We start from the raw sequence: 111,156 nt of genomic DNA, 5'->3' as shown, positions 1-111,156 counted from the left end.
AGGGGAGGAAGGCAGCAAATCACACTGCCACATATGCACCTATGCAACAATCTTGCAGTTCTTCACATGTACCCCAAAACCTAAAATGCAATTAAAAAAAAAGATAGAAGCAGAAATTGTTAAGCTGCTAATGTCTAGAAATGCTGTACCTTGACTTTTAAAAATAATCTGAAGTATAATCCTAATAAAATATAATTGTTCAATTAACAAAGTAAAATGATTTTTGACAATTATGTTCTTAATGGTCCATGCTAGTCTTTAATCCTATTTTCAGTAACTACTAGCTTCCAATTGGTAAAGAAAAGTCACCTATCAAAGGCAATTTTTACAACTAAGTTAGTTATACCATACTCATCCAGGATTGCTTATTTTGCACATGAATCCTTAGATGTTCAATTTGTTGGGAAGCAGTAGGTAGGAGAAGAGCAAGATGAATTAAAGTTAATTAAATAGAAAGAAAATAATATGTAATTGGGACTTCACTCAATTTGTACTCAACCTGATTAACCCTGATTAATTTTGTATTCTAATTAAGTCTTGAAAAATGTTGATATATTGTAGTCTTTTACATTTTTATCAATTACGTTTTATTCATCATCATGACTACTGATTTGATTAAATACAGGCTTAATATGTTAGGGCTTTTCTGCCAAAATCATGTGCTTCCAATTGTTCCCTAAGGGCTATAAATGTTTGTTTAAACCCTAATTTTCTATTCAAATATCTTACGGATTTTTTTTAATAGGAAAAATTGTGTGTTAAAAATTTTTAATTTAAAATAAGTACTTTAAATAATTGGGGGTAGTATTAGCATTTTGAAAAATAGAAACTTATGAAATGAAGCTGAGAATGGTTTAAATTGCCTCAGCTAATAAGACAGGAACAGTTACCTAAAATATGTATAAAAGACTTTTTTCTTTTCATCGGAAAGATTCAGAATGATAGAAATCTGATGTGGGTATGCTGCCATATGGGAAAAACACTGTGGCACTAACAATTTTTTGACAGTGACCCTGATGGAACTGATCAGAATTGATATATAAGTGGGAGAAGAGTCTATTCAATTATGAATAGATGAAACCAAGTATTTATAAAATGACTAGGATCATGATGGTCTCTTGAAACTGGGACAGGATTCTATAAATTGGCTAAGAATAAGTAAACTATAAATATTGCCATTGTTACTTGCTTCTTTACTTGCCAGACCTTTAGTGGACCAATTGTGAGAGGGGCCCCTCATAGAATGAGGTGTGGTTGTGGTGATGTTTCTTGCTGAAACTCTAGATCACTGACAGACAAAGGTCCACATGTACTATTGATACCTTAGCCAAAGAGAGTTTCACAGAATATTCAAGTTGAAGGACTAAGGATGGAGAAAGTAACTAATGGGTGTTAGATTACTACTCATTTGTATAAGGAACTTTTATCAGCAAATCTTGGTAATCTTGACTATCTCAATATACTTTTCTCAACTCAGACAATTCCTTTCCTTCTATTCAATTTTTTTTTTTTTTTTTTTTTTGAGACAGAGTCTTACTCTGTTGCCCAGGCTGGAGTGCAGTGGTGTGATCTCGGCTCACTGCAACCTCTGCCTCCCAGGTTCAAGCAATTATCCTGCCTCAACCTCCCAAGTAGCTGGGATTACAGGTGCACACTACCATGCCTGGCTAATTTTTGTATTTTTAGTAGAGATGGGATTTGGCCATGTTGCCCAGGCTGGTCTCAAACTCCTGGCCTTAGGTGATCCATCCGCCTCGGCCTCCCAAAGTACTGGGATTACAGGGATAAGCCACCCAACCCAGTTCTATTCAGTTAGTTTTTATTGATTTAGCTGTACACTAGGATGCCCACAATTCACTATAAGATGCTCAGACTCAAGGATTCTGTAGTTGGTTCTCCACTCTGTCTGTTGCCTTTTGAGTTTGTGTATTGGGAGGATCCACTTCTAAAGTGATTTTCCGCTTATTGTTGATTTTAAGACCAAAATGATTGTAACTTTTACTTGCTATTCTGTGTTTGATTTTTTTAAAATTATGGTAAGGTGGCTGGGCGCAGTGACTCACGTATATAATCCCAGCACTTTGGGAGGCCGAGGTGGGCGGATCACCTGAGGTCAGAAGTTTGAGACCAGCCTGGCCAACATGGTGAAATCCTTTCTCTTCTAAAAATGAAAGATTTTAGCCAGTCATGGTGGCAGGCATCTGTAATCTCAGTTACTCTGGAGGCTTAGGCAGGACAGTCACTAAAACCTGGGAGGTAGAGATTGCAGTGAGCTGAGATCACGCCACTGCACTCTAGCCTAGGCGACAGCAAGACTCCATCTCAAAGAAAAAAAAAATATGGTAAGGCTATATTTTGTCTTCCTAAACATGCCAAAGAATTATCATATCAGTTTTCTATAGTGAAGGACATGTATTAGTTTTCCAGGGCTGCCATAACAAAGCATCACAAACTGGGTGGCTTAAACAATGGAAATGTATTGTTTCACAGTTCTGGAGGCTACCAATCCAAGATCAAGGAGTCAGCTGGGTTGGTTCCCTCAGGAAGCTCTGAGGGACAATCCATTCCATGCCTCGCTCCTTGCTTTTGGTGGTTGCTATCCTTCACTTGCAGATACATCACTCTAATCTCTGCCTCTGCCATCACATGGGATTCTCTCTGTGTCCTGTGTCTTCTTATGCCTTCTTATAAAGATAACCAGTCACTGGATTTAGGGCCAACCCTAATCCAATATGAACATATCTTAATTTGATTATATCTGCAAAGACCCTATTTCCAGGTCAAATTCACAGGACCTGGGGGTTAGCATTTCAAGATATCTTCTTGAGGACACAATTTAACACAACAGTATACTTTTAGAATTTTTATTTTGCTTGCTTTATCTTTCCTAAATTAGTTTTTTTAAATTGTCTATCCTGTAACTCGTCTTTTTTTTTTTTTTTTTTTTTTTTTTTGAGACGGAGTCTGTGTCATCCAGACCAGAGTGCAGTGGGAAGATCTTGGCTCACTGCAACTTCTGCCTTCTGGGTTCAAGCAACTCTCCTGCCCACAGCCTCCTCCTCAGTAGCTGGGTTTACAGGTCTGCACCACCATGCCCAGCTAATTTTTTGCATTTTTAGTAGAGACAGGGTTTCACCATGTTGGTCGGGCTGGTTTCGAACTCCTGACCTTGTGATCCACCCACCTTGGCCTCCCAAAGTGCTGGGATTACAGGCATGAGCCATCGCACCCAGCTAACTCGTCTTAAAAATGTGAGAACAAGAGGTGACTATAAAGCATCATTATTAAGCCTCAAATATGTGTTCAATCGAGTATTCCTATTTTACTTACAATGTTATGAAAGAGCAGTGCTCCAAATTTACCCTAATGATTCACTGAGATTCAACATGAAAACTCACTGTCGTAATGAGTTGTGTTGTCAGATCAGGAAAGAATATATATGGTTTTTAAAATTTATAATTACTAAATCAACCAATAACATTTATGATTTTAAGTATATTCAGTAAATACCTAATGAATACTTTCTGTGACAGGAAACTTTAGTAAAACTTGTATGATATATGAGGATGAGTGAGATACCTTATCTGTCTTCAAGCAGAATAACTAAGTACAAAAATAATGATACAAGATAGTCTATGACAATATGACTATAGATGCACATAAGAAAGGACACTTTTACCGTAAAATAGGATATAAAGATAATACTGAGATCACGTAATGTTAGTATTCAGGGATTTTAGAAGTCTTAAGAATTCCAGACAGATGATTATTTTTTAGCCTTAGTTTGAAATCTTGGAGGAATGAACTGACTCTGTCACAAGACAGTTCATTCTATTGTTGGACAGCTCTCATATTTAGAAATCTCATACATTAAAAGGCGGGGATGGGTGTAGAGTTTGTATTTAGGTGGCCTGTTTCATTGGCTCTTTAGAATTGAGGCAAATCAAATGAGCTATTAAAAGCACACGAGTTAAGGTTCTAATTCTGCATTAATCTTTGTCCCTGCTCCTTGAATTATTAGTACTCCCACTACAGGATATATTTAATGTCATCTCCTAAATGAATTTTTAAAATTCACCTAGAAGCAACTATATATAAATATCCATGATGAAAATGCATGTATGATACTTTAGATATGTGGGGAAAACTAATTACAATTTGCCTAGAGTGTTTTTAAATATTTTAGATCTTAAAAGTTGAGCTTGAAAAATCTATCATATAGGTAGACTTCACTGTCGGAGAGTTAAAATTGTGCATTTAGAAAAGGTCAGGGAACCATAAGTACTCCAGCAAATATGTAATTTTGTTTTCCTGAAATTCCATAATGTCTCGCAGACTTCTTACAATGTGGTTCTTAACCCAAAGGTAAACAAGACTGATTTCCACAAGTGTCTATAAGGTGTAGGGGGAGAGAATCATACATCATATAGGAATCTTGGAAACTTGCTCCACCCCCTTATTAAGGGAGACTTGATGACCATGGTCTCTCAGAAGAAATGCATTAAATGAATGCAGTTATTAACTGAATCCTATAAATTGACCAACAATTTATAGGATTGCAACTGGAGATTTCTGTGGCTTTACTGACAGCAAAGTAAATCAGTAACATAAATGCTCATGTCCGCCTTTTTGGAGAGTGACCAAACTACATTGGTAGTAAGTACAGGAGTCAGGAGACTAGCTACGTGGGTCTTCGGGCAGGTCACGTCACCTCTCTGGGCTTCAGGAATCCAGTCTGTAAGAAATCAGACTAGTTATTTATAAGGTCCCTTCTGCCTCTTAAAATTTTATGGATTCTGTGAAAATATCTGCCTTCATCTTTGCTGGCATGACAGCAAAAGTCATGGTGGCATTTAAAATATTTGGGAAATTAGAGAGCTTTGTACCTAATATTTGTATTCTTTCTGGCAACAAGAAACTCATTTTGCTCAGCTGCATCAATAGTTTCCTCTCTTTTCTGAATTATACATGATTTATGATGAAATGTGGAAAGCTAATTTCCCCCTGGTTTCTTGTTTTGTGTGAATAAATGATCCTCTCAGGATTTCCATATTAATAACAAGTTCCCACTGACACAGCACTCATCACAAAATTTTCATTGTACTGTAACAACAACTTGAGACAAAACAAAATAAAGATATACTTGGTATAGTTGTTTCAGAGAAGCAAGGGAGACATGTCCAAAAACTACATCAACTATGAAAACACCATCCCAATACAAATTCAGAAGTGCTCTACTCGCACTAAAAAGCAGACTGCCAGTCAAAGAGCTTTTCCTTTTTCCTTGATAATTATGATATGGCAATAAGAAAAGCCTTCTAACGTTAAGTTGCTTTACTTCTTGCATGGCTCTTGTGCTTGGTAACTCTGCAATGAACACCAACAGAAAAGGACAAACTTGAAAGTTGCAAGTAGCTGGCTTGTGACTTTGTTCTGAGAAAGGAAATACTTTAAAATTACATTACCCGGCAGAGGAACCTAATTATACTTTCCATTTCTGGTCTCCCTTTTCTGAGAGGAAGTGGTTAGTTTGCTTCCTTAACTCGACTTATATTAAACTCTAAGAGTGGGGTCTTTGGAAAGGATGGTACTGAGGCCAGCATGGTAGGGCTGTGAAGGAAGTTCAGCTAAAACTCCAACTTTTTTTTTGAGACAGTCTCACTGTCACCCAGGCTGGAGTGCAGTGGTGTGGTTTCAGCTCACTGCAACCTCCACCTCCTGGTTCAAACAATTCTTGTGCCTCAGACTTCTGAGTAGCTGAAACTACAGGTGCCTGCCACCACGCCCGGCTAATTTTTTGTATTTTTAGTAGAGACGGGGTTTCACCATATTGGTCAGGCTGGTCTCGAACTTCTGATCTCAAGTGATCCGGCTGCCTTGGCCTCCCAAAGTGCTGGGATTACAGGCGTGAGCCACCACGCCCGGCCCCTTTAACTTGATTTGGAATACATTCCCATGCTACGTTGATTAGCAGAAATTTAAAAAATTTTAAATAATATACAAGGCTGTTGACAGCAGGAAAAGTGGTGTTTGAATTTACTGTGGTGGAGTCCTAATGCCCTTTAATGAGGAAGTTCGGTAGTGTGTATCAAAAGCCTTCAAAAAGTGCATCTCTTTGGGGATAGCGATTATAGGAATTTTTCTTAGGGAAAAATATGGGACAAGTTGAAAAAGGTATTTATTGTAATGTTATTTGTAAATGTGAAAAAATCAGTTATGAAAAAATTTACTGTCTTCAACAAGTGGTGCTGGGGAAACTGAGTAGCCACATGTAAAATAATGAAGTTGGGCCATAAAAAGTAATGAAGTGGCCAGGAACGGTGGCTCATGCCTGTAATCCCAGCACTTGGGGAGGCCGAGGTGGATGGATCACCTGAGGTCAGGAGTTCGAGACCAGTCTGACCAACTTGGAGGAAACCCCCGTCTCTACTAAAAATACAAAAATTAGCCGGGCATGGTGGTACGCACCTGTAATCCCAGCTACTCGGGAGGCTGAGGCAGGAGAATCACTTGAACCCGGGAGGTGGAGGTTGCAGTGAACCGAGATCACGCCACTGCACTCCAGCCTGGGCGACAGAGCAAGACTCCATCTCAATAAAAGAAAAAAAGAGAATGAAGTCCTGACACATGCCGCAACATGGATGAATCAAGAAACATGATACTAAGTGAAATAAGTCTGACAAAAAGGATCAATATTATTTCACGTCCATGAAATATTTAGAATAGACAAATTCATAAAGACAGACAATAGATTATAGGTTACCAGGGACTGGAGGGAGGGAGGAATGGAGAGTTATTAATGGGTACAGAGTTTCTGTTTGGGGTGATTTAAAAAAAGGTTTGGAAATAGATAGTAGTGATGGTTGCACAACATTGTGAATGTAATTGAGGCTACTGAATTGTATACCTAAAAATGGTTAAAATAGTAAGTTTTATGTTAAAAAACCAACAACTAGGGACCGGGCACGGTGACTCAGACCTGTAATCCCAGCACTTTGGGAGGCTGAGGCAGGCGGATCACCTGAGGTTGGACGTTTGAGACCAGCCTGACCAACATGGAGAAACCCCATCTCTACTAAAACTACAAAATTAGCTGTGTGTGGTGGCGCATGCCTGTAATCCCAGCTACTCAGTAGGTTGAGGCAGGAGATTCACTTGAACCCAGGAGGGGGAGGTTGTGGTGAGCTGAGATTGCGCCATTGCACTCCAGCCTGGGCAACAAGAGCAAAACTCTATCTCAAAACGAAAACCAAACAAAACAAAAACAACACCAAAAAAAAAAAAAAAAAAACCATCAACTAATGTCTAGTCACACTAAGATCAGTTAAATTAGCATTTCTCAGGGTGCTTTATATTAGGTTGGTGCAAAAGTAATTGTGGGTTTTGCCATTAAAAGTAAAGGCCAAAACCACAATTCATTTTGTACCAACCTAATAAAATGTGAATAAGTAAATGTCCTGAAGAATTGAAGAGGAAGGTCCAGGGGGAGTCCATGATCAAGTAAGCTTGGAAAATTCAGTTGACTTGTTTCTTCAACATTCTGAAAGCCCAAGAAAGAGGATGTGGATGAAGCATTTTCAAACTGTTTAACCCACATTCTCTTGTTAAGAGACAGCTTGTGGGATTGTTATGTAGAATACCCTCTGGGAAACATTGGGTTAAAATAGATTGCGGTATGTTCGTTCCATGGAAAACTTGGCACCAATGAAGAATGATGGCATGGTCATAATTACTTCACGTGGAAAGATATTTATACTAGCTTATAAAGTTAAAAAGCAATGTGATTAATGGGATCTCATTTTTGTTTTTTTGGTGTTTTTTCTTTGTTGTTTGTTTTGTTTTGTTTTGTTTTTGAGATGGAGTTTCACACTACACTCCACGCTGGAGTGCAATGGCGTGATCTCGGCTCACTGCAACCTCTACCTCCCGGGTTCAAGCAATTCTGCTGCCTAACCTCCCAAGTAGCTGTGACTACAGGCATGTGCCAACATGCCTGGCTAATTCTGCATTTTTAGTAGAGATGGGGTTTCAACATGTTGGCCAGGTTGGTCTCGAACTTCTGACCTCAGGTGATCCACCCACCTTGGCCTCCCAAAATTCTGGGATTACAGGCGTGAGCCACCGCATACAGCTTTGTTTTTATTTTTAAGAAGTATATGTAGCTGGGCGCAGTGGCTCATGCCTGTAATCCCAGCACTTTGGCAGGCTGAGGCAGGCAGATCATGAAGTCAAGAGATTGAGACCATCCTGGCCAACATGGTGAAACCCTGTCTCTACTAAAAATACAAAAATTAGCCGGGTGTGGTGGATCACGCCTGTAGTCCCTGCTAATCAGGAGGCTGAGGCAGGAGAATTGATTGAACCCAGGAGGCAGAGGTTGCAGTGATCCAAGATCACCCCACGGCACTCCAGCCTGGGCAACAGAGCATGATTCTGTCTAGAAAAATGTATATATGTATATAATTTTATATACATATATAACGGAAAAAATTTCTGTAAGCTTATATGCCAAAAAATTTAAGTTTCTAGGGGAGGTAGCAGGATTGATGATTTTTATTTTTGTTTGCTCTTCTCTTTGCCTTGTCTGTATTTTCAGATTTTTCCACATGGAATATGTATTACTTGTGTAATCAAAAAATAATAGAATTTATATGTATTTTAGAAACTGACATGCAGTTATTAATTGTGTGAGAGATGGGGTGAGAGGATCCAGAAGCCCGCCTCTATTTGAGCTTTTATTGAAGTAGAGTCTAAGAGTCTTTCAACTGTTGGAAAATTCTACTCATTTAAACATTCTTTCTGACATGAAGGCAAAATTACCTTCCAGCCTTTGGCCCTAATTTGTCCCAGGGAATGCCACAAAATAAAGACAACCCATCTCCTCTCCAATCGATGCAGATATCTGGCAATGACTATCATGTCTTCACAAATCTTTTTTCCTCTAGATTTTCCATTCCAGTATTTTTTCGTTAAGAGTTTCCAGACCTTGATACTATCCTGACCATTAGCTTCTGAACATTTTCCAGTTTATCAATTTGTTTAAAGTATGGCATCCAGAAATGACCACAACACTCCACACTTTTTCCACGTCTCATTCTTAGTTTCTATAAATTGTGGTATTAGAGTTCTCTGACTTAAAAAGTAATTTCAGAATGTGACTGTACTCCAAATTCTATACTAAGATTATGAAGAAGGAGCAGGATTGAAATAATCAAAAAGGAAGAAAAATAATAATGAAAAAATTGGCGGCCGGGCATGGTGGCTCACACCTGTAATCCAGCACTTTGGGAGGCTGAGGTGGGCGGATCACTAGGTCAGGAGTTCAAGACCAGAATGGCCAACATCGTGAAACCCCATCTCTAGTAACAAATACAAAAATTAGCTGGGCATGGTGGCTCATGCCTATAATCCCAGCTACTTGGGAGGCTGAGGTAGGAGAATTGCTTGAACTGGGACCTGGCAGGTGGAGGTTGCAGTGAGACGAGATCACAGTGAGCCAAGATCACGCCACTGCACTCCAGCCTGGGCTACAGAGTGAGACTCCATATCGAAAAAAGAAAAAGAAAAAATTGGCTGGGCATGGTGCACTCCACTGCACTCCAACCTGGGCGACAGGGCAAGACTGCGTCTCAAAAAAAAAAAAAAAAAAATTAAGATTAGATGAGAGACATTCAATTATCTATCCCCCCACCTTTAATTTCTAAGGTTATATAGATAGACAAAGCGGTCCAGGTCAATTTCTCATCCAGCCTCCCACATTTATTAAAATGTTAGTAGAACTTTTTACCAGACATTAAAAGAAAAATTAGAGACCTTCTCTACTGAAGGCAAAGAAATCCCTGTATCTTGAACAAGGAATTTGAAGAATCTCATGTCCTATGCCATTTTCTACTCTTTGTCCCAGTCATTGGTACCAGTTTTTCTGGCTTTTGATCAACATTAGAGCTGAGTTAGACAAGGTCACACTGCATGAAGATTGATTGGCCCCTCAACTGAGAGGCACCTCACAAGATGATAGTGAAAGGCCAGGGTTATTGGTCATGTGTAGAATATCACTTCTTGTCCTTGACGTGTTCTCTGCTCTCCTGCTAAATCCAGTGTACACACGGGTCTTCTTTCCAGCCTAATGAGTCCTTTGCCTTTTATTCTTTTTGCCATTCCTCCTACGTAGTAGGCACTTATTACTAAAGCATGATAAATATATGCACTAGCTCCAAATAACACTGAGCCCAATGATTTCCACCATGCATATGTGCCTGTGTGCTTAGTTTTTCAAAAGAGTAATTGCTTAATTGTAGGTACTACATCTTGGTACACAGGATGCTTTATATTTCATGCTTATTAGGCAGAAATAACTTTAAATTTTCAATGCTTGAAGTTTTGTATTTATGCAGCTTTTATTTTATTTTATTATTATTTTTTTTTTGAGACGGAGTTTTGCTCTTGTTACCCAGGCTGGAGTGCAATGGCGCGATCTCGGCTCACCGCAACCTCCGCCTCCTGGGTTCAGGCAATTCTCCTGCCTCAGCCTCCTGAGTAGCTGGGATTACAGGCACGCACCACCGTGCCCAGCTAATTTTTTTTTTTTGTATGTTTAGTAGAGACGGGGTTTTACCATGTTGACCAGGATGGTCTCGATCTCTTGACCTCGTGATCCACCCGCCTCGGCCTCCCAAAGTGCTGAGATTACAGGCGTGAGCCACCGCGCCCGGCCCGCTTTTATTTTATTTTTGTTTTTATTGTTTATTTTTGAGATGGAGTCTCACTCTGTTGCCCAGGCTGGAGTGCAGTGGCATGATCTTGGCTCACTGCAACCTCCACCTCCTGGGTTCATGTGATTCTCCTGCCTCAGCTTCCCAAGTAGCTGGGATTACAGGTGTGTGCCATGAATCCCAGCTAATTTTTTGTATTTTTTAGTAGAGACAGGATTTCACATGTTGGCCAGGCTGGTCTCGAACTCTTGACCTCAAGTGATCCTCCCACCTCAGCCTCCCAAAGTGCTTGGATTGAAGGAGTGAGCCATCATGCCTGGTCTTACACAGCTTTTAAAATCAATTTTATTGAGATATAATTTACGAATTACAAATTGTATCCATTTTAAGCTTACAATCAAGATACATACCATTTCCTTTGACACAGAAAATATCCACTGCCCGTTTGCAGTTAATCCTCCTTCACACTCACTGCTGGCTCCAGGCTACACTGAACTACTTTTCTTCACTGTAGATTAGATTTTCTTTTTATAGAACTTCATATATATGTAATCACACAACATGTACTCTTCTGTGTCTGGTTATTTTTGCCTGGAATAATGTCTTTGAGATCCATCTGTGTTGCTTCCTCTATCAGTAGTTCATTACTTTTTATTGATGAGTCATAGTTCATTGTATATATGGTACAATTTGTTTATCTATTCATGTGTTCATGGACATTTGGGTTATTTCCACTTGAGAGTTGTTACTAATAAAGCTACTATCAACATTTGTGTTTAAGCCTTGTGTGAACATATATTTTAATTTCTCTTGAGTAAATACCTACTAGAATTGCTTTATTATATAGTGAATGCCTGCTTAGCTTTCTAAGAAATTAGCAATCTGTTTTCCAAAGTGATTTTACCATTTTATATCTCTGCCGGGAGTGCATGTTCATTTATGTAGTTCATATATGTAGCTCTTTTAAACAATGTTTTGATTTTGAGATCCTGTTTTTCAAAAGCATTTGTTGTGCTAAACGTTGCTTAACAAAAAAAAAGACATCAATGAAGGTGAGGGAATATGTTTAAATATGTCTACTTTATTTAAAATGTTGATCAGATTTTTTTTTTTTTTTTTTTCTGAGAGGGAGTCTAGCTCTGCCACCCAGGCTGAAGTGCAGTGGCACAATCTTGGCTCACTGCAACCTTTGCTTCCTGGGTTCAAGTCATTCTCCTGCCTCAGCCTCATGAGTAGCTGGGATTACAAGTGTGTGCCACCACACCTGGCTAATTTTTGTATTTTTAGTAGAGATGGGGTTTCACCCTGTTGGCCAGGCTGGTCTCAAACTCCCTACCTCAGGTGATCCACCCACCTTGGCCTCCCAAAGTGCTGGGATTACAGGCATGAGTCAGCATGCCCGGCCAATCAGATTATTTTTGTTTTTAAATAATTTAATGTATAGATCTTGGGTCTTGGGGTTTAACTAAACGCAATTATTCATTGCTGTTTAAAATGATCAGCTAAATGGCATACTTCCTTCCAAAGAAAATCCTATGTGATTTAGAGAATAAACTGACCTGACTTTCTCTAGAGGCTGCCAAAATTCTTAGGAATAGCTCCATATGACTTCCTACTTCTTTTATTTAACTTGGAGACTCATGATAAAGCATATTCAATTAAAAAAAGGCTGTGACTTGCTAAAGTTCCAGTGATCAGTGGCATACTGGATGTGTATGTGGCTTCCCAAAACTCCCCACTTACTGGCCGGAAAAGAATCTGACTTCATAGATACTTGCAATGTCCTGTTGATTAGGGGCGGTGGGTATCTGAAAAGCCACAAAGCATGGTATCGCGCTTTGGATCTTGGTAACAAGAAAGAAATAAAAAAGCAAAGCAAAATTAAACAATAGATGTACTTGGTCTATTTCATCATACCAAGATCTAAGGGTTTACAAGAGCACATGTTACCAAGCAACAAGCTTTTTTCTAATCCCACTTTAACAAATTGAACCTCCAGCATAAGGGCCAGGGTTGTCTGAATCTTGTCTGCAGCTCCCTACACGCGGGCAGGAGAAGGAAGCCATTTGTGTAGTGGATAATGTAGTCCCCCATTCAACAGGCTGTCAACTAAATGAATCTGATATCTCCTTTCCCGAACAGTGAAATCAGGGGTAATGTGCCTGCCTTTCAGGATTTCTATCCTATCATAGGTAATCCACACCAAACAGATCCAACATTGTGTTCCTTTGTGGCATAGGACCTACAATAACCCATCACATCTGTGGGCTATTAGAGGTCATTAGGCAATGCCTGCCCTGCACCACAGATCTAACCCCTTCTGCTCTTAGCTTTTTAGTTTCCACAAGAAGCTTTTCTTTAGTCTGCTATTTCTTCTAAGTGATTTAAAAATATTTATTCTATACAAGGATTCATCTTCCCTTTATAAACCAAATATTTAAGAGCTACTCCAATGCTCACATTCCAGGGTTACTATATTATATTGACTTTTTATTGATTAAGCCTTTCAGGTAATGTGGGTTCACCTGTGTGACTTTGTGGAATTGTCCTTATTCAATGAGAACTAAAACCAGAGAAAGACGTATCTCTGGCTCAAAGTCTGTTTTTTGAGACAAGATCTCACTTTGTCACCCAGGCTGGAGAACAGTGGTGCGATCTTGGCTCATTGCTACCTCGACCTCCCAGGTTCAAGTGATCCTCCCACCTCAGCCCCAAAGTGGCTGGGACTACAGGTGCATGCCACCATACCTGGCTAATTTGTTATTTTTTGTAGAGACGGAGTTTCACCATGTTGCCCAGGCTGGTCTTGAACTCCTGAGCTCAAGCGATCCCTTGGCCTCCCAAAGTGCTAGGATTACCAGTGTGAGCCACTGCACCTGGCCTGACTCAAAGTCTTTGATTGAGTAGGTCAGAATCCAATATTATTTCTTATGAATAAAAATAACTTTTTTTTGACATGGAATATTGCACTGTCACTGAGGATTTTGGCTCACTGCAACCTCCTCCTCCCGGGTTCAAGCGACTCTCCTGCCTCAGCCTCTTGAGTAGCTGGGATTACATGCGCCCACCACCACACCTGGCTAATTTTTCATATTTTTAGTGGAGACAGGGTTTCACTCTGTTGGCCAGGCTAGTCTCAAACTCCTGACCTCGTGATCCGCCCACTTTGGTCTCCCAAAGTGCTGGGATTACAGGCATGAGCCACTGCACCTGGCCAAAAACGATTTTTTTTTTTTTTTTTAAGATACAAAGATGACTTCTCAGGAAGTCGAATAGCAGTAGTATACTTTCAGAGACTAAGCAGGTTAACAGGACCAAGGCACTCTCTAATGATGTATTATTTATTATCAGTTAGATTCTGCTTCCTCCCCAAAAGGACTTGAATTAGAGACAGCTGAAGTTGATAGGGTTTATCTTTAGTTTCTTTCCATCTTTCTGCTGCTTCTTTCCCTCCAGCTCCCCACCCCCAACCGCTTAGTATCTACCCTGCTCTGCCCTCTTCCAAAAAATGGCCTATGCTCCCAACGCACATCATCTTCCCCTCTTCTAATCAAAACCTCCCATCCTAGCAAGGCTGAAATCAATTTGGACATTCTGATTAAAGTTCTTCATAGGAAAATTAAGTGACTAATAAATTTAACTCTGAGGAGAGGTGTTTTAAAGCAGTAATTTAGTTCTAATCTCAATTGTTGGCATTGGGAAGGCGGTCAGGGAACGCTGCAGCTGGAAGGCTTGGTCCCCTCCCTGTCCCCTCTCCAAGTCTCCCCTAAGCATGACATGGAGTGGGTAGAAGCCAATGGGCCCTTCTCTCCTGTATTCCCATTATTGTCCCCATTTATTTAGGAGGAAACTGAGGTTTGGGAAGGTTAGTCACTTTACCCAAGTTCCTCCCTAGACCAACGGAGACAGTAATGACCTCTCGTAGGGTCATTGTGAAGATGAAATTATCTGCTGCATGTGAAACCCTAAGCTACCTGGAAAATAAGGACATAATTTAGAAAGTGCTTTTTGTTGCTGTTATTTAATAACTGACCTACAAAAGGAAGGGAAGAAGCCAGCGCTAGGTACTCTCCAGTTTCCCTTTTTATTTATTTATTTTATTTTATTTTATTTTATTTTATTTTATTTTTTGAGATGGAGTCTTGCTCTGTCAGCCAGGCTGGAGTTCAAGTGGTGTGATCTTGGCTCACTGCAGCCTCTACCTCCTGGGTTCAAGCAATTCTCCTACCTCAGCCTCCCAAGTAGCTGAGATTACAGGCACAAGCCACCATGCCTGGCTAATCTTCACATTTTTAGTAGATACAGGGTTTCACCATATAGGCCAGGCTGGTCTCGAACTCCTGACCTAGTGATCCATCCGCCATGGCCTCCCAAAGTGCTGGGATTACAGGCATGTGCCACCGCACCTGACCCAGACTTTTAAAATTTAGTAATTCATGTGCCTCCTGGCTTCCCTTCCTCCTTCCGTGTTGTCCCCCAAATTTAACACAAAAATCAGAAATATTTTTTTTCTTTTTTTTTTTTCTTCTTGATTCTTGGAAAAACAATCAGAAATATTGATAAGTGAAAAGGAGAAAATCAAAATTATCCACAATGCCACCATCAAACGATTGGCATTTTGATGTATTTCTTTTCATGTATTTCTTTTCAATCTTTATATGGCTTCTTCCCTTCCTTTTGTAGGTCAGTTATTAAATAACAGCAACAAAAAGCACTTTCTAAATTATGTCCTTATTTTCCAGGTAGCTTAGGGTTTCACATGCAGCAGATAATTTCATCTTCACAATGACCCTACGAGGGGTCATTACTGTCTCCGTTGGTCTAGGAAGGAACTTGGGTAAAGTGACTAACCTTCCCAAACCTCAGTTTCCTCCTAAATAAATGGGGACAAAAATGGGAATACAGGAGAGAAGGGCCCATTGGCTTCTACCCACTCCATGTCATGCTTAGGGGAGACTTAGAGAGGGGACAGGAAGGGGACCAAGCCTCCCAGCTGCAGTGTTCCCCGACTGCCTTCCCAATGCAAACAATCGAGATTAGAACTAAATTACTGCTTTATGTATTTATGTATTTTTTTTACAAAATTGAACCTTAGTATAAATATTGCTTAAGTAAATGCACTTCTTTGAGTGAGTCCGTTTCCTCCTGTATAAAGTGAGGACTATTACAGTAACTACTTCACAGGGTTGTTATGAGGATTACCTGAGATAAAAATAAAGAAAAACACTTACCACAGTGACACATAGCAAGTTGAATTAACGTTAGCTATTACGATCTTCCCACGTCAACAAATATAGCTCTACATGAGAATGTAATGCGTTCTGTCACTGCAGTGTCTGAGAGGAGTGACTAAAGCACTGCAGTGACTCAACACACATTCATTTGGCACAAGAGCAAGCATATCTGTGTGATAAACTCCTAAAAGCAGAATTTCTGGGTCAAGGCTATGTATATTTATAATTTTGATGGATACGGTCAAATCGCCTTCATCCAGTACAGGTTACCATGATTTCTTTAACTTATAAAGAAGTAATGAGGCTGTTTCACATTTTTTCACTGATACAAACCCAGACCAGGAAGAACGTTCTTTTTTTTTTTTGAGACAGAGTCTCGCTCTGTTGCCTAGGCTGGAGTGCCGTGGCACGATCTTGCTCACTACAACCTCTGCCTCCTGGGTTCAAGGGATTCTCCTGCCTCAGCCTCCCGAGTAGCTAGGACTACAAGTGCCCACCTCCACACCCAGCTAATTTTTGTATTTTTAATAGAGACGGGTTTTCACCATGTTGGCTAGGCTGGTCTGGAACTCCTGACCTCAAGTGATCCACCCACCTTGGCCTCCCAAGTTGCTAGGATTACAGAGAACATTCTTATAACTGGATCTTTGCATAAATCCATGATTATTTATCCAGGGCAGAGGAAAGAGTATGAGTAAGGGCCCAGAGGTGGAGGCTCAAATGACGTGCATGGGAAACTGCTAGTATCGATGACTAACAGAGCGGAGAATGGCAAGAAGTGAGGAAAATAGAATGGGAGCAAATTATGAAGGACCGTGAAAGTCACTGTTATTCATTCAGTCAGTCACCAAATCTTTATTGACCACCTACTACAGACCAGGTACCGTTTTAGATACTTTGTCCACTTACTGAACAAAAACAGAAGAATGTAAGCTTCCTACCCTGAGGGAGCTTACATTCTAGCAGAGAGTGACAAACAATATATGCAATGTTAGAAAGTGATAAGTTCTATAGAGAAGGCCGGGCACGGTGGTGCACGCCTGTAATCCCAGCACTTTAGAGGCCGAGACAGGTGGATCACGAGCTCAAGAGATCGAGACCATCCTGGCCAACATGGTGAAACCCCGTCTCTACTAAAAATACAAAAATTAGCTGGGTGTGGTGGCATGCGCCTGTAGTCCCAGCTATTTGGGAGGCTAAGGCAGGAGAATCGCTTGAACCCGGGAGGCAGAGGTTGCAGTGAGCTGAGATCACGCCACTGCACTCTAGCCTCGTGACAGAGCAAGACTCCATCTCATAAATAAATAAATAAGTTCTATAGAGAAGAGAAAAAGTAGAGCAGGCCAAAGGGGATCAGGAGTGCTGAGCTGGGGTAGGTAGGTGCAATATGAAATACTGGCTACCCCAGTGTGGACTTTGAACTTACTCTCCAATGAAGAAGTAGGCATCACTTACATTTATCACCAACTTGCCACATCCACATACATGATAACCTAATTAGTCTCTTTAAATCATCTTACCTCCCCTACTTAAATTTATTTCAAAGGAAACTTCACAACACTAGCAAAAATGGAAACCCAGGATCGCTGTCACAAAGGTCTAGAAAGGGAAGACCCTTCTAGAAGGGGCCGGGGCAGGAGGATCACTTGAGCCCAGAAATTCAAGACCAGCCTGGGCAGCATAGGGAGACTCCATCTCTACACACACAAAACTTTTTTTGAAAAATAACCAGACAGCTGGGCGCTGTGGCTCAGGCCTATAATCCTAGAATTTTGGAAGGCTGAGGCGGGTGGATCACCCGAGGTCAGGAGTTTGAGACCAGCCTGGCCAACACAGTGAAACGCTGTCTCTACTAAAAATACAAAAGTCAGCTAATTTGGCATGATGGCAGTCACCTGTAATCCCAGCTACTCGGGAGGCTGAGGCAGGAGAATCACTTGAACCTGGGAGGCAGAGGTTGTAGTCAGCCAAGATTGTCCCACTGAACTACAGCCTGGGGGATAGAGCGAGACTCTGCCTCCAAAAAAATTTAAAAAAGTAGCCAGGCATGGTGGCAGGAGCCTGTGGTCCCAGCTACTTGGGAGGCTGAGGTGGGAGGATCACTTGAGCCCAAGAAGTCAAGGCTGTAGTGAGCCGTGATTGTGCCACTGCACTCCAGCCTGGGTGGCAGAGTGGGGCCCTATCTCTAAATAAATAAATAAGGGCCGGGTGCGGTGGCTTATGCCTATCATCCCAGCACTTGAGGGAGTTCCTGCTTGATAACCTATGTCCTGTCATTGAAATCCAAAGCCAGGCCCAGTACCAAGGGGTCTGGCACAAGGATGGGGTAGGGGATATGACGAGAGGGAGAGGAATTGGAACAATCGCTGAGAGAAATTTGATACAGATATATATAAAGGGACTGCCTTGCAGCCCTTGGGGCCCAGCTGAGGCTGGCTGGCCTGGCTTTGTAGTGGAGCCAACTTCATGACATTCTCCAGCAATAGCTAGCAGCCTGGGAGCGGGCAATGGAGAGAATGCATGGTGGGGTTTTCACAGGGCCAGGGATTGGCAGAGCAGGTGCTGCCGAAGGTCACGGGGAGAGTGAGTCCAGGGGAGCAACACTAGCAGAGCTAAAATGGCCAATGGTGGGCTGACTTGGAAAGAGGGGAGGAAGCCAGGAGGGTGCTAACGGTCTCTGGGAAAGGAGAGCGGAGGAAATACAGGCTGGCGGCTGTGGGGCTCAAAATGTGGTTGAGGGAGACCAACAGGAGGCTGAGGTTTGGAGGGGCTTTTCTCAGTTTGAGATGTGGAAGTGGTCCTTTGACCCTGGATTAAGAGGAAAGGAGAAGCAAGGAAATGGTGCGTGATGAAAAGGTGCAGACTGCATTCAAACAACTCTTACCTTTGGAGACCATTGGGCAACTGCTATCAGAATTACAAATGCACATCCCTTCTATCCAGGAATTCCATTCTAAGAAATTTTTCCTCCAGATAGACTTACTTGCTTTTGTGCAAGATGAATGTGTAAGCCATGTCACTGAAGTATTGTCTGTAATAGCAACAGGTTGGAAACTGCCTAAAAGTCCATCAGTAGTAATTTGATCAGTTAAATGAATTATGCTTCATAAAATAGAATGCTACATAGCTGTTAAAAAGGAGGAATATCTGGCCAGGCACAGTGGCTCACGCCTGTAATCCCAGCACTTTGGGAGGTCGTAGGCGGGCGGATCAGGAGGTCAGGACTTCGATACCAGCCTGGCTAATATAGTGAAACCCCCATCTCTACTAAAAATACAAAAACTAGCTGGTGTGGTGGCATGTGCCTGTAGTCCCAGCTACTCAGGAGGGCCTGTAGTCCCAGCTACTCAGGAGGGCTGTCGGGGGCTGGTGAGAACGGCACGTCTGCCGGGGTCTTTCGACCTGCAAGAGGGTCCCAATACCTGGAAGAGAGAGTGCGCGGAAGAAAAGAAAAGACAGGACAGCTGGAGTCTGGAGGGCTGGCCCTAAAACCAGCAACTTTATTGTACACAGAATTAGTATATATATCTTTTTCTACCTCATTTTACAGGAACATTCTTTGCCCCACTTCATTTACATAAGCATTCTTAGTCCCATCTCAATTATCAGAACAGATGCCATTATCTTGATAAAGGGAAGAGAGAGCCATCCGGCTACAAGCTTAGGCAGCGGAAAACACACAATGGGTACAATCAAGTCACATAATGGGTACAATCAAGTCACGGAGGTGGGTCTCATTATCAGGGTGAGGAAACCTATAGTTAAAATGTTAATGATCTATACAAGTCATCAGAGAGGTGATAGACCCATTAACTTTGCAAATAGCAGTCACAGGACCCATCAATAGAGGGTAAACAAAGTCATAAAACAAGCCCAGAGCAGGTACTTCAAGAAACAATGCCTAGTAAAACCACACAGCCTTCACCCAGCCTTTTAGGTCAGTGGACCAGAAATAGGCTTCTGCAAACTCAAACTTCTATTAAATCTCTCTTTCACTGGTCTCGACTGCTTCCAGGGGGTGAGAAACATGTCCGGGCTCAAGCTCCATTATGGCGGGGACACCGAGTGGTCTCAACGCTGGAGCGATCCCCACAGAGGGCCTGTAGTCCCAGCTACTCAGGAGGGCCTGTAGTCCCAGCTACTCAGGAGGGCCTGTAGTCCCAGCTACTCAGGAGGCTGAGGCAGAAGAATCGCTTGAACCCAGGGGGCAGAGGTTGCAGTGAGGTGAGATGGAACCACTGTACTCCAGCCTGGGAGACAGAGCAAGATTCTGTCTCAAAAAAAAAAGGAGGAAGATCTTTGTGTATTGATATGGGATGATCTCCAGAATATATTGTTAAGTGGAAGAGACAAGGTGCAGAACACTGTGAGTAGTTTGCAATCTCTTTACTAGCATATGCATCTCTGAAAGGATCCATAAAAAAACTGTTGCTTGGTGCAGTGGCTCACGCCTATAATCCAAGGGCACTGGGAGGCTGAGGTGGGAAGATTGCTTGAGGCCAGGAGTTGAAGACCAGCCTGGGAAATATAGTAAGCCTTCATTTCTACAAAAAAAAAAAAAAAAAAAAAAAGTAATAGCCAGGCATAGGGGTGCATGCCTGTAATCCCCGCTACTTGAGAGGCTGAGGCAGGAGGATCTCTTGAGCCCAGGAGTTCAAGGATATAGTGAGCTATGATTACACCACTGCCCTCCAGCCTGGGCAAAAGAGCAAGACCCCGTTTCTAAACAAGACAAAACAATAAAACTATTAATATTCATTGCGCCTGAGGAGGGAGAGCTGTTGGCAAGTGGGCAGGGGTTGGAAGGGAACTTTTCATGTGTCCTGTTTTTTTTGTACCTTTTGAATTGTGAACCATCTGAATGTATTAATTGTAAGGCCTGTTGCCTCGCCAGGAGCTTGGACGCACACAACTCCGCCTTTTTTGCCAAAAGCTAGGACATGCTCAGGCATGTTCCCTTCTCCCCTTCTCGCACAGCCTGGCTTTCCCTTAAAGAACCCAGTATGCAAGCAGGGTCTTGTGATTCTAGCCAATAAGCAACTGAGTCTTTCTAGCCAATAGCAGCCGAGTCTTTCTAGCCAATAGCAGCCGAGTCTTTGTAGCCAATAGCAGCCAAGTCCTGTATGCAAACAAAGGCTTGTAACCTTACCCAATAGTAGTCCTGCTCTCCCACAACCAATCGAGCTCCTTCACTCCCTATAAAACCCCACATCTGAGAGGAGTCCGTGCGACTTCTCTGGCCCCTCCTGTTGGGTTGCAGAACCTCGCCTGGTGAGCCTGACTAAATTCCTTCATATTGGGTCTTCTTGTGTTGGCCTCAGTTTCTTCCTTTTAAACTCGGCAAGAACCCAAGAACAAACATTACAAATGGTGCCAGAAACCCGGGAGGAGTTGTAAGACCGCCCCCCTCCCTGGGGGAAACCGACTCCTCCACACAAAGCCAGACAGGGAGCCGCTGCTCCACCACAAGGTAAGACTTCTGTTGCCCACCACCCCACCAGCTGTTCTCGGGATCCCTGTTTGAAACCACTGCAGCATCAGGGATTCCTGCTGTGAGTCCAGGACTCCAGCTTAGGGCCTGAGTGTAAGAGGAGCTGTCCCTGCACTCTTATTCTGTCCCCATGAGGGGTTTTTAGGGTCAGGAATTTGAGGGAGATGTCCCCATTTTCCTGAACCCTCACCAGCGACTGAGGTGTGGGTACTTGGAAGCCCCATTCAAGCAGCCCTGCCTTACGGCAGAGCCAAACCCCCCGGCTTATACCAAAATCTTTATTTTGAACTAGCCCATTGGCATAAAAGGCTCCTGTTAAGTAAAAAACTGTATTTTCGGTTTCTTTCTTTTTCTGTTTCTCTTTTTTACTCTTTTCTTCTCTCTCTCTCCCTCTCTTATATGTGGTCCTCTAATTTTGATAATCATTGTAAATGTGCAGGCTTTCAGGTATCTTCGTTCCTGCCCCACCCTCTGTTCCTCTTGCACCACTGCCCAGGTGCTCCTCGTCTGAGGAACTCTCCTTTCCGCTGGCCCGACCCAATAATCCTCCGCCCTATGACAGACCTCAACCCCCCTCAGCTCCTCCACCTCCTAATTACAACCTGGCCTCTCCTGTTAGTGCTCACACCTGCTCACGCTGTGCTCCTAACGACGAAGGCTCCCTCCTTTGCCCCCTCCACGAGGTGGCCGGAGCAGAGGGCATTGTCCCAGTGCACGTTCCCGTCTCCCTCTCTGATCTATCAGGTATTGAAAAACGCCTAGGGTCTTTCTCCACCAATTCTACTGCTTTCTCCTAGCAGGCATGCAAAGCGCAGCCCAGAAGGTAGTTAATTACTGAGAAAATAATTTAAAACATATACACATAATTTGAATCTAATTTTAATATGTGTACATATGTAAATTGAATCTGTTATATAGATATTAAATCATTAAAACAAAAGCACAACAAAAATGTCTACCAGAGATTTCCTTTATACCAGTCAGTTTATCGGAATAATGGGTGGGGATTTGGAGAAAATGAAATTGACCATGTGTCAATAATTGCTGAAGCTGGGTGATGGGTATATGGGGGTTTGTTTTCATTTAAAACAATTGCCATGTGTGTAGATCAAAAATGGTCAAATTTTGGCAATTTCGTGGGGCTTAAACTAATGCTGTGTCATTATTTTCGTAAATTCTTCATAGCACAAAAGTTTAAAAAGAAAAAAACTCCCCCTAGATCCTTGCTAAGAACATGGGTGTACTTTCTCATCCTGGCTGCTGTATTGTAACTGAATGGAAATTCCCATTCCCACATCAACTTCTGAAACAGCAGTACTGCCTTCCCCATTTCCCTTTATTACGGGCCCTGGTACTGTTCTCAGGATTTTTTCTATTAACAACACTCTCTCCCCATCCTGTTGTGTGTTAATTGGCTACTACCTTATCCTTATTGCTGGTAAAGTTCATCATCCTGTTCTCAAAAAATCACTTCTTCCCTTCTGATGGCTTGACATTCTCTTCCTGCCGTGAAGTTTATTATTAGCAACTTTAACTAATTTGGGCCATTCCCTTATCCAAGTTACTCGTATTATCAATCCGGGGCCTGATACCTCTCGGGCATCCATTATACATCACCCCAAAGGTCATCAGTAAGCACACTTGTGTTCAACCTTTCAGCCTCAACTTTTGCTGATGTCTGCGCTTCTTATGTTAACTTAGAGGCTATAACAACCTCAGCCTGGCCTCCGACACCTGTTAATCTGTGCCTTGTTGTCTGTCCTCAGGAGGCAGGTGGCTTCCCCTTGCTTAGAGGCCCAGGCTTCTTCCCCCAACTTCTTGCATGTCTCACTGGCATCCCAAGCTGAATGAGTTATCTCAACTCTATGCCTCCTCTTTCCCTCCTCTGTAGAGAGCCACTGACTCCCTTGCTTGGGAAGTCTGGGTTTAACATACACATCTGTGCTCACAGCATCCTTCATCACAGGGATGCTTGCCACTTCATCTCCCCTGCCTCAGACTGTGAGCTAAAGGTAAAGACCATGTCATGTTCTCCCTCGAATACTTCACACCTAGCACAGCATCAGGCACATAGTTAAATGCTCAAAATAATATATTTAAAGTTTTTTAATTTGAAGCACTTTCAACTTACAGAAAATCGTATGCAAAAACAGTAAAAACTTTCACATACCCTTTATCAAGATGCATCTTGTTACAAATGCTTTATCATTCTCTCTCATGATTACGCACACAGACAAATTTTTTTCTAAAACATTTCAGAGTAAATTGCAGATGTCATGTTCCTTTTCTCCTTAATTCTTCAAACTCTGTTTCCTAAGAACAAAGAATCTGTTATATAAACAAAGAGTTATCAAATTCAGGAAGTATAGCATTATTACAGTATACTAAAGTATAACCTACGGTTCGTATTCAAATCTTAATCGTCCCAATACTGTCCTGCATAGCCTTTTTTTTTTAAGTCCATGATCTAGTCTAAGATCACACATTGTATTTAGTTTTTATGTCTCTTAATTTCTTAAGTCTCCTTAAATCTGGAACAGTCCTCGACCTTTCTTTGTCTTTTGGAAGAGTACAGGCCAATTATTTTGTAGAATGTCCCTCAACTTGGGTTTGTCTGATGTGTCCTCATGATGAGAGCCAGGTTACACATTTTTGGTGGGAGTGAAACATAAAAAGACATGCGATGGTTGGTGATGTTAACCTTGATTCTTTGGTTAAGGTGATGTCCGCCAGTTTTTTCCACTGTAAAGATACTATTTTCTTGGCCGGGCATGGTGGGTCACGTCTGTAATCCCAGCAATTTGGGAGGCCAAGGCGGGTGGATCATTAGGTCAGGAGTCTGAGACCAGCCTGACCAACACGGTGAAACCCCTGTCTCTGTTTAAAAATACAAAAATTAGCTGGGTGTGGTGCCATGCACCTGTAATCCCAGCTACTAGGGAGGCTGAGGCAGTAGAATCACTTGAACTCGGGAGGCAGATGTTGCGGTGAGCTGAGAGTGTGCCATTGCACTCCAGCCTGGGTGACAGAGCGAGACTCATCTCAAAAAAAAAAAAACAAAAAAAACTACTTTTTATACTTAATGACTGGCATATGAGGAGATACTTTGAGACTATGTAAATATCATGTTTCTCATAAAAATTTCACTCACTAGTTTAAGGATCCATTGATGACTCTTGCCTGAATTAGTTATTACTTTGGTGGTTGCCAAATAGTAATTTTTAAATAATACATATGCACTGATTAAATGAATCACCTGTCTGTCCTACCGAAGGGATGCCTCCTTTGCTAGGACAGCAGCCTCTGGTTGGTTGCAAGAGTAGAGGCGTCTAGGCAGAGACAAGCTGGCAGCCTGGCTCTGAAGCATATGATACAGTATAGCAGGGTATGTTAGTCCATTTTCACGCTGCTAATAAAGGCATACCCGAGACTGGGTAATTGATAAAGGAAAGAGGTTTAATTGACTCACAGTTCAGCATGGCTGGAGAGGCCTTACAATTATGGCAGAAGGGGAAGCAAACATGTCCTTCTTCACATGGTGGCAGGAAGGAGAATGAGCAAAAGGGGGAAAAGCCCCTTAAAAAACCATCAGATCTCATGAGAATTCACTCAATATTATGAAAACAGCAATATGGGAGTAATCGCCCCCATGATTCAATTACCTCCCACCAGGTCCCTCCCACAACACTTGGGGGATTATGGGAACTGATTAAAGATGAGATTTGGGCGGGGACACAGCCAAGCCATATCACAGTGGTATTCAATCTTTTGGCTTCCCTGGGCCGCATTGGAAGAATTGTCTTGGACCACACATATAATACACTAACACTAACAATAGCTGATGAGCTAAAAAAAGAAATCACAAAAAAAATCTCATGTTTTAAGAAAGTTTACAAATTTGTGTTGGGCCATAAAGCTGTTCTAGGCTGCATGTGGCCTACGGGCCACAGGTTGAACAAACTTGCAGTATAGCTCTTGGAAACCTTAAATGAGGCCAGTTCTCCTGCAAGGCTCCTGGCCTTTATCAGGGCCCAGAATGGACCCCCTGGCTTTCCCAAGACAGTCTCCATGCTGAGGGCTAGCAGCAGCAGCTGTTTACTCAGAAGTTCCCATGCCTGTGGGTCCCATGCCTGCCTGTTCTTGCTATTTTCCATCAAACTTAAGAACAGAGAGGGTAAAGGAGGGCACCCTTGGCTTCCACCTTGGCTTATTTGAAAAATGTGCAATGGTGGGGCATGGTGGCTCACACTTATAATCCCAGCACTTTGGGAGGCTGAGACGGGCAGGTCACCTGAGGTCAGGAGTTCTAGACCAGCCCGACCGATATGATGAAACCCTATCTCTACTAAAAATACAAAAAATTAGCCAAGCATGGTGGTAGGCGCCTGTAGTCCCAGCTACTGGGAAGGCTGAAACAGGAGAAATGCTTGAATCCAGGAGGTGGAGGTTTCAGCAAGCCGGGATCATGCCACTGCAGTCCAGTCTGGGTGACAGAACGAGACTCCATCTGAGAAAAAAAAATGTACACTCAAATTCAAAATTCCATGCAAGCTCTTCTACCATTCTGGAGACCCATATTTTGAGGTTCTTGGATCAAGGCATTGTTTATTATGTGGATTCATGTACAGAAAAGAAAGGGCCGTCTGACTAGCTGGAGAGCAGAGGGAAGGGCTGTGTCTGTTTTGGAACTGTATTCGTTTCCTGGGGCTGCCATAACACAGTGCCACAAACTGGGTGGCTTACAACCCAAATCTATTCTCTCACAGTTCCAGAAGCTAGGAGTATGAAATCGAGGTGTTAGCAGGGCCGTACTCCCTCTGCAGCTTGTAGAAGAGGATCCTTCCTTGCTTCTTCCAGTTTCTGATAGCCCCAAGCATTCCTTGACTTGTGGCTGCACAACTCCACTCTCTGCCTCCATCTTCACATGGCCTCCTTCCCTGTGTGTCTGTATCTTCACATGGCATCCTTCCTTGTGTGTGTGTGTCAGTGTCTTCACATGGCATCCTCCTTCCTCTATGTCCGTGTCCAAATTTACCTCTCGTAAAGACACAAGTCATATCAGGCTAGGGCCCACCCTTTTGATCTTAACTAGATTACATCTGCAAAAACCCTATTTCCAAATAAGATCAAATTCACAGGTACTGGAGGTTAGGACTTCAACATTACATTTGCAGGAACGTGATTCATTTCATAACAGGACTTTATCTGAAATCCAACCCACTTGAGAACACAAAGTGGAGTGCTATTCTCTGTAACACGTAGCCCAGTACAACATAACACTCTATGTTTCTCCTGCTCACTCTGGTTTTGGTTGGCTTGACAACATGTAAGGAAGGAAAATGAGAGGCAGAACATGTTCAGCCCCCTTGAAATAGACTTAGGACATAATTTTCAAGTGATCACAAGCTATTCATGTAACAATTACATAGAGGACAATAATAGAGAACAAGCAGTCTGCAGTGCTCTCGCCCCTGCATTCCCTCATATAATTCTAATAATTACTTTATGATATAAATACATCTGTCACCATTTGGCAGATGGGGAGCATGAGACCCAGAGAGGTGAAGTCATTCCCACAGGTTACACAGCTACAAACCTAGTAAATTCCATGCAAGGTAGGATCGTGTCTGTGATACACAGAGCCTAGCCCCACGGTAGGCATTCAGTAAATGTTTGTTGGCTGAATGAGCGAATCTGGGACTCCAGCTCTGGTCTTCATTTCCTGATCCATTACTCTTTCCACTGCACCTCACAAATGACTACAGACTGAGGTATGGTCCCAAGACAGTGTTTGGGTATAGATGTAACGGGGTCAATTTCAGATTCTCATGCTCCATTTGATAACTTTCTGAATTCTGTGGCAATGAGCATGCCAGTCTGTAATTGCTTCTTGTTCCTACTTCACATCTGCAAAACGGATCAAGAAGCGATTTTGTCAAGATACTTAAACCATTGGCTTCTAATTTTACTTAAGCTGCATAACTGGTGTCTAAAATTATGTTTGCACTATAGGCAGGACCTAGCACATGAGTGTTGCTATAACAATGTATCAAGGAAATAAAGCATGTTGGCTGGGTGTGGTGGCTCACTCCTATATTCCCAGCACTTTGGGAGGCCAAGGCAGGTGGATCACCTGAGGTCAGGAGTTCAAGACCACCCTGGCCAACATGGTGAAACCCTGTCTCTACCAAAAAAAACAGAAAATTAACTGGATGTGGTGGTGGGTACCTGTAATTCCAGCTACTCAGGAGTCTGAGGCAGGAGAATCACTTGAATCTAGGAGGCACCAGTGAGCCGAGATCACACCACTGTACTCCAGCCTAGGCAACAGAACTAGACTCCATCTCAAAAAAAAAAAAAGTTGAGCATGTTACCCTCATAACTTTGAAATGGAACGTTGGCATTTCCTTACACTCATTTTGGGTCCCCATCAGCATTACTGAGGCAGCCAGGAAAGGTCCATTTAGCGTAGCCAATGCAGAGCCATTAACAAGTTATCATGTGCCCAACTCTAGGCTAGGTACTGGGGGAGAAAGGAAGGAGTGGAACTCCGTGAAGGAGCTTACAATCTAGTGAGTGATGTGCCATTCACATGGGAAACAATGAACAGAGTAAGGAGAAAGCTAATATCTGCTGAGCACCTGTTAGGCGCCAGGAACCTTACAAACCCTGTAAAGTAGGTTTTACCCCCATTTAACAGGTAAGCAAACTGAGGGGCAAAAACATTTAGACAACTTGCCCAAGATCACATAGCTAGTAGGTGGCAGAACTGGGATTTGAACCCAGGCTCCTCTAACTCAAAATAAGAGAATACTGTGAGACAACTTATTGTCAAGTGCTAGGTTGCGTGAGCCAGAGAAGATGCAATGGAATAAATGTAGGAAGGCCAAGATGGGGCCTCTGGGATATAGGGTGTGTCAGGAATGGGGCAGCCTGCAGCAGATGCTCACATCCCAAATCCCTTTGTGACCTGTGCCCATTACAACCACCTGTTCCCACCGAAGGGCTCAGGCTTTGTTCATCTCCTCTTCTGGCGTAGTTGGGGAGGCTGGGAGGGGAAGCTGGTTCGGATTTCTACATTCAACTCAAACTGCTCCCCTCTGAGGCTAGCTTTCAAGTGCCTGATGTCCTGGGCCAATTTCTCTATGTGTCTCAACCCCCAAAACACAGCTCCTCCTGAGCTGAGAGGAGCCCCTCCGCTTTGTGCAGTGGCCTGGTGCTTCTCATTTCAGAACCACAAGACCCCACACCCTCCTGGCCTGCCCCTCCCTCCTTGCTAACCTTATGCTTCTATTCACACCAAAAGGGTGAAAGGAATTTAACATGTTTCTGCTTTTCTTCTGTGGCAGGAAGAAGAGCTGGCTTAGCCAGCTATAGAAGCTTCCCAGTCTGCTCAAGCCATTACTAGTGGAATAGCTCCATTGGAAACATCGGATCCATAGATTAAATAAAAGAAGGGCATGTATGTTCTCTGACTTTTTTTTCTCCCAGTGGAGAAATTAAGATGCAAAAGTTTGTTTCTAAGTCTCAAGAGTCAAAGAGTTATGGTATATGGGGTAGGGGTGAGATGGGCTTCTTTTGAAAGAAAAATTGGATAAATGAAGGTTTTATATCTCCCTTAAAAGGATTTTGTAGGCCCTTGAAGATTTAACTTTTTATTTTGAAATAATTATAGATTCGCAGGAAGTTGCCCTTCACCCAGTCTCCCCCAATGATTACATCTCACATAATTATAGTACGATATAAGGGCCAGAAAATTCAACATAGGTACAATGTGTGTCGGGGGGTTCTATGCGATTTTTGTTTGGTTGATTTTTGTTTTGCACTAACTGTTCCTTCTGTATGCCATTTTATTACACGTCTGTATTCGTGGCACCACCATTGCAATCAAGATCCAAAACACTTCCATCACCATGAAGATCTCTCCTGTGTACTCTTTTATAGTCAAATCCCTGCCCCGCTACCATTGTTAACCTCTAATAACCATTGATTTGTTCTCTGTCTCTATGATTTTGTACTTTAAAAGGTACAATTTCTTTAAGAAAATAGATTAAAAAAAATAGATTGGCACCGCTAGTTTTCACAGAATCTCAGGCTTGAAGAAGAGGCTTCTCCAGCCCAATCTTGTGTCCCATACCCAAATTCCCTCCACAATATCCCTGCCAAGTTTCCATCCAGACCCTACCACGTGCAAACCAGGACCTCCTCTGGGATTTTAGAAATATTGAAGAATTTGATATAAACATTTAGAGCAAGGACATTGTTTCATTCCATAAACTCATTCCATAATTAGTGAAACTCTTACCTTTAGATTAACCATTATAAAATGCCTTCTCACGTGCTGATTTCCCCATCGCACACTGTTCTGTCCCAAACAAGCATCTACTTTTCTGTTCCTTTCACCCAGTGAAAAGGATGAGGTTCAGGAAGCCTGGAAGGCTCACAGAAAATTCCAGAAATCCTTTCCTAACTACAGATTACATAGCCTGGCCTCTAGCAGTAGGCACCCTTCAAATAAAGGTGGTTCATGTGTGGAGTTTCATTCCCAGGCTGATTATGAATGTGTTATCTACACAATATCTACAAGGCTTGATCCATGAGATAATTTGAACTGGACCCCAACTCCCCAGGACTCTTTTGTGGTCAGGAAAGCTATACTCGACACTCTATTGCCCATTGCAATAACATCAAAAAGTACTGTCAACAAATATAAACCTGAAAGAGCCAATCCCTCAAGATGCGTCCCAAGTGCCTAATTTTTTTTTTTTTTTTTGAGACAATCTCTGTCACCCAGCCTAGAGTGCAGCACCATCTTGGCTCACTGCAACCTCCGCCTCCTAGATTAAAGCAATTCTCCTGCCTCAGCCTCGTGAGTAGCTGGGACTACAGGCACATACCACCATGCCCAGGTAATTTTTGTATTTTTTAGTAGAGATGGGATTTCACCATATTGACCAGGCTGGTCTCAAACTCCTGACCCTGTTATCCACCTGCCTTGGCCTCCAAAAGTGCTGGGATTATAGGCGTGAGCCACCGCACCTGGCTAAGTGCCTAAATTTTTAATGGAATCAAGTAGCCATCTGCTGACTAGAGGTCAGAAAATCCACACTTCTCTTTAACTTTGGGACTTTCAGAGCTCCCCTGAAGCAACCAATCAGAGCTCACCTGTAGCAAACAGGGCTCATCTGTATCAACTAATCAGATCTCAGCGGTGTTGACCAACCAGAACTAATCAAATTTGAATCCTTTGCATAAAAGGAACCTGGTTGAGAAACTGAACAGGAATGTTTGCTATAAAACCTGGACCCTCCCTTTATTAGAAGGCTGTGTTTCCTCTCTATCCCCTGCCCTCCTCAACCAGTTTGTTCACTGGAATAAAGTCTCATCTTCCAAATTCCTTTGAGAGAACTTTTGTTCATACTAATGACTCAAAGTCATGTTAAGACCTGAAGAAGCTAGCAGAAGTGAAGCCATGGTGATGCCACGGGTAGGATCAATTTGGATCCCCCACCCCCGTCTCCCCTGGCCTCTTGACATCTTTCCACTTTGCACAAATTTCACTTGCTCTTCACTTCAGGAAGAACACCGTGGTCTTCTCAGCTGCATAGCAGCCCATATACAAAGCTAGGCTCAGAGCCATTAGGATGTAGTGCTCTTTAGAAGAAGTGACTTCAGGCCAGGTGTGGTGGCTCATGCCTGTAATCCCAGCACTTTGGGAGGCCGAGATGGGTGGATCACCCGAGGTCAGGAAATTTGGGATTTGAACCTGGCCAACATGGTGAAACCCCATCTCTACTAAAAATACAAAAATTAGCCAGGCTTGGTGGCGGGCACCTGTAAACCCAGCTACTTGGGAGGCTGAGGCAGGACAATAGCTTGAACCTGGGAGGCAGAAGTTGCAGTGAGCCAAGATCCTGCCATTTTACTCCAGCCTGGGCGACAAGAGCAAGACTCCATCTCAAAAAAAAAAAAAGTGACTTCAAACTAATGGCTCCCTCCACAGCCAGCCCCAGAGGTAGTGATCAGGGCAGGCAACTGCCTTTGATCCAAGAGACACTGCAGTCCAGGAAACAAGGCCCCAGTTCATTATTTTTTGAGTAGAGATCCCTGCTTTCTCGAATACTCCTCACTTCCCCTTAGGTGAGGAGAAGATGAGCAGTGAGGGAAGGAAGGAGAGAATGAAGCAGGCTCTGTGCCCTACTCCAAGGGCCACTGCTCTGGGTCTACATCGCAGCCCACAACCAAAGGCCCTCAATATGCATGATGAGTGCAGCTTATTATGTCTCAAGCTTTCCCGCTCACCAAATAACACATCGGGTATAATTTGTAATTTTCAAAGTGAAAAAGTATTTCCAACGAATTTAGTAAACCTGACATGTTCTCAGTTGCTTTGCTTTTTGTAGGAGGTCATTGTTTTCGGCTACCGTCATGCTGTCTTTTCCTTCCACTCATGGGAAGTGAAAAAGATGCAGGGCTGGCGTGTGATCTGCATGCTGGTTTTGGCTCTGCATCTTACTCACTGGGAGGCCTTTCTTCGGAAGGCAAGTAACTTCAACTTTCAGTCTCAGTTTTCTCAGCTGTAGAAGAGGGATAAATGATAATTGCCCTTCCAGTCTTATGATGGTAATCCTTGAAATAAAAATATGGCTTAGAAAAGTCTTTGTGAAGCTTTGGAGGGAAAAATACAGTGATTAATACACTATCAAAATGCAGTATTTATAGTACCTTGTTTTAAAAAATGTTCTTCAGTGTTTAGAAAAACATTCTTAGAATAACTTAAAGTCTTATCTATTTTACCTTATATGTTTTTTGGTTTTGTTTTTGCTTATGTTGACTCTATTAATATTACTCATTATATATTTTTTAGTATGAGGGCAAGGTTGGCCATGAAATATTAAATTCATTAGAATGTGGGATAAAGTGACACAAATGGTTGTTTACATGGCAGGGGACATACCCTAAGAATTTGATCTCATGTATAAAGACAATTAGCTTTGTTGAGCCAGTAGGTTTACTACTTTCCCATAGTATATTACTGTTTCACAACAGCACATTATGTCCAGGCTATTTGGTTATAAAGTAGAAAGTCAATCATAACCCCATGGTGACCTATCATCAGGCCAGTTTGTGAGCCTCTTCACCTGGTCTTTTTTATTACGAGAGCAAATTGCCCCGAACTGGATCCCTGGAGCTTTGAGCTAAGAACTTCATCAGATTCCTGCTAGAGGCTAATTAATCGTCAAATCAGCTCATTGCAAAACCAAGTAGCCATGCTGATCCATTAATGCAAGTCCCCAGAGTCATTAGGGCAGCAAAAGAGAAGGAAATAGCCTAATCTCCTCCCAGGATTAGAACGGAGAAGTTCCTGAGATCTAATGAGTTTCTGCTAAACTAAGGGTTGTGCTCCAGGAATTATGCTTTTTCTACCTTTTCCAGTAATATTCCTTTCAAAAAGCTACCCAGAAACAAAAGGGCCTATTGTATTGCCCAGCAGTGCTCAAGCATTTAAGGTTCTCTTCTTGGTGTAAGCAATTCAACACTCATGCAGAGCTACAGTCTAAGGTCGCCCAGCGGGTTAGAACGAGAAATAGCAATCAACTACCTGCCCTTTCTGCCTACATGAAGTCAGATTGATCTGACTGATTTTTAAAAATGCTTTTACCAGTTACATGGGACTATAGCAAATCTTCTCTTTGTTCTGGAAGAGCATGTGGTTTGCAATTTGGTTCATATTTGGGTTAACGGTCACTGACAAGAGGGAATAACTTTGATAATTGCTCCAGGTTTTTTGATTGCTCTGAAATATTTAGCTGTCCAACATGACACCATAATAACTGGCTGAAACGTGAAAAGCCTTCTAGTGGAGCAAGTAGCTTGCATGGTAGCAGTTTGGTTTGCTGCTGTTGTTGCTGAGATGACTGGGTGTTTTGGTGTTAAGTATACACATACCATCCCGGTTTCTTTTTTTCACTGAGTTGCCCTAAAAGTAAACTCCCTTTAAAAAAGCCAACTCTTGGCCGGGCACAGTGGCTCACAACTGTAATACCAGCACTTTGGGAAGCCGAGGCAGGCAGATCACCTGAGGTGGTTCGAGACCAAACTGACCAACTTGGAGAAACCCCGTCTCTACTAAAAATACAAAAGTTGTCTGGGCGTGGTGGCGCATGCCCGTAATCCCAGCTACTTGGGAGGCTGAGGCAGGAGAATCACTTGAACCCGGGAGGCGGAGGTTGTAGTGAGCCAAGATTGCACCATTGCACTCCAGCCTGGGCAACAAGAGCGAGACTCCGTCTCAAAAAAAAAAAAAAAAAGCCAACTCTCTAACTGGGAGGAAGCATGCTATAAATCATAGACTCTGAAGCCAGACCGACCTAAGTTTATTAGCCGTGGGATCTTGGAAAAGCCAAATAACATCTCTGCGCTGTAGTTATCTTATTTATAAATCTGACATGATGATATCTGCCTTGTGGTCTTGTTGCAAGATTGTTAGGAGGCTATTCAGAGCCTACCCTGTGCCAGGCAGTCAGTACTTAACTTTCAATACACAGAGCACCTGGGGAATCTTGTTAACCAGCACACCCTGATTCAGTTGTGGGTGGAGCCTGAGGCTCTCCATGGCCAGTAAGCTCCCAGGTAAGCCCATGCTGCTGGGCCATGGACCACACATGGAGTAGCAAGGGTCTAGATACCATTTGCAAAGTGGCTAACACAGTTATTGCTAATACTAATGCCTGTTCATCCCGGAATAATTTAATCACTCATTTAAAAATGGGTGAGAAGCCCCTTTTCCACAAAAGTAATACCAGTCTGCCAATAGCTATGTTCCCATATCCTTTACAAAATCCATCTTGGCCCCGTGGGTGGCTCACGCCTGTAATCTCAGGATTTTGGGAGGCTGAGTCGGGCAGCTCACGAGGTAAGGAGTTCAACACCAGCCTAGCCCATATGGTGAAACCCTATCTGTATTAAAAATACAAAAATTAGCAGGGCGTGATCACACATGCCTGTAATCCCAGCTACTCAGGAGGCTGAGGCAAGATAATCGCTTCAACCCAGGAGGTGGAGGTTGCAATGAGCCGAGATCGAGCCACTGTACTCCAGTCTGGGCAACAGATCGAGACTCTATCTCAGAAAACAACAACAAAAACAAAAAAACAATATCCATCTCATCACGATTGGCCGTGGTTGGTAATTTCCGAAGGCAGGTGACGGGTACATGGGCAGAGTTTATTTATACTATTATTCTCTTGACCTGTGTAAATATTCAAAATTTTCCATAATAAAAATTTTAAGAAAGAAAACCTCAACAGAGGATTTTTAGGGTAGTGAAACTACTCTGTGTGATGCTATACTGGTGGGAACATGTCATTAAACATTTGTCCAAACCCATAGAATATATCACACTAAGAGTGAACCCTAATGTAAACTATGGGCTTTGAGTGATCATGATGTGTCCATGTAGGTTCATTGATTGTAACAAATGTACCAGTCTGGTGAGGAATGTTGCTAGTGGGAGAGGCTGGGCATGTGGGGGAGGGAGGAGGGAGTATATGTGAACTCTGTACTTTCTGAAAAATTTTGCTGTGAACCCAAAACTGCTCTCAAAAACAAAGTCTGTTTAAAAAAAACACACAAAGAAACAGAAAACATCTGCTCCCTAGCAGCCTGAGAATAGCAGAAGATACAAGTTATCTAGCACAGTGATTAACTGCAAAAACATGTTTATTAGGAGAGAGGGTGCTTTTGTTTAATAAATTGCATTCCTGGCCGGGTGTGATGGCTCACACCTGTAATCCCAGCACTTTGGGAGGCCGAGGTGGGAGGATTGCTTGAACCCAGGAATTTGAGACCAGCCTGGGAAACAAAGTGAGACCCCCATCTCTACCAATTTTTTTTTTTTCAATTAGCCAGGTGTGGTGGTGTGTACCTGTAATCCCAGGTACTTGGGAGGCTGAGGTGGGAGGATCACTTGAGCCTGGGAGGTTGAGGCTGAAGTGAGCCGTGATCACACTATTGCACTCCAGCTTAGGTGACAGAGGAAGGCTCTGAGAAGGAAGGAAGGAAGGAGAGAGAGAAAGAAAGAGAAAGAAAGGAAAAGAAAGGAAAGGAAGGAAAGGGAAGGAAAGAAGGAAAGGAAGAAAGGGAAGGAGGGAAGAAAGAAAGAGGAAGGAAAGAAGGAAGGAAGGAACCAAATCAATTTTTAACTGTACCTCCTGTGATTTCAGATTGCGCAAAAGTAATTTACTGTGGGATTTCATCTGTGTGTATGCGTGTGCACCTGTGCCACATTTGCATTCTGCTTTCCTTCCCAGAGGTTGGCAGTTTTCTTAACGTAAGCACAACTCACACTTCATTTTGTCAAGACAGATTTCACATTGTGTTTCTCTACCCTGGTGGACTAAAACTCTGTCTACATTCTCATGAAATCATTTCATTTATTCTTTTTACTTTATCAAATCAAGGCTTTCCCTCACCTACTTGGATCACATTCTGAACTGTCTAGCTTATGTGTTTGTTAAATCAGTGATTCACAAAGCAATCACCCAGCTAATCAGCAAATGTATTTAGTGAGCTGGACATACCTCACCATCATCTTCCTTGAACTGGACCCAGTTTCTATTAGGTGTTGAAACTGACATAGCCCATAGCAGGTGTCACTTTATTTTGTTGATCATCTTTTGATTAACTGAGTGATGGGCAAATCACAGTAAAACTGGATGAACAAAATAGCCAGCTTGAGTTGAGTCCATCTGCATTTTTGTTCTCTCGGTCATATAAAACCTCTGCAAACCAGTGTCAATTTGTTCCTTTTTCTGCCCATGGCTTACTTAAAGGGTCTTTGATGTGGCAACTGGTCAGGCCTCTCTTAATGTCCTGTGGCTGGGTCAACTCTTTGTTATTCTGTTTGGTATTTAATCCTGGAGACTAATGTTCTGCTCTGGTATGTTGTTTATCACTTCCAGATTATAGGTGTAGCAAATATTTTCCTAATGAAATAATCACTAACTTGACATTCTGCTTCTAGGATAATGCAGCTAGGCTGGCTGGGCCCCTCCATTTGAATCTTCTAAGATAGCTCTATGGTCTCAGTTCCTCCCACCTCCCAACTTCCTTTAGGTTTAAATTGATCCTTTTAGGCACGCTTTCTCTAAATGGCAGGGTTTTAGGTGCCACTTGAAATCCTCAATCTCTTTCATAATAGTAAAGTTTTGAAACCTTAGCGTCTATTTCCGCGTGCACGTAGAAACCCTGTAGATACCGCCTCTGCAGCTACTATAGTCCTTCCACTTACTCGTTCAGTGAACGAAAATACCTGGAAGACACTCGTTTCCAGAATCTTCTCTAGAAACCTAAAACTTCACATGCTGATTTTGTACAACTCCTTTTCAAATGAACTCAGGAGGCAGAACTGTGCTGGCCTAACAATTTCGAGGTGGCAGAAACACCTGCAGTGACAGATAATTGCAACTATTGCCATGTCTCTTGCTGTGTTTCCTGTTTGCTAGCTGCCTTCAGGATGAATCATATTTGTTTTCACGATGACAATTACTTCTTTACCTCTTCTCTGATCGTATTTTGTGATACCTGTGTCCCCTTGGCTAGCTTAGTTCTTTCCTCATGAGCCTGTTTTCATCCCCATGAGTTATGGCAGTCAAGTTTTCTTCACAGCAGACAGGAAATAATGGAACACACAACAGTCTCATCTCCCTAGATATCATTTCCAAACAAATCTCACCTCGTGGCACATCCTTGCCTCTTCTTGTGAATCTAACTCCTCTCTGTATGTGAATTAAACTCACCCTTCCAGTGCCAGCTTAAGCCCCAGGTCTCTGACTACTCATGAAACTGTTATTGTTTATAGAGAAAAGAAATAAGAATATACAGGTTGAGCACCCCTAATCCAAAACTCCAAAGTCTGAATTGCTCCAAATTAAAACTTCTGGAGTGCTGATTTGATGCCCCAAATTCCACATCTAATCTCATATGATGGGTTGCAGTCAAAAGGCAGGTGGACAACAGTTTATTCAATGTCCCCAAGGGAAAAATAAAATTACCTGCTGGCAGGCCACGCACAGTGGCTCATGCCTGTAATCCTAGCACTTTGGGAGGCTGAGGCGGGTGGATCATGAGCTCAGGAGTTTGAGACCAGCCTGGTCAACATGGTGAAACTCCGTCTCTACTAAAAATACAAAAATTAGCCAAGCATGGTGGTGCACGCCTGTAATCCCAGCTACTCAGGAGACTGAGGCAGAATTGCTTGAACCTGGGAGGCAGTTGTTGCAGTGAACTGAGATCACGCCACTACACTCCAGCCTGGGTGACAGAGCAAGACTCCATCTCAAAAAAAAAAAAAAAAAATTACCTGCTGGCTATGTGAATAAGGTATGTATGAAACAAATTTCATGTTTAGAAATGGGTCCTATCCCCAAGATACCCCATTATGTATATACAAATATCCCGAAATCTGAAAAAATTCCCAAATTCTAAACATTTCTGGTCCCAAGCATTTTGGATAAGGAATACTCAACTTGTATATGTTTTGCATAAAGAAACAGAAGTAGCCTGGCCAACATGGTGAAACCCTGTTTCTACTAAAAATACAAAAATTAGCCAGTGTGGTGGCGCAAAGCTGTAATCCCAGCTCCTCAGGAGGCAGAGGCTACACTGAGCTGAGATCACACCACTGCACTCCAGCCCGGGTGACAGAGTGAGATCCTGTCTCAAAACACACATACATGTCTATTTAAACTAATAAAAGTGGTTACTTGTAAAAGGCTGGGTGCACAGGGAGGGTGAGAAGTGATTTTTCACTGTATAAAGTTTTTCAATTTTTGAAGCATATGATTGTTACTATTCAAGAACAAGAAGTTTAATTACAAAGTAAATTAAATCCCTTGGTAAATAAAGAAACTCAACACATTTCTAGCTGATACATTTCACTGTTTCTATTTTTCCTACATCAGTCACAGAAACATGAGACAACTTTAGGAAACAGGATAGCTAAAACCTTGAGATCCTCAAAGGTAACTCAAATGAAATGTTTAAATCAATGTGAAGCTCAGGTCTCCATTTTTGTTTATTTTTTTTAAAGTAATTTCTGTTCTTTACAATGTGTTGTCACACACACATACGTGTATGTGCACTTGCACACGTGCACACACAGGACTTGAGATGGATAAACAAGAATAGCCTCCACACATGATTTTTTTTTACAAAGTTCAAAGTAGATTACATTTATGTGCTTTTCATTCATTACACAATGTACAGACATGATTCGTTTAATGACTTATGCTCCCCACATGGTTAAACAATGAGGATTTCCTATGGAAGACAAGACATAAAAGTTTTTAGAAGCAGAGATGTTTTCTGCAAAAACCAACTTCAGGCATACATTTGTGTTTACATATATTCCTTGAGAATACTACAGTAGCAGTGCATAAGTTCATTCTGTAGAAAGATCTGAAAGATGATTTTCAAGAGACTTAATGCATTGTGCTTTCAGGTAAAAATCCTAAGACAAAAGATCAGTTACTATGACAATAACAGTTAAAACTGCATATATGTGTTAGAGATCAGAAGAGGCTATAAAGAAATGTAAATAGTTGTGCTTGGGGGACTTTTTTGGCAAAGTTGTCTTAATAATAAATAAAAACTTAAAAATTAAGTCTCATTGACTGATATAAAATAGACACAGCTATTAAGAGTTTCCTATACTTGGTTTAGAGGTGAAAAATAATCTTCACATAAATCACCTGTTATCTGGTAATCCCAGTCTGGGGGAAGGGGCTTGGAAGAAAAGATAAAGTGATGTTTCCTTCCTATTAACACAAAGCATTAACCAAAGGCAAAGCCAGGTTGAACCAACTAACTAAACAGATGTCTACCTTCCTTTAGAACTCTTAGATTAAAGAAAGAGGTCACCCTACTTCTATTAGGTTTTTTTTTTTTTTTTAACCCCATATGATGTTTGGTGTCTGGACCAAAATCCATTCTGTAATTCACAAGATGAACTAAATATGTCCTGTCTTCTGTGAGACCCTAGGATAAGCATGATCCCTTAGTACTTTAGCTTTGTTTGCCCTCTACACATTAACGGTAAAACACTTATTTATTTTTAGAAACACCATGGCAACCATTTATAATGATAGAGGGCAAGGTATAATTTACATAATCAGGTTGATGTTTGTAGGTAGGGAATAAATGTCATTTTAGTTTTAGGCCAGTTTGCTCTTTTAGTCCTGTAACTTTAAAGCATATGTGACCCCTCGTCATCAAAGGGAATTAGAAAACAGATGAGAAAATAACAAATGTTTTAAAGTCTTTTGCACACCAGGTATAGATATAAAAACTTCTTCAAATAATTTCCTAGGTGTCACTCAGAAGCATCCTTGCTGTCTGTAAAATAATGTTCTGCAGTCCTTCAAATTAAATTATAGAGTAATTTAAAATATATATTATACATTTGCAATTATTTCAACACATTCTATAGTTGGTAGCATGTTAATGCAGTGAAATAGAGATAAAAGGCAGTCCACATTCATATGTTCAAGACAGTTTTACTTCAGAAGTCAACTGAAATCCTTGCTCATGTTCTAAGTATGGCCATTGTGATAAGACCTGAAAGAAGAAAAATGGAGAACAGTTAAAACACATGCATCTAACAAAATCTTCCATTCAATAAGCAATTGTTTGGACCTCAATGAACAAATAAAATATAGCACATACACAGGCACTCTACCAAGAACTCAAAGGCAAATTGAATTTTGTTGATATCATACAAAAGAAATCCAATTTAGAGCAATGGACAGTCACTGAAGAGATTTAATTAAATCACTAATGTCTGGCCATAGCAAATCTATCCATCAAACATATTTCCTACTTTATCCAGTCACATCAGCCACAGTAATAGCAGATGTGCCATTTTAAAGCATGGGTAAAGCCAGGGGACTTTGTCAACAAAAGAATCAAGAGTCTACCTATATTCCAGGGCCCTAGGGCCACAAAGATACAGAAGCAGGGCATTCCTGTTCTGCTTCTCTCTTTTGAAGAGACTCTATATAAAACAAAAATAAGAATATGTTCTGTCCTAAATGAAGGGTAACGAAAGTGTGATTTAAAAAAAAAAGTACACAGAAGGAGGATAATCACATAGGACTGGGGAAGTCAGAAAATTTGTCCCCAGTGGTAAAAGCTGCCCTAAAAGGTGGACAGGGGCCAGGCATGGTGGCTCATGCCTGTAATCCCTGTACTTTGGGAGGCCAAAGCAGGTGGATCACCTGAGGTCAGGAGTTTAAGACCAGCCTGGCCAACATGGGGAAACCCGATCTCTACTAAAAATACAAAAATTAGCTGGGTGTGGTGGCAGGCACCTGTAATCTCAGCTACTCAGAAGGCTGAGGCAGGAGAATTCCTTGAACTGGGGAGGTGGAGGTAGCAGTGAGCCGAGATCATACCACTGCCCTCCAGTCTGAGTAACAGAGAGAGACTCTATTAAAAAAAAAAAAAAAAAAAAAAAGATGGACAGGAAAGAGACAGAATGAGGAGATGGGCAGGCATTTCAGGTTAGGGAACAGCATGAGTAAGGGCCTGGAGGGCCGGGCCTCTAGAGGAGCTTTTCCATAATCAGTGAATAATCTAAAAGGCTTTATGCAATGATTTATAGAGGGAAGCAGCTAGACAAGATTGGCTCAGACACATCTCAGATTGTGGAGTCTTAAATGACAAACTATGGCACTAAGGGTTATACACTTCATCCTATGGATTATGGAGAACCACTGAAGGTTTTTGACTAGGGGGTGGTCTTGAAAGCAAAAGACAAATTAATCAGACAATGTGATGGATGGTTGGTGAGGGGAAGTGAATGGATGAAAGAAGGCCAGGTGCGGTGGCTCACACCTGTAATCCCAGAACTTTGGGAGGCAGACAGATCACAAGGTCAGGAATTCAAGACCAGCCTGGCTAACATAGTGAAACCCCGTCTCTACTAAAAATACAAAAAATTAGCCGGGTATGGTGACGGGTGCCTGTAATCTGAGCTACTCGGGAGGCTGAGGCAGGAGAATTGCTTGAACCTGGGAGGTGGAGGTTGCAGTGAGCAGAGATCGCGCCATTGCACTCCAGCCTGGGCGACAGTGCGAGACTCCATCTCAGAAAAAAAGGAGAGGAGGAGGAACACAGACAGAAGGTAGACAACCTAGAAGACGATTTTGAAATGAAAAAGAGAGAGCAATATGCCAGGGAATACTGAAAGAGTTGGCATCTAAGCAAAGGTGAGAGGAAAACATGAGGAAAGTCATTCATCACCAGAACACTAATCCTCGACACATGGAAGGTATGGAATAAATGTTTGTTCAAGTTAAATAATTAACTTTAAGATTTCAAGCCAGGATGGCTGAAGGAAATAAGGGAATTGGTTTAAAGAGAAAGGTTCTGAACATGGTATCTTCAAAAGTAAAGAAAAAATAATAATAAAAGAGAAAGGTTCACAATATTAAACAAGGCTGCACTGTTCATCTTTATCACAGTAAACAGTTTGTCTATTTCCCTAGGAGCAATTCCTAAAAGTAGAAATGCTGTATCATGGAATACATGTGTTTTACATTTTATACATGTTTTATGCCATTGTAAGTCAGAAAAGGAAAATAATTGAATACAGTATCAGGTATTAGATAAATAAGCTAAAAAGAAATAAATATGAGCTAAAAATTCTTCAAAGGCACCTGACCTCAACATGCTCTTGAAGCATTTCTTTACCTGTTCTTCTAAAAAACAAAAAAATGAAACCACCACCACCCTGCCACACACATAAAACCCTACACATATGTCCCAAATGCATCTTTAAAACCCTTACCTAAGATATAAGCAGCCACTAATTTTTGATTCACACTTAAGTGGAGGTAGAGAGGCACCAGCGATTCCACATCCCCCAGTGTAGGCAGCATGAGGGCTGCAATGCACACCACTCCCAGGAAGACAGTTAGTAAACTAGGTCCTGAGGAGACAGCTCTGTTTTCTGTAAAAAGACAAAAATCCCTAAGCTTCCTTCTAAAAACTTTAAGACAAAAGTTCCTTCACATATACTGGCCGCCACTCACCAGGATTCTGATTTTGTCTAACTTCTCCGATTGTTTCCCCATCATTTTCATCCGTCAGAGTTAACTGCTGGGCTGATGTGGAAGCCTATGTCTTAACCGGTCTGAATCATGGCTGCATAGAATGCTGACGTAGCATTGTGATGTAGTGAGTTCCTAATGAAAGGTGGTCACCAACTCCTCCCACCATCCCACCCTAGTCAGTAGAAAGTATCCAAAAGCATGTATCATCAATGTATGCACATTTTAAAATTATATGCACAAGTTCTGTACTGTTATGCTTAATATAAAATATACAAATCGAATTTTGGAAGAATGTGCTAAAATAAATATAAATTGAAGTTCTGATATTTTCTTCCAGTACTCCAGTGACTTGCCTGTGTATATTCAATTTGAGCCTGCCACACTAGACCTCCACTACCTTTTTGGAATATCTTACGGAGATCTCCAGATAGGTTTGATCCTAATAACTGTACATGTTGCTATCGATTTTGAAAATGTTAAGGAACCAAAAGTGTTTCCCTCTGCTCTATCCCATTTATAGCAAAGAAGAACACAGCAGAAACAGTATCTGGCAAATACGCTAAGTGAAATAAGCCAGTCACAGAAGGACAAATACTGCATGATTCCACTTATACATGGAATCTAAAATAGTCAAACTCATAGAAGCAGAGAGCAAAATGGTGGTTGCCAGACGATGGGGAAGAAGGATAATGCAAATTGCTAATCAATGGGCACAGATCTCAATTATGTGAACTGAGTCCTAGAGATCAGCTTGACAACACTGTCCCTACAGTTAACCAGTATTTTATCGTACACAAACATTCAATAAGAGAGGAGATCTCACGTTAAGTGTCCCTAAAATAAAATTCTAAAAGCTTAAAAATAAAGGCTGGGTGTGGTAGTTCATGCCTGTAATCCCAGCACTTTGGGAGGCTAAGATGGCGGATCACGAGGTCAGGGGTTTGAGACCAGCCTGACCAACATGGTGAAACCCCGTCTCTACTAAAAATACAAAAATTAGCCAGGCATGGTGACATGCACCTGTAGTCCCAGCTACTCAGGAGGCTGAGGCAGGAGAATTGCTTGAACCTGGGAGGCGGAGGTTGCAGTAAGCCAACACTGTGCCATTGCACTCTAGCCTGGGCAAAAGAGCAAGACTGTCTCAAAAATATATAAATAAATAAATAAATAAAATGTTATCAGACCTGCTATTCTACAGTTCTGGCTCTATGTGTATAGTATACATACTCATATTTTTAAGAAACCCAATAACAGCATTTTTTTTTGTCATATGGCTTTTCCCATTACCTTTCCTTTCATTAAAAGGAACAGCCAACAGCAATACAATCTTTGTGTTTTAATAATGAAATAATGCTGTTCATTCTATTATTAAATGGAACTTTTCTAAATTATTAATACCTTAGCTGTTGTGTGGAGTTTAATTGAACTTCATCAGAGCCAGAGAGGTGAAAACAAATTCAAATTTTATAGTAATTATTGCTTGGGATGAAACAATAGCAGAAATACCTAAAAGAAAAACCCCAAGTCTTATTTCAGTTAACAGAGTACCCTTATAGTTATATTTGCAAGGATGAATTCTCAAGAAAAACAGTTACTTATGACAAGTACACCATTCACTGCAAACCCACAATAAAGATAATTTCAAAGAATTTTTAGTATTTAGAGAACATTTAGCATGTAGAGAAATTTGGAATTTTTAGTATTCCAAAAACATTTGCATAAATGCTGGAAATTTTTCAAAATGGAAAAAGCTTTTTTCCCCTAGTACTACAGGATAATTGTAAAATACGTTATAAAGATATCGAAAATGTAAATGTTCCTCATAATTCCACCCTCCTAGAGCTAAAAGTGTTAACAGCTTGGTAGGTATCCTTTCAGATTTTACAAACGCCCAAATAAACATTTAGAAGAATATTTTACATAAATAAGGCCATATTATACATACTGTTATGTAACTGCTTTTCTTTTTCCTTAGAAATATATTTGAATACAAGTCATGGCACAAAAAATAAAAATAAAAAAAAGAAATATATTTGAAGCTCTTTCTATGACAATGTATAAGCATTTATCATTCTATCAGATCCTTGTAAATGTTTGCCTGGCATACTATCTTATGAATATTTATAATCAATTTCCAATTGATAGGCTTTTAGGTTATTTTCAATTTTTTTATTTTTATAAACAATAAGACCATAATTTTTTTATATGTATGTGTGTGTACAGACCATAATTTTCTTAAGCCAGAGGGCACTGACTCAAACATAGCATAGACACAGCAATCCATTAGTAATGTAACTAAGACAAACCAAGATTCCGATGCATCTTTTAAAATGGCTTTTTAAATAACCTGAGCTCTAGTACTTTATAAAAGTATACTCTGTAGGTTTGTCTTAACAGTTAAATTTCTGTTGAATGAAAAAAAATCACAAAATATAAAATTGTACTTATGCACATAGGCAAGGTCTGGAAAGTAACATGGAACACTTATATAAGCAGATTTGTTAAATGTGTGAGATTACAGGTACATTTTCTTATGTTACTGCTATATGTATTTTATACAATAAACTTAAATTTTTTCTTTTTACTGACTTTCAATATATTTCAAAATCCCAATTTTTCATAATGTAGCCATCAACCATTTTCCTGCTAAAAGTGAGCCTCACAACACTTTTGTACCTCTAATACTTTAATAATATGCTAATACTTTAATAACATTGTTGAAATGTCTCCTAAGCTAAGGACTTGTAAAAAGTAATGACATTTCAAAGCCTCCCCAAAACAATCTCAATTTATTTAAACATTTTAATTCAGAGAAACTTAATGAAAAACCTGAGTGTTCCACATGTTGGAAACCACACATAAATTCCTGTAAATTTAATAGACAGGAGACTAAATCAGTCATCATGATACTCTATTAAAGAAGAAACTTTACTCAACTTACTGCCAGGTTATTAGGCACACTGGAGTCACTACCCATAAATGGGATATACTAGCCAGGACTGTGAATGGAGCTCTACTGTGGTATCATCCTTCCTCTAAAGAGCTGTCATAGCCATGAAAACCTTGTAAGCTAAAACAAAACAAAACAAAACAAACTCACCATTGCCACAGACCGTTACCAGACCTGACGTCCAGCCTTCCTAGCTCAGCCCATTTACAAGTTAATGCCAGACCCTGTGCTAGGTGCTGAGGATATAACAGTACTAGGAAAAGTGCCTGCCTTCACAGAGCTTCCTTGCAGGAATGGATTAGAGAATTCTTCCCCCCAAAACAGAGATCACTGTATGTTATACTAGCATCACTTACCCTCATTGATCTGCCTCCTCCAATTTTACAATCAGAAAAATTCTCTAATGTACTTTAGATGTCGAGGTTTGTTATAAAAGTAAAGTAAGACCTGAGCTCTGTAATCCCAGTACTTTAGGAGGCTGAGGTGGGAGGATTACTTGAGGCTAGGAGTTCAAGATCAGCCTGGGCAACACAGTGAGACCCTGGGTGTGGTGATGTGCACCTGCAGTCCCAACTACTCAGGAGGCTGAGGCAGGAGGATTACTTGAATCCAGGAGTTGGAGGCTGCAGTGAACTATAATGGCACCACTCCACTCTAGTCTGGGTGACAGAGTGAAACCCTTTCTCAAAAAATAAAAAATGAAACAAAATAAGACAATACATACTACAATTCTTTAGCCTTTTAGTAGGATCTTCACCTGAATTTTAATAAATTTTAAAATAAAAGGAATAAAATTCTCCTTACATATTATTTACATACACATATACCCCTAAATCTTACCCCTTATTATTTTTGGCTATTAAATCAATCTGTTAAATACAAAACTGAACTTCAAAGACTATTTTAAATTACAAGTCTAACTTCAAAAAACAAATACAAATTAAATGGCCTTTCTTGTACTGGTGAAGGCATTTTAAAAGTGGAATCTTGCATTTCGTAACTATGTTAACTTTACAATATTGATCTGACAAAGGGACACTGGACGAAAGTTCTCTTTCAGCTTCAAAAGATGAAAAGCTGGTCCTGTCAATTGATAATAGTTGCTGAGAATAAAATAATCCACTATAGGTTGGCGCAAAAGTTATTGCGGTTTTTCCAATTAAAGTAATCGCAAAAACTGCAATTGCTTTTGCGCCAACCTAATAGCTACTACCTGGTCCCTAGTCTTGGTATTACCAGAAAATCTAGATGCTCCCTAATGGACCGGGAAGAGACTTTTGGCTACAATAAATCAAAGAGGCACCACTCCTTGTTATTGAAATAAACATTCTAAGATGAACAAACTGATATGACTGAATGTAACAGCAAGAAGACTTTTTTTAATCCTTCATATAATGTTGCAATTTCAAGGACAGCTGCTGTCATAGTCATGTAACAGTGTCACCATCAGAAAGTTTCCAGTTTCCCTGTTTTTCTATGGAAAATTTTATCTTTCTCCTATTACAACAGGTTTAGGAGGAGATAATGAGAAGTTAAGAGGAAGGGGTAATGACGTCCAAAGAGTTGAATATGAGGTAGTGTCAATGTTGAAAGAATATATCATAACACTTCTGAATATCTAAGCTGGAAGGAAATGAGGACTGGAGAGGGATTCAATTAATAGCCCACAGGGGATATTATAATCTACTTAGTTTAATTAACTTCAACTTTAATGAGATTTTTTTTTTCATAATAATATGAACAGTGCACTAAGCTTGGCCTATTGCCAAACACAATCTCTCTCTTCCTTGGAACTAATTAAATGAGAAAGGATATAGGAAAGTCATGGAAACAAAAGTATAGAACTGCCAAATTGTGCTAGCTTCATAAAGTATGGCGCCTGCAGTCTTAGATAGATTTATGTCATAGATGTATTTAAAAGGCTACAGCAGCATCTACACTCCTTACAGCCTAGTCTAGTGAGGGGTATTCCTTCCTCTCAAAGTCCACCTCCAGGCTTCAGCTACTTGATTCTCTGGGTTCAGTTTTTAAGTAGTCAACCACGTTCGAAGTGGGAGATGATTTTCCTAGTAATTAGTTTTAGCTGCCTGATTATTTTAAAGTTAATAATGTGTAAGGCCTCAAAAGGGCTTTAAAACAACCCAAAACTACCTGGTTGAAACGACTGCTCAAAAAATAAACTTTCAGTTAAATGTTCCTTTATTCTTTTTTCCTCTTCTTCCTTTTGTTGTTCTTTTGCTGATGGGAGAAGAGTAGCAACAACCTCTTTTCTTCCCAAAGCCTTCCTTTGGCTTTGCTCGGAAACTTGGAGACGGAATTTGTCTATCACGCCATAGTGACAGGATCGAACATCTCTATGACGAATCACACTGAAAACAGCAAAAATAACAAATGCTGTTTAGATTTCTGGGAGCCGGCCAAACAGAATGCAGTGAGATATTTTAATGCCCTAAAACAATATTAACTGACTGTAACCAAATACTCAAAAACAGAAATTTGTTAAGATGCTAAAAAGTCACAGTATAACCCAAAAGAAATCAGTAATTCTGAAATATTTGATTAAAACACATACTCTAAAACACAGAGTAAAAGTCTTAAGCCAAAAATAAATGATAGGTAAAGAAAAATCCTTTTTGGTCAGGCATGGTGGCTCACGCCTATGATCCCAGTGCTTTGTGAGGTTGAGGCCAGGATCACTTAAGGCCAGGAGTTTGAGACCAGGCCAAGCAACACAGAGACCCCATCTCTACAAAAAAATTTAAAAATTAACTGGTGTGGTAGCATGCGTGTAGTCCTAGCTACTTGGGAGGCTGAGGTAGGAAGATCCCTTAAGCCCAAGAGGTTTAGGCTACATTAAGCTCTGATCGCTGCCACAGCAAGAGAGCAAGGCTCTGTCTCAAAAAAAAAAAAAAAAAAAATCCCTTTAGCAGTGACTTTTTTTTCTGAATATCTCTGTGAAGCAACATTTACTAAATAGGAATACATGCAATTGTTTATTCCCCACAAACATCTCATAAATTTCTATTGCTACTTATTGTTCAAGCAATAAACCTCATCCTACACTTAAAATTGAATTCCAGGCATGCAGGTAGAAACAAGCAACTGAATAAGTAAGTAATCCAGTACAACAGAAGGCCAATAATACACCTCTATTTCTCTAAAGAGAAAAGAGTATGAAGCACTGTAATTCTTTTTTTTTTTTTTTTTTCTGAGACAGTTTCACTCTTCTTGCCCAGGCTGGAGTGAAAGAGTGCAATGGTATGATCTCAGCTCACTGCAACCTCTGTCTTCTGGGTTCAAGTGATTCTCCTGCCTCAGCCTCCCAAGTAGCTAGGATTACAGGCACCTGCCATCATGCCTGGCTAATTTTTTGTATTTTTAGTAGAGACGGGGTTTCACCATGTTGGCCAGGCTGGTCTTGAACTCCTGACCTCAGGTGATCCTCCCGCCTTGGCCTCCCAAAGTGCTGAGATTACAGGCATGAGCCACTGCGCCCGGCAGAGCACTGTCATTCTTTTCTGCAATTCCATTTATTTTATTTTGTTCTTACTAGGGAACACAAAACAATTAGGTCAAAGGCAACACATTTATTTGGCAAGAGACCACAATTCTTTGAAATAGTTCTTGCTTATTGTGTACTGAATGGAAATTTTTAAAAATGTGCAAAAACACATTCTCAAAGATACATCATTTTATGGCTTTGAGCTTATGAAAAAGTATTCAAAAGAAAAGAATTCTGTTTCTCATTCTCACAGAAGATTTAAACAAATACGGTGTACTTGGTAGCTTAAATTAAGGGCTGGTCAATAGATCCATCTGGTCACCACTATTTCTAAAGTAAAAATTAAATATGAACAGCTTGAACCATCATTTATCTGACACTCGAAGATGAAATTATCTGGAAGAGCTCAGATAGTATTTTACAGATGAGTAGTTACACAACTGCTTCCTGTTTATATAGATTAACTTCCAGGCTTTTAGTTGAATCACTTCAGAGGAACTTATATTACCATTGTTTTTAGACTGCAGTATTATAGTTTTCCAAATTTCACTATAATAGCAGCATGTTCCAAAGAAAGTTAAATCCCCTCTTAGAGCTGGAGAAATTTAAAGGAATAAGTCAGAACTTTACCTTTATAAACATCCCTGGTATTAGTAAAACCACAACAATGAGAAAAAATTCATGGAGATACTAACACATACAGGAGCTCCAACATCATGAAATATTATTAAGTATTTGGCTGAATCTCTTAGACACTTCTTACAAAGAATTTGATAGACAAACTTTCAGCAAAAATTCAAAAGATTATAAATCCCTATGTGGGAACAGCTTCAAGAAATGATTTTTTTTTTCAAGTTAAAAACATAAATATCAACACACTTAAAACGTGTTACCAGGAAGTGATCTTGACTTACATATCCACACAACACTGAGGCTTTACTGCACCTGCAGCATCAACGACAACATACTTATTTGGAGTAGTACACAAAACTGAAAGAAAAAGTCACAATGGGCATTAGTGGTTTTTTTTTTAATTAGTTTCTATAAGTAAAAAATTAGTAGGGACCAGTTAAAAACCCAGAAAATATAGCTAGGAGACTCACCTTTGAACTTTAAGGCAAACTCATAGGGATTGTACAGTGTCAACACTTGCTTATGTGTTGACTGATCATCTGCATAAAATATGAGCTCCGTGGGGAACACGAAAACAGGAAGATTTCCTTCCACTAACTCTGGTTGTCTTTTTTGTTGATGCATTGGCACTGAATCCCCCTTGCTGTGGTTTCTGTTTTTACACTCTCAAATCTATTTTGGATTTTTCTTAGATTCAGTTAAAAACTCCAAAGCATTTTGGTAATCTAGAAATAGAAGGAGAAAGCAAGAAGAAAAGTGAATGATCCCAATTTTCATTAATCTATAGCCCCTCCACAAAAAGCATATTTAGTATGCATTAAAATAGGCCCCCAAATCGGCTGGGTGCAGTATCTCATGCCTGTAATCCCAGCACTTTGGGAGGTCGAGGCAGGCAGGTCACCTGAGGTCAGGATTTCAAGACCAGCCTGGTTAACATGGTGAAACCTTCTGTCTATTAAAAATACAAAAATACAAAAATTAGCCAGGTGTGGTGATGCGCCTGTAGTCTCAGCTACTCAGGAGGCTGAGGCAGGAGAATCGCTTGAATCTGGGAGGTAGAGGTTGCAGTGAGCCGAAATTGCACCGCAGCACTCCAGCCTGGGCTACAGAGGGATACTCCGACTCAAAAAAAAAAAAAAAAGTTCCCAAATTACTTAAACATGACTTTTGACTTTTTCCCTTGACTTACATAGCTTTTACCAAATTATACAAAGAGGTTTATACATGCTCCTTTCACATTGAGGATTTCAACCTATGGTAAATTATCTAAAAACTCAAAGGAATAAAGAAGTCTTTTTCAAATTAACGACCCCCTTTCAAAGAGGTGAGATCAAAGGGATATCACACTTTTTAAGCCTCAGATTTTTTGAAAAGTAGAATAAATTAAGTATAATCACAACTGATTTTGCATGAGTCCAGCAGAATTCTTAAAGACTAAAAAATAAACACAAAGAAAGTTTCCATGATTTCTGGGAGAAAACCATGAGAATCACTTTTACGCTTGTGTCAACAATACTTTATTTAGTGCCTTCTTGGCAGCACGGGTGGGAGAGTTCTTTTATTCTTTTTTCTACTGAAGCCAGAAACAAGCTAAAATGTCTTGAAAGAAGGCCGAATGGCAACACATGCTAAGCAGTCCTTGGAATTTTTTTATGAAAATGTGAAGTAAGTAGGCTTTGGCATGTGAGTGGCACTGTGCCTCTCCCACCTACATCAAGTACACATGCTTTGTGAGAGCTATTCTCCTCCAACTTCAGAGGCTTTTTTGGATTCCCTCTGGGTTCTTGAATATGTTCCAGATAACTATAACTGAAATGCCTGATAAGTGGATGTTTCTCTATTTCCTAATCTCATTTAAATCGATATTCTTATTTACCAAGCACACCAAGTGTGCCTTTTTTTTTTAAGAGACAGGGTCTCTGTATGTTACCCTGGTTGGATATGAACTCCAGGCCTCAAACAATCCTCCTGACTCAGCCTCCGGAGTAGCTGCGACTATAGGCGTGCCCTCACAATTGAAGCATGGCTTTTAAAAATAAAATGCAAAAGCTAAAACATACGATCAGGGAAAACCTCTGATTTTCACCATGTAGATCACACCTTTAAAACAGACTATAAGCCACTTAATAATTTCAAGTTCAGGTTCTCATACATTCAAAGAGAAATAAAACAAATCAATGAATTATTTGGTTTTACCAGCTATTGAGGCACATACACTCTGCTTCTGATAGAGGCCTTTCCAACTTCTATCAAACAGGAGCTGTGTAATCATGTATGCAAATGTTTATTCTTTTCTTTCAGCTGGACATCTATTATATGCCGGGAACTATGTCAGAGCTGACCAGAGATACAAAGATAAATAATGCACAGGCTCTACCCTCAAGAAGTTGAAGTCTAAGTGACAAGACAAAAATATTGAAGCTACATCAAATATAATGCATACCATGGTATATATAGTGCTAGACAATCAGAAGACTACATAAGTAATTCTACCTGGAAGAAAGGCCAGGAGTTGGCCGGGTGCAGTGGCTCACGCCTGTAATCCCAGCACTTTGGGAGGCCGAGGCAGGCAGATCACTTGCGGTTAGGAGTTAGAGACCAGCCTGGCCAACGTGGTGAAACCCCGTTTCTACTAAAAATACAAAAATTAGCCAGGCATGGTAGTGTGTGCCTATAATCCCAGCTATGCAGGAGGCTGAGACAGAAGAATTGCTTGAACTCAGGAGGCAAAGGTTCCAGTGAGCTGAGATTGTGCCAACATACTCCAGCCTGGGAGACAGTACAAGACTCTATCTTGGGAAAAAAACAAACAAAAAAACCTGTTCCTGAAGATAGAAACAAACAAAAAATGATAAATTCATCTGCATAACATTTTTAATTCTGCATGGCAAAAAAACTTTATAAGCAAAGCCCAAAAGAACATTTGCAATCCATATCACAGGCAATAGCTTCTCTACTATATGGAGGGCCTGTGAATTACTGAGAAAAAGAAAACTTGATATAAAAGTATATACAATTATTGCTTTTCAAGTAAAACTACAACAAATTTCCAGATATAAAGGGTATAAAGAGAAATAAGAAAAAAAATTTAACTACAAGAAAAAATGAGCAAACTATAATAGTTCATCAAAAAGGGACATAAAAATTCTCCTTGAACTTACAAAAGGATGTTTAACCTCACTCACAATAAAGGAAATGCAAACTAAAGCCATACTACGACACAATTTTTTACCTGTCCCGTTAGTAAAACTCAAATTTTGATAGCACATCATGGGAGCAATCAAGCACGTGCTTACACTGCTTGTGAGGAGGTGAATTGGCATAACCACTGTATCTGCCAAATTAAATGCACACATCCTCAGATCCAGAGATTCTATGTCTAGGGATTTATCTGGCTTATATATTCCCCTTGTGTGAAGTCATGTAGGTGAAAGGTTTTTTCTCTGCAGTGCTGAGGGTTAAATAAAATGATTTATGTGAAACAACATGGAAAAGACCCTGGCACTCAGTAAGAGCTAGTTTTTTTGTTGTTAATAGCAAAATATTGGAAACAAGCCCGGCGCGGTGGCTCACACCTGTAATCCTAGAGCTTTGGGAGGCCGAGGTGTGCAGATCACCTGAGGTCAAGAGTTTAAGACCAGCTTGGCCAACATGGCGAAGCCCCATCCCTACTAAAAATACACAAATCAGCCAGGAGTGGTGGTGTGTACCTGTAATCCCAGCTACTCAGGAGGCTGAGGCAGTAGAATCCCTTGAACCTGGGAGGTGGAGGGAGGTTGCAGTGAGCTGAGATTATGCCACTGCACTCCAGCCTGGGCAATAGAGTGAGACTCAATTAAATAGTCTATCCATTCATTGAGATAGCAGATATCAAGAGGAGACTCTGTGTAGTTGGAGATGGACTGATCTTCAAGATGTAGTGTTAAGTGAGAAATGCAAGGAGTAGTTCAGTGTGTAACAAATGCTGCCATTTGTATAAAAGGGGAGATAAAAGAATATGTAAATCTATTCTCCTGGTTATGGGTGAAATTCTTTGGAAGGATATCCACATTTGTCTGTGGAGAGAAAAACTAAGCCGCTAGAGATGGGGTGGGAAGAATTTTTCTCTGGATACCCTTTGGTATCTTTTGAATTCTGACAGTCTTTGAATACTTATTTTTTAAAAAATCAAATTAAGTAACAACTCTGCTAGGTAGGGCCTATTTGAAAAAGGTGCCTGTTTTGAAACACAAGAGGGAATTTAGAAACAATGTGTGAAAAATCTCTGTTGGTGGAGGGGCGGGGCGGGGGGAAAGAAAAATCTCTGTTAAGTGTATTTTCTAATTTATAATCCTCTAAAAACACTGAAAACCTTAAACTATTGGCTAAATAAAAAAATTTAGATTTTTTAAAATAATTTACATGCAACAGAAACTCATAATGACAAAAACAAAGAATTAAGGTAACTTGCAAACTTAAGGATATGTATAACTCTAATGTGAAACTATTTGTTTTAAAAGAGTATGAAATGGTTCATAAATCTTACTGGGAAGTCAAAATTAACCACACAAACAAGTGCTAAACTCTTGGTTCTAACTTTAAGAAGAAGTTAGTCAACAGAAGTCAAAGTAGAAATTTTACTTTTACTATCTTCGAATAATGGCATAGTAGAAATTCCTTTTACTTTTAATTTCAAAGCCTTCTGTGTCTCAATTTCAAAGTCCTGCCTCGGCTGTGCGTGGTGCTCACGCCTGTAACTCCAGCACTTTGGGATGGTGAAATCCTGTCTGTCTAAAATACAAAAATTAGCTGGGCGTGGTAGTGCACGCCTGTAATCCCAGCTACTCAGGAGGCTGAGGCAGGAGAATTGCTTGAATCTGGGAAGTAGAGTTTGCATTGAGCTGAGATCTCACCACTTCACTCCAGCCTGGGTGACAGAGCGAGATTCTGTCTCAAAAAAAGTTTGTATTTTTAGTAGAGAAGGGGTTTTGCCATGTTGGCCAGGCTGGTCTTGAACTCCTGGCCTCAAGTGATCTGCCTGCCTCGGCCTCCCAAAGTGCTGGGATTACAGGCATGAGCGACTGTGCCCGGCCAGGGAGGGGAAATTTGAATTAGGTTTTGAAAAATGGGTAAAATTTTGCTGTCCAGAGAGGAAGAATGGGGCAAACCTTATTTATTAATACCCTGATGAATAGTTCCTGACAACTATAGCTGTTTCATAATCAGGAAAAGAGTGTGTGCAATTCAGTAAGTGAAATTGTCTCTTGATTTTTCTTTATATATATATATATGAAAAAAAGTCCTGCCTCCCTGATGCTGACTACCCACACATGCCCTAATCTGTAGCCACTCTCCCTGCTCATCAAGAAGATCAGAGGTCGTGCAAAGGATGATCCAAAATTCACATCACAATCAATTCTGCATTGTCATGTGTTTCCTTTTCAGTTTTATAAAGAAAAATCAAGAGACAATTTCACTTACTGAATTGCACACACTCTTTTCCTGATTATGAAACAGTTATAGTTGTCAGGAACTATTCATCAGGGCATTAATAACTAAGGTTTGCCCCATTCTTCCTCTCTGAATAGCAAAATTTTACCCATTTTTCAAAACTTAATTCAAATTTCCCCTCCCTGGCTGGGCGCAGTGGCTCATGCCTGTAATCCCAGCACTTTGGGAGGCCGAGGCAGGCAGATCACTCGAGGCCAGGAGTTCAAGACCAGCCTGGCCAACATAGCAAAACCTTGTCTCTACTAAAAATGCAAAAAAAAATTAGCTAGGTGTGGAGGTGCACACATGTAATCTCAGCTACTCGGGAGGCTGAGGCAGTAGAATCCCTTGAACCTGGGAGGTGGAGGGAGGTTGCAGTGAGCTGAGATTATGCCACTGCACTCCAGCCTGGGCAATAGAGTGAGACTCAATTAAATAAAGTATAGTCTATCCATTCATTGAGATAGCAGATATCAAGAGGAGACTCTGTGTAGTTGGAGATGGACTGATCTTCAAGATGTAGTGTTAAGTGAGAAATGCAAGGAGTAGTTCAGTGTATAACAAATGCTGCCATTTGTATAAAAGGGGAGATAAAAGAATATGTAAATCTATTCTCCTGGTTATGGGTGAAATTCTTTGGAAGGATATCCACATTTGTCTGTGGAGAGAAAAACTAAGCCGCTAGAGATGGGGTGGGAAGAATTTTTCTCTGGATACCCTTTGGTATCTTTTGAATTCTGACAGTCTTTGAATACTTATTTTTTAAAAAATCAAATTAAGTAACAACTCTGCTAGGTAGGGCCTATTTTGAAAAAGGTGCCTGTTTTGAAACACAAGAGGGAATTTAGAAACAATGTGTGAAAAATCTCTGTTGGTGGAGGGGCGGGGCGGGGGGAAAGAAAAATCTCTGTTAAGTGTATTTTCTAATTTATAATCCTCTAAAAACACTGAAAACCTTAAACTATTGGCTAAATAAAAAAATTTAGATTTTTTAAAATAATTTACATGCAACAGAAACTCATAATGACAAAAACAAAGAATTAAGGTAACTTGCAAACTTAAGGATATGTATAATTCTAATGTGAAACTATTTGTTTTAAAAGAGTATGAAATGGTTCATAAATCTTACTGGGAAGTCAAAATTAACCACACAAACAAGTGCTAAACTCTTGGTTCTAACTTTAAGAAGAAGTTAGTCAACAGAAGTCAAAGTAGAAATTTTACTTTTACTATCTTCGAATAATGGCATAGTAGAAATTCCTTTTACTTTTAATTTCAAAGCCTTCTGTGTCTCAATTTCAAAGTCCTGCCTCGGCTGTGCGTGGTGCTCACGCCTGTAACTCCAGCACTTTGGGATGGTGAAATCCTGTCTGTCTAAAATACAAAAATTAGCTGGGCGTGGTAGTGCACGCCTGTAATCCCAGCTACTCAGGAGGCTGAGGCAGGAGAATTGCTTGAATCTGGGAAGTAGAGTTTGCATTGAGCTGAGATCTCACCACTTCACTCCAGCCTGGGTGACAGAGCGAGATTCTGTCTCAAAAAAAGTTTGTATTTTTAGTAGAGAAGGGGTTTTGCCATGTTGGCCAGGCTGGTCTTGAACTCCTGGCCTCAAGTGATCTGCCTGCCTCGGCCTCCCAAAGTGCTGGGATTACAGGCATGAGCGACTGTGCCCGGCCAGGGAGGGGAAATTTGAATTAGGTTTTGAAAAATGGGTAAAATTTTGCTGTCCAGAGAGGAAGAATGGGGCAAACCTTAATTATTAATACCCTGATGAATAGTTCCTGACAACTATAGCTGTTTCATAATCAGGAAAAGAGTGTGTGCAATTCAGTAAGTGAAATTGTCTCTTGATTTTTCTTTATATATATATATATATGAAAAAAAGTCCTGCCTCCCTGATGCTGACTACCCACACATGCCCTAATCTGTAGCCACTCTCCCTGCTCATCAAGAAGATCAGAGGTCGTGCAAAGGATGATCCAAAATTCACATCACAATCAATTCTGCATTGTCATGTGTTTCCTTTTCAGTTTTATAAAGAAAAATCAAGAGACAATTTCACTTACTGAATTGCACACACTCTTTTCCTGATTATGAAACAGTTATAGTTGTCAGGAACTATTCATCAGGGCATTAATAACTAAGGTTTGCCCCATTCTTCCTCTCTGAATAGCAAAATTTTACCCATTTTTCAAAACTTAATTCAAATTTCCCCTCCCTGGCTGGGAGCAGTGGCTCATGCCTGTAATCCCAACACTTTGGGAGGCCGAGGCAGGCAGATCACTCGAGGCCAGGAGTTCAAGACCAGCCTGGCCAACATAGCAAAACCTTGTCTCTACTAAAAATGCAAAAAAAAATTAGCTAGGTGTGGAGGTGCACACATGTAATCTCAGCTACTCGGGAGGCTGAGGCGGGAGAATCACTTGAACCAGGGAGGCAGAGGTTGCAGTGAGCCGAGATGGCGTCACTGCACTCCAGCCTGGGTAACAGAGCAAGACTCAAAAAAAGAAAAAAACAATTTCCCCTCCCTGTGGCATTCCTCTACTACGGCGATCTCCATCTCCATGGATCTCACCAATTTTATGATATTTTTAATGTACTTACTGTATGAATTGAATTCTTTTTTGAGACATGATCTTTCTCTGTCACTTAGACTAGAGTACAGTGGCACAATCTCAGCTCACTGCAGCCTCAAACTCCTGGGCTCAAGTGATTCTTCCACCTCAGTCTCCCAAGTAGCTGGGACCACAGGTATGTACCACCACTCCCAGCTAATTTTTTAAAAATTTTATGTAGAGACAGGGTCTCCCTATGTTGTCCAGGCTGGTCTTGAACTCCTGAAAGGAAGCCATCCTCCCACCTCGGCCTCCCAAAGTGCAGAGATGACAGGCATGAGCCACTGCACCCAGCCAAAATGAAATATTTTGACATTTGTTTTGTGTGCATTGATTTTGACTCCTCAATCAGATGTTAGGCATAAGGCCACCTTGCTTTTTGTGGGACGCTTTTGTTTTTTGCACCCCTCATAGGCCCAAAGTCAGTGCTGGGCACTTAGCAGATAGCTAAGAGCTTACCAGTTATCCTACAGATGTCTACTATTAACTGTCTCCTCCACTGGGGAACACGCCCCCCAGCACTCTCCCATCACAGTTGAACACACTTTGTCCATACAAGACAAGCAAGGGATCCTAATTAGAGGAGCAGGAAGTCTTAGGTCGCTGCTCACCATGGGTTGGGGTAAGAGGACAGCAGAGAGGATCAGCACTCCCAATTGCCTCTCTTCAACTCTTCTCCCCTCCCCTCCTTCTGTTTCCCTCTGATTTCCCCTGGCTCTTCAGTACCTAACTGTGCCAGCAAGCATTTAGAAACCTGAGGCTCCAACATACTTCCGACCTCACAGGCAGAGATCTGGTGATACGGGAAACTGTCTTGTCTTCCTCCCCTGTACCAAAGGCACAGAAAAGCAATCCTGAATAAAATTATAAAGAAAACCTTATGTGTGCACACCACCTTGTGACCAGTTTGCAAACTACTTTGCGACAAAAAGAAGCATAAACACTGAGATCTTCACACACGCCTGCCACTACCATCAATCCAGGGAGACCAGCACCCCAAAGTATGATGATTTTCTCCATTTTCCTCACTTTGCATTGACCAGAGGAAGGAAGAGACTTTGAGATAAACAGGAATCCATTTTACCACCAAACATACAAAACTTAGAGACCGTTAAGTTGCACTGAAGCCACTTTCATAGCATTTTCTCATTTGTACCCTGCAACCTGTTTTTGGAAAGAGGAGGCTGAAAGAAGCAAGTGAAATAAGTGGTTCGAAGTTTGATAACAGTTAAGGATGATTCGAAGTACAGTCTTCACCCAGAAACTGGCAACCCATCTGCTTGGTCAGTGTACCAGTTACTTAACTCTCTCTCCCTGGCTCTTGCTGTTTACTCTGATTAAGGTTCCCAGCTCCACCTTCAGGTCAGCTCCCTTTTATCTGGGCACAGGGGCTATCTCCTTCTTCCATACGCTGTGCATCCCGTGCCAATGGCCAACTAAATACTAAATCGTTAAGAGCAATATGTTCTTTTCCTTTAGTCTCACTAGTATTAAAACCTCCTTCCCTCCCACTTCATAAACTCAATTGTCCTCCTCTGAATTGCCAGTATTGTTTATTAGGGTTTCTAATGGCTGGCATTTTCCTAAAGTCATAACAAGTGACATTCTAATGTTTACTTTCTACTTTAATGCTCATTGCTTAATATTTGGCAATTTTGTTTATATATTATATACATATATTTTTTAGATGGGGTCTTGTTCTGTCACCAGGCTGGAGTACAGTGGCACAATCTTGGCTCACTGCAACCTCTGCCTCCCAGTTCAAGTGATAATTCTGCCTCAGCCTCCCAAGTAGCTGGGACTACAAGCATGCACCACCACGCCCAGCTAATTTTGCATTTTTAGTAGCGATGGGGTTTCACCATGTTGGCCAGGATGGTCTCGATCTCTTGACCACGTGATCCACCCACCTCAGCCTCCCAAAGTGCTGGGATTACAGGCGTGAGCCACTGCACTCGGCCTGTTTTTATATATTTTCTAGATTTTTGGTATGCTTTGCTATTTTAACTAATGGGATTGACTGCTATAAAGCATATGTAGTGATTGGCTAGTCCATATTCAAGATTTAAAAGTTGAGTAGTATACATTTCAAGATTAAAAGAAGAATACCTTAATGTCTTTTTGAAAACACTTCACATATTCAAATGTGTTATTTACAACCTGGTTATAATTAATGTGTTATTTCCATGTTTTACAATATCTCAATATGTCCTCATTTATTTCAAGATTTGCAATTCTCAAAGCAAAATCCATATTATATGATTATTATATATGTTGCTACATGTAGCACTGAGAAGTTTTAGAATCACAAATTCGTGGCCAGGCACAGTGGCTCACACCTGTAATCCCAGTACTTTGGGAGGCCGAGGCAGGTAAATCACCTGAGGTTAAGAGTTCAAGACCAACCTAGCCAACATGGCGATACCTGGTCTCTACTAAAAATACAAAAATGAGCCAGGCATGGTGGCAGGCACCTGTAATCCCAGCTACTTGGGAGGCTGAGGCAGGAGAACCTTGAGCCCAGGAGGCAGAGGTTGCAGTGAGCCAAGATCGCACCACTGCACTCCAGCTTGGGCAACAGAGTGAGACAATGTCTCAAAAAAAAAAAAGAATCATAGATTCAACAAACATTTCCTGAACACATATATGAGGCACTGTGCTAGGGAATATGGGGACAAGATGAAAATATTTTGTCAGCCCTCCAAAAACTGGGAGTAGCAGGAAAAACAGACATACAGCAGTAACTAGGATATGATGAGGTGTTAAACTGCTGATAGATACAAAGTGCTCTGGGAGCATAAAGAAAGTAATCATCTGCCTTAAGGCTAGTCTGCAGAAGTGGAGGGCCAGGTGAATTCCAGGAAGAATGTGTGTAGCAGCACAGAAGGGATGTTTAAAATGAGCTTTGGCATATGGTTACAACTAGCATATATGGGAGGAGTGGCAAGAAATTCAGCTAGAAAGGTAAGTTAGAGGCAGATTGTGAAAGATTTTGTGAACGTTTGGGGGCTTAGACTTAATTCCCTATGCCAGTGGTTCTGGCTTGTTAGAAACACAAATCCTTGGTTCTCACCCTAGGCCTACTGAATCAGAAATTCTGGGATTGGGGCCCAGCCATCTGTTTTAACAAGTCTTCCAGGTGATTCTGATCCACACTAAGCTTTGAGAACCACTGCTGCAGGCAGTGGGAAACCACCTAAGGATCTTCTCTTTTAAATATAGGGACAAGGGCTCACTATGTTGCCCAGGCTGGTCTCGAACTCCTGACCAAGTGATCTGCCCGCCTTGGTCTCCCAAAGCACTGGGGTTACAAGCATAACCTACAATTGTGCTTGGCCTTAAGGACTTTAAGCAGGGAACTGATCTAATAAGATTTGAAGTAGGAAAGGGCTGCTGTTGACCATTCAACCACAACACCTGACTCCTGAGTTGTTACCATAAAAAATAAAAAATTGGCCAGGTTCGGTGGCTCACGGCTGTAATCCCAGCACTTTGGGAGGCCAAGGCGGGCAGATCACTTGGTCAGGAGTTCGAGACCAGCCTGACCAATATGATGAAACCCCGTTTCTGCAAAAAATACAAAAATTAGCCAAGCATGGTGGCGTGTACCTGTAATCCCAGCTACTTGGGAGGCCAAGACAGGAGAATTGCTTGAACCACGGAGGGAGAGGTTGCAGTGAGCCGAGATCACACCATTACACTACAGCCTGGGCAACAAGAGCAAAACTCCATCTCAAAAATAAAAAAATAAAAATAAACTGTCGAATGAATGTGGCATGAAGAAATGATGAGGGCCTAGGCTAAGGGTTCAGAAATGGAGAAGAAACAGATTTTTAGAGATGTTTTACATGTGACCCAATTCAACCAAGTGACTAGGATATATCCACACAAAGGTGTGACTGAAATGGTTTTTATATAAAAGAAACCTGCAATAGTGTGGAATATATTAACTGCTAGGCTTGAAAAAAGTGGTCCTCATAGAACCTGGAAAAAGGGGAGTTCAAGAGCAAGTTCTTTGTGTTTCCATATAGTCAAGAGCAAAGCTTGCCTTGGCTTGCACATGAGTCTTCTGGTCTGTTTGGCAGTTCTCCTTCTCACTGAGAGTTAGTAAATTGCCATTCATGCTCACAGGAATCTTTTGAGTTTGGTTGGTGTGAATCAATCAGTGAGACTGATAATTTCTGGATGTGCCAATGAAATGTTGAATCTGCAAAAGCTGAAAACCAGACACTGTTTCTGGTGATGTAACCAAGGTACTGCTAAAGTAAGACACTGCTACAGCCTTCCTTTTTTAAAAAGAATTCTAACTTCATCATTAATAACATAGTCTGTCTAATTCAGGAAGAAGCTGGAATGAGTAAAAGAATCAGACTTAGTTCTCTGCCCTGAAGGTCAAGAAAGTCAACTGAAGCTGTTATTTCCAATTTTGGAAGCAGGATTTAACTGAGGCCATCTTCAATTTCCTAATGAAGAGAGGTATAGGTCAACCTATATGGTTAATATACCTAATGAGAATTCTGCAGCGTGCAATTCCTATTTCTTTTTCTTTTTTTGAGACGGAGTTTCAATCTTGTTGCCCAAGCTGGAGTGCAATGATATGATCTGGGCTCACTGCAACCTCCGCCTCCCAGGTTCAAGTGATTCTCCTGTCTCAGCCTCCTGAGTAGCTGGGATTACAGGCATGAGCCACCACGCCCGGCTAATTTTGTATTTTTAGTAGACATGGGGTTTCTCCACGTTGGCCAGTCTGGTCTCAAACTCCCTCAGGTGATCCACCTGCCTTGGCCTCCCAAAATGCTGAGATTACAGGTGTGAGCCACCACGCCCGGCTGGAGTGCAGTGGCATGGCCTCAGCTTAATGCAGCTTCGACCTCCCAGGTTCAAGTGATCTTCCAGCCTCAGCCTCTTGAGTAGCTGAGACCACAGGTGCCAAGCCCCTATGCCCAGCTAATTAAAACAAAAAAAATTATTTTTGGCCGGGTGTAGTGGCTCAAGCCTATAATCCCCACACTTTGGGAGGCTGAAGCAGGTGGATCACCTGAGGTCAGGAGTTCAAGACAAGCCACGAGCCTGGCCAACATGGTGAAACCCTGTCTTAAAAAAAAAAAAAAAAAATTACAAAAGTTGGCCAGGCATGGTGGCTCATGCCTAATAAACATAGCACTTTGGAAGGCCGAGGTGGGCAGATCACTCAAGGTCAGGAGTTCAAGACCAGCCTGGCCAACACGGTGAAATCCAGTCTCCACTAAACATATAAAAATAAGCTGGTCGTGGTGATGCATGCCTGTGATCCCAGCTAATTGGGAGGCTGAGGCAGGAGAATCGCTTAAGCCTGGGAGGTGGAGGCTGCAGTGAGCCAAGATCATGCCACTGCACTCCAGCTTGGGTGACAGAGCAAGACTCTGCGTCAAAAAAGTAATAATAATACAAAAGTCAACTGGGAGTCGTGGTGGCACGCCGGTAGCCCCAACTACTAGGGAGGGTGAGGTGGGAGATCGCTTGAGCCTGGGAGGCAAACGTTGCAGTGAGCTGACATTGCACCACTGCACTCCAGGCCTGGGCCACAGAGCAAGACCCTGTCTCCAAAAAAAGATGTTTTTTGTAGACGTGTAAAATGTCTCTATATTCCATTTTAAACTTCTTTAAAAACAGAAAAAGAATAGTAGCAAGTTACTTTATTGGCCTATTAGGGAATGGAATAGCTTTTCTGATAATTTCTTAATTGTTTGTTTTCAGAAAATGGAGTTAAATGTAAAATCTAAGAAAAAAAATAAGACACTTGGGAAGCAAATGTGCATGAACAATTTAAGGAAGAAGCATACATTGTTTTACAAACTATTTGCTCTGTTTTCTATTTTTGCCTATAAAGGAGTAACTTTATACTGAATATGTGTCCATTACATTTAATTATATATTATTAATACAAGTATAGGGAATCTATCACAGCTATCCCTTCCAGAGTTGAAAAATTCCAAAGTTTCCTAGTATTTGAGTAAACCTCTGTTGTTTTGAGAGTTCAAGAAATGCTTCAGAAACTAGTTTAATCTCGCATCCTGATTGGGTATGTAGATGTGAACAACTTGAAAGACACATTTGGCCCCATTTCCTGTTTTCCAAACTTCTCACTACCAACTATAACTGTAATCTAAAAGTTGGCATCCACTCCGTATTTAATATCCTGTATATCGTATTTTCTAGGCAGAGATTTTCCAGTACTTAGAGGAAGCGTGGACAAGATCTTCACCGAGAACGTTATTAAATCCCATGTGTGCCTTGCCTGAAAAAGTAGACTTTCCCCTTTCTGTCTGGAATTCACATTAAGAACGCAACGCACTCCGAAAGAACAGGACTGCTTTTAGGCAAGATCCAAAGGACCCAATTTTTCACGTTTGCATCCTCTTCTTATTTCCCTCAAAGGTAAATTTTCACTTAGTATTTGTCCTCTCGTTTCCCGACGGAAGATCTCTCCCATTCTACTGGGGTAGAACTGCTACTTCAGCCGGAGAGGGCAGATGTTAATTACTTTCCTTCAAAGGGGGAAACCGCGGAACTTTGATTAACGGCGGGAGGGTTGGAGAGGGAGTAAAAAATGGTCTGTCCTAGGACTTTAGCTCCACCTGATTGGGGCCCAGACTTCCCAGCCCTCGTCCCCACACCGGCCGCTCCATGTGAAACCGATCATGTGAGCCTGTTTACAGCAGAGCAGCTGGTGCAACCATCAGGATCCGTGCAGAGGTCCAGGGAGGGGGAAGGCTATAGGCCACGCACCCCCTACACCCTACCCCATTATTCCAAGAAGGCGTTCGCTCTCCCACCCCGCCCCTGCACCCCACTTTCATCTCCCTCCAGCCAAAGAGATCAGAGCCGAGGATATCCCGGGACGCCTCGCTCCAGCCCAGCCGATTTCCTTCCAGTTGCTCGCTGGGGCGACCGGCTGAGCTGGAGGAAGGGCGACAACCGTGTCACCCCAAACAGAGAGTCAACCTCCCTCCCCCAGCCTTCCTCTCTGCGTCCACCAAAGAGTTGTCCCTAGAGCCGCATCCCCGGGGCAACCAAACTCCGCTGGGCAAGCACCGAGAGGCTCCCGAGCCTGCCTTTGCCCAGGCAGGAGCGAGCCACACACTAGCTGGCCAGACCCCGGGGCCGGGCGCTGCAGGCGGAGGGTCCACTGCCAGGCACACACGGGACAGGAAAAGACCCCCGCCGCCTCCTCCCCGCCGCCCACCCGCATCCCGGCGCCACGGAGCCCCGCTGTCAATCACAGAGCCAAGCTCCGGCTGTGGGAATGGGTCATTCTTTGGCGGGGGGCTCTCAGCCACGTAACTTCCACGTTTTCCCGAAGTCAGAGGAAGTGGGTGACGGGACGGTGGGGGACTCTCACCTCGGCAACACCGGCTTCCTCGGAAAGCAGCTGCGACTGCTCCTCCGCTCCTTTGTCAGCGTCTCTAGGCTGCACTGCCTGCTGGGATACCGGAGGACTCAAACGCCACTTCTCTCCGCCCTCGAGGATGAGCCGCGGTTTGGGGGTGGGAGGCGGGAAGGAGAAGAGGTGGAGCCGGGGGCGGGGCCGGAGCTCGGGACGGGGCTTCGGTCTTGCCACCTGGCCTCTTGGGGTTTCTTCCTTGTTACTCCAAACTTCTTCCTTCTCTGTCCTCTGGTCTTTCCCTCCCCTGCCGTCTCCCCTAGAAGAGACAGCCTAGAGGCTCTCACAGAGGGTTCTCTCTCTCTGCGCTCGTTAGGCAGTCCCTCTTGCCTCCTGTCCTGTCTTACTGCCCTGCTCACAGGCATCCAGTGAGTACTCAAGGCTAGTGGTTTCCATTAATGCTCTGAGACATGTCTTGTTGATCGCCTCTGGCTCCACCCCATCCTCAGAACCTCTTTAGGCCCCATGACTTTTTGCTTGGACTCCTTCGGTAGCCTCCTATTTGGACTCTACTTCCACTCTTACCTCAGTCTAAACAATCTCCCAGACAGCAGCCAGAGGGGTTGATCTAAGATGTATACATGGCCTACGTTACTTTTCTCCTTAAAACCTTTCAGTCTCAACAGTACCTATAACACCTTAGCGTGGATATAAAGTGGGCCGAGGTGGGTGGATCCCTTGAGGTCAGGAGTTCAAGACCAGCCTGGGCAACATGCTGAAACCCCGTTTCTACTAAACATACAAAAATTAGTCGGGTGTCATGGCTACGCCTGTAATTCCAGCACTTTGAGAGGCCGAGGCAGGCAGGTCACTTGAAGCCACGAGTTCAAGACCAGCCTGACCAACATGACAAACACCATTGCTGCTAAAAATACAAAAATTAGCCAGGTGTGGTGGTGCATGCCTGTAGTCCCAGCTACTCCGGAGGCTGAGGCATGAGAATCGCTTGAATCTGGGCTGTCCCAGACTGCAGTGAGCCAATATCATTGTGCCACTGAACTCCAGCTTGGGTGTCAGAGTCAGATGCTCTCTATTAAAAAAAATAAAAAAAAAATTGAGACATAGAGGTTGTACATATTTTCAGAGTTCAACTGATATTTTGATATGTTCATAAAATGTGTAACAGTCAAATCAGGGCAATTGGAATACCCATCATCTCAGAAATGTATCTTTTCTTTATGCTGAGAAAATTTAATTTTTTCTCTTCAACCTATTTTGAAATATACAGTAAATTACTATAAACTATAGTTACCCTACTGAAGTATCGAATACTAGCTGTCATTCCTTCTGAAACTATAAGACTACTAGAAAAACATATTGAGAGGCTGGGCGCGGTGGCTCGCGCCTGTAATTCCAACACTTCAGAAGGCTGAGGCAGGCAGATCACGAGGATCGAGACCATCCTGGCCAACATGGTGAAACCCTGTCTGTACTAAAACTACAAAAATTATCAGGGCGTGGTGGCACGCACCTGTAATGCCAGCTATTCAGGGGGCTGAGGCAGGAGAATCCCTTGAACCAGGGATTCGGAGGTGCAGTGAGCCAAGATCGCGCTTCAGGATAGGGCAAATATTTTTGGGGTAAGACTGCAAAGGCACAGACAACAAAAGCAGAAATAGACAAATGGGATTACATCAAGCTAAAGAGCTTCTGTACAGTAAAGGAAACCCTTGACAAAGAGAAGAGACAATCTACCAAATGAGAAAAGATATTTGCGATCTTGGCTCACTGCAGCCTCAACCTTTTGGGCTCAAGTCATCTTCCCACCTCAGCCTCCCGAGTAGCTGGGACTATAGGCGCATGCACTCGTGGCTGATTTTTGTATTTTCAGTAGAGACGGGGTTTCCCCATCTCGAACTCCTGGCCTCAAGTGATCCCCCCTCCTTGGCCTCCCAAAGTGCTGAGAATACAGGCGTGAGCCACTGAGCCTGGCCTGGAGGTCATTATCTTAAGTGAAATAAGCCAAAGACAGAAAAACAAATATTGAAATTTACTCGTTGTGGGAGTAAAAACGTGGATCTCATAAAGATAGATAGTAGAGTGGCAGTTATTAGAGTCTGGGCATGGGGAGGGGAGAAGGGGGCATTGAAGACAGGTTGATTAATGGGTACAAATATTTTATCCCATTCTCTAGATTGTCTCTTCACTTTGTTGAATGTTTCCTTTGCTGTACAGAAGCTCTTAAGCTTGATGTAATCCCATTCATCTATTTTTGCTTTTGTTGTCTGTGCTTTTGCAGTCTTACTCAAAAAAAATTTGCCCTGAAGCATTTCTTCAATATGTTCTTGTTCTTCTTCTTTTTTAATTTTTGAGACACAGTCTTACTCTGTCCTCGGTCACCAGGCTGGGAGTGCAATGGTGCGATCTCGGCTCACTGCAACCTCCACCTCCCGGGTTCAAGCGATTCTCCCGCCTCAGCCTCCCGAGTAGCTGGGATTACAGGCACCCGCCACCATGCCTGACTAATTTTTTTTTGGTTGAGATGGGGTTTCACCATGTTGATCAAGCTGGTATCGAACTCCTGACCTCAGGTGATCCACCCACCTCAGCCTCCCAAAGTGCTGGAATTACAGGCATGAGCCACCACACCTGGCCTCCAATGTTTTTCTAGTAGTTTCATAGTTTCAGGTCTTAGATTTAAGTCTTTATTTTTATTTGACTTTTGTATATGGTGAGAAGCAGAGGTCTAGCTTCATTTTTCTGCATATGGTTATCCAGTTTTCCTTGCACCATTTATTGAAGAGGCTGTCTTTTCCCCAAGGTATGTTCTTGGCATCTTTTTTCAAAAATGAATTGGCTGTAAATGCATGGACTTTTTCCAGGGTTCTCTATTCTGTTTCATTGGTCTATGGGTCTGTAATTATGCTGGTAGCATGCTGTTTTGGTTACTATGGCTTTGTAACCAAAGTATATTCTGAAGTAAGGCAGTGTGATGCCTCCAGCTTTGTTCTTTTTGCTCAGGATCTCTGCAATCCTCTTCTTTTTAAAAAAAATATGGAATGCTTCATGAATCTATGTGTCATCCTTGTGCAGGGGCCATGCTAACCTTCTCTGTGTTGTTCCATTTGTAGCATATGTGCTGCCAAAGCAAGCACTGCAATCCTACCCTCTAGCCCAATACATTTGGACATCCACGTCTGATTTGTCCCAGCAGGGTCTGGGACAAACAATTTTCAAAATTAAATTGTAATGATGTTCAGAGGAAGAGTAAGGTGAAGTGTTGACTGATCCCCTCTCCATAAGAAAAAGGCCCAAAGAGCCGGGTGCAGTGGCTCACGCCTATAATCCCAGCACTTTGGGAGGCCGAGGTGGGTGGATCACGAGGTCAACAGATCGAGACCATCCTGGTCAACATGATGAAACCCCGTCCCTACTAAAAATACAAAAATTAGCTGGGCATGGGGGCGCATGCCTGTAATCCCAGCTACTCAGGAGGCTGAGGCAGGAGAATTGCCTGAACCCAGGAGGCAGAGGTTGCAGTGAGCCGAGATCGCGCCATCTTACTCCAGCCTGGGTGACAAGAGCGAAACTCCGTCTCAAAAAAAAAAAAGGCCCAAAGAATTCTCCCCAGTTGCCCCACCCAAGCTGCCAGTAGATCTTCCTTAGGCTCATGCCTCTGATACCTTTGTTCACAGATTACCTCAATTTATAATGCCCTTCTCTGTCTTTGGAATACCTATTTATCTTTCCGGGCCCAATGGAAATGCTCCTTCCTCCAATAACCTTCCAGGTTAGTTTGAGAACTATTAACTCCTGCTCCATCACCATAGAATGTTGCTTATTCTGCTTTACAATTCTTCTTGAGTAATCACTAGTCACGTGTATATCTTCCTTTCTCTTCTGCCTAGACTATGAATTCTTCAGGCTGCCAGCACAATGCCTGATCCAGAAATGACATTAATACCAATTGATGAAATAAAATCCTTCGTCTCCACTGCATCTGAAGCCCTAAGTAGGCCCAGAAAGGGTCCTAGGCAAGGCCTCATACAACAACCACACACCCTTCCCTAGGACATCACCAACTTGACCTGGCCACATGTCGCTTTTGCAAACACAAACTGGTTAAGCAGCAGGGCATTGCAAAATGACTAAGGCTTGTACTTCCCTTGCAGGTCAGACTGGTTTGTAGTATAATACGTGGTTGTAGAAAATGTAACTGGTACAGCTCACGTAAGAAACCAGTATAGAAAAATTGTATGGTGCCATAAAAAACAATTGAATTTCCAAAAGGAGACATATCTGCCACCTCTAGGAGGCTTCTGACTCCTGTTTGCTTTAGATTACCCTTGGGCTCGACATCCCTTCAGATCTTATAAATTGGAAGATTTCTTCTTTTGCAAAAATGGGCATCTTGCTTTGTGTTGTTCTTGCATCATTTAAGATACATTTGCTTTCTTTCCAATTATATCACAAGTTACACTCCAGCAGGGTTTCCTCATTTCTAAAATGGAGACAAGAATCCTTGGCCTACACAGTTTACCAGCCTCTTAGGAGGTTCTAATGTGGTAATGTATATGGAATAGGTCAGTGGTCCCCAACCTCTTTTGACACCAGTGACTGGTTTCGTGGAAGTCAATTTTTCCATGGATGGCGATGGGGGATGATTTTGGGACGAAACTGCTCCAACTCAGATCATCAGGCATTAGATTCTCATAAGGAGCGTGCAACCTAGATCCCTCCCATATGCAGTTCACAATTGAGTTTGCACTCCTGTGAGAATCTAATGCTGCCACTGATCTCACAGGAGGTGGAGCTCAGGTAGTAATGCTTGCCCATCCATGGCTCACCTCCTGCTGTTCAGTCTGGTTCTTAATAGACAAGGGACCAGTGGCATCGGTAATAATGTAAACCACAAGATGTTCTTCAAACTAAGTTCTGTTTTATTATTATGTTTTTAAAAATCTTGATACTGTACTACTTAGGTATGAGTGTTTCAGATGACAATTGTGAGAATCAAAGGCTTTATTGCAAATGACTAGGCATAATGCTTCTGATCATGGTTTCCCAAATTTGTCTGAGGATGAGAACTGCCTGGAGCCCTTGTTAAAAACAGATTCCAAGATCCTTTCCCAGTCCTACTGAATACTAATTTCCAGGAGAAAGATAAGATTAACAGTATAATTAGGAATGAGACCAGCTGATTCTTTTTTTTTTCTTTTTATTTTTCTTTCTTTCTTTCTTTCTTTTTTCTGAGACAGAATCTTGCTCTGTCACCCAAGCTGGAGTGCAGTGGCATGATCTCAGCTCACTGCAACCTCTGCCTCCCAGGTTCAAGTGATTCTCCTGCCTCAGCCTCCCGAGTAGCTGGGACTACAGGCGCCTGCTACCATGCCTGGCTAACTTTTGTATTTTTAGTAGAGTTGGGGTTTCACCGTATTGGCCATGCTGGTCTCGAACTCCTGACCTTGTGATCCACACTGACCTTGTGATCCACTGGCCTTAGCCTCCTAAAGTTCTGGGATTATAGGAGTGAGCCACCACACGCAGTCAAGAGACCAGGTGATTCTTACCCAACGGCAAATCTGAGAAACACTCATCTGGGAGATAAAGGCAATGACTCTACCAGTCATTCATGTATCAGAATGGATTAGTTAGGATTATTTCTGGGAAAGGTCTTTCAGATAAGGAGAAATCAAAACTGTGGAACAGAGCTTGGAAGGAAGCTCCAGCAGGGCCAGACAAACTTCCCTCACAATTGTGCCTGCAGCTAGTATATGCAAGACTTTCCCCTGGAATTTCCTTGTCTTGGACCCAAGCTCTTAGAACTGGTTTGAGGAGCTATGTGACTTGCAGATAATATCATTTACCATTTGAAGTCAAAGTGTAACACAGGGGCCTTTACTGCCTCAACTAATTGGTGATGTTTCAGATATTTCCTGTTTTTTTTTTGAGATCGGAATCTCGCTCTGTCACCCAAGGCTGAAGTGCAATGGCTCGATCTTGGCTCACTGCGACCTTTACCTCCTGGGTTCAAGCAATTCTCCTGCCTCAGCTTCCCAAGTAGCTGGGATTGCAGGCACGCACCACCACGCCTGGCTGGTTTTTGTATTTTTAGTAGAGATGGGTTTTCACCATGTTGGTCAGGCTGGTCTTGAACTCCTGACCTTGTGATCCGCCTGCCTCAGCCTCCCAAAGTTCTGAGATTACAGGCATGAGCCATAGCGCCCGGCCGGTTTCAGAAATTTCTTAGTGCCACGGTGGCTTTATCCAACCGGTGCTCCTACTAGATCCCTCTCTCCAGAGCTCTCCCAGCTCCCTGGGCAGACCTCTTTCATAGCTCTTAAACACTGTGCTGTCATTGTTTTCCTGTTTGTCTCTTAAGTGGTGAGAACTGGACTTGGGCTTATCACATTGTGAGGCCCAGGGGATGCAAAGTTGAAATTTTCTGTTTACTCTGTACCTCACCTAGTTGACTGGAAGGTTATTGAGGGCAGTCATTGTTCAACTGTGTATCCATCCTTATGTCCTAGCCTCCTGTCATGCACAGAGTCATCCATCAGGAAATATTTGTTAGAGTGAATGGGGAGGATTGCGGTGGCTCATGCGTGTAATCCCAGCACTTTGAGAGGCTGAGGCAGGTGGATCACTTGAGGTCAGGAGTTTGAGACCAGCTTGGCCAACATGGTGAAACCCCGTCTCGACAAAAAATACAAAAAAAAAAAAAAAAAAAAGCCAGGCATGGTGGTGAGCACCTGTAGTCCCAACTACTTGAAAGGCTGAGGCACGAGAATTGCTTGAACCCAGGAGACGAAGGTTGCAGTGAGCCGAGATTTCACCACTGCACTCCAGCCTGGGGAACAGAGCAAGACTTCGTCTCAAAACAAACAAAAAGAGTGAATGATCTCCCTTTTGGTAAAGCCTATGTTAGTTACTTCAGGATAGATGCAGAGTCCGCTAGGCATGGACACTGGCAGTCTTAGGATTGGGACTCAGTGAGAGCCTACTGTTCATAGCCTTTATATAGGTGCTATTTTTGAGCTGAGGTGAGTTTGAGAAGGCCCTTATGAGAGGAGTGGGGAATATTGCTTAGTTCTCCCATTATCTTGAGGCAAGGGCTGGAGACCAAAAGGTGTGGCTGAAACAGGGTTGAACACCAACAAGGCTTCAGCTGCATTCTCATTAGCTGACAATCCAGACACATGGTCAATCCAGCCATAAAAAGGTATTAAAAGTCACAGTCACAAAAAGGTATTAAAAGTCTAGACTGTTCAGACATATTTCACTGCCAGTCAATTTTGGTAGCCTTTGCCCAGAGCTCCTCTCCTGTTCTTTCTTGCCATAACTCATTTTGGGACAAAATTAAGGAACAGGAATCATAATTGCAGTCATTCAGTGGCAGAGCAGACAATAGAGACACGGTTTCATTGCCTAGAGCACTTTTTGTAAAAGTAGGAGCTGACTTCCATGGTTGCATTAGCTAGCTGTATGACATCAGGCAAATCCTTTCTTCTTCCTGGGCCTTGAAATTCACTTCATACAATGAAGTTGCTGGACTAGAACGAGTTTGTGGCAGGCCTGGCCAGAAATTTCTGTTCAAGGTTCTGGAACTAGCCTTTCTCCTGTCTTGATTCCTTGTCCAAGCTTATAAGAACCAAACCATAGAGACACTGTCCTGTATTTCTCATCACTCCTACCCCATGACCCATGTAAATCCTACCCCATGACCCATATAAATCCTACCCCATGACCCACATAAATAAAAATGACTAAATTACCAGTTAATCAAGAACACTTGAATTGCCTGCTAGATGTCAACACTATGTGTGAATGACTTTGTTTTATTCTGTAAATAGTGGGAGCATTTTACATGCTCCAGAGCTTGGGGTGGTTTCAGGGATGCCAAAAGCCCTATGACTTAGTGAGCCTGGGGGCAGAGCTAAAGATGGTTTTTCACCTTCTGTAGTAGCAACCAGGGTACCTGTGCTCTCTGCACCTGTCAGGTTACAACACTGTTACGCAAGGCTGTCTATTCACCGTGCTAGAGAAAGTTGACCGAGACAAGGAGAAAGTTCCCAATACAAGGCATAGTATTAAGGGAAAAGAAATGAAACTAAGGAATTCCTTGTGAACGTAGAAAACAACCATGGAATGAAGCCTGTGAGGCAGTGTGGTTCACTGGAAGAAACATAGTCATGAGCTGCAGAAACTGGGGTAAGTTGCTTAAATTGTCTGAGCTGAAGCCTACGCAACGTGGCAAATCCCTTCTCTACTAAAAATACAAAAAGTTAGCCAGGCATGGTGGCACGTGCCTATGATCCCAGCTACATGGGAGGCTGAGGCATGAGAATTGCTTGAATCTGGGAGATGGAGGTGGCAGTGAGCCAAGATTGCGCCACTGCACTCCTGCCTGGGCGACAGAGCGAGACTCCATCTAAAAAGAAAAAAAATTCTCTGAGCTCAGATCCTTCATCTGTGAAACTTTCTTTCATAAGGTAGCCTGAGCAGAGGAAATAATGCATGTCTGTAAAGTGACTAGAACACGGACGGCACTCATATATATGTTTGTATTATGAAGAAGCTGGGACTTGATGAAGAATGAAATAAAGGCCGTGGCCACTGAGATTAGTCAACTTTGTTGTAAAAATTAAAGAGGCTGTTGATAATGAGGGAGGCTGTGCATGTGTGTGGAGGGGCAGGGGCTAAATGGGATATCTTTGTACATTCCCCTCAGTTTTGCTATGAACCTAAAACTGCTCTAAAACAATAAGGTCTTTAAGAAAAACTATCAAGGGGAAACGAACAAACAAACAAAAACCCCAAACCAAAACAAAAAATCAAGGGAGTCTATCTTATCTAATGATGTAGCCCAGATACTGTCTTAGGTCACCCTTAATTGCAGCTCCTATCTCAGCATCCTCCAGGGATTTCCAGGCTATACTGCATACTTGGTGTCTCCATGCGCTTGGACATTTGTGCATGCTCTTTTCACCCTGTCCTGTACCAAACCCTGATGCATTTTGCTATTTTCCACAAGAAATCCAGATACAATCAGCATTTTCTAAATTTGTCAATTTTACTGCAATTCTTTTTTTTTTTTAGACAGAGTATTATTGCTCTGTCGCCAGGTGCCAGGCTGGAGTGCAATGGCGCAATCTCGGTTCACTGCAATCTCTGCTTCCTGGGTTCAAGCAATTCTCCTGCCTCAGCCTCCCGAGTAGCTGGGACTACAGGCATGTGCCACCATGCCCAGCTAATTTTTGTGTTTTTTAGTAGAGACGAGGTTTCACCATGTTGGCCAGGATGGTCTCGATCTCTTGACCTCGTGATCTACCTGCCTCAGCCTCCCAAAGTGCTGGAATTACAGGCATGAGCCACCGCCCCCGGCAATTTTACTGCAATTCTTAAGTATTATGGGGGAGATCCCACATCGTGCCCTGAGTAGCTTTCTACTATCTCCCTGTCTCCATCCTTCCACTCTGTCTCTTTCCAAAGTCTGTACTTCCTGTGGCCCTGTCCTTCATACTTAGCTCCTTGGCTTCTCATAAATGGCAGGCCCACCAGGTTCATCTGGAATTTTCTATCTAGTAATCCAGTAGGTGCTCAATGAAACATATTTAAAACTTAAAAATTGGACTAAGACTTTTGAAACACCCTGTTGGGGGAATATGCCAAAGGACAACACTAAAATTTCATTAAGTGTCCAAGATGTATCTTATCACACTCACCTACTTATCTACTTTCTTCATGGGCAAACTTGGAAGGCAGACCGAACTAATAATAGACAAGTTTTCTGTTTGTTTTTTGTTTTTTTGAGACAGACTTTCGCTTTTATTGCCTAGGCTGGAGTGCAATGGCACCATCTTGGCTCACTGCAACCTCTGCCTCCTGGATTCAAGCAATTCTCCTGCCTCAGCCTCCCAAGTAGCTGATGGCACCCACCATCACGCCCGGCTAATTTTTGTATTTTAGTAGAGACAGGGGTTTCACCATGTTGGCCAGGCTGTTCTTGAACTCCTGACCCAAGTGATCCACCCGCCTCCACCTTCCAAAGTACTGGGATTACAGGCGTGAGCCATCATGCATGGCCAAACCACAAGATTTTAAGGTAAGCATGTGCGTCACAGCACTTCTGGGAATGTTTCCTCACAGAGGCACAGACGATTTCAATGATTGGGATGAGCAAGCCACGGCAAGGGGAGATTCTGCAATAACATATACTTAAGATGTAGCTTCTATATAATTACACTCCGCTTCAGCCCATGTGATTTTGTACTTCAAAAGTGACCAGCTCTATAATCCAGTTGTAATGTTTTCCCAAATGTCCATTGCAAGAGGCAGGTATACTATACTGTAGTGCAGTGGTTAAGGGCATAGATAAGAAGCATTCAGACCTGGGTTAAAACTTCATTTTGACAGTTACCAGCTGTGTGTGACCTTGGGCCAGTTTGCCTCTTGTAACTTCAGTTTCCTTATTTGCAAAATTGGGGTGATTATATAAATGTTGATGTTCTCTGTATAACTCTTCAAAACACATTTTTAATGTTGGCATTTGGAGTAACACCAGCATCTAGATATATATTTAGAATCAGTAACTTTCCTAAATATGTGAAATTCAGCATTGGAAATACTTAAACTACATTTTAAGAAGCCAATTCTAGTTTAAGCTGGTTACACACCTAAACAAGTTCCTAGTCTTTGAAGTAAAACCCCCAAATAAAAAATCAATAAAAACTAACTTACACATGATTACATCACCAGAATACACTTTCACCAGTGGTATTTTATTATTAATTTTTTCTTTTTAGAGGCAGCATTGTACTCTGTCACCCAGGCTGGAGTGGAGTGGCATGATCATAGCTCACTGCTGCCTTGAACTCCTAGACTCAAGGGCTCCTCCTGCCTCAGCCTTCCAACCCACCTCAGCCTTCCAAGTAGCTAGGACTAAAGCACATACCACCATACCCAGCTAATTTTTTATTTTTTTGTAGAGATGGGGGTCTCCCTTTGTTGCTCAGGCTGGCCTCAAACTCCTGGCCTCAAGCAATCCTCCCACCTTGGCCTCCCTGCCTCCTTCTTGGGATTACAGGTGTAAGCCACTGCGCCAGGTCTACCAGTGGTAATTTTAAGCTGCCATGCTTAAACTTGCTTAACTGTAGGCTGGGCGTGGTGGCTCACACCTGTAATCCCAGCACTTTGGGAGGCTGAGGTGGGTGGATCACGAGGTCAGAAGTTCAAGACTCAGCCTGGCCAAGATGGTGAAACCCCGTCTCTACAAAAAAAAAAGAAAAAAAAAACTTGCTTAACTGTATATGCTTAACAGTGACAGCCCATGATTGCCGGTCCCCTTGTGCAGAAAACTTCAGGCAATTTTTTTTTTCAGAATGAAGGCTCAAATAAATGTACAATTCCATACGTCTTAAGATATAGAAAATGCTTGTGTTACTGAAACACCAGGGGTTTGGTCTAGCTCCTGTTGTCCACTGCACAGAAAGCCAATCACTGATACAACAATTATTGCCAAGGAAGGCTTTAATTGCATGCTGCAGTCTAGAAGATGGGAGCTCAGTCTCAAACCCATCTCCCTGACCCACTAAAACTAGGGATTTATATGGCAGGGGAAAAAATATAACGATGTGTAAGATGTAATAATGTGTAAGAAAGTAGGAACTAAGGAGGGGCAAGGAAGCAATCATGACCTAATGAGGGGTCCTGCATCTCATTATCTGGATGTGGTTATCTGATGAGTTTCAGTTGTTGATACTTTTCCTGATACTTGATACTTGATACTTTTACTTGATACTTTTCCTGAGAGGCCTGAAGGATATTTTTCTCCTAAGGAAGGAACTCAGATAAAACAAATAAAAGTTTTATGCTTTAAGATCAGAAGGGTCAATTTCTGTTTATCCCACCCCCGCCCAAAAAAAAAACTATGGGACTATTGGGTCAGTTTCACTTGCAGCTTTGAAATGAATGTTGTTGTTGTTTCAAACCTTAGCTGTATTCCGGAGGCCTGAGTTTCCTCCTCCCAGAGGCTGTCAGGACAAAATCTATGATAGCTTAAGCTCCTCTAGTTACATATTACCCCCACCATCTCCCAATTATGCTTCTTGCCCTAATTCTCTGCTTCTCCTATTGATTGAAGTTCCACTTTTCCCTCAGCAACCAAAAACTTCTATCATGCCTTTTCTGGAATGGCTGCTACATAACTATCACACACCTTTACATCCTCAACACCTTTCATGAGCATTTTTCCACCTCCTTACCTTAGTGGAAATCTGATTTTCCTCTGAGAACACCATTTCCTTTGTAGCCCCATTCAATGGTAGCTACTTAATTTCTCAGCACCCTACCTTTTATAGTCTGGGAGGTGGGGTTTGTGTCTTCCACACTGGGGAATGCCACTTTCAAACCATTACTCCCTCCTTTGAGCTACATGCTGTTTAGCTATGCTAATGCTTCCCCATCTTGGTCCTTGTTATCTGCTGAATTCCTGGCCAGTTCTCTGTGTTCACTGGAGACTTTAGAAAGTGGCTTTTAGTCTTGCTCTCTATTGTAAGCCCTGCTGGGGGACTTCAGTGTCTACATGGTCAACCCACCCATTAACCTGGCCAATCTGTCCCTTGACCTCCTAATTTCCAATGACCTTCTCCTCCACACAGCCACCCACTTCAACAGTTGCACCCTAGACCTTATAAACAGCAGAAACTTACCCTAATTCAAGCTTGTCCAACCCATGGTCCATGGGCTGCATGCAGCCCAGAATGGCTTTGAATGAAGCCCAACACAAATTTGTAAACTTTCTTAAAACAGTATTTTTTGTGATTTTTTTTTTTTTTTTTTTAGCTCATCTGCTATCTTAGTATTAGTGTATTTTGTGAGTCGCCCAAGACAATTATTCTTCCAGTGTGGCCCAGGGAAGCCAAAAGATTGGACACCCCTGCCCTAATTTGAAATAATCCTTTCTGATCAAACCTCCCCTTATGCCATTTTCTCCTCAATTACCTCACTATACCTGTTTTTTTCTTCAACGAAGAGACACTTGGCTGGCTATACACACTGATTCTGTTCCTCTTCAATGCTAACAGAAACCCACTTTTTTTCACTATCCATCTTTTAGGGAAAGATTCCTCAGCTTTGGGGGCAGTCCTGATTAATCTGAAATGACAATTTTCAAATTGTGGTCCATATTGGTCCCTTTCCAAGGTTTCACAAAGTCAAAACAACTTGCAAAATAATAGTCATTATTTGCCACTTTTTTTCTTTGTGGACAGTTTCACTGATGGTGCAAAAGCAATGGTAGGTAAAATTGTGGGTGCACTGGCACACAAATCAAGGCAGTGGCATCAGTCTGCTAATGGTCGTTTTACTTTTTCCCACCACACACTTGAAGAGAAAAAAATTCAATTTTACCTGATGAAGGAGTGAAAATTACTAATTTTATTAAATATCAACTTTTGAGTATAGGTGTTATTCTATGTGACAGGCTGGGCATGGTGGCTCACACCTGTAATCCCAGCACTTTGGGAGGCCGAGGAGGGCGGATCACCTGAGATTGGGAGTTCAAGACCAGCCTGACCAACATGAAGAAACCCCATCTCTACTAAAAATACAAACATTAGCTGGGCGTGGTGGCGCATGCCTGTAATCCCAGCTACTTGGAAGGCTGAAGCAAGAGAATCGCTTGAACCCGGGAGGCAGAGGTAGTGAGTGGTGAGCCGAGATCATGCCATTGCACTCTAGTCTGGGCAAGAAGAGTGAAACTCCGTCTCAAAAAAAAAAAAAATTCTATGTGACCAAATAGGAAGTATGCATAAAGCACTCTGTATACAAAAGTGTAATGGTTACCTCAAAAATAAAACAACTTGTTAATTGAATTGCAAACTGAACTAGCTGATTTTGTCATGGAACTCCATTTCTACTTGAAAGAATAACTGACAGAAAAACTATGGTTATTCAGACTTGAGTATTTGGCAGATTATTTTTCATAAGTGAATGAAATGAGCTTGTCACTTAAAAAAAAAAAACCCTTTGTTCTTCACTGCCTTCAAGTGTGACAAATACTCCTGAGCTATCAAAGAAGATGAAAAACAAAAAAATCCCATTAGATTTAAGAACATGAAGGTCCTGCTGACCTTCTCAAAAGATTTCAGTGGAATGGTGTGGACAGAATACAGATTAAGGTAGATTGAGAAATGAGTAGGAAGTGAAAAAATGGAAGCAGTAAGAGTAGACAACTCTTCGAAGAAATTTAACAATGAAGGAAAAAAGGATAGAATGATAGCTGGAAGGTAGAGTGGGATCAAGGAAAATTATCCTAAAGATGTGAGAGACCTGAGCTTGTTTAAACAATGATGGGATGGAGAAAGGATTAGGTTGGTGCAAAAGCAACTGTGGTTTTTCCAATTAAAAGTAACGGCAGGCCAGGCACGGAGGCTCACGCCTGTAATCCCAACACTTTGGGAGACCAAGGCGGGTGGATTACGAGGTAAGGGTTTGAGACCAGCCTGGCCAACATGGTGAAACCTCGTCTCTACTAAAAATACAAAAAATTATCTGTTCATAGTGGTGGGCGCCTATAATCCCAGCTACCCGAGAGGCTGAGGCAGGAGAATCCCTTGAACCTGGGAGGTGGAAGTTGCAGTGAGCCGAGATTGCACCACTCCACTACAGCCTGGGTGATAGAGTGAGACTCCATCTCAAAAATAAATAAATAAAATGGCTGGGTGCGGTGGCTCATGCCTGTAATCCCAGCACTTTGGGAGGCCAAGGCAGATGGATCACAAGGTCAGGAGTTCAAGACCAGCCTGGCCAAAATGGTGAAACCCCGTCTCTACTAAAAATACAAAAATTAGCCCAGTGTGGTGGCACACACCTGGAATTGTAATTCCAGCTACTAGGGAGGCTGAGGCACGAGAATTGCTTGAACCTGGGAGGCGGAGGTTGCAGTGAGCCGAGATAGCACCATTGCACTCCAGCCTGGGCGACAGAGTGAGACTCTGTCTCAAAAAAAAAAAGGAAAAAAAGTAACAGCAAAAATCGCAATTACTTTTGCACCAACCTAATAAAAAGGGAGTGACCAAAGATACAGAAGAGGGAGGAAATGGTGGGTAAGATTCAGTGGAAGAACAAAAAAATAAAAATAAAAATAATAAAAAAAGATTCAGTGGAAGAGTTTGGGATCTGGGGCTCAGTTGATGATGACGATAGTGGTGGTGGTCGTGGTGTGTGTTTGTGTTGGTTGAGTAGGAGTGATAGAAGTTTTGAAGAAGGTGAGAAGGTAAATTGTCATTGTAGGAAGTGGGAGAGCAAACAGACCAAAGAAACAAAGTAGTCTTGCTAGGCAGTGTTGATCTTGATCTCATTCTCTCCCCTTGCTTCTCCCTCCCTCTATAAGTTGCTGGTTTCCAGATCTGTACCGCTAGTCCATGCACTCGCTGCCTCTTGATGCCAGTGGGCTAGGTGAGATCCCGAAACAGTGGTGGGACCTTGACCCTGGCCCTTGTCCAGGCTCTTGACACTGCTGTGAGAAAGAATTCAAGGACAAGTCAGAAAACAGTGAAAGCACACCCTCAGGAAAGGGGAGTGCAGGTGTACTCAAGAGAGTTGCACCCAGTGGGGTTTGGGCTTCTATTTTTATGGGTTTCTTTTTTTTCTTTTTTTTTAGAGACGAGGTTTCTCCATGTTGGTCAGGCTGGTCTCGAACTCCCACTTTTGGGTGATCCGCCCGTCTCGGCCTCCCAAAGTGCTGGGATTACAGTCATGAGCCACTGCGCCCAGGCTTTTTTATGGGTTTCTTTAACCAAGGGGCGAAATATTCATGAACACTTCTGGAAAAAGGTGAAGATTTCTCAGAGCTGTGGCACCACCCATTTTGATACCATATATGGATGTTCCCAGAACTGTCATGGTGCTGGTGGATATGAGATTATGTTAATGAGCATGTAGTGAGATCCTAGGTGAAACCTAGGTCAAATGTAGAGCCATGTTGTGTCCAGTCAGTCTTAGCCAGCTTGGCCCAAATCCTGTTATTCAGAGTTTATGGGCCCTTAGCATTTGCAGCTGTTTCAACAGTTTCCTTCTGCTAGTCACGTAAAAGTGCTGCCTAAAATATTCTATTCTCCTGCGACCACCCTATATTACTCCTGTCTCACTCTGACCTCCAGACCCTCATATCTTATTGACCATATCTTATTGATATCTCCACTTGGGTGTCACACAAACATTTCACTCACAACATCCAAAAGCGAACTCATGACCTTCTCTCCCAAACCAGGTCTTGTCTTAGTGTTCCTTACGCCAGTGAATGATACTATCATCCATCCTGTTATGCAAGACAGCACCCTAGAAGTCATCCTTGTTTTGTCGATTTTCCTCCCCCTCTATATTCAATCAATTACCAAGTCATATTAATTCAGTTTCCTTCACAAACCTTAGATCTATCCATATCATTCATTCCCCCTACTAGCACTCTAATTCAGGCTGGTATTATCATCTGCACTACTGCTATATCCTCCTACTTTCCTCTCCCACCCTTTATTTTCTTACAAGCAGTCTGAGTGATCTTTTTCAAAAGCAAATATGTCACACCTCTATTTAAAACCCTTTAAAAGCTTTTCATTGCCTGTAGGATAAAGAACAAAATCTGTAGCTCTTCCTCTTTCCTTCCGTCTGCACCCCCACTCTTTGTCACATGGCTCATATTCCCAAACCCTCATCCTGCCCTGCATGATCTCTTTTTTCCATAATTTCCTCCTCTTCCTCCTCCTCTTTCTCCTCCTCCTCCTCTTTCTCCTTCTTCTTCTCCTTCTTCTTCTTCTGGGGTTTCACCGTGTTGGCCAGGCTGATCTCGTCGAACTCCTGGCCTCAAGTGATCTGCCCACCTTGGCCTCTCAAAGTACTGGGATTATACAGGTGTGAGCCACGACACAGCCTCCATAATCCCCTTCTAATAGTCTATATACTTTATTCAGACTATTGTTTGTTGTCTGTCTCCCTCCTCTAGAATGTAAGCTCCATGGGTCCATGGATCTTTGTTTTGCACACAGCTTTATCACTAGTTTGCACCATATTTGCCCCCTCAAGCCTGCCCCACTGCCAAAATTCATATGTTTAAATCCTAACACCCAGTACCTCAGAATGTGACTATATTTGACGTAGGGTCTTTAGGAGGTAATTAAGATAAAATGAAGTCATTAGGATGGGTCATAATCTGATCTGACTGGTGTCCTTATAAGAAGAGATGAGGGCTGGGTGCAGTGGCACATGCCTATAATCCCAGCACTTTGAGAGGCCAAGGCAGGTGGATCACCTGAGGTCAGGAGTTCAAGACCAGCCTGACCAATATGGTGAAACCCCATCTCTACTAAAAATACAAAAATTAGCCAGGCGTGGTGGTGGGCACCTGTAATCCCAGCTACTCGGGAGGCTGAGACAGGAGAATTGCTTGAACCCAGGAGGCGGAGGTTGCAGTGAGCTGAGATTGCGCCCCTGCACTCCAGCCAGCCTGGGCAACAGATTGAGACTCCATCTCAAAAAAAAAAAAAAAAGAAGAAGAAGAAGAAGAGATGAGGACACACACACATAGAGGGAAGATCATGTGAAGACACAGAACGAAGGTGGCCATCGATAGGCCAAAGAGAGAGGCCTCAGAAGAAACCAACCGTACTGACACCTTGATCTCAGACTTCAGCCTCTAGGAGTGTGAGAAAACACATTTCTGTTATTTAAGCCACCTAGTCCATGGTACCTTGTCACTGGGCTGCCCCGGCAAACTAATACACTCCTAAACACCTAGGACAGCTCCCGGCACATAGTAAAGCACTCAGCAAATATTTGCTAAAAGACTAGATGAATGTGAGGCTGTTTCGAAAAACTTTCAAACTGGTTTTTTCCTCTGCTCTCACACCACCACAGCAATCATCAAAACAGAAGAAGAATTCTATGATCAAATGTGGTGCGGTGCAGGGGGTTCCCCGCACACCAAGTCCTCCAATTCAATTCCAATACTCTACCTGGAGATACTGTCAGTTCCCACAAAGGGAGAGCTCAGTCTCCAAGGCCACCTCTCCACACACACCAGGTACAAGTCCAAGCCTCCAGAACCTCTGACTGACTGGCTTAAGTTGGGGTTCCTACAATCTCCTCTTTGGGTTCCATTAATTTGCTGAAGCAGCTCAGAGAACTCAGGGAAACCCATTTACCAGTTTATTACGAAGGGTATTGCAAAAGATACAGGTGAAGAGATGCATATGTCAAGGTATGGGGCAAGGGGTGCGAAGCTTCTATGATCTCCCTGGGTGCACCACCCTCCAGGAACCTTTATGTGTTCAGCTATCGGAAAGCTCTCCAGACCCAGTCTAGTTTTTTTGTGTGTGTGTATTTTTTTCCAAAGGTTTGCTCTGTCGCCCAGGCTGGAGTGCAGTGGTGCAATCTCAGCTCACCACAACCTCTGCCTCCTGGGTTCAAGCGATTCTCCTGCCTCAGCCTCCCAAGTAGCTGGGATTACAGGCACATGCTACTGCACCAGGCTAAATTTTTTTTTTTTTGTATTTCTAGTAGAGACGGGGTTTCACCATGTTCAGGCCAGGCTGGTCTTGAACCCCCGACCTCAGGTAATCTGCCTGCCTCGGCCTCCCAAAATGCTAGGATTACAGGCATGAGCCACGCCGCCCTGCTATACTTGGGTTTTGATGGATGTGTCATTATGTCAGCATTCCTTCCCCTAGGGTATATGGCAAGACTCTGTCAGGAGAGGGTCTTAAGATCCATAATCAGAAAAGTGGGGAAAAGATTCGAGTTCTGCCTTGGGTCAGATGAAAGGAGGGTGGGAGAAGATCAGATTCTGTTTCCTGAGGCTAGCACATCCAATATTATAACAAAAGACTGTAACAAGGGCTATGGGAGTTATGAGCTAAGAACCGTGGGCGAAAACCCATATATATCTGTAGATCATAACACCACAGAGGCCCTCCTTGATCTAGCCCCTGCTGCTCTCTCCCAACTCACCTCCTGCAACATTTTCCTTTGATCTCTCAACTCTATCCAAACAGCACTTTCCGAACTCCTGAAACGTGACCTGCTCTTCCCACTCAGAACATTTTCACACTGTGCTCTCTGCCCCGGAGCGCTCTCTCCCTCGTCCCACCACCCCTCCCCGACGCCGGCATCACAGTTTCGCACCATTTATCTTTCAGGTCTCAAATGAAATTCCAAAAAATATTTTCTCAAGCAGATGAATTGGCTCTCAGATGAGGTTAGTTTGGCCTTTGTGTTCTGCTGTCTCATCTATTCATCTCCTCTCTGCATGTGCGTTGCTTAGAAGGAATGTTGTGTTGATTTGGAAGAATGACTGATAAATTACTCAGAGGAGAGAGTGAGACCCACAGTGAGACATAAGGATAAGAATTTATTTTTCTCTTGAGTGGGATGCAGATAAAACGAAGGAGAGAATGAAAGCTTCGGATTCATCTGCTATAACTTTTCTTTTTGTTTTTTGAGACAGGGTCTCGCTCTGTCACTCAGGCTGGAGCGCAGTGGCGCCAACACGGCTCACTGCAGCCTTGACCTCCTGGGCTCAAGTGACTCTCCCACCTCAGCCTCCCGAAGAGCTGGAACTACCCATGCCCAGGTAATTTTTGTATTTCCTGTAGAGACAGGGTTTTGCCATGTTTCCTAGGCTGGTCTCAAACTCCTGGGCTCAAGTGATCTGCCTTCCTCAGCCTCCCAACATGCCAGGATTACAGGCATGAACCACTGTGCCTGGTCTCATCTGTTATAAATTCACAAATACCTGGTATTAGGACAGTTTCTGAGCTGTTTGTTTGAGAGAGACTGATGGAAGATATTGAGATATATTTTAACTACACTTTTTTCTAAACAGAGGAAGAGTCTAGTGCTGTAATTTCTGCTTGTTGTGCGATCCTATCATTTATGCAACTTTCCTATATCTTTTTTTTTTTCTTTTTGAGACAGAGTCTTGTTCTGTTGCCCAGGCTCAAGTACAGTGGCACGATGTCGGCTCACTGCAACCTCCGCTTCCCAGGTTCAAGTGATTTCCAGCTATTTTTAGTAGAGACAGGGTTTCACTACGTTGGTCAGGCTGGTCTCAAACTCCTGACCTCAACTGATCCGCCTGCCTCTGCCTCCCAAAGTGCTGGGATTACAGGCGTGAACCACCGCGCCTGGCCTCTTTCCTATATCTTTTAACCTGACATCCACTAGTTGTGACCTTCTACTCACTCCATTCTCCCTATATTCACCCCCTCCCCAGACAAACCCCACCTCCTTCCACTGTTCCAATCTGCTTCTCTTACAGCTCTCTCTCCATTTCTGTGACTGCCTGCTGGATTTGATCCAGCAGCCCCGAAACTAGCAACCCAATGGAGGTAAGAGACCCACCCAGCACCCTGGCTCAAGTTCCAGGCATACGGAGCCCTGTTTCCAATCCTGTTGGTCCTAAAAATATACCAACCATTGGCAGGTGGCTGGGCTATTTTCAACCTTGGGGGCCTCAGGAATCAACGGATTCATGCCAGGTCAGGAAGCAAAAAAAAGCAAGCTTTCACTGGTGGGCTTCGTGTAGAAACAGCTGTCTTGTGGCATGAGTTAAACTGATTCTCAATTGTCTATTTACTGGCATTGCCATTTTACTGTTTCTTTTTTAAAGTTCAATCACATTTTCCAGTTCCACCCTAAAACATGAACCTGGGATAGCACATGCAGATATTGGGAGGGGAGGGTGAGAGTCCAGAGAAATGTCTTTTTTAAACCTGTCCACCTTCATGTAGTTCTGGAGTTAAAGAGGAGCTCTGAAGGAACACTGAGCGACTTCTAGTTTCTCAACAGTTTCAGGCTTAAAAGTCATGTCTAGAAAGTGGGTCATGGTACCTGTTTCTGCTGGCAAAATTAAAGTACTATTATTATCCCCATTTTATAGGGGAAGAAACCTGAGGAACAGAGACGTTAAAGAACTTGTCCAAGCTCACAGAACTAGGAAGTGGCAAGCTCAGATCTGTCAGGTTTCAAAGCTTATGCTCTTAGTCACTACTGTTTCTGCCACTGTGGTCCTCAGGTTGTTTCACAGAATGGTATTAAGTGAATGACCATCTTATAACCAAATACTGGCCTGCAATTTCAGCACTAAAATTTGCATTTCTGTTTATAATCACAATAGTACAAAGATTACTACTTCAATTCTTTTGGATCCAAGGGAAAAGAACAGAGGTAGACCTAAGGTATAAATGATGTATTTCCTTTAAATGAAGCCAGATAACATCAAAGTGAATTCAGAGAAATTGTTTTAATAATGCACATACTAATACTCACACAGGGGAAAGTGATTTCATTTGAGCAGAATAACACCATCCATTATATTAAACTAATGTTAGCGATTTGAATCGTATTGATTTTTTAGTTTTGTTTGCATTTAATATGCAAAATCATTCTGGTTTTATAGTTGTTGAAATGCTATGAGCATAAGGTGTTTATGTCTTGTTTTATGTTATCATATATGTAAGTAATATTATAATAGAAGATCATCACTGAGGGCCTGAAATGATTATTTTCAGATGGAAAGTGTCCACACATTTTTCATATTTGAGAATCTGCTGTACAGGGCATTGAAAACTATAAGAGCTGCATGACTATCCAGGGGTTCTTTTTGTTAGAATTTTGTTTTTGTTGCTGTTATTACCTTGGAGATATCTGCAGGACTCAAGGTGACCCTAACCTCCCTTAAACTATTGGCACTTGTAGGCGATAAACCTAGGCATCTTTAGCATTCCTTGACTATTCAGTCTAGTTATTGTATCTCGGTAATTTGTGTTTTAAGCTGTTGGGAAAAAATCACACCATTTTCTCATTTGTTTTTCCAACAAAAAGAATGCAGTGGCAGGGCTTAAGGTGAAGAAAGAGAAAAAAAGGGAATAATTTCTATTTTCTTTCACCTCCTCCAAATTGCATATCATTTTTCAGCTCCTTTTAAAACTGGATGTAGTTATGAAATTGGGCAAATTGGTTCAGAATGATTGCCCACTCCCTGTTCTCCAAGAAGAAAGACAAAGAATGAAATCAAAGCTCCTCGCTCCATCCCAAGCATAAAGGAAAATGTTGGAAGCAACTCAGACTGGGACTCTAATTCTGGCTTTGCAATTTGTAAGCCCTGAGCCTCAGTTTTCTAACATGCAAAATAGGGATAAGATACAATACTACTTCCAACCTTATAGAGCTGTAGTGAAGATGAATGTAAATGAGATAATATATGTATATCATCTAGATGGTGCCTATCACAAAGGAGGTACTCAAATAACCATCTAGGATTGAAAAATACTGGGACTGGATTACAGCAGAGGTGTATAGGTTGATTTTTTTTGAGACAGAGTCTGGAGTGCAGTGGCGTAATGTTGGCTCACTGCAACCTCCACCTCCCGGGTTCAAACGATTCTTGTGCCTCAGCCTCCCAAGTAGCTGTGACTACAGGTGCCCACCACCATACCCGGCTGATTTTTTGTAGAGACGGGGAGGCGGGGGTGGGTTCACTATTTTGGTCTCAGACTCCTGGACTCAGGTGATCCTCCTGGCTCGGTCTCCCAAAGTGCTGGGATTACAAGCCTGAGCAACTGCACCTGGCTGGAAATCAGTGATTATTACCATCTTCATATCTCTCTCCCAGCAGCACTGCACAAATGTTTTACTCTTCTTTACTTTTGTAAAAATTATTTTGTTACTACTTTAATGCTTTCAATGGAATCAACAAATGTTTTATTAACTTACTAATTCCCTCTAACAACAGAGCCTATTTTATTCTTTTTGTTCACATTCTTTCAGGGCAAATACATGGAAAAATGCTTAAGATACAATGTTAAGCCAGAAAAATTAAAAAAAAAGGTGAGGAGAAATAAAAGTGCATGTACATGGAACTTACAACCAGGGCTGGGCCTTTGTCTTCCTCACTGCTGTATCTCCAGTCCTTAGAACAATGACTGTTGCCTGGTAAGTGGTATGACTTGATAAATACCTGTGGAATGAACAAACTATGGAAAAAATTGAAAGCAGCTGAACAAGGACGGAAGGAAGCATCTAGGAGTGAAAAATACTGGGATTGGATTACAGCACAGATGCATAGGTTGACTCTGTTTCTCTCCTTCCCTCCCTCCCTCCCTCCCTTTCTTCCTTCCTTCTTTCCTCCCTCCTTCCTTCCTTTTCTTTTATCCTTTCCTTTCTTCCTTCTCTCCTTCCTTCTTTTTAAAAATTTTAAAAGTATTATAATATATTTACAGTTAAAATGTGGGAAAATTAATGTATTCTGTTTGCCTTACAGAAAAAATGCACATTAAAAACTTCAATCAAGCAGGCCAGAGGAGCCACAGATGTATTATTAAACTATAATCTGGCATTACAAATTATAAGCAGGCTTTGCTGGGAATGTTCCTTGCTCCTTTTATTGCATTGTAAGGAAAAAATATTCAGAACACTTTGAAGCATTCACGCTTGTCGAATAAACATAAAAGAAATGGGCAACTTGGCAATGGGTGAAATGCCATGCAGGCTTCAACATGTGAACCTAATAGAGTTGCTGTAGAGAGCTTGACAAGTGAATTTATTAGAATTTGTTCATGAAATAATTTATGTATAGTGTATGGACAATGAACCACACTCTCAACTTTTCTATTTAGACTCTTAGAATTTTGAATGTACCTTGAAAGAGTTCAACTTCTTCATTTTACAGATGAGAAAATTAACCCCAGTTTGGGGACATGACTTCCCCAAAGTCACATTTGTATTTCTATCCCTCAACAGCCTCATCCTAATCAATCTCCACACTTGCATAGGGCTTGAGTTTTCTTTTTTTCTTTTTTGAGATGGAGTCTCACTCTGTCACCCAGGCTGGAGTGCAATGGCAGGATCTCGGTTCACTATGACCTCAGCCTCCCAAGTTCAAGCAATTCTCCTGCCTCAGCCTCCCAAGTAGCTGGGATTACAGGTGCCTGCCACCACGCCCAGCTAATTTGGGCTTGAGTTTTGAAAGTACATTGACACACCCCTTGGTGTCTCAGGTTCTCCATGCACAAATTGGGGTTAATTATGGAAACTACCTCATTTAAGACTACTGTGACAATGAAATAAGATAGCCTTCAGTAAACATTAACAATTGTTATTATTGTCTTAAATAAAAATTATGGGAGGTCGTTGTTTTGGACTGAGCTCCTGCACTAGGCCCAACAGAGCAAACCAAACCAGCATGGTGTCACTAGTTCTAGGTGCCACGTAATCAAACTGAACTTTAAAATGAGCCAACTTTCCAAAAAACGAGACATTCACAGTGGTCAATCATAAAGGGCCCAGTTTAGCTGAGCCAGTATGATAACAAAGCCTCCTCTATTCTAACCCTATAAGGAAATAACTTTGAAATGAACAATCCGCTGGGTGCAGTGGCTCACACCTGTAATCTCAGCACTTTAGGAAGCCAAGGTGGGAAGATTGCTTGAGTCCTGGGTTCCAGACCAACTTGGGCAACATAAGGAGACCCTGTTTCTACAAAAAAGTAAAAAATTAGCTGAGTGTAGTAATGAGTGCCTGTGACCCCAGCTACTTATGAGACTCAGGTGGGAGAATTGCTTGAGCCCGGGAGGCTGAGGCTGCAGTGAGCTGTGATCACACCACTGCATTCTAGCCTCGGTGACAGAGTGAGACTTTATTATTAAAAATAAATAAATAGGCCGGGCGTGGTGGCTCAAGACTGTAATCCCAGCACTTTGGGAGGCCGAGGTGGGTGGATCACGAGGTCAAGAGATCGAGACCATCCTGGCCAACATGGTGAAAACCTGTCTCTACTAAAAATACAAAAATTAGCTGGGCATGGTGGTGTGTGCCTGTAGTCCCAGTTACTCGGGAAGCTGAGGCAGGAGAATTGCTTGAACCTGGGAGGCAGAGGTTGCAGTGAGCCGAGATTGTGCCACTGCACTCTAGCCTGGCGCCTGGCAACAAAGTGAAACTGTCTCAAAAAATAATAATAATAAATAAATAAAAACATAAAAATAAAAATAAATAAATAGGCCGGGTGCAGTGGCTCACACCTGTAATCCCAGGACTTTGGGAGGCTGAGGCAGGCAGATCACCTGAGGTCGGGAGTTCGAGACCAGCCTGACCAACATGGAGAAACCTTGTCTCTACTAAAAATACAAAATTAGCTAGGTGTGGTAGTGCGTGCCTGTAATCCCAGCTACTTGGGAGGCTGAGGCAGGAGAATCGCTTGAATCTGGGAGGTGAAGGTTGCAGTGAGCCGAGGTTTTGCCATTGCACTCCAGCCTGGGCAACAAGAGTGAAACTCCGTCTCAAAATAATAAATAAATAAATAAAAATAAAAAGTAAAAAAATGGACAGTCTACTTTTTGTTCCCTATTTTTGCTGCTTCACCACTTTTCTGCCTATAAAACCAACCCCCTCTGCTCAGCTCATTTAAATTCCTTCTATTTTATGGATGGGATGCTGCCCAATTCATGAATAATTAATAAAAGCCATTTAGATCTTTTCAATTCAACATGTTGAAAGTCTGCTTTTCAACATCTTTATTGTAATAATTACTATCTTGTGGAATTTCCTCCACAGTCTTGGAAAACAGGCAGCGTAGGCCTTCCCATCATTTCACCTGTGAGCATATGAAAGGCAGAGGGGTTAAGTCGCTCATCTAGCTTGTAGGTAGCGTAGTCACATCTGGAACTCTGATATTCTGCCATCCCATGCATTGATCAACTCCTTCAAGATCCTTTCCAACTCTAAAATTCTATGGTTTCAGTATAAATGAATCTCAGGGTCAGCATTTAAAGACTTTCAGTCTTTTGTCTCAAGAAAATAACAAAGTGTAGGGCTCACACTAGATACAGTCGTCCCTCTGTACAGAGGATTGGCTCCACGACCCTCATGGATACCAAAATTCTCAGATGCTCAAGTCTCTGATATAAAATGGCATAGTATTTGCATATAACTGATGCACATCCTTCTTTATATAAACCATCTCTAGATTACTTATAATACCCAATGCAATGTAAATGCTACATAAATAGTTGTTACACTGCCTTGTTTAGGGAATAATGACAACAACAAAAAATCTGTACATGTTCAGCACAGGTTTTTTTTTTTTCAAATATCTTTGATCTGCAGTTGGTTGAATCCATGGATGTATAACCCACAGATAAAGAGAGCCGTCTGTACTAATAAATCAGTGGTGTCCCATTAAGTGCATTTAATTTATGCAGATTTAACTGTGTAAACATGCTCCCCTAATATGGGAAAATAAAAGAAGTAGAAAAAGCAAACCCTGGTGGCTCACACCTGTAATCCCAGCACTTTGGGAGGCTGAGGTGGGCGGATCACGAGGTCAAGAGATCAAGACCATCCTGGCCAACATGGTGAAACCCCGTCTCTACTAAAAATACAAAAATTAGCTGGGTGTGGTGGCTTTTGCCATATTAGCCATGCTGGCCTCAAAGTGCTGGCCTCAAGGGGTCCACCTGCCTCGGCCTCCCAAAGTGCTTTGATTACAGGCATGAGTCACTGTGCCCAGTTCTTTCAAGAATAATTTTTTTTTTTTTGAGACAGAGTCTCACTCTGTCACCCATACTGGAGTGCAGTGGCACAATTTCGGCTCACTGCAATCTCTGCCTCCTGGATTCAAGGAATTCTCCCGCCTCAGCCTCCAAAGTAGCTGGGATTACAGGCACCTGCCACCATGCCTGGCTAATATTTTGTATTTTTTAGTAGAGACGGGGTTTTGCCGTGTTGGCCAGGCTGGTCTTGAACTCTTGATGTCAAGTGATCTCTACCTGCCTTGGCCTCCCAAAGTACTGGGATTATAGGCATAAGCCACGGCGCCTGGTTTACTAATAATATATATTTTTTAAATGATTTTTTTTTGAGATAGAGTCTCACTGTGTTGCTCAGGCTGGAGTGCAACGGCATGATCTCAGCTCACTGCAACCTCCACCTCCTGGGTTCAAGTGATTCTCCTGCCTCAGCCTCTCAAGTAGCTGGGATTACAGGCACCTGCCACCATGCCTGGCTAATTTTTGTGTTTTTAGTAGAGACGGGTTTTTTTTTTTTTTTTTTTTGAGACAGAGTTTCGCTCTTGTTACCCAGGCTGGAGTGCAATGGCGCGATCTCGGCTCACCGCAACCTCTGCGTCCTGGGTTCAGGCAATTCTCCTGCCTCAGCCTCCTGAATAGCTGGGACTACAGGCACGTGCCACCATGCCCAGCTAATTTTTTGTATTTTTAGTAGAGACGGGGTTTCACCATGTTGACCAGGATGGTCTCGATCTCTTGACCTCGTGATCCACCCACCTCGGCCTCCCAAAGTGCTGGGATTACAGGCTTGAGCCACCGCGCCCGGCCCGAGACAGGGTTTTAACATGTTAGCCAGGCTGGTCTCGAAATCCTAACCTCAGGTGATCCACCCGCTTCAGCCTCCCAAAATGTTGGGATTATAGGTGTGAGCCACTGCGTCCAGCTAATAATAATTTTAAAGTGATTTTTGGCTTGACATGCTGACTCTGTAACTTAACTTTCACATTAGATGTGACACTGCAATACTACTGCTACTGCCACTACTAACAGCACCATTTACAGATTACTACATGTTGAAGCGCTAAGTTCTTTTTAAAGTGCGTTATCTCATTTAATTACCATAACAATTGTATAAGACCCGGTACTTAATTATCCCCATTTTCTGTGGGAATTTATGATACAAATAATCATAATAATATTGTAATAAAAGATGCAAACTTCTGAAAGTCTAATAGGTCAGACAGGTCACTTGTTCAAAACCTTAACAGCTCTTAAATATCAGACCCAGAATTAAATTACAACCCACATTGGTGAAGCTACAGACAGCACTCATAAAATGTGATAGACATTGAGAAGTGATTTCTTTTTTTTTCCTTTCCTTTTTCTTTGAGACGGAGTCTCTGTTGCCTAGGCTGGAGTGCAATGGTGTGATCTCGGCTCACTGCAACCTCCGCCTCCCAGGTTCAAGCGATTCTCCTGCCTCAGCCTCCTGAGTAGCTGGGATTACAGGACTGAGCCACCATGCCCGGCTATTTTTTGTATTTTTAGTAGAGATGAGGTTTCACCATGTTGGCCAGGCTGTTCTTGAGCTCCTGACCTCAGGTAATTTGCCCTTTTTGGCCTCCCAAAGTGTTGGGATTACATGTGTGAGCCACCGCGCCCGCAGAGAAGTGATTTCTTATGGGTCATCATATCTCTATGAGAAGTTGTATCTAAAAGCCCTAGAATGTTAATTGGAGTAGGTGTATTTGTTTGAGAACAGGCAATTAAATTCTGGACAAGATCAGAATGGCTTTGCTGTCACCCTGACAGTTGTTGAGCTGAAGTATTTGTGTTTCTTTAACATTATTTGTATAGGTTCCTTTTTAAAAGTTATTGGCCAGGCAGGGTGGTTCACGCCTGTAATCCCAGCACTTTGGGAGGCCAAGGCAGGAGGATCGCTTGAGGTCAGGAGTTCGAGACCAGCCTGGGCAACATGGTGAAACCCTGCCTCTATAAAAAATAGAAAAATTAGCTGGGTGTGGTGGTGTGATCTTGTGGTGCCAGTTATTCAGGAGGCTGAGGTGGAAGGATCACTTGAGCCTGGGAGGTGCAGGTTGCAGTGAGCTGAAATTGTGCCATTGCACTCCAGCCTGGGCAAAAAGAGCAAAACTCCATTCCCCCACCCCCCCCCAAAAAAATTCCCCTGCCCCCACCCCAATCATCAGAATGGATTTTTGCTTTGGCCAGGGCACTCTTAAAATATAACCTGAGAGATTGGTTCAGATCTTAATGGGAAGTGGGGGCCAGACATGTCTTCTTTTTATTTATTTATTTTTTTAAATTTTCTTGGGATGATCCAGGTGAACAGACATGCCTTCTTATACCTCTCCAACATTAACGTCAACGCAGTCTGATAAGCAGCATTTATGACCAGGTGCAGTGGCTCATGTCTGTAATCCCAGCACTTTGGGAGGCTGAGGCAGGCGGATCACCTGATGTCAGGAGTTCCTAACAACAAACATGGTGAAACTCTGTCTCTACTAAAAATACAAAAATTAGCCGGGCATGGTGGTGGGCGCCTGTAATCCCACCTATTCAGGAGGCTGAGAATCATCTAAGCCCAGGAGGCGGAGGTTGCAGTGAGCTGAGATCACATCACTGCACTCCAGCCTGGGCAACAAAGTGAGACTGTGTCTCAAAAAAAAAAAAAAAAAAAGCATTTACAATCTATTCTCTCTGGAGCCTGCTACCTGGAGGCTTCATCTGCATAATAAAACTTTGGTCTCTACAACCTCTTACCACATCTCAGACATTTCCCTTCTGTTGATCCCAGGTCTTTAGATAAACTCAACCAACTGTCAACCAGAAAGTTTTAAATCTACCTATAACCTGAAAGCCCCCTCCCTGCTTTGAGTTGTCTCACCTTTCTGGACCAAACCAATTGTACATCTTAAATGTATTTGATTGAAGTCTCGGGCCTCCCTAAAATGTATAAAACCAAGCTGCACCCTGACCACCCTGTGCACATGTTCTTGGGATCTCCTAAGGGCTGTGTCACGGGACATGGTCACTCATATTTGGCTCAGAATAAATCTCTTCAAATATTTTACAGAGTCAAACTCTGTAGCAGAATAAGGAGGCAGGGATCAAGTAGGGAAGAGACATGCCATTTAAGATATGGTGTTCTGTGAAGCAGTGGAGAAAAGACTTAAGGAAGTAAGGAAACAATGAAAAAACCTGGGGGGCTTGTGGTGGTTCACACCTGTAATCCCAGCTACTCAGGAGGCTGAGGTGGGAAGATTACTTGAGCTCTGGAGTTTGAGGCCAGCCTGGACAACATAGTGAGACCCTGTTTCTACAAAAAATACAAAATTAGCTTGGTGTGTTGGCACATGCCTCTAATCCCAGCTACTTGGGAGGCTGAAGCAGGAGGATCGCTTGAGCCTAGAAGGTTGTGTCTGCAATGAGCCATGATCGGGCCACTGCTTTCCAGCCTGGGGACACAGTGAGACCCTGTATTAGTCAGTTTTCACACTGCTATACCCAAGACTAGATAATTTATAAAGAAAAGACGTTTAATTGACTCACAGTTCAGCATGGCTGGGGAGGCCTCAGGAAACTTACAATCAGGGTGGAAGCCAAAGGGGAAGCAAGGCACCTTCTTCACAAGGCAGCAGGAAGGAGAAGTGCCAAGTGAAGTGGGAACAGCCACTTATAAAACCATCAGATCTCATGAATACTCAGTCGGTATCAGTATCGCAGGAACAGCATGGGGGAAACCACCCCCATGATCCAATTACCTCCACTTGGTCTCTCCCTTGACAGGTGGGGAATAATGAGTATTACGATTCAAGATGAGATTTGGGTGACGACACAAAACCTAACCATATCAGACCTTTTCTCTAAAAAATAAAAATTTAAAAGAAAGAAAAGAAAACCTGGGGGAAGAGCATTCCAAGCAGAGGGAAAAGTAATTACGAAGGCCCCGAAGTGTATAAAAGCCATTTAGAAGTTCAATGTGCCATTCAATAATGAGAAGCTGACCTCAGGTTGGTTGGTTGGTTGGTTCTATAATGTGAGCCCAAAAAGCAAGGATCACTTTTTTTTTTCTGAGACAGAGTCCCATTCTGTCACCCAGGCTGGAGTGCAATGGCACTGTCTTGGCTCACTGCAATGTCTGCCTCCTGTGTTCAAACAATTCTCCTGCCTCAGCCTCCCAAGTAGCTGGGATTATGTCATCATGCCCGGTTAATTTTTTGTATTTTTAGTAGAGATGGGATTTTGCCATGTTGGCCAGGCTGGTCTCAAACTCCTGACGTCAGGTGATCAACCCACCTCGGCTTCCAGAAGTACTGGGAATCCAGGCGTGAGCCACCACACCTGGCTGCAAGGACCACTTTCTAGGCAGGAAAACTAATAAAAGAAGAAATTCTGAGAAGACAACACTGGCTAAGTAGGGAAGGCTCCGTTACCAGAAGGCTCTATTGTAGAAGGGCCTAGATGCCAGAAAATGGCCCTGAGCCAGCGAGCTAGTGTCGCTCTGGAAACAGGTCAGTAGTGTGAAGGGAGAGGCTCTTTTAGATGTCCTTGGCATAAATATTGTGGCAGGCAGAATAATGGATCCCCACAGATATCCATTTTGTAACTCCCAGCATCTATGAATATATTACACGGCAAGGAGGTATAAACTAAAACAATCCAAAGTCCCTCCACTGACTGAATGGACACCCTCTTGGCCAAGGGGACAGCCCGCAAAAACCTTAAAGACTGAATTCCTGGCCATGACAAGAAAGGAGATTCCTCATACCCCCACCCTTTTGGAGCTTAGGCACAACAACTGACCAGCATTAATGTTAGAATAGAGATCATAACACTGACAAAACAGACTCTTTTTGACTAAGATACAAGACCTAAGGCTATCCAAGTCCAAGGTTAAACTGCAGTTGCGGGTCAATCTTGCGGCATAGCATCCTTATCTTAAAACATTCCTTTCTGTTTACTCCCAAGTTTTAGAGCTTTACTCCTTTAACCAACTGCAAGTTAAAGAATGTCAGAGGCCACCTATGACCTGTAAACCCCCACTTCAAAACATCCAGCTTTTTTGGGCCAAACCAATGTATAACCTCCATGTGTTGATTTATGACTTTGCCTGTAACTTCTACTTCCCTGAAATGTATGAAACAGAGTTGTGACCTAACTGCCTCATGATCACTTACTCAAGGTTTCTCAGATTTGCGTTTTTCCCTGGGCCCCAGTCACTCATGTTGGCTTAGAATAAGTCTCTTTAAAATCTTTTACAGTTTGTTTTTTTTTTTAATTAACAGAAGAATTAAGGTTGTAGGTGGAATTAAGGTTGTTAATCAGCTGACTTTGAGATGGAGCGATTATCCTGGATTAGCCAGGTGGGCCCAATATAATCACCAGGATCCTTATAATAAACTAGGGAGGCAGGAAAGTTTGTATCAGAGTGATTTGATATAAGAAAGGCTTAACCTATGCCCTTGAAGATAGAGAAAGTGGGTCAGTCATGAGCCAAAGAATGTGGTGGCCTCTAGAAACTAGACAAAGCCAGGAAACTGATTGTCCTCTGTAGCCTCCACAAAGGAGTGAAGGCCGGCACCAAAACTCAACCAGCAAAATAAATTCAATAAGGAAGATTTGAAGATCAAAGACCTTCCTCTCTCTGACTTCACATTTCTCATCACTAGGTCAGTGATGTTCAAATTTTTTTTTAGGTGATTTTTAGTTTTATATGTCAATTGACTGGGCCATAGAGTCAAGGTTTGGTCAAGCATTATTCTAGGTGTGTCTGTAAAGGGGTGTGTGTGTGTGTGTTTCTTTTTTGAAACAGAATCTCGCTCTGTTGCACAGGCTGGAGTGCAGTGGCATGATCTTGGCTCACTGAAATCTCTGCCTCCCAGGTTCAAGAGATTCTCCTATCTCAGCCTCCCAAATACCTGGGACTACGGGCATCCACCACCACGCCTGGCTAATTTTTGTATTTTTAGTAGAGACGGGGTTTCACCATATTGGTCAGGCTGGTCTCAAACTCCTGACCTCAAGTGATTCGCCCACCTCGGCCTCCTGAAGTGCTGGGATAACAGGCATGAGCCACCACGCCCGGCCGTGTTTGTTTTTTAAAATATAGAGATAGGGTCTTGCTCTTGCTGTGTTGCCTAGGCTGGAGTGCTGTAGCATGACTATAGCTTACTGCAGTCTCAACCTCCCAGGCACAAACAATCCTCCCATTTCATCCTCCCAAGTAGGTAGAACTACGGGTGCATGCCACCACATCTGGCTAATTTATTTTAATTTTTTTTAGAGACAAGGTCTTGCTCTGTTGCTCAGGCTGGTCTCAAATTCCTGGGCTCAAGTGATCTTCCTGCCTCAGCCTCCCACAGCCCTGGGATTATAGGTATGAGCCACTTCACCCATCCTGTAGGGTGTCCTTGCATGAGAATAATATCTAAATCAGTAGGCTGAGTAAAGCAGATTGCCTTTTCTAATGTGAGTGGGCCTCATCCAACAGTTGAAAGCCTGAATAGAACAACAAAGCTGACCCTTCCCTGAGTAAGAGAGAATTCTTCCTGCATGATGATCTTCAATCTGGGACATTGACTTCTTTTTCTACCTTTGGACTGAAACATTGGGTCTCCCTGGGTCTCGAGCCTGCTGGCCTTTGGACTGGAACTAAATTATCAGCTCTCCTGGGCCTCCAAGTTGTCTACTCACCCTGTAGATCTTTAGACTTGCTAGACACCACAGTTGTGCAAACCAATTCATTAAAAAGATAAATATCTGCCCAGGTGCAGTGGCTTATGCCGGTAATCTCAGTACTTTGGGAGGCTGAGGCAGGTGGAGCACCTGAGGTCAGGAGTTCGAGACCAGTCTGGCTAACATGGTGAAACCCTGTTTCTACTAAAAATACAAAAAAAAATTAGCCAGGCATGGTGGTAGGTGCCTGTAATCCCAGCTATTCGGGAGGCTGAGGCATGAGAATCGCTTGAACCCAGGAAGCAGAGGTTGCAGTGAGCCGAGATTGTGCCATTGCACTCCAGCTTGGGCAACAAGAGTGAAACTCCATCTCAAAAAATAAATAAATAAATAAATAAATAAATCTCTTTTGGCTGGGCTTGGTGACTCACACCTGTAATCCCAGTACATTGGGAGGCTGAGGCAGGTGGATCACTTGAGGTCAGGAGTTCGAGACCAGCCTGGGCAACATGGCAAAACCCTGTCTCTACTAAAAATACAAAAATTAGCCAGGCTGATGGTGCATGCCTGTAGTCCCAGCTACTTGGGAGGCTGAGGTAGAAGAGTCACTTGTGCCTGAGGAGTAGAGGTTTCAGTGAGCTGAGATCGCACCACTGCACTCCAGTCTGGGTGACTCTGTCCACCTCCCCTGACAAAAAAATTTTTGAAGAAACAGGCCGAGTGTGATGGCTCACACCTGTAATCCCAGCAGTTTGGGAGGCCGAGGCAGATGGATCACAAGGTCAGCAGTTGGAGACCAGCCTGGCCAATATGATGAAGCCCTTTCTTGACTAAAAGTACAAAAATTAGCTGGGCAGGGTGGTGGGCACCTGTGATCCCAGCTACTTGGGAGGCTGAGGCAGGAGAATTGCTTGAACCCAGGAGGCAGAGGTTGCAGTGAGCAGAGATTGGGCCATTGCACTCCAGCCTGGGCAACAGAGTGAGACTCCATCTCAAAAAAAAAAAAAAAAAAAAAACAATTTTCGAAGAAACGTAAGTACATCCTTCCAGGGACAATTCCTCTTGGGAAAGTTGATGGACCAGAAAATATTGTGAAATGTGAGCTTGCTGGATGTATGATTTTTCCAGGTACTTAAGTCCTCACTGTGCTACCCATGTGACCTTCAGGCCTAGGTCATCAAGATGCACAGCACAGGACAGAAGCCCCTCTAGTCCTGCACATGGTGACATGGAACTGCTTTGCTGGTCCTCACAGACACAGGCTCCATCCAAGTCTGGCTCCTACCCATCACAGTTCCGTGGGTTGCCCATTTGCAGAAGGCCTTCCATCTGACGCTCCTCCTCGCCTGCTTGCTCTCCAGCCATGTTGTGGCCAATTTGCCATGAGGGAGCTGCAGTGGCCAAGCCTGTTGGAAACTGTGAGGTGTAGCTGGGAGAGAAAGGACACACTCCAGGTGTTCTCACTGCCTGTGACGATGCAGCTACAGCGATGTACTGGCTGCTCACAAGCCTGCTCCTTCTTCTATTGTAAGGCATGAAGAATTCTCTCATCACTGGGTAAGCAGGGGGAACAGAAGTTTCTCTCATGCCTAATATTTACTTTTCAGTAAGGTCTTTTTCATTTTGTCTGGGAGAAACTGGAAAAGAAAAGATACTTGAAATAAACTGAAGCAAATTTAAACAAAGAAACACTTGAAATAAACTGGAAAGAATTTTTTTTTTTCTTTCTTTCTTTCTTTCTTTTTTTTTTTTGTAGAGACGGGGTTTCTCCATGTTGGTCAGTCTGGTCTCGAACTCCCGACCTCAGGTGATCTGCCTGCCTCAGCCTCCCAAAGTGCTGGGATTACAGGCGTGAGCCACTATGCCCAGCTTTTTTTTTTCTTTTTTAACATTAACATGTTTTGCAAGAAGAAAAAGAATACGAAGGACACTAAGGGCAAATAAATAAATATATGTGTTTACAACAGCAAAGACATAGAATCAACCTAAATGTTTATCAATGATAGATTGGATAAAGAAAATGTGGTATATATACCATGGAATACTATGCAGCCATAAAAAAGGAATGAGACCATGTCCTTTGCAGGGACATGGATGGAGCTGAAAGCCATTATCTTCAGCAAACTAACACAGGAACAGAAAACCAAACAGTGCATGTTCTCACTTATAAGTGGGAGCTAAGCAATGAGAGCACATGGAGGGGACCAACACACACTGGGGTCTGTTGGGAGGAGGGAGAGGGAGAGCATCAGTAAGAACAGCTACTGCATGTGGGGCTTAATACCTAGGTGATGGGTTAATAGGCGCAGCAAACCACCAAGGCACACGTTGACCTATGTAACAAACCTGCACATCCTGCACATGTACCCCGGAGCTTAAAAAATAAATATGTGTGCGTGTGTGTGTGTTTAAATGGAAAACCATCAACCAAGAGAAAAGCAGTGTCCACTTGCAGATTCGGATCCCTGGGTCCTGAGGCCTTACATGTCTGGAATCAATACGTTCTCAACTGGTCCTGTAGTAAGGTGCTCATGGGGTTTGTCTTCAAACTCACTGTTAGAGGACTTTTTAAATCACAGGCTTAGCAAGCCAGCGGAATTACTGCCACTCTTCTAGGTGGGAACTCTTAGCTGTTGCTGAAGGCTCCGGATGTTCCTGCGGGTATTCGAACTCCTCAGCCTCCCAAAGGGCTGGCATTACAAGTGTGAGCCACGATGCTGGCTGATTGCGCTAACCTTTTATAGCAGCAGCCACCCCGCTCCCTTCTCCAACATCCTTAAGCCCTGGCAACCACAACCCCCTCTCCATCTCTATAATTTGTCATTTCAGGACTATTGTATAAATGGAATTGTAGAGTATGTAACCTTTTGAGACTGGATTTTTTTCACTCAACATAATTCCCTGGAGAGTAATTTGGGTTGTTTTATACGCCAAAAGTTTTCTCCTTTTTAGTGCTGAGTTAGCAGTCCAAGGTATGTGTGTACCGTGGTTTGTTTCGCCATTTAACAATGACATTTTGGGCTGTCATGAATAAATCTGCTAGTTCGTTTTCCTACTTAAAAAAAAAAAACTGACTTATTGTCTACATCAGTGATCTTTATACTTGGTCCATGAACTCCTAGGGAGTCCATTAACATCCTAAAATTCTATTCAAACTTGTTGTTTTTCTTTGAAGAGGGTCCATTGCTTTAGGTGAGAGAGACTCTTACCCCAGTACTCATGTTTCCATAGAGGAGAGGGGACTTCAGTTCTCTCTAGGAGGCACATTTCTTTTTTAATTTTAATTTTATTTTATTATTATTTTTTGAGACTGAGTCTTGCTCTGTTGCCCAGACTGGAGTCCAGTGGTGTAATCTCGCTCACTGCAACTTCTGCCTCCTGGGCTCAACTGATTATTCTGCCTCAGCCTCCTGAATAGCTGGGATTACAGGTGCCCACCACCATGCCCGGCTAATTTTTGTATTTTTAGTAGAGATGGAGTTTTACCATGTTGCCCAGGCTGGTCTCAAACTCCTGACCTTATGTAATCCACCTGCCTTGGCCTCTCAAAGTGCTGAGATTACAGGCGTGAGCCACCGCGCCCAGCCCAGGAGGCACACTTCTACTCCTTCTCTACATTTTATTTGCTTTTCCCAACAGGAGAAGGAGTAACTAATACTTAGGATGGTCTGCTTTTCATTGGTCCCAATTATGGGCCAGGTTAATATGTTCAAGGTCACTGCAAATAAATGATCTGACCTCTTTTCCATTTGTCTGCACAAGTGGCAAATAGTGTTTCCTGCTTCTGTGACCAGGTTGGGGCTTCTCCTGCCTGTGGCTGGATGGCTAATTCTGTCTAAATTAGGAGGAAGAAGTAGGAAGTCCATTTTGGCCTTGGGGCCCTTCTATGTTCTCCAATACAGCATTAACATTAGCAAAGCTCATACTTTGACTCCCATCTCATTCTGTATATATTTCTTTTTTTTAAAAAAATGTAACACTGTTTATTTAACTTCAAAAACATTTCAGCATTCTAAACATACAAAAAGATAACAGAACGTTGCAAATCGTGTTTGAGTACAAAAGGTTCTTGAACTTTCATTGATGAAGTGGCTTTTTGCTTTGCTGACAACGAAGAATTCTATAGTTTGTTTTAAAACAGTTTAAAAATTACCAAATTGCCCTGTGCTACGGCCCCTCCAAAAGGCATGTTCCGCACAGCCTCAACGCCAAGCAAGAAACATCAAGTTTGTCTCCAGTGTTTTGTTCTTTTAACAAACTATATATACAGTTGATAACTCAGGATTTCTAGCCAATAACCATAGAGTTAACACCACTTTACAAATTAAAAAAAAATGCCGGAAACATCTTTAAGTCCCTTGCCACACCAAGAGCAAAGTGCAGAGTGAGGAGAACACGAGCGTGCCTTTTCATTTCAAAAATGTTTGGAAATATGAACAACTTTGATACAGTTTCAGGACGCTCTGGACACCCATGGCCACTTAGCGTAAACCACTGACAATCTCTAGAGCACTTTGAGAGACTACAATATGATCGTGATCACATTTTGCAGTTAAACATGATGAGGGCAAGAGACACTTCTCAAATATGAGATGGATCAATTACAGTGCTCTGGGTTGGGCACTGTGGCTCACACTTGTAATCCTCCCACTTTGGGAGGCCAACGCGGGTTGATCACCTGAGGTAGGGAGTTTGAGACCAGCCTGGCCAACGTGGTGAAACCCCGTCTCTACTAAAAATATAAAAATCAGTTGGGCGTGGTGGTGCGTGCCTGTAGTCCCAGCTACTCAGGAAGCTAATGCAGGAGAATCACTTGAACCTGGGAGGCAGAGGTTGCAGTGAGCCGAGATCACGCCATTGCACTCCAGCCTGGGTGACAGAGTGAGATGCCATCTCAAAAATCAAACAAAAACAAAAAATGACGGCACTCCCCTACTCTAAGGTATTCACAAGGAGACAAACAGGTTTTTAATTCATCCTCCTCGTCCTCCTCCTCGTTCTCTTTATCTTCCTCTTCCACCTTTATCTAGGCAACCTCAGCAGGACCCTTTGCACCATCAAACTTTCCTTTCGACTTATAGTCAGCAACATGCATCTCGTACTTCTCCTTCAGCTTTGCTGCCTTAGTGATGTAAGGCTGCTTTTCACTATCATTTAAGTCATTCCACATTTCACCCAGCTTTTTTACCACATCTCCAATAGAGATGCCAGAGTTTGTGGATTTGATCTGAACAGAACAGGAAGAATCCAGATGGTGACCTTTCGAAGGTATTAGAATCCTGCTTCTTTTTGCCTCCCTTAGCTGGTCCGTAATCCTTCATTTCCCGATCATAGCACACTTTATCTGCCTTTGCCATTTCATGAAATTTAGACTTCTCTTCCCTGGACATTGTCTTCCACCTCTCAGAGCACTTCTTGGAAAATTCTGCAAAATAGACAGGGACCTCTGGATTTTTCTTCTTATGATCTTCTCTGCACGTCTGCACAAAGAAGGCATAAGCAGGCCGGGTGCAGTGGCTCACGCCTGTAATCTCACCACTTTGGGAGGCCAAGGCGGGTGGATCACGAGGTCAAGAGTTTGAGACCCGCCTGACCAATATGGTGAAAACCCATCTCTACTAAAAAAATGTATATATAAAAATTAGCCGGGTGTGGTGGCAGGCGCCTGTAGTCCAAGCTACTGGGGAGGCTGAGGCAGGAGAATCGCTTGAACCTGGGAGGCGGAGGTTGCAGTGAGCCGAGATTGCACCACTGCACTCCAGCCTGTGCAACAAAGAGAGAGACTCCATCTAAAAAAAAAAAAAAAAAAAAAAAGAAGAAAAAGAAAAAGAAAGAAAGAAGGCATAAGCAGACATGTTGCCCTTTGGTTTCCTGGGGGTCACCTTTAACCATCCTGACTGTATTGTTCGCTAGTTTGGACAGCGCAGGGAATGACACTCAGCTCAGCGCTCCCCAGCCTCATGCTAGCTGCCTCCAGGAGAACCGCCTCTTGTATATATTTCTTTATTGGCTCAGATTCCATAGGGAAGGTGATTAATTTCAGCACCCTTGGTCCCCTTCCCTATTATGTACATAGCTCTTCGTTGAAGAGAATCCCATCGCACCATACACACACACACACACACACACACACACACAGACACACACAGGCACACACATGCATGCACACACACACACACACCCCACCCCCACACATCCTTACTTTTTATCTTGAGTTGGTCCACAACTCTTTATCTAGGATTCACGTTCTTCTCAAACCTGCCTCTCCATACTTATCCCCTATCGTCTCCTGAAACAAACCCTCTGTTTCAGTCAGACCACTTCACCCACTGGATCTCTGCTTAGTCATTTCCTCTCACTGAGAAGCTCTTCCTACTGCTCTCTGCTGGTCCAAATCCTACCCGTATTTCAAAGCCAAAGTCATCTTTCTCTGTGAAAACTCTCCTGGACATTCGTGCAGAGAGTAAATTTATGTATTACCTGTAGCATAAATTAGGGTTAACTTTTCTCTTTCTTTGTCTGTACATCAATTCTCCCCACAACTAGATTTGTGGGTCCCTGGAGACCACGGATCACATTTTTTCTCTTTGTTCCCTCAAAGCTTAGCATGAGTTTGAATCTCAACAAATATTTGTGGCTAGAATTTATCTTCTATTTCTCCATTTCAGAGCACCAGTTTCCTGAGCTAGTGGTTTTGAGGGTATGAAATTGCTCTTCAGCCACTATTAATAATGGCAATAGATTGTCTTATGAACATACTTTAACAGTTTCCTTTTATTACACATTTACTCTGCCTATCACCACACTTTACCTGGATTAACTCACAGACTCCTCATACCAACCCTTTTAGAGATTCAGAATGCTTAGGTGATTTATTCAAGATCCATCAGCCCATATGTGCAGAACAGAAATGTTTTTTTCTACAATAGAAAATAATTTTTTTTTTTTTTGAGACCGAGTCTGGCTCTGTCACCCAGGCTGGAGTGCAGTGACACAATCTTGGCTTATTGCAACCTCCGCCTCCCAGATTCAAGCAATTCTCCTGCCTCAGCCTCCTGAGTAACTGGGACTACACACTCATGCCACCACACCCAACTATTTTTTTGTATTTTTAGTAGAGACGGAGTTTCACCATGTTGGCCAGGATGGTCTCTATCTCCTGACCTCGTGATCCACCCACCTCGGCCTCCCAAAGTGTCGGGATTACAGGCAGGAGCCACCACGCCTGGCCAGAAAACAATAATCTTATACAGATGTTTACTGTAGCCCTAGGAAAGGGCAAATAAATCTCTGCCTCAAGCTTCTTGCTAAGTATCTGCATGGGCTATGACTTACTAAAGTACCTACAGGAATTCTGTTAATGTTAAAATTCCTTTCTTAAGAGCATTCACATAATGAATAGCAACACTCAGCATTCATTGAAGAAGATTTAAAAAATATTATTATTTATTTAGAGATGGGGTTTCACTATGTCGGCCAGGCTGGTCTCAAACTCCTGACCTCATGATCCGCCCACCCTGGCCTCCCAAAGTGCTGGGATTACAGGTGTAAGCCACCACACCGGGCCCATTCAAGAAGATTAAAAAACCAACAGCAACACCATTATTTAATCCAGTCCAATTTCACAGGTGCTATCAAAACAGTGCTAAGATTGTCTCTCAGCTATCTTTTTTTTTAGATGGAGTCTCACTCCCATTATGCACGCTGGAGTGCAGTGGCGTGATCTCGACTCATTGTAACCTCCACCTCCTGGGTTCAAGTGATTCTCCTTCCTCAGCCTGCCAAGTAGTTGGGATTACAGGTGTGCGTCACTATACCTGGCTAATTTTTGTATTTTTAGTAGAGACAGGGTTTCGCCATGTTGGCCAGGCTGATCTCAAACTCCTGACCTCAGGTGATCCATCCACCATGGCCTCCCAAAGTGCTAGGATTACAGGCATGAGCCACCTCGCCTGGCCGTCCCTTAGCAATCTTAACTTGAGTACCTCTTTAAAGACCCTATCCCCAGTACAGTCATATCCGGAGGTCCTGGCGGTTAGGACTTCAACATAGGAATTTTGGGAGGAAACAACTCAGCCCAGTCCATAGTGGCCTATTATGGTGATTACTTCAATCTTGCGTAGGTCAGTTAAATATCATCATTTGGCTTCTGTATTTTGGAATCCTATAATCTGCATTGATACTGGGAAGCCCAGATGCACCACAGCATCTCTTACTGTCTATCTGGCCTGCAGAAGACAACCACTATTGATCTCAAAAAAGCTGTTGTGTCTGCTTATCAGTGCACATCTGGTGAAGGAATGTCTTCTCGGCCTTCCCAGGGAACATGGTCAGGAAGTAGTTTGATATGGTTTGGATCCGTCGTCCAACAGATCTGGTCTCACGTTGTAACTTTGTATTAGGCCATTCTTGCATTGCTATAAAGAAATACTTGAGACCGGATAATTTACAAAGAAAAGAGGCTTAATTGGCTCATGGTCCTGTAGACTGTACAGGAAGCATGGCAGCATCTACTCAGCTTCTGGGGAGGCCTCTGGGGAGGGCTCAGGAAGCTTACAACCACGACGGAAAGCAAAAGGGGAGCAGGTACATCACATGGTCAGAGCAGGAGCAAGAGAGAGAACAGGATGATGGGTGCCACACGCTGGAGACGGTGTCTTGGTCTGTTGCTGAGGCTAGAGAGCAGTGGTGTGATCTCAGCTCATTGCAACCTCCACCTTCCAGGTTCAAGAGATTCTCCTGCCTCAGCTTCCTGAGTAGCTGTGACTACAGGTGTGTGACACCACACCCAGCTAATTTTTTTGTAGTTTTAGTAGAGACGGGGTTTCGCCGTGTTAGCCAGGATGGTCTTGATCTTCTGACCTCGTGATCTGCCTGCCTCAGCCTCCCAAAGTGTTGGGATTACAGGAGTGAGCCACCTCGCCTGGCCCCACATGCTTTTAAATAACCGGATCTTGTGAGAACTCACTCACTATTACTGGAACAGCATCAAGGGGGATGGTGCTAAACCATTCATGAGAAATCCACCACCATGATCCAATCACCGCCCATCCAGCCTACCTCCAGTATGGGGGATTACAATTCATGATGAGATTTGGGCAGGGACACGGATCCAAAGCACGTCAAACTCCATCCTCACATTGCCACGTACCTTATATTTTGAGCTTTATGACTCCCCAGTGTCAGTTCTGGTATGCCCACGTCATTTATTACAGAACATTGTTTTCCCTACTCCCCGATTCCCTAGCCTCAAGGAGCAATCCCAGCAGCATATTAGAACTGGCACCATGTGTCCTTGCCAGGCCATCAAACCCCGAGTCATGGGAGGGTGCTCCTATGACAGTGATTTCTCCCCGTTCCAATCTCATCTTTCTCCCCTTTGTCAAACCTGACTATCCAGGCAGCTCTTAAGGCAGGGACAGCCCCAAGCTCAGTTTCAGTCTCACTTGCTGGCCTAGTGATGCCCTTCCCTGTCACACTCCGTGAATAAAGACAAGTCAGCTGGGAAACTACTATTTAGGGAAAATTCTATGGACTTTCAGGGATCCTCAAGAGGAAACCTTGGGCCCTGAAGAACCTGCGGGGGGGTGAGGTGGGGTGGTCTTTGACATCATGATGAGGTAGGACATGTCCCTGAGAAGGCGTTTGTTGCCTGGCTTGATTCTGTAGCTGCTTTTGGCCCTCTTGGTGATTGTACCACCTTCTCCCACTCATCCCCAGTCCTCTTAATACCCACTCTCTTACTGGTCCCCTGTAGACAGTTACCAAATCCATTCTGCCCCCTGACTCTCAACTTGGCGGGTTCCCTCTTCTCCAACCTTGAGGCCATGTCCCAATTCCAGTGCTTGTCCCCGTTAGCCCACTGCTTGCAGAGGCCGTGCCGTAGTGCTCAGCTGAACCTGGAACCTATTTTCCTCTCTGCTGTGGCTGTTGCTGTGTCTTAGGCTGCTGAGAGCGTATTCCCACCGTATGGCCAAAGGAAACAATTACAGTTCTACAAGACTGTTTCTCTAGGACATAACCACTTATCCTACCAAAGGACGTGTACATCTTCCAGAAAGTTCTTCCTGGGGGCAAAAACCTGCAGTGGTATCTGCTCTGCAAGCTCAGTGGATGACATTTTTCTCAGACTAAATGCAGTTTAATGAACAAGCCACTAGGGGGCAAAGCTGCTTTAGTTTAGTAAATTTGAATTGCCGCTTTTTGGTTTTTTTTTTGAGACGAAGTCTCATTCTGTCTCCCAGGCTGTAGTGCAGTGGTGTGAACTCTTCTCACTGCAACCTCCACCTCCAAGGCTCAAGCCATTCTCCCACCTCAGCCTCCTGAGTAGCTGGAACTACAGGTGACTGTCACCACGCCTGACTAGTTTTTGTATTTTTTGTAGAGACACATTTTCACTATGTTGCCTAGGCTGGTCTGGAACTCCTGGGCTGAAGCAATCTTCCTGCCTGGACCTCCCAAAGTGCTAGGATTATAGGCATGAGCCACCGCACCCGGCTTGAATTGCTTCTTTCTTGTTGCAAACTTGTAAAACACAAGGAAAATAGAGATAAACCAATAAAAGAAGATAAAAATCACCTGATATCCCACACCTCAGATACCACTCAGGACTTTATGGCATTTTATTTACATTATTTTTCCCCTCCACCTAAATGTAAATTTAAAAAAATTTAACGTGGTATTTCTCTACATACTGTCTGGTTTCTACTTTATAATAAAATCTTGTTTACTTTCTACTTTGATCCCTTCTTGGCTTTTTGGCTAAGAGCAAGTGTAGTACTTCTCTACTTTGTCATAAAACCTTTCCAAGGTATTAAATATTCTTCTGTGACATTATCTTTCTGATGTTTAATCATTATAAAAACATGAACAATATAATTTGTCATGGTTAAATTTCTTTGCACATCATTGAAGAACTCCTTGACTTAGCTTCTCAGTAACTAAAAGAGGAGTTGCTGGCTCAAAGGCAATGCCATCCTTTTAGGTTTGGGACATATATTGCCAAGTTATTTTCCAGAAATGAGGTGATAACTACAGTCTCCCTAGCATCCTGAAACAATGCTGCTGTGGCTCTCCCATGGGCAACACTGCTCATCTCTTTTGAACTTTTTGCCAATTTGACAGGCAACATGTTGCATTGTGGTTGTTTTTAATTGTATCTCTTCAAAAATCAAATGTAAAAGAAATATTTATCGAGTGTGGATTATTTGTCATGCACTGTGCTAAAGCCTGGGAATCCGGGAGGGAGTAATGCAGATGTTGTTCTTGCTATCTTCAATCTCATGTTCTAGGAAGATGAGGACTTGCCAGAAACAAAGTAAATGGATCCACAAGTAGTTATGGATTGGGGGAAGCATCATTGAGGAAAGAAATAGCGTAGCATACCAGAGATAGTAAGGGACATGCTCATTGGCTTCTCATAAGGTCAACAATTTTATCCTTTATGCTCATCAGCTACCGTGTTTCTTCTTTTGTGAAACACAGAGAAATAGAGGCGTGGGTAAAGGGAAGCTGACAGGAAGTTTACTGCCATAATGACGATGTTTTACATCTTGTAAAGGGCACAGTCACCTCCTACACCATTCTTTCTGGGCTGACAACTCTGAAATGCTGAGGTGGCCCTGGACTAGTAGGAGATCTGTTTATTTTTCTTTTCTTTTCTTTCTTCCTTTCTTTCTTTCTTTCTTTTTTTGGACACATAGTTTCACTCTTGTTGCCCAGGCTGGAGTGCACTGGTGCAATCTCAGCTCACTGCGATCTCCGCCTCCCAGTTTCCAGCGATTCTCCTGCTTCAGCCTCCCTAGCAGGTGGGATTACATGCGCCCGCCACCACGCCTGGCTAATTTTTTGTAGTTTTAGTAGAGACGGGGTTTCATTATGTTGGCTAGGCTGGTCTCGAACTCCTGACCTCAGGTGATCCACCTGCTTCACTCCTGAACTCAGGAAATCCACCCGCCTCAGCCTCCCAGAGTGCTGGGATTACAGGTGTGAGCCACTGCCCCTGGCTGAAATCTGTTTCTTATCTCTCCACAGAAAAGCAGATACCAGTGCAGCAGGCCCAGTATGGATACATTTGTTCTCTCCCTCTCTCACACACACACACATACACACACAGACACACACACACACACACACACAGCATACACCAAGGTCAGTCACTGTTCCTGATGGGATTAGACAGAGATGATCACCCCAAGTCCCTGAGCAGAAGCTCTGAAACCTCCTTCCATTTTACACGAACCCAAAGGTGGGAAGCTTCAAGCCTCAAAATGTGGGATTTTAAATGCGATGTGTATTCTTATTGTGGGAAATTTGTAATGGTTGAGGAAGGCCTGCAGCCTCCAAAACACCTCCGTCAAAAGTCCTGTCACTGCTCTTCCTTGCATACTGAAGTAGTCGAGAGAGAAAGTGAGCTCTAGACGGTTAATTACACCTTCCAGACAGAGCTTGCAACATTAATTATGTTTAGGATTGCATCTGTCATTGTAGACTTGCGTTGGGTCTGGAAGTGTTGACTAGAGGATAGAGGAGAACATGCTTTTTCACGCCTATTTTTTTTTTTTTTCTTTGAGACAGAGTCTCTTTCTGTCGCCAGGTTGGAGTACAGTGGTGAGGTCTCAGCTCACTGCAACCTCCGGCTCCCAGGTTCAAGCGATTCTCCTGCCTCAGCCTCCTGGGTAGATGGGATTACAGGCACCCACCACCATGCTCGGCTAATTTTTTGGATTTTTAGTAGAGATGGGGTTTCACCATGTTGGCCAGGCTGGTCTTGAACTCCTGACCTTGTGATCTGCCTGCCTCAGACTCCCAAAGCACT

The 111,156-nt window shown here is 42.6% G+C and overlaps 1 protein-coding gene, 1 non-coding gene and 1 pseudogene across 4 annotated transcripts; all 3 read right to left on the bottom strand.

Moving 5' to 3' along the window:
• Positions 1 to 38,496: 38,496 nt before the first annotated feature.
• On the bottom strand, positions 38,497 to 65,192 carry MOSPD1 (motile sperm domain containing 1). 3 transcript variants are annotated; one of them, XM_012474339.2, is made up of 6 exons: positions 65,104 to 65,192; positions 50,109 to 50,363; positions 49,920 to 49,995; positions 47,655 to 47,872; positions 42,289 to 42,450; positions 38,497 to 40,055 (listed from the first exon to the last, which is right to left on the bottom strand). In XM_012474339.2, the coding sequence occupies exons 2-6, from the start codon at positions 50,260 to 50,262 to the stop codon at positions 40,024 to 40,026; spliced, it is 642 nt and encodes a 213-aa protein (XP_012329762.1). In that variant the 5' UTR covers positions 50,263 to 50,363; positions 65,104 to 65,192; the 3' UTR covers positions 38,497 to 40,023. The 3 variants fall into 3 exon arrangements, with proteins under 3 accessions (XP_012329762.1, XP_012329764.1, XP_012329763.1); XM_012474340.2 differs by lacking the exon at positions 38,497 to 40,055 and adding an exon at positions 43,952 to 44,059 and having other exon boundaries at positions 42,362 to 42,450; XM_012474341.2 differs by lacking the exon at positions 42,289 to 42,450.
• LOC135277751 (high mobility group protein B3-like) lies at positions 65,065 to 104,312 on the bottom strand (annotated as a pseudogene).
• On the bottom strand, positions 68,134 to 68,240 carry LOC135269232 (U6 spliceosomal RNA). The gene has a single exon (XR_010337556.1). It is a non-coding gene; the product is annotated as a U6 spliceosomal RNA (small nuclear RNA).
• Positions 104,313 to 111,156: the final 6,844 nt, after the last annotated feature.

Source organism: Aotus nancymaae, unplaced genomic scaffold, assembly GCF_030222135.1.
Source record: "Aotus nancymaae isolate 86718 unplaced genomic scaffold, 86718_ANA_hifiasm-v0.15.2.pri h1tg000004l, whole genome shotgun sequence".
Lineage (NCBI taxonomy): Eukaryota > Metazoa > Chordata > Mammalia > Primates > Aotidae > Aotus > Aotus nancymaae.
The sequence above is the reverse complement of the archived record's forward strand: the minus strand, read 5'-3'. Positions and strand labels throughout refer to the sequence as shown.

Excerpts from the sequence above, each read along its gene's own strand:
- MOSPD1 (XM_012474339.2), bottom strand. The coding sequence starts at position 50,262 with ATGCATCAACAAAAAAGACAACCAGAGTTAGTGGAAGGAAATCTTCCT. Across the intron at positions 42,451-47,654 it reads TGAGCAGTCGTTTCAACCAG|AAAACAGAGCTGTCTCCTCA; the intron begins GTAGTTTTGGGT and ends GTCTTTTTACAG. Across the intron at positions 40,056-42,288 it reads AGTGGCTGCTTATATCTTAG|GTCTTATCACAATGGCCATA; the intron begins GTAAGGGTTTTA and ends TTCTTCTTTCAG.